Source organism: Capra hircus, chromosome 15 (assembly GCF_001704415.2).
Source record: "Capra hircus breed San Clemente chromosome 15, ASM170441v1, whole genome shotgun sequence".
NCBI classification, from domain to species: domain Eukaryota; kingdom Metazoa; phylum Chordata; class Mammalia; order Artiodactyla; family Bovidae; genus Capra; species Capra hircus.
In genome coordinates, this window is record NC_030822.1 from 28877987 (window position 1) to 28993076 (window position 115090).

The 115090-nt window shown below is 40.5% G+C and overlaps 1 protein-coding gene and 1 pseudogene across 1 annotated transcript; both read right to left on the reverse strand.

Moving 5' to 3' along the window:
• RNF169 (ring finger protein 169) lies at positions 261-94216 on the reverse strand. The gene is made up of 6 exons (XM_018059348.1): positions 93694-94216; positions 61315-61388; positions 35334-35480; positions 29054-29172; positions 5252-5351; positions 261-4807 (listed from the first exon to the last, which is right to left on the reverse strand). Exons 1-6 carry the CDS (start codon positions 94193-94195, stop codon positions 3623-3625), a joined length of 2127 nt encoding a protein of 708 aa, XP_017914837.1. The 5' UTR covers positions 94196-94216; the 3' UTR covers positions 261-3622.
• On the reverse strand, positions 53826-56355 carry LOC102191258 (annotated as a pseudogene).

Sequence of the window (115090 nt, forward strand, 5' to 3'; positions counted from 1 at the left end):
CTATGGCCCTTTATGAAACCGTTAACGAACTCTCCGGCCACACATGCATTCAAATACATTCCAGGAGACACTGAGTTTAAGAGCATGGACTGTCCTTTCCTTCTTTATATCCATGACCCAGCACAGGGCTGGCAAAAGTTCGAAACTCAGTAAATACCTGTCAAATGGAACAAAAAGGATGAGCAACACAGCCTTCGGTCATCAGCTTCACCAGTCAAGCCATTGGCAGCTTTTCATCTTAGTTAGTTTGTAATCACATAGCAATTAATTAAGCAGCTTTAATCTCTTAAGGGCATTTTTAAGAGAAAATGAACAACAACAAAAAAACACAGAAGGCATTCATCACTAGTGCTTCCTCCAGGCAAAAATTTAAAGATTCCATTTAAAAAAATAAATGAAGCCATTTACAAAAGGTTTTCTTGGGAAGCTTCAGCCAGAAAGAATCAACCTTCTAAAAAGAGGCAATTATATGAAAGGGGCCCGGGGCTGCATACATAATCCCCAAACTTGACATCAACCCAACAGGCCCAGATAACTTCTTCCATCAGATACAATCAATGGGTCATGAACATGTTCCCAAAGTATCTTTCCCACATGTTAAAAAAAGGGCTTCGAGCCCCGTTCTCAGGAACCATGTTTCTTGAATTTCCCATTAGGATGACCTCCATCCTCCAACCTCTCATAACTTCGCCTTTAATAAGAAAAAACACAATGCATATACACAAGAAACAGAGTAAACAGAACGTGGGAAATTTCTATGGTGAAGCAGATTCCAATGATCTGTGAGAAATGTTTGTTTTGGGAGATAGCGTATCTTTCATTCTAGCTCACAAACCCTCCCCATCATTCTGTTTTCCTTCCGTGTCTTTTTCTCTAAAGAATTCATGTCAACAACTCCATTTGTGACCAACTTCACAATTAAGCAACAGGGGAGGGGAATTCTTTCAGAAGTGTTCAGGTTTTAGTAAAGTATGGGAAGCCTGTTAAAATACAGATAATATCTTAGTGGTTTTACCCTCCTCCAAAGCCAGGGAGATGAAAGATTAACCCTCCTCCTTCCTTAGCCTAAACTACTTTGCCTCTGTTTGAAGGACTGCTGCTCTGCTGGAAGTCTGGAAACAACTGTCAGTACCATTCAAGGCTCCACAGTAGGGGGTCACTAAACTGGATTCAGCTTTTGGAATATTCACGTAACAGATTTTCACTCTGCAACCTGATGCTGAAATTTGTTGCTACTACTAAGCAATTTCTTAAAATGAAAGTATTACTTTGGGGAAATATTTAAAATATATATCTTTTCTATTAAAAATATTCATCTTTTTTTTCCAAAAACTAAAATTAGCTCCAACTGAAAAGTTTTTCAAATTATTGGAGATACAGAAAAAGGTGACAAGTGGAAAAATAAGTGTCTTTGCTACTACCAATGAGACTAGCCTTCCAGTAACATTTACTAAGATTGAAAAGGAACTCCGTGAAATGGCAGTAACTGACATCTCTGAGGGTATTTAGTAAGTCACCCTCCCTGTCCTCTACAGACTACTGCCAGCTTTTCTATCCTGGGCACCAATATGCCCTCCAGCAGCTTTTGGAGGGCCCATGTTGCTGGGAGGACCTAAAACTGAAGTGGTGTGAAGATGAAGTAATGAGATTGGTGTATATCTTCTAAACACACATCTGCACGTGTGCACGCACAGACACACAGAACACACATATTCGGGTGAGTGACATTCCTCACCAAAGCAGCCACTGAGGAAGTCCCACATATCTCAGTGATTACCCAGGTACTTCAGACAGCTCTGGAACTCCTCTGGGAATTGTGTATGAGTTGCCCAAGAAAACGACTCTGACTGCTTTACAGCTGCACCTTGTTTCTGACTCCAAACCCTCTTGATAACCTACTTTCTGTTCCAAAGGTTTCCAATAGCTTCTGACTAGTTTCAAATTAAAATTCTTTTTCCTATAACCCAAAGATTAAAGAGAAGTAGGGAGGCAAATCTTCTAAGAATCAAAAGTAGGAGATACAGTAAATCCTTTGTGATCTGGATAAGCGAGTTATTGTTCTGGACCTTAGCTTCTGCCTTAGTAAGAGGAAGAAGCTGGAACAGACAACCATTAACGTCCTTTCCAGTTTGAATATTAGATGTCTAGATGTCTCCAGGCTATGCGGACAGTTCCAGAAATGTTTTCACCAAAGACAACATCATTGGAAAAACTGTGCAGCATCCAGCTGAGGCCACCTGAGGGGGACAGTGTACACTGGGATATGTAAGATCTGAAAGGCTTGTTAAAATGCTAGTCACGTGACTTTATAGTAACAGCTCATACATGCACAGGGAATGCCAGCCCACCAGGGATTCCCTAAAATTCTATCTTAATCCCTACTCTCAATAAGCCCAGATGGGCAGAAGCACCAAGCACCACCAGAGATGCAAAAGACACACGGTGTCACCTGCTAAGGAAAATAAACCCCAAAGGTCCATGGGACTGAATTGACCAGCTGCATCCAGCTAGACACCGTGTTTCCACAGTAGGGAGTCTCAGTGCTGTTCTTGCCTGACTTCTGGGCAAATTTTTTGGATTTTAGAACAACACTGCAGATAACGCTTGTCCAAAAGGAGAGTAATAATGAGGTCCAATCATAGTTTATCTAACAGAGTGGAACCCCAGGAAAACAGAAGGCTGTAAACTGGAGGGATGTGGATAACTATACAGTATATGTTTGCACTTCCAGTCAGTCTCAATTATCTGCACGTGGATTTTGCACAATCAATATTCAAAGCCCAGCCAGCTTTCTCTAGGCTCCCCTGGTATGTCCTTGGATTGCTGTCCATTATGGCAACCTCTTAAGTGTGGAAAAAATCCATGGGATTTGTTGTCGGGAGACCCAGCAATCAGTCTGGGCTGTGTATGCCCTTAGTAGTTGAGAGAACCTGAACATCTGCAATGCAGTTTCATCATCAAAAACTGGGGCTAATACCACTTACATGTGAGGTCTCCTGAAAAGACCAAATTAAACAATGACTATGAATGTGGTCTATCGACTATATAGTATTAATTAAGTGTTATTTTTTTAAAGAAGGAATGTAAATTAACTTTTGTAGAAGCATAAAAACTGATTTCATTAGGTATGTTTACTTGAAGCAAAGGTAAGAAGGGGGAACACAATCTTTTTGGATTTGCCAGAGAACTACACTGTTGCACTTCTTCGGAGAAAAAAAAAGATGGAACTAATTTTTATCTGCAAGGCTGATTTGAAACGCCACCTGCTGAAAGAAGTCAGGAGGTCTATCAATGTAAGAAGGCATCCCCTTTCTCCTCTGCCATCTAACCCTGGCCACTCTGCTCCTGAATCTCATGCCAAGCAGGTGCTGCCAGATTTGGCCCAGATACCCTAAGGGGTGGGCCACCCTAGGGAGTGAGGAGTGCTTCTGGCCTGGGTCACAGGGAGGCAGAGACGGAGTTCCCTTGGATATAGTCTACAAAGGCCCCAAAACCTCTCAGAATCATATTCGACAGTGTTTTGCCATTAAAAGAAACCCAAAGTGAGAACACTCATTTCTTCAGGGTAAATGATCAAGCTCAAAGACCTCTGAGAAAAACAGGTAACACTGTCCATCAGGTGCTACTTGGCCCCCGCCATGCTGCTGGACCGCAGGAGATACTGATCCACGCTTCCTTTTCGCCGACTCACAGTCCGCCTTTCGTTGTCAAACATGCGCTGCAACTGCAGAGCCAGCTGCCGGTCCTCTTCCTCTTGCTGCAATTTCTGCTCCATCTCTCGCAGCACTGGGTCTGTGGGGACCAGACCCACCTCGCCACTGCTTTGTCGCAGTTTCTTAAGGGAGCCATTCTGTTCCAAGTGCTTGGTCTTACAGCGTCTTTTCCTGCCCCGACGCAAGGAAGGAAGTGGCTCATCACCTAGGTTGTCTGCCAGAACACCATTAGGCAGATCAAAATGATTCACTGTCTTCAACTGTTTCTTTGTTTTGAGGACCCCACCCAAAACACTGTTTTTAGGTAGCACTGAGTTAACTGCTGAGATTTTCATAGTTGCTGTTATACAGGTTTTATCTAACTTGGCATCTGGGGGTGACCCTGACCTTTCCAACTGCTCTCTCTCCAAAGAAGTCCCACTGGCCCCCACTGGGAGTTCTGAAGAGCAGCAGGTTTCCAATGGGATCTCAGTGCTCTTTTTATGGTCACTGCCCTGTTCTGCTTTTGTCTGGCTAACAGAGGAAAAATAATCAAGGTCAGGGGCGGTAGGTCCTGTACACTCAGAGAGAACTTGCCCACTGGACAGTCTCGTATTTAAAGCCAGAAGAGGCTTCTCCTTGCTGGACTGCGTAACTTCAGAGACCAGTAAGTCGTCCCCTGTTTCTGGAGCCAGGGAGGTGAGGGTGGCTTTTGAAAGAGTCTTTTTGATCTGCCGCTCCTGAAAGATCTGCTCCCACTTTTTGAGGATCCGGGGACTAGCCTCATAAGAAGTCTGCTTCTGCAGGCTTCTGTTTAGGTTGCGGGGTGTTGACTTGATGATGAGGGGACTCAGCACACGGCCATCAGGGAGCCTCTTGGGAGGAGTACACGGTGAGCAGACAATGGGCTTGAAATGGTTTAGCTCTTCTGAGATGCTGTCGTTACTCTCAGGGCTGACAGAGCGCTCTGGCTTATGTAAGGAAGCCAAGGCTGACAGCGAGCTGAAGGGCAGGCGCTTCTCAACAGTCAGGTCGGGAGCCGAGAGGCAGCGGTGATTCCGGGTGGATAGCAGGACGCCGATGATGGGGTTGGAGGTGGGGGTCATGGCTGTGGCCTGAAAGAGATGAAAAGACTATGTCTACATACATATATAACCTTTTTCTTCATCATTCCTTCTTGATGGTAGAGGGGTAGAGAAGGGTAAGAAAAGACATAAAGGGTGATAACAAGTCTAAGAAATGCAGAAAATCCCTCATTTAGAGTGCACCCACCATTTAGAGAAATTCCTACACATGAAACAAATAATGAGATTAAAAACTTTTATGAAAAAACCTCATCTAGAATTTTGAAGAAGGTTTTTCTAGGCCTCATTCTACTTATCTTGCTACTAATTCAAACTCTCTCCTTCACATCTGCTTTGTAAAATTCTCCAACATAATGAGTTTGCCTAGGATCCACTGTGCCTCTTCTCATCTGAAACCATTCTCTTGTGGCCACGTGCAGGAGGCTATGGGACGGGACGAGAGAGCCCAAGAAGCAGCCTGTGTCTGAGGTCTACCTTGGCTCTGCTGGTTGGGGCTGCTCGGAGTCTGCTCTTTGCTCTGTCCTGACTGGTGTCACTGCAGCTCTGACTCCTTTCCATCTTGGAATTTAGGTTCCTAAAAGAGAATGAAGACAAAGCGTCAACCGTAGCCTATGACTGCTAAGGAAGAAAAAGATGACAGTCTCGTCTGTGCTTTCAAAGCTATGCAGCTATAACAGAAAATGCATTAATTAACAAAATAAGTCTAAGACCAAATCCTGTCCAAAGAGAGAGTTCTCCAGAGAGGACATCTGGTTTAAGTCTTTGTTTCCAAACTTAGATCCTGCCTAAATAACACAAGACCAATGAGAGCAGGCATTATTACTATCCCCATCTTACAGACTGGAAACTAAGTCTTGAAGAGACTAACTAAACAACTTGCCCAGAGGCTCACAGCTGACAAGAAGAGGGAACTGTGCATGGACTCACCTCTGACCCCAGGCCTTCCTTATGACCTCTGACCCATACAGTGTGCTGCTGAGTTGGGCATCCAGGCCTTCCAGAGTTGGAACCAAGGCTCAGAGGTTAAAGTGTCTGCCTCCAATGCGGGAGACCCGGGTTCGATCCCTAGGTTGGGAAGATCCCCTGGAGAAGGAAATGGCAATCCACTCCAGTATTCTTGCCTGGAGAATCCCATGGACGGAGGAGTTTGGTGCAGGCTACTATCCATGGGGTCGCAAAGAGTCAGACACAACTGAGCGACTTCACCTTCACCTTCAATGGCTATTTCACTCATGCTTAGAGAAATGTAGGGACACCTCACCTTCCTTCATAGAATGGATAGAGGTCCAGTGGATAAGAATCTGCCTTCCAGTCTAGGGGATGCAGGTTTGATCCCCCTTCAGGGAACTAAGATCTCACATGCCTCAGGCCAACTAAGCCCATGTACTGCAACAAGAAGTCCATGCTCCCCAAGAGAAGCCCCTGTGTGCTGCAACTAGAGAAAGCCCACACACTGCAAGGAAGAGCTAGTGCAGCCAAAAAAGAACTTTTAAAAATAATAGTAATTTTAAAAATAGGATGGATACAATATTAAATCACCTTTAGAAACATTTTTTTTTCCTTTGCTTAGGCCCAGACCTCTTCTCAAGCAATCTAAATCATCCATGAAACAAATATTTAAGTACTTATAAAACACCTAGCAATGCACTGGATTCCCATGTAGGGAGTAAAAATTAAATATGCTCTCTCCTTTAATCTACTACATTTAAGCTTCCAAAGGCCTACATCCTGGTGATTAAGCGTTTTCAAGATCACAAGATTTGTCTTGTGCATTATATTATGATTTTACAATGCAAACCAAAAACCAAAGTAGCTGTATTATAACACTGATCTTACTGGGTAACAGCTCTACTCAACAAGCATTTAACATACACTTACTATATGCCAGTCACCTATGAGCATTATCTGGGCACTGGAAATACAGAAAAGAATGAGGTACAGTCTAGGTCGTCAAGGAATCAGAGTCCAGTGGAGCAGACAAATAATTCAATATAACACAGTTAAATGGTACAGTGAAAAATTATGCCTAATAATTTTGCCTAATAATGGCATCAAAGAGTTATTAATTAATTACGTGGGATGGAGTGAGAACAGGGTTGGAAAAGCCTTCAGTGGCATATGTATTTTAAAGGATAAATAAGAATTTACCAGAAGACAAGGTGGACACGTAGCCATGCAGATGATCCCAAACAGAAATTATTTCCTTGAGTGATTTTACTTAGCTCTGGAATGGGATAGTCATATCTACTCTTTTGAGCAAAAGACTTAAAATTTTATGATAGCAGATTAGTTAAGAGAAAACTTATAATGGAGGTAATGAGGTACATGTCCTCTCCCAATTTGGGACCAGTCTGTCGTTCCATGTTTAGTTCTAAAGGTTGCTTCTTGAGCTGCATACAGATTTCTCAGGAGGCAGGTAAGGTGGTCTGATATTTCATGTCTTGAAGAATTTTCCACGGTTTGTTATGATCCACACAGTCAAAGCCTTTGGCGTAGTCAATAAAAAAGTAGATGTTTTTCTGGAACTCTCTTGCTTTTACGATGATCCAATGGATGTTAGCAATTTGATCTCTGATTCCTCTGCCTTTTCTAAATCCAGCTTGGACATCCGAAGTTCTTGGTTCATGTACTGTTAAAGCCTGGCTTGGAGAATTTTGAGTATTACTTTGCTAGCATGTGAGGTGAGAACAGTTGTGCAGTAGTCTGAGCATTCTTTGGCATTGCCTTTCTTAGGGACTGGAATGAAAACTGACTTTTTCCAGTCCTGTGGCCACTACTTTCCAAATTTGCTGGTGTATTGAATGCAGCACTTTCACAGCATCATCTTTTAGGATTTGAAGTAGCTCAACTGGAATTCCATCACCTCCACTAGCTTTGTTCGTAGTGATGCTTTCTATGGCCCACTTGACTTCACATTCTAGAATGTCTGGCTCCAGGTGGGTGATCACACCATTGTGGGTGTCTGGGTCATGATCTTTTTTGTATAGTTCTTTGTATTCTTGCCACTTCTTAATATCTTCTGTTTCTGTTAGGTCCATACCATTTCTGTCCTTTATCGTTACCATCTTTGCATGAAATGTTCCCTTGGTATCTCAAATTTTCTTGAAGAGATCTGTAGTCTTTCTCATTCTGTTGTTTTCCTCTATTTCTTTGCATTGATCACTTAGGAAGCCTTTCTTATCTCTCCTTGCTATTCTTTGGAACTCTGCATTCAGATGTATGTATCTTTCCTTTTCTCCTTTGACTTTTGCTTCTTTTCTCAGCTATTTGCAAGGCCTCCTCAGACAACCATTTTGCCTTTTTGCATTTCTTTTTCTTGGGGATGGTCTTCACTGCCTCCTGTACAATGTCACAAACCTCCGTCCATAGTTCTTCAGGCACTCTGTCTATCAGATCTAATTGCTTGAATCTATTTGTCACCCACTTTGTAACTGTAAGGGATTTGATTTAGGTCATATCTGAATGGTCTAGTAGTTTTCCCTACTTTCCTTAATTTCAGCCTGAATTTGGCAATAAGGAGTTCATGATCTGAGCCACAGTCAGCTCCCAGTCTTGTTTGCGCTGATTGTATAGAGCTTCTCCATCTTCGGCTGCAAAGAACAGAATCAATCTGATTTTGGTATTGACCATTTAGTGATGTCCATGTGTAGAGTCTTCTCTTGTGTTGTTGGAAGAGGGTGTTTGCTATGAACAGTGCGTTCTCTTTGCAAAACTCTGTTAAGCCTTTGCCCTGCTTCATTTTGTACTCCAAGGCCAAACTTGCCTGTTACTCCAGGTATCTCGACTTCCTACTTTTGCATTCCAGTCCCCTATGATGAAAAGGACATCTTCAGGGGGGCCTGGTGTGCTGCAGTCCATGGGGTTGCAAAGAGTCGAACACAATCGAACGACTGAACTAAACTGAACTAGAAGGTCTTGTAGGTCTTCACAGAACCATTCAACTTCAGCTTCTTTGCATTAGTGGTGGGGGCATAGACTTGAATTACTGTGATATTGAATGGTTTGCCTTGGAAACAAACAGAGATCATTCTGTCGTTTTTGAGATTGCACCCAAGTACTGCATTTCAGACTCTTCTGTGGACTGTGAGGACTACTCCATTTCTTCTAAGGGATTCTTGCCCACAGTAGTAGATATAATGGTTACCTGAATTAAATTCACCCCTTCTGGTCCGTTTTAGTGCACTGATTCCTAAAACGCAGATGTTCACTCTTGCCATCTCCTGTTTGACCACTTCCAATTTACCTTGTTTCATGGACCTAACATTTCAGGTCCCTATGCAATATTGTTCTTTACAGCATTGGACTTTACTTCCATCACCAGTCACATCCACAATTGGCTGTTGTTTTTGTTTTGGCTCAGCGTCTTCATTCTTTCTGGAGCTATTTATTGGGCACCTACTGACCTGTGGAGTTCATCTTTCAGTGTCATATCTTTTTGCCTTTTCATACTGTTTATGGGGTTCTCAAGGCAAGAATACTGAGGTGATTTGCCATTCCCTTCTCCTGTTTAATTTAATTATAACTATTCTGTTTTTTTTGTGTGTGTTTGTGCTACTGCAAATAAAATTGCTCTAATTATATTTTCACAGTGTTCACTGCTAATATAAAAAATGCAACTGATTTTTGTGTGGTGATCTTGCATCCTGCAACTTTCCTAAATTCATTTATTAGTTTTTTCATGAATTCCTTAGGATTTTCTATGAATAATACCATAACATCTGTGAACAAGGATGTGAAAGGAAGAATACTTGCTCCTTTGCAATCAGGATGCTTTTCTTTTCTTTCACAGTTTTACTGAGCTATGTTTGACATATATTGTATAAGTTTAAGGTGTACAAAGTGTTGGCATTTGATACACACATATTGTGAAAGGATTCCATAGCGAGGTTAGTTAACACCTCCATCACCTTATGTAATTACCATTTATTTTGAAGGGTGAAGAACATTTAAGACCCGCTCTCTTAGCAACTTTCAAACACATAAATACAGTATTGTTAAGTATAATCACCATGCTGTACATTAGATGCCTAGAATCTATTCACCTTAGAATTGGAAATTTATACCCTGTGACCAACATTCCCCCATTTACTCTGCCTTCTGCCGACCACCATTATACTCTGTTTTTATGAGTTTGGCTTTTAAAGATTCCATATGTAATTGACATACAATATTGTCTTTCTCTCTGACATAACTTTGCTTAGTGCAATGCCCTCAAGGTCCATCCACACTGTTGAAAATGGCAGAAATTTCTTATTTCTAGTATCTGAGTAATATTATATATACATATACGTATCTCACATTTTCTTTATCCATTCTTCCATGGACGGACACTTAAAGATTGTTTCCATGTCTTGGCTATTATGAATAATGATGCAATGAATGTGGGAGTGCAGATAGCTCGTGGAGATTCTGATTTCATTTCTTTGTGTATATACCCAGAAGTGGACTTGCTGGATCATATGGTAGTTGGAATGTTTGCTTTTGAATTATATATGTACCTTATTTTGGATATTAATCCCTTCTCAAATATATGATTTGCAAATATTTTCTCCCATTCTGTAGGTCGCCTTTTCATTTTGTTGACTGTTTCTTTTGCTGTGCAGAGCTTTCTAGTTTGATGCAGTCCCACTGACATCTGCTTTTGTCGCTCAGTGTCATCTCCAAAAATGACTGCCAGACAAGGTCAAGGAGCTTTCTCTCTAGGCTTTCTTTTAGGAGTTTTACACATCCAGGTCTTATTGGTTAAAAGTTTAATCTATTTGAAGTTAATTTTTATGAGTGATATAAAATAGGGGCCCAATTTCATTTTTTTGCCTGCAATTTTCCAGTTTTCTCCAGCACCATTTACTGAAGGGACCATCCTTTCTCCACTGAGTGTTTTTAGGCTCTCTTGTCTCATATTAAGTTCAGTCGCTCAGTTGTGTCCGACTCTTTGCAACGCCATGAATCGTATCACGCCAGGCCTCCCAGGGGGCCTCCCATCACCAACTCCCGGAGTTCACTGAGACTCACGTCCATTGAGTCAGTAATGCCATCCAGCCATCTCATCCTCAGTCGTCCCCTTCTCCTCCTGCCCCCAATCCCTCCCAGCATCAGGGTCTTTTCCAATGAGTCAACTCTTTGCATGAGGTGGCCAAAGTACTGGAGTTTCAGCTTTAGCATCATTCCTTCCAAAGAAATCCCAGGGCTGATCTCCTTCAGAATGGACTGGCTGGATCTGCTTGCAGTCCAAGGGACTCTCAAGAGTCTTCTCCAACACCACAGTTTGAAAGCGTCAATTCTTCAGCACTCAGCTTTCTTCACAGTCCAACTCTCACATCCTTACATGACTACTGGAAAAACCATAGCCTTGACTAGATAGACCTTAGTCAGCAAAGTAATATCTCTGCTTTTGAATATGCTGCCTAGGTTGCTCATAACTTTTCTTCCAAGGAGTGTCTTTTAATTTCATGGCTGCAGTCACCATCTGCAGTGATTTTGGAGCCCCCCAAAATAAAATCTGACACTGTTTCCACTGTTTCCTCATCTATTTCCTATGAAGTGATGGGACCAGATGCCATGATCTTTGTTTCTGAATGTTGACCTTTAGGCCAACTTTTTCACTCTCCACTTTCACTTTCATCAAGAGGCTTTTTAGTTCCTCCTCACTTTCTGCCATAAGGGTGGTGTCATCTGCATATCTGAAGTTATTGATATTTCTCCTGGCAATCTTGATTCTAGCTTGTGCTTCTTCCAGCCCAGCATTTCTCATGATGTATTCTGCATATAAGTTAAACAAGAAGGGTGACAATATACAGCCTTGACATACTCCTTTTCCTATTTGGAACCAGTCTGTAGTTCCATGTCCAGTTCTAACTGTTGCTTCCTGACCTGCATACAGGTTTCTCAAGAGGTAGGTCAGGTGGTCTGGTATTCCCATCTCTTTCAGAATTTTCCAGTTTACTGTGATCCACACAGTCAGAGGCTTTGGCATAGTCAATAAAGCAGAAATAGATGTTTTTCTGGAACTCTCTTGCTTTTTCCATGATCCAGCGGATGTTGGCAGTTTGATCTCCGGTTCCTCTGCCTTTTCTAAAACCAACTTGAACATCAGTAAGTTCACAGTTCACGTATTGCTGAAGCCTGGCTTGGAGAATTTTGAGCATCACTTTACTAGCGTGTGAGATGAGTGCAATTGTGCAGTAGTTTGAGCATTCTTCAGCATTGCTTTTCTTTGGGATTGGAATGAAAACTGATCTTTTCCAGTCCTGTGGCCACTGCTGAGTTTTCCAAATTTGCTGACATATTGAGTGCAGCACTTTCACAGCATCATCTTTCAGGATTTGAAATAGCTCAATTGGAATTCCATCACCTCCACTAGCTTTGCTCATAGTGATGCTTTCTAAGGCCCACTTGACTTCACATTCCAGGATGTCTGGCTCTAGGTGAGTGATCACACCATCGTGATTATCTTGGTCTCGAAGATCTTTTTTGTACAGTTCTTCTGTGTATTCTTGCCACCCCTTCTTAATATCTTCTGCTTCTGTTAGGTCCATACCATTTCTGTCCTTTATCAACCCCATCTTTGCATGAAATGTTCCCTTGTTATCTCTAATTTTCTTGAAGAGATCTCTAGTCTTTTCCATTCTGTTCTTTTCCTCTATTTCTTTGCATTGACCACTGAGGAAGGCTTTCTTATCTCTTCTTGCTATTCTTTGGAACTCTGCATTAAGATGCATATATCTTTCCTTTTCTCCTTTGCTTTTCTCTTCTCTTCTTTTCACAGCTATTTGTAAGGCCTCCCCGGACAGCCATTTTGCTTTTTTGCATTTCTTTTCCATGGGGATGGTCTTTTTTTTTTAATTTTTATTTTTACTTTATTTTACTTTACAATACTGTATTGGTTTTGCCATACATTGATATGAATCCACCACAGGTGTACATGCGTTCCCAAACATGAACCCGCCTCCCACCTCCCTCCCCATAACATCTCTCTAGGTCATCACCGTGCACCAGCCCCAAGCATGCTGTATCCTGCATCAGACATAGACTGGAGATTCGATTCTTACATGATAGTATATATGTTTCAATGCCATTCTCCCAAATCATCCCACCCTCTCCCTCTCCCTCTGAGTCCAAAAGTCCGTTATACACATCTGTGTCTTTTTAGCTGTCTTGCATACAGGGTCGTCATTGCCATCTTTCTAAATTCCATATATATGTGTTAGTATACTGTATTGGTGTTTTTCTTTCTGGCTTACTTCACTCTGTATAATCGGCTCCAGTTTCATCCATCACATCAGAACGGATTCAAATGTATTCTTTTTAACAGCTGAGTAATACTCCATTGTGTATATGTACCACAGCTTTCTTATCCATTCATCTCTGATGGACATCTAGGTTGTTTCCATGTCCTGGCTATTATAAACAGTGCTGCGATGAACATTGGGGTACATGTGTCTCTTTCAATTCTGGTTTCCTCGGTGTGTATGCCCAGCAGTGGGATTGCTGGGTCATAAGGCAGTTCTATTTGCAATTTTTTAAGGAATCTCCACACTGTTCTTCATAGTGGCTGTACTAGTTTGCATTCCCACCAACAGTGTAGGAGGGTTCCCTTTTCTGCACACCCTCTCCAGCATTTATTGCTTGCAGATTTTTGGATCGCAGACATTCGGAAAATATAAGCAAGGTGAAAAGACAGCCTTCTGAATGGGAGAAAATAATAGCAAATGAAACAACTGACAAACAACTAATCTCAAAAATATACAAGCAACTTATGCAGCTCAATTCCGGAAAAATAAACGACCCAATCATAAAATGGGCCAAAGAACTAAATAGACATTTCTCCAAAGAAGACATACGGATGGCTAACAACACATGAAAAGATGCTCAACATCACTCATTATTAGAGAAATGGGGATGGTCTTGATCCCTGTCTCCTGTACAATGTCACAAACCTTCGTCCATAGTTCATCAGGCACTCTATCAGATCTAGGCCCTTAAATCTATTTCTCACTTCCACTGTACAATCATAAGGGATTTGATTTAGGTCATACCTGAATGGTCTAGTGGTTTTCCCTACTTCAATTTCAGTCTGAATTTGGCAATAAGGAGCTCATGATCTGAGCCACAGTCAGCTCCTGGTCTTGTTTTTGTTGACTGTATAGAGCTTCTGCATCTTTGGCTGCAAAGGATATAATCAATCTGATTTCGGTGTTGACCATCTGGTGGTGTCCATGTGTAGAGTCTTCTCTTGTGTTGTTGGAAGAGGGTGTTTGCCATGACCAGTGCATTTTCTTGGCAAAACTATATTTTTCTTTGCCCTGCTTCATTCCGTATTCCAAGGCCAAATTTGTCTGTTACTCTAGGTGTTTCTTGACTTCCTACTTTTGCATTCCAGTCCCCTATAATGAAAAGGACATATTTTTTGGGTGTTAGTTCTAAAAGGTCTTGTAGGTCTTCATAGAACCGTTCAACTTCAGCTTCTTCAGCGTTACTGGTTGGGGCATAGACCTGGATTACTGTGATACTGAATGGTTTGCCTTGGAGACGAAGAGATCATTCTGTTGTTTTTGAGACTGCATCCAAGTACCGCATTTCGGACTCTTTTGTTGACCATGATGACTACTCCATTTCTTCTGAGGGATTCCTACCCGCTCATCTGAGTTAAATTCACCCATTCCAGTCCATTTTAGTTCGCTGATTGCTAGAATGTCAACGTTCACTCTTGCCATCTCTTGTTTGACCACTTCCAATTTGCCTTGATTCATGGACCTGGCATTCCAGGTTCCTATGCAATATTGCTCTTTACAGCATCAGACCTTGCTTCTATCACCAGTCATGTCCACAACTGGGTATTGTTTTTGCTTTGGCTCCATCCCTTCATTCTTTGTGGAGTTATTTCTCCACTGATCTCCAGTAGCATGTTGGGCACCTACTGACCTGGGGAGTTCCTCTTTCAGTATCCTATCATTTTGCCTTTTCATACTGTTCATGGGATTCTCAAGGCAAGAATACTGAGGTGGTTTGCCATTCCCTTCTCCAGTGGACCATATTCTGTCAGACCTTTTCACCATAACCACCCGTCTTGGGTGGCCCCACGGGCATGGCTCAGTTTCATTGAGTTAGAAGGCTATGGTCCTAGTGTGATTAGATTGACTAGTTTTCTGTGATTATGGTTTCAGTGTGTCTGCCCTCTGACGCCCTCTTGCAACACCTACCGTCTTACTTGGGTTTCTCTCACCTTGGATGTGGGGTATCTCTTCACAGCTGCTCCAGCAAAGTGCAGCCACTGCTCCTTACCTTGAATGAGGGGTATCTCCTCACCGCCGCCCCTCCTGACCTTGAACATGGAATAGCTCCTCTAGGGCCCCCTGCGCCCGCACAGCCACCGCTCCTTGGACGTGGGGTCTCATATTAGTTGACTGTATGTGCACGGGCTTATTACTGAACTCATTAGTTAGCTCTAATAAGTTTTTTGGTGGAATCTTTAGGATTTTCTTTTCTTTAGGATGATATAAGATGGTATCATCATAAACAAGAACAATTTTACTTCTTCCTTTCCAATGTGGATGCCTTTTATTTGTTTTTCTTCCTTGACTGCTGCAGTTGGGACTTTCAGTACTATACTGAATAGGAGTGGTGAGAGTGGGCATCCTTGTTTGGCTCCTGATCTTACAGGAAAATCTTTCAACCTTTCATTCATGCATATGATGTTAGCTGTGGGCTTGTCATATATGGCCTGTATTAGTATGTTCCTTCTATGCCCAATTTGTTGAGAGTTTTTATCATGAAAGGATATTTGTATTTTGTTGAACACTTTTTCTGCATTAAGATCTTACAATTTTCATCTTTCATTCTATCAATGTGGTATATCACATTTATTGATTTACCTGTGTTGAACCACCCTTGTGACCCAAGGGTAAAACCAGTTGATCATGGTGTGTGATTCTTCCAATTTGTTACTGAATTCAGTTTGCTAATAGTTTGTTTGGAATATTTAACCAAGGATATTGACCTCTAGTCTTTTCTTATAGTATCTTTATTTGGCTTTGGTATCAGGGTAATGCTGGGTTTGTAAAATGAGTTAGGGAGTGTTCCCTCCCCTACGGTTTTTTGAAAAAGTTAGATAAGGGTCAGCATATTAATTCTTCTTTAAATGTTTGGTAGAATTCACCAGGGAAACCATCTGGTCCTGAGTTTTTCTTTGTTGGGAGGTATTTCACTACTGATTCAATTTCATTACTCATTATTTGTCTATTCAGATTTCCAATTTCTTCATAATTCAATCTTGGTAGGTTGCATGTTTTTAAGAATTCATCCATTTCTTCTAGGTAATCTAATTTGTTGGCATATAATTGTTCACAGTAGTTTTTTGGGATCCTTTGTGCTACTGTGGTATCGAGTGTGATGTCTCCTCTCACATTTCTGATTTTTTTTTTTTTTAGTCTTTTTCCCCTTAGTTAGCCTAACTAAAAGTTTAGTAATTTTTTTCTCTTCAAAATATCAGCTCTCGGTTTCACTGGTCTTTTCAATTGTTTTCCTGGTCTCCATTTATTTCTGCTCTGGTCTTTGTTATTTTCTTTCTTCTGCAATCTTAGGCTTAAGTTGCTCTTCTTTTTCTAGTTCCTACAGGTATAAAGTTAGATTGTTTATTTGAGCTCTTTCTTTTTCTTAATAGGTCTTCCCTGGTGACTCTATCGGTAAAGAGTCAGCCTGCAATGTGGGAGACTAGGGTTTAGTGCTTGGGTTGGGAAGATCCCCTGGAGAAGGAAATGGCAGTCCACCCCAGTATTCTTGCCTGGAGAATTCCATGAACAGAAGAGCCTGGTGGGTTACAGTCCACAGACTCACAAAGAGTTGGACACAACTGAGTGACTAACGCTTTCACACTATATACTTCCTTCTCAGAACTGCTTTTGGTGCATCCCATGCGTTTTGGTATGCTGTGTTTCCACTTTTGCTTCTTTCAAGGTATTTTTTATTTCGCTTTTAATTTCTTCTTTGGCTACCAGGTTGTTCAGGAGCATGAATTTTCCAGTTTTCCTCCTCTTACTCATTTTGAGTTTCATACCATTCTGGTCAGAAAAGATACTACGTATGATTCCGACCTTCTTAAATTTGCTGACCTGCTTTGTGACTTGTATCATCTATCCTACAGAATGTTCCATATGCAGTTGAGAAGAATGTGTATTCTGCTGTTGGGTGGAATGTTCTATATATGTCTGTTTGGCTCATTTGGTCTAAAATATAGTTCAGGTCCAATATTTCCTTATTGATCTTCTGTCTGGGTGAGCCATCCACTGTTGAAAGTAGAGTGCTAGAGTCCTCTACTAATATTTGTATTGTTGTCAGTTTCTCCCTTTGGATCTGTTAGTATTTGCTTAAAATATTTTGGTGCTCCAATTTTGGATGCATATATTATATATTTATGATTATTTTATCTTCTTGATGAATTGACCCCTTTTTCATTATATAACGCCTTTTTGTCTGCTCCTACCATTTTTGGCTTAAAGTCCATTCTCTTTTCCCACTTCGGTTTTCATTTGTATATAGCATCTTTTCCCATCCTTTTCATTTACAGCCTACCTGTATCAGCCTCTTGTAGGCAGTATATAGTTGAGTCTTGTTTCTTTATTCAACTTGCCACTATATGTCTTGTGATTGGAGAATATAATGCATTTACAGTTAGAGTAATTATTGATAGGTAAAGATTTACAATGCCATCTTAGTCAGTTCCTAGTAGTTCTGTACTTCTCCTCTTTTAGCCTTCTCTTGTGGCCTGCCTTTGTGAACTGATAATTTTCTATAAAAGTATGCTTTGACGTCTTTGTATTTTTTGTGAATTTACTGTAGGTTTTTGCTTTGTGGTTATCATGAGGCCTACATAAAACATAGATATGAGAGTCTATTTTATGCTTGATAACAACTTATCTTCGATCACATACAAAACTTTATGCTTTTACTCTCCTCCATTTTGTTTCTGATGTCACAAGACACTTTATGTCTTTTTATATTGTGTATTCATCAACAAATTAGTTTAGCCATAGTTATTTTTCAACACTCTTGTCCTTTTAACATTTATACTAGAATTAAGTGGTTAACTGAGAACTTCCCAGGTGGCTCAGTGGTAAGTGATTAATGAGGACAGCCTGTCTGCCAACACAGGAGATGCAGGTTTGATCCCTGGGTCAGGAAGATTCCCTGGAAAAGGAAATGGCAACCCACTCCAGTATTCTTGCCTGGAGAATCCCATGGACAGAGGAGCCTGGCGAGCTGTAGTCCACGGGGTCACAAAGCATCAGACACAACTTAGTGACTAAACAATAACAATAAATGTTAACACATCACCATGTTACATTATTATTCTTAACCCTAACCCCTCCCAGCTAGTGACTGTTCTAATGTTTAGATCAGAACATCTCTACAATGATAGTTCTATCAAAGGGGCAGTGAGGGGTGTTCCCTTGGTAACTAATGAGCCAACCTGACATCAGTTTTCTTTATAATTAATAACCTCCCTCTCTCTCTGGTTGTGAAGATCACTGCCGTGTCCTGCCTGCTGTCTGCTGCACACAGTGGGACGTCACTCGAGTACCTTGCTTCAGACATGGAAGATCCCTCTTTAATCCCATTAAACTATTGATGTCTATATTACTGCCTCTGGGCTCTTTCTTTAGTCTTGAGGCAGGGCAAATACAGGCTTGCAGACCTACAGGGTACAGCTCAACAGACACTGGGAGCATGCACAGGGAGCTGGCCACAGGGTCAGAGCATTTGTGAATGAGGCATGTGGAATGATGGGAGTGCCCACTGGCCAATGGGGAGGAGGCACAGGAGAGGTATCCCCAGTGGCTTGTGGGTGATGTCTGTAATGCAATTAGTAAGAGCTTCATCTCTTTGAAACCCTCTGGAGTACTATCTACTGCTTTCCTAACCTCTTCCTTTTGCTCAGTCACAGAGCTCATGATTCAGTACCCTGGTTGAGGCAGAAGAGAAATGGGCTTCGTCTACAGTTGGAGCCTTTTAATTAGAGAGTTTACCAATAAGGAAGGACTTCTGCCACTTTTCTATTTGTTTTCTACATGTCTTACACCATTTTTATTCCATAATGCCTCCAATAATGCCTTCTTTTGTGTTAGATATCTCCTACTATAACCATTTTGATTTTCTTCTTATTTCTTTAACCATATGTGTTATTTTCTTAGTGGTTGTCCCAGGGATTACAATTAATATCTTATTTGAAAACAATATTTCAAATTAATGCCAACTCAATTTCAGTAGCATATATACGCTTTTTTCCTATATAACTCTACTCCCCCAATGTTGTTATTATCACATGAAGGTCACAAAAATCATGAGTGTGAAAATATTGTGGAAACTATCAACATAATATATACATATTATTATTGCAGTATTTGGTCAGGTTAAGAGGCTTCAGTGCTGGCTGAGAACAGTCAGCAGTGAACTTGATAATGTTCCTAAGATTTAAGAGCTCAAACAATACCTTTGCTAAAAAAAACCAGAGAAGTAATAACACCTCCCACCTTTGTGCACATCCATTTCTATACTCCCAAGCCCTAACAAGTACCTGAAACACAGTGGATATATTTAATAAATTTCTTATAAGTAAATAAAAATATGTACCGAAATACCTATGACCTCCTTAAGGAAAGGAGAGAAAACCTCAGTATTTACTAGGAATCTATTATCTCTCAGGTATTGTATGTTTTAAATATATTATATCTCATTTAAACCATACAGAAACCCTGTAAATCAGCATCCCCAATTTTACAGACAAAGAACTGGAGGAAGTGATTTTTTTTCCAGGTCACACATGAATCTCCAAACTTCTAAGGCATGTGCTCTTTCTCCCTCAGCATACTGATCTCGCAGTCCGCTCTATTCTGCCACAGAACAGATCCAGCACATCTAGGGAAGTTCTCTTTTCCAAACACACAATGAAGTCATAAACAAGAGAAAGCAGCATTGTCTGAAAGGTTTCTAGCTTAAAATTTCCACTGCCAAGGGACCAGATGGTTTCTGGGATGTCTCGTTAAGCTAAAAATACCCACAACCACAATGAGTCTGACTTACAAACAAAGAAGAGGAGGAGCAGCCAGTGTCAACATGCAGCTGGAAAGCTAGAAGACTTAATGCTTATGAAACACTGCTTAAAGGGTTTTCAAATGGTAATACATGATATAAAACATGAGATAGCTCATGTTATTAATTGCTTACTCATCACTCTCCCTCACATACCCATACCACATTAGTTCCCCCCGCCCCGCCACACTATTTTCTTAATCAGACTCTCAGGCCTGGCAGAGATGAGTCCCACCAAGAAGCTGAAGGCAAGAGAGGATCCTGCTCCCAGCCCCTAACCTAGGTATGTGAGGCCCCTCACCCCAACACATACATACCTAGGTAAAAGCAGAAGCAGCTTCCTAGGGCCCAACTGTAGCTGCCACGCACCCAGAAATGGATAAGATTTTGTTACAACCCTTCCCTTGAATATTTATTATTGGGTTATCTGCCTTGTGTACACTAGCATTCTTTTTTTTTTTAAGTGTACAATTTAATGGTTTTAGTATATTCACAGTTATTTAACCATTACCACAATTTTAGAACATTTCCATCACCTCATAAAGAAACCTCAATACCCTTTAGCCATCACTCCTAAAACCCCACTTCTCCTCCAGCACTAAGCAACCACTGATCCACTTTCTGTCTATATGTATTTGCCTACTATGGACATACACTAGTATTTGTTTGCTGATGGATGGAACCATTGTTTCCACAGCTATATTTCAAAAGTAATGCAAAAGGATTTGAATTCACTCAAACAACAGGATAACCGGGCAGCTTCTTACCCAGCTCTATACAACTTTGTGGTTTTTTAGAAGAAAGTGAAAGTGAAAGTGAAGTCGTGCCCGACTCTGCGACCCCACGGACAGTAGCCTGCACCAAGCTCTTCCATCCATGGGATTTTCAAGGCAAGAGTACTGGAGTGGGTTGCCACTTCCTTCTCCAGGGAATCTTCCCAACCCAGGGATCGAACCCAGGTCTCTCACATTGTAGACAGATACTTTACCATCTGAGCCACCAGGGAAGTCCTTTTTAGAACAAGACAATGTATAAATTATTTAAACAAACAGAAAGAAGGAAGCTCTCTGTTACAAAGGTAGATCATTTCAAGACAAAGCTCTAAGTGCAGAGTCTTTTGTCACAGGATTCTGACGACGGTTTGCTAGAAAGAGCACAGGTTTGTGGAGTCAAGAGAGACCTGAGTTCCAATTTCATCTCTGTCACTTTATTGAGGTGAGAAGTTCTAGGGTGAATTGCTTAATCTCTTTGAGCTGCATTTACCTTAGCTGAAAAATAAGAATGTTAGAAATCTTACAGGATTAATGTAGAAGCTAAAGGAAATGAGGTATGTAAAGTACTGAATACGGTAGAAGACCTGGGAGAAAGCTCGTTCCCTGATGCTACTTGTCACCATCCTGCCATATCCCTCTGAAAACCACCAGTATATTCCTATTGTAGTGTAACAGAGAGATTCAGTTCAGTTCAGTCTTTGCTACTCCTTGAATTGCAGCACACCAGGCTTCCCTGTCCATCACCAACTCCCAGCGCTTACTCAAACTCATGTCTACTGAGTTGGTGATGCCATCCAATCATCTCATCCTCTGTCATCCCCTTCTCCCGCCTTCAATCTTTCCCACCATCAGGGTCTTTTCCAAGGAGTCAGTTCTTTGCATCAGGTGGCCAAAGTACTGGAGTTTCAGCTTCACCATCAGTCCTTCCAATGAATATTCAGGACTTATTTCCTTTAGGATGGACTCATTGGAGCTCCTTGAAGTCCAAGGGACTCTCAAGAGTCTTCTCCAACACCACAGTTCAAAAGCATCAATTCTTCGGCATTCAATTTTCTTTATAGTCCAGCTCTTACATCCATATATGACTACTGGAAAAGTGATAGCTTTGACTAGACGGACCTTTCTTGGCAAAGTAATGTCTCTGCTTTTTAATATGCTATCTAGGTTGATCATAACTCTTCTTCCAAGGAGTAAGTGTCTTTTAATTTCATGGCTGCAGTGATTTTGAAGCCCAAAAAAATAAAGTCTGTCACTATTTCCACTGTTTCCCCATCTATTTGCCATGAAGTGATGGAACTGGATGCCATGATCTTCGTTTTCTGAATGTTGAGCTTTAAGCCAACTTTTGCACTCTCCTCTCTCACTTTCATCAAGAGGCTATTTAGTTCTTTGCTTTCTGCCGTAAGTGTGGTATCATCTGCATATCTGAGGTTATTGATATTTCTTCTGGACAGAGAGATTACAGACACCTCTAAAACCTACTACTTAAGTTCCACATCACTTCTCCTTAGGATATCTTTCTTTTCCAACTGTAGCTGCCAAGCCTACATGAAATCCACACTTTTAGCAAGATTTGTCCTCTAAACCAGTTCATCTACTTGATTTCTGTTTTTATCCCTCCCCCAACGATATGCAGATGACACCACCCTTATGGCAGAAAGTGAAGAGGAGCTAAAAAGCCTCTTGATAAAAGTGAAAGTGGAGAGTGAAAAAGTTGGCTTAAAGCTCAACATTCAGAAAATGAAGATCATGACATCCAGTTCCATCACTTCATGGCAAATAGATGGGGAAACAGTAGAAATAGTGACAGACTTTATTTTGGAGGGCTCCAAAATCACTGCAGATGGTGACTGCAGCCATGAAATTAAAAGACGCTTACTCCCTGGAAGAAAAGTTATGACCAACCTAGACAGCATATTCAAAAGCAGAGACATCACTTTGCCGACTAAGGTCTGTCTAGTCAAGGCTACGGTTTTTCTTGTGGTCATGTATGGACGTGAGAGTTGGACTGTGAGGAAGGCTGAGCACCAAAGAATTGATGCTTTTGAACTGTGGTGTTGGAGAAGAAGACTCTTGAGAGTCCCTTGGACTGCAAGGAGATCCAACCAGTCCATTCTGAAGGAGATCAACCCTGGGATTTCTTTGGAAGGAATGATGCTGAAGCTGAAACTCCAGTACTTTGGCCACCTCATGCGAAGAGTTGACTCACTGGAGAAGACTCTGATGCTGGGAGGGATTGGGGGCAGGAGAAGAAGGGGACAACAGAAGATGAGATGGCTGGATGGCATCACTGACTCGATGGACGTGAGCCTGAGCAAACTCCGGGAGATGGTGATGGACTGGGAGGCCTGGCGTGCTGCAATTCATGGGGTCACAAAGTGTCGGACACGACTGAGCGACTGAACTGAACTGAGCAACACACACACATGCATGCGCACGTGCACACACGCACACGCGATCTGCCCTAGACCATCATTAAGTCTTGTGGTTTCTCTTAAATCACTACCTCAGTTTTCCTTCATAGTCTCCTTTCCCTGACAGTTATTGTTTGGACTATTCCCCACATATAACTTGCTAAATCCTATCCTTAGATTTTTACAGAACCCACCAACTACCGTTACCCCTTCCATTTCATGCCCTGGCCACATTTCTTCCACCCTTTAAAACCCTACTTTAAAGCACTTCTACATACTTCAATCTTAGAGGTGAAAAGAATCAAATCATTCAGTGAAATCCCCTGCCCAGCAAGCAAAAAGTAGGGTCTAACAACCTGTATTTTACATAAATGATATAGAATGAGGTCAACTGATTTTACTCAAGCTCACACTACTGTTTCCCTAAAACCTCCCAAGACTGACTTCTCCATCCTCACACCTCTCTGGCTTGTCTCTTTTCATCAGTTCTAAAGTTAGTCCTCCAGTATCACATCATTTATGGGTCTGGTATCTGTCAGCTCAAAGAGTTCATATTTTCATGTGTTTGTTTTAAAAATGAGGAACAAGTCAGGATAGTTCAATTCATCCCAACACTAACTGGGCATGCAGTTATTATGACTGAGTCAGGAGTCACTCTCTGTCTCTATCTCTTCTTACACACACACCTTACAGGAAGCACAGACACTACAAGGCTCTTTTGCTGAGCCCCACTCTGAACCACAAACTCAGGCTTAAAGTATAGGAACATTAGCAAACAAAATAATGTAGTTAATTTCTACTTAATTAAGGTTTAATTATGACTTGGTGCAATACAGACTTTTCTCTTACAGAATCTATAAAAGGATCCCCATAAGCTACTGCTAATGCATTAAAGGGAGAAGCTAACTTTATAGTATAAAGGCTTTATCAGTGTGGTCACTAGATCCCCCCCCACCCAAATCCCATATTAATCTTATAGAATCTACTCTAAACAACAACCACCAGCCAATCTGTTTCCTCCACAACTCCCAGAGTCCTCTTTCCTAGAGACCCTGCAAGTCTGACAATTCTGACAAAAAGCCTCCTTTAACCCACCCACAGGCACAAAGACCTATATCGTTAAGCATTTCACAAGTATTTACTGAGCCTCTCCTGTGTGCCAGGTACTGTACTAAATATTGTGAATATAATGGCAAACAAGATTTTTGTCACAGCTTGCAAAGGATTTAAAGTCTAGTGGAGAAGAGACTTTAGAAGGGATTTTATAAAAATCGGGATCTAAAAGAAGGTCAAGGGGGACAAAAGAGTACAGTGGAAAGAGAAGAAATCCATCTAACTCATTGTCCTTCTATTCCAGCAGTCTAAGATTTGACAAGCCATGTTTTCTTGCTGGCCTTTAGTCTTTTCACTCTGAAACAAAGGAATTAGATAAGACAATATTCATGATCCTTTTCAGCTCTGGGTTCTAAAATAAAATACAAAATAGTGGCGGCAATACTCACTGAAGACTTAACATATGCCAGAAATCTCACTAAGCACCATTTGCTTAACCTACAGTTTTGTACAGCAGTACTGGCAATACTGCCTCACTTTCCTTTTTTCATTTTTTAAACTGGAAGGAGGATAGACGGTTTGACTATATATTTTTAATGGTTATACCCTATTTCCCAAGTAGAAGTTTAAGTGATTTACAGTAAAAACATGTAAAAACTGAGACTTAATCAGTTCAGTTCAGTTCAGTTCAGTCGCTCAGTTGTGTCCGACTCTTTGCGACCCCATGAATCGCAGCACACCAGGCCTCCCTGTCCATCACCATCTCCTGGAGTTCACTCAGACTCACGTCCATCGAGTCCATGATGCCATCGAGCCACCTCATCCTCGGTCGTCCCCTTCTCCTCCTGCCCCCAATCCCTCCCAGCATCACAGTCTTTTCCAATGAGTCAACTCTTCACATGAGGTGGCCAAAGTACTGGAGCTTCAGCTTTAGCATCATTCCTTCCAAAGAAATCCCAGGGTTGATCTCCTTCAGAATGGACTGGTTGGATCTCCTTGCAGTCCAAGGGACTCTCAAGAGTCTTCTCCAACACCACAGTTCAAAAGCATCAATTCTTCGGCACTCAGCATTCTTCACAGTCCAACTCTCACATCCATACATGACCACTGGAAAAACCATAGCCTTGACTAGACAGACCTTAGTCGGCAAAGTAATGTCTCTGCTTTTGAATATGCTGTCTAGGTTGCTCATAACTTTTCTTCCAAGGAGTAAGCGTCTTTTAATTTCATGGCTGCAGTCACCATCTGCAGTGATTTTGGAGCCCCCAAAAACAAAGTCTGACACTGTTTCTACTGTTTCCCCATCTATTTCCCATGAAGTGATGGGACCAGATGCCATGATCTTTGTTTTCTGAATGTTGAACTTTAAGCCAACTTTTTCACTCTCCTCTTTTACTTTCATCAAGAGGCTTTTTAGCTCCTCTTCCCTTTCTGCCATAAGGGTGGTGTCATCTGCATAACTGAGGTTATTGATATTTCTCCCGGCAATCTTGATTTCAGCTTGTGTTTCTTCCAACCCAGCATTTCTCATGATGTACTCTGCATAGAAGTTAAATAAGCAGGGTGACAATATACAGCCTTGACATACTCCTTTTCCTATTTGGAACCAGTCTGTTGTTCTACGTCCAGAGCCTTAATAAAGACCACATTAAGTAATAAATATGAGAAGAGTATACCAAACGTTATTTTTAAAAATTATATGCCATGTTGTAAGGCCATGATGACCGAACTAAAAACTCTGCCATAATCCTAAACTTCTTGACAGTCAAAGCACAGAGGAAAATGGAACTGGACATGTAGCTCTTAGAAAAGACACTGGCTCAACAGAGAAAGTTTTTCCAGATTGAACTTTTAGTATAACTTGCAATCAGGTTTTTTTTTTTTTGATTCTTCAAGTGGTAAACAGGATATAAGGAATGAAAGGAAATAAATTTAAATGAACAACAAACCAGTTTTTCAGATATCTAAAATAAGACCTTAACTTTATAATTTATATCTTATGGTTCAAGTTATTAAATCTTTTCAATTCACATATATTTGATTATTAACTTAGAGATGACCTTGAGTTAACTATTACTCTACCTGCCTATTTGAAAGAAGCTTCATTTTCAAAGAGCTATAGGAGTTTATTAATAGTGTAGCAAAACATTCTTTGTTAATGTTTCAAATGCAAGGAGTCTGAGCTGCGCTCGCAAGATTCAGCCAGAATCTACTGATAGACTTCTTCCAAAATAACCATACTACCAGGCCTACTTGTTCTTACCTCCATGCTTCTGGGCTTAAGAAAGAAAAGTTTATAGAGTAGATAAGTAAAATAAATGCAGATTAATTTGATTTAAATACAGATGTTTTAAAAAAAAAACGTTAAAACTTGTACAAATGAATTCTCGTTAGGAAACACACTTGCAGAGAAAACCTGTTCTTAGCTGTTGCTTACCAGATAGAAAAAAATGTATTTGAAATACTCCCAAACTATTACCAATGCTAATTCCTTTTTACTTGTGCCAAAACATAGAACATAAAAGTTACCATTTTAACCATTTTAAGTTCAGAGGCACACTGTGATGCAACCATCATCACACTAATTCTTTTTTAATATATCCATAAACCTCATCTCAGTGTCAGCACTAACAACTCCACACTATTTTCCTAAATATCATCTAAAATTGAAACAATATTTTCTTAACTAAGAAATAAAACATGTTGACTAAATAAGAGATGCAGTTCACAGTATTACCATAATAGATTTTCCAACCTAAAGTTTCCATAACATCAACAAATAATTTCCTAAAAAGATAACTATACCAACCAAATCCAATTAATTTTTTTTCAATTGTACTAGTAATTGAACTCAGCCCACAACATTGTATATTTGGAGGAAAATGCTGAAATTCATAAATGTAGAATATGACTGTAAACATCTCAACAATAAAATGTTAAATGAATATTTTCCTATAAATTAAGCCCATTGTGACTCAATGTTACAAACTACGAGAAAAGATGAGCCAAGGAGCAGGAAAAGAAGATGCCCTACAGATATTCCAGAGCCACACATAATCAGAAGCACTCCCCTTGGTATATATAGACTTTACATTTTGCCCTTCAGAGAAGAATTTTCAAAGTTCCTTGCTAGGCATTTCTAAGTAACAACATATTAACCTTCTAATCACTTTAAAAGAATGAATTACAAGGGCAGAGATCAGAATTGGGAATAAGCAGTTCACTTATACAACGTCTACTCCAATTAATTGGGGCAATTTGGCCTCGACATCGTATTTGGGTTTAATAAAATTTCCTTTTTTTCCAAGTAATTTCAAATGAAGAGATATTGACTAATTGCAGATTGCCAAGAGCAACATTATTTTGTTTCAGGGTATATTTATTGTAACTTGATTCGAATTAATGATATGATCTTTTTCTCTTTTTCAGTAGATCTCTCTAAAAACCATTAAGATATTTCTGCTATAAATGGGAAAAAGTTCTATATATACATTCTGCAGCTGACAATTCTTAGTCAAGCAATCTTGAATTTTTTAACTTTACAGAGCATTTATATTTCAAGCACATATGCACAAAGCAAGAGTTTATCATCATCATAAATGGTAAAGTACACTGGCTTACACATTATATACTGGGTCCTTATTACATCAGTCAAACTTCAGTGGCTGTAATAGAGTGGCCGTTCAACAAATTTCAAATGAATGAATAAATAGTTTAGGAAACAGCCTTCCTGGAAGGAGTCACCATCACCCAGAGAAAGGAAGGCATTTAAGGGAAAGAGAAGTTTAGTGAATTTTACTCACAGAAATACTCAACATTCTGCAATAATCTATATGGGAAAAGAATCTGAAAAAGAATGAATATATGTATAACTGAATCACTTTGCTGTATACTTGAAATGAACACAACATTAAATCAACTATACTCCAATAAATTTTTTTTAAAAAGAACAGGAAAATCAGAACATATACAAAAAGCATTCAGATATAAAAACATCAGGGATCACAACAGTATGAACTTTATGACATTCTTAAACTTGGTAGATTTTTTTGGTTTTATTTATTAGTGACTAACAATAAAGAGCATTCAGACAAAAAGGATCCAGGTGTATGTCCACAAGTAAACAAGAAAGGCCACTTCATAATGCTGTGTTGAGGAAGAGAAGAACCCTAGAAGTAAGAGTGAGCAACACCAGCTAAACCAAAACAGACAACAAATGGGGTAAAGATCGTGTGTTTTCATATTACAACAGAGTATGGCATCTAGTAGCTGTCCCCAGAATGTCCACTGAATAAATGATTCCTTCCAGCCTTCCTCCCTTCTTTCATTTTTCCTTCCCTTCCTTTCCCTCCTATCTATCCATCCATCCTTCCTTCCACTGAGGCCTTCATTATTCTTCCATCACCCAACATCCATCCAATTTCTCCTTCCTTTCCTTCCCAGGGCCTGCAAAGTGCAAAGTATCAAGAGATTCCTTGACAAGGGTCTTAAAAACTTTTCAGTTTGCCCTCTTGAAACCTATCAAGATATATTTTACTTGCAGGCACTGAAAAAAAAAATCAACTTTGGCCTCAAGTTCCTACTAAGAGAAAAAAGTTCACAAAGAAAATCCATGGCTACCGTCTTCAGTATCAATGGATACTGAATAAGGCTTTATTGTTTCCTCCCAGAATAGAAAGTTCAACTCTTCTGTTCAGCAGAGCAATTAGTACAATCCTATCCTGACGATACCAGAAAAGGATAAGGTTTACTTTTCTTTAAAAATTCAGTTCAGTCCCTTATTTCTTTCTAATCCATATTTGAAAACCAGTTTCCCCCTTCCCCGACTCCCACCTCCCCCAAAGTAACTACAGTAAATCCTTTTGCTCCCCCGCCCCACCCGCAACCCCGTCCCTTTAGCCTCATACCCCAGAATGAAAGAACCCTGACTGAGTTCATTATCAGTCTCTTACCCTGCCAGGAAAGCTAAGGAGTAGGAGCTGCTCTTGGAAACAAATGCCGAGCGGTGTGTCTGTATCATCTTGCCTCGGGAAGGCTCTTCATTCTCTGAATCTGAGAGGCGTGCAGGACACTGGCAGGAGACAAGGGAGACAACACTGTCTATGCGGGTTCCCACGGACCCCCCACAGCTAGAGCCCAAACCTCTCTAACACATGCCCTTCCCTCAGTCCAAGCGATGATGCCAGCTGCCTCCTGGGATCCCAATCTGGATAGCCCAATACAGCTCAAACTGAATATATCCAAAATCAAGCTCGCTATTTCTCTTCTCTAAGTCCCACTATGAACCCAGTTAGCAGCCTCGATGTCATCCATGACTCCTTCCCTTTTTTCAAAGTCATAACATTGCATAGAGCTCTTGAGTACCCCAACACACCCAAATATTTTATTTCATTTACTCTTTAACCAGTTCAACTAAGAAAGGCCTATTATCTTTTACAGATAGCAAACTGAGGCTCAGAGCAGTTAATTTGCCTAGGATTTTAGAGTTAACAGGTAGCTAATGCTGGTCCTTCGATCCAGAACATGTTTTCAAACTGCCTCCATGCCATTCCTACTTTGCTCCACTGTACTCAGATGTCTCTCGGATCTAATACCTTACTGTGTCTCTCACACTCTACTTGTGTACACTCATCATCATTGCCTTTCCTTAGATTCTCATCATCTCCTGCCTTGATTACGGCAACAATCTACTTACAGGTCTTGCTCTTTCCAGCTTTTCTTCCCTCTAATCCTCTCCACCCTATTAAACACACAGAGCCCATCACTCCCCTGCTTAACTGTTGGTGACTTTAGGATCAAGTCTAAATACCTCAGCATGATCCAATAACCTTCAAAACCTAGATCCAACCTTCTTTAGTTTTTATCCCAGCAGTTCCAACACAGGTAACTCCTTGAGCTCTACAGCAATCAAACTATTCTCAACTCTCCACATGTACCATCATAGTCTTTCAACACTTCTATTCTTTTGGACATGCTATTAGTCCCTTTCCCTAAGATTCTCCTTCTACATTTTCTGCCTATAAAATATTCACTAGCCTTTCAGAGGCATCTTAAATGCTACTTTCTCTTGAAAGGTTTTTCCATCAGCTTTTTCCACCTTGCTGATACTATTTCATTTACCTTCACTTTATTTTTGAGTTTCGAGTCTTTAAATTTATATTCAATGTTTCTTTTACATGTGCCTTTTACATACAACATATGAGAATTTGCTCATGATTTAATATGAGTTTCTTCTTTATAGTGGAGAAGGCAATGGCACCCCACTCCAGTACTCTTGCCTGGAAAATCCCATGGACGGAGGAGCCTGGTGGGCTGCAGGCCATGGGGTCGCTAAGAGTCAGGCACGACTGAGCGACTTCACTTTCGCTTTTCACTTTCATGCACTGGAGAAGGAAATGGCAACCCACTGCAGTATTCTTGCCTGTAGAATCCCAGAGACAGAGGAGCCTGGTGGGCTGCTGTCTATGGGGTCGCACAGAGTCGGACACGACTGAAGCGACTTAGCAGCAGCAGCAGCAGCAGCAGCAGCCCTGGGGCTTGAAGAAGGCAATGGCAACCCACTCCAGTACTCTTGCCTGGAAAATCCCATGGATGGAGGAGCCTGGTAGGCTGCAGTCCATGGGGTCACGAAGAGTCGGACATGACTGAGTGACTTCACTTTTCTTCTTTATAGTGTGTATGTGTGGGCTAAATCACTTAAGTCATGTCTGACTCTGTACAACCCTATAGACTGTAGCCTAGTTGGAGATCTCTCCAACCCAGGGACTGAACCTGTGTCTCCTGCGCCTCCTGCATTGGCAGGCAGGGGGAGCAACTATCACACTGAACTGTAGCTTCTTATTGAGGAGTCTGACTTCTGTTTTAGACAACCGACTTGGACAGTAAATGATTACCTTTTCTCTAAAACTTCTGATACTATTATACAGTAGGCAAACAAAAAAAATGTCTAATCACCTAATGATTAACCAGTTTTCTAATGATTAAGCTAATATCAAAGTTAGAGTTATGGACAGAGGCATGCAAGGCATCTTACGGCTCAGAGTACACTGTATTCCTTAAATGTTTTGCTATTCTCTAGAATGATAGGCACATTCATACAATAGGCTAGGTTTCCAACAGCCTGCAAGAAAGAATTGAAGGATTATAATTTACAGAGAAGCTCTTCAGTTTTGTAGGGTATCTATCCCTCCTTAAAACCCTGTTGTACAAACTATTCACTGGAGAGATGTTAATAGCACTAACTCATTACCAAATATTGTGGGAAGCAAGAAAAACCTTTGACATCAATAGACTCAACAGGGGAGGGTAAATAATGGCAATTCTTCTTTATTTAGGATTTTCTACACAATCAATTCAGTACCGAATAAAAGAATATTCAAATTCCAGCTCTACTACTAGCTACCACTGTCACTAGAGGTTAGTTGCTTTACCTTTCTGAGTCTCAGTTCCTCATCTAAAAAATTAAGAATGATCTCTCTACTATTAATACACCTATTGTGATAAATCATTAAAAACACAAGGTGCATTAGCTCACAAGTAGTAAATGGTCAACAAAAGGTAGATTTTGTCTACATCAACTTAAGTACTATTAATCTTTTAAGAAAACACTTTAGTGTTATAATACAAATATGCCAGGTTTCTTTTAATTGTTGAAAATAAATTCACATTATTATAAATAATTACATAAAGAGAAAGTACTCCAAACCCCAACTCCTCTCTATTTCTACTCCCACAAAAACCTAAAACCGTAAGATAGGAAAATATTTACCTCTCATATTTAACACTGCATAAAAATAAACCTATAGCATAGATCCCTTGGAATAGAATATAGCAAACCACTCCAGTATTCTTGCCTGGACAATTTCATGAACAGAGGAGCCTGGTGGGCTAGAGTCCATGAGGTCTCAAAGCGCTGGACATGACTGAGAGACTAAGCATGCACACAGGCAATGAGACACAGGGACATCATCACAGCGGTGGTTTAAGACACAAAATACCAACAGGAGATTAATTAGGTAAATCCTACAGTAAAGAATAACTAGCGGACCTCTAAATAATGATGCGGGATTCTTTATTTACATGGCAAGACATCCATGATTTATAATTTATTAAAATAGGTTACAAAACAGTATGTATAATAGGTTGCATTTTCTGAAAACAAAAATAATATGTTATACACACACACACACACACACACACACACACACACACACTTAGAAATCTGCAAGGATATTCACCAAAATGTTTATAGCAGTTATCTCTAGGCTGTGGGATGACAAGCAATTTTCCACTTTCAGCTTTATAATCTTTGGTATGGCTATAATTGTTACACCAAATTGTTTTCCAACAATTTGAACTATTATTGGTATTAACTGTCATAACAGATCATAATAAACACTGTGCCTATTTTATTTCCATTCTAAACAAATAACAGATAACTGCTTCCACAATCAGCCCTTGCCTTCCTCTATTTGAATTCAACTTGATAAACATGAATCAAACTCTTGTGATGTGCAAGGTACCATGAGAGATTTTTTAAAATGGTTAAGACATATTTCCTATAGTCAACAAACTTACAAATCAAATAGAGAAACACAAACACACAAATAACCATAACATAAGGAAGAATTAAATAAGTCATATAAAAGTTACAAACTGAGGAAAGGAAAGTTGAGGGGGAAGAGAATGGATAATAGAAGTGGAGAAACAAGAAATTCCTACCAGTTCCAGGAAGGCAACAGCTTTTGAACTGGCCATATAGAGAGATTAACAGCATTTCATCAGGTAAGGTTAACGGTGTATCAATGAGATGAAATGCAAGAGCAAGGATCCTCAGAAGAGAAAGCATGGGTTATATGTTTGGGAAAAAGCAAACAGTCCAGCAAACAGTCCCTAGAGTTCTGGGATATAAGCAAGGATAGAAAGAGAAGCTAGACTAATGCTAAAGACTTAAACATGAAGAGTTCTCATTTAGTTCCACAGGAAATGGGGAGCCACTGAGCTTTTCTTTTTTTATTTTATTTTTAGCCACTGAGCTTTTTGATTCAGGAGGGTAAAATGATCAATCCAGCTCTAATCATAATACTCTCTATTAAAAATAATCCTTTAGCTGACCTTCCACTGAGACCACTTGAACTTCTCTTCAGTCCCAATGAATGTATCATTGGCTAAACTAAATGAAATTACTTGTTCTACACCAAAATTTCTTAAGAAATATTTTATGGTAAAAGTCTCAAAAATATGAAATATAAATGCAGGCAGAAAAAATGTAAAATCACAAAATCTAAAACTTGAAGTGTTCATAGATCCAATTTTATTCAATGTATAGGCAATTTTGCAAAACTGGCCACGACCAATCAGAATTGGTATTAATACTTCCTGATTCCTTTTAAGATTAAATTTTAGGTTGATGTAATTAATTCCTATTTCAAAGATTGAAGTGGCAAAAGAAAAAATAATTAGAGCAAATTTCCATCTTTCTAATGAGTGGATATTCGAGATACTTCCTCGAGGAAACCTGGATCTGGCAAGGTCAACAACAACAGGTTCTTTCTATCAAAGGGCCATAGTAAAGAGTAAGCTCTCTACCAAAATTGGTTTGTTCTGAAAAGAAATCTCTTTCCGGGCAGTTTTCGATGAGAACAATAATGGATAGTCCTGTTGGGGTGAAGAGGCAGAGTTTGCAGTTTTTAGAGACCACAGACAACTATTAGTTCGGGGCTATTAGTCAGAAGAACTACTATACGCACAAAACTATCATGTATTTTATTCTTGCCTTCCTAGATGAACCATATTCTCTCCAAAAGCAGTCTTTTTCCTTTTGTAGTTCCCGGTGAACAGAGTTTTAAGAGTACATAAGCATTTCATATTTTTTAAACTGAATCTTTTCAGAAGGTTGGAATACAAATGGTTATTTTTAACAATCAAATAATAACAATTATTATAACTGGGATCAAAAAGCCCCACATACACATTGACAGTCAGCAAATACTATCAATTCAAGAAAGCTTATGTAATCTCAGTTTCTAAAGTTCAGGGAAAACACCTTTGCAAAGAGTAAACCAAAAGCACTGAGAAATTATGTAACATGGCCAAAGTTGTACAATCTGTTATAATGCTGGGACCTGTTTAACAGGCAGACTTCTGGTCTAGAGATTTTTTTCCCTCTATTCTGTTATGCTGTCTTTATATATAATAAAACTTTATTAATCCACCTAATTAAAAATATAACCTGAAATACGAACAAGACAGAATCATAAAACATTTTAACAGGTACGACTCTAAAGGTATTTAGCTAAGTACATACAGCAAGTAATAGAAGATGTCCGATCCAATATAAACTGCTAAAGAAAAAGAAAACCAATTGTAATCATACATTTGAGCCATAATCAGTGGATCCTCCAAAGAGCTTTCTTGTATTAGTTAAATATACCATTTACAACCTTTTACAGTAATTTGATTGGTAAATAAGTAATGAAAAGAATTCAGGCAAGATTTGGCCCAATTAGAAGTTTAATTAAGTTAAGTTTAAACAAAGTATCTCATCTAATATTGAGGACGGACCCTGTAAGCCTGGTGGACTACATACAGTTCATGGGGTCGCAAAGAGTCGGACATAACTGAGCACACACACAGACACACACAGACACAGACACAGACACAGACACACACAGACACAGACACAGACACACACAGACACAGACACACACAGACACAGACACACACAGACAGAGACACAGACACAGACACAGACAGACACACACACACACACACACACACACACACACACCCACCCACCCACCTTGTAACTAGAGAACTATGCTGCTTGGGTTATTATAAAGAGTAAAGGGAAATAAAATACAACCTTTAAGGAAAGTCCATCCTGCCAGTTGAGGCTATAACACATACAGAACTCCATCAAATAACAACACCTAAGTCAAAATGACAACGTATGTATAAAGCTTACCCAAAGCAGCATATACCACACTAGGTTTTCCTTCTCACTCACCATTTTTCCCCACTGCTCTCCCTTAATCTTTTCACACAAGGCTCATTGTCCTGTTCACAAATCATTTTCTCCAGCTCTCCATCTGGATGCTAAGGTCTTCAATACTCCTAAGTTGCACAGTCAATGACTGTTACTAATCATCAAGACAGGTTTTTCAGATCCATGTCACCTGGGCTAATGGCTGATTTTGAGACAACTGTCCATCAAAAAAGTGATCTACTTACATGCTCTAGATTTGTCTTCAGTACTAATGGCTCATCTCTTTTTTTCTGTTCATCTATTTTCCTTTTTCCTATTTCTGTGTCCTCTGGTAACAACTTGTGGATTTGATCTTCAGAGGTTTTCTCCTCTTGTAACTTTTCTTCTCGCAGCTAAAAATACAAATCACATCAGGACAGTAGTTTCAGGCAACAAAAGACTTAAAAATACCATTTATTCAGTAGTCTATTAGAACAAACAGGAAAGTTCTGAGACTATTTCCTTATTGGATATAAAGCCCTCTTACTTTTTAAGTATGTCAGCTTCTACTTGACTCTTACCAAACACCCACTTCATGGCTTAAGATTTAACTGCTCTGCATTCTTGAGCAATATGAAATCACAAAAGCTAAGATAATACACATAATCAAGAACTAAGGTTTATTCACTTAGCCAAAAAACTTTCTTTATTTCCATGACCCAAATATAACTGCACTAGGCCAGGAGAATAGCAAAGATGTATACCACAGAGGGTCAGGGAAGTTGGACTAAGCAAGAAAGGGCTTTGGGCCTATTGGCAACAGAAAAAATGGCTTATAACAGTCCCAATGTCCTACAGTTTATGCTGTTATCTTGTTACCTACAGAATAGGTCAAGTACATGATCTACAAAGAAAGTTAAGGCAGACTAATATGCTCCTCATTTGAGGGAGGTAGCCTGGCATTATGAAAATAAGATGGCTTTTGGAATTAAGTAGTATCTTGCTATATACTTACGGTATATCAAGAGTTCCTTTCCTAACCTCCCTTTATTCTCTTTTCATTGCCTGGGACTTTAATAAAATTTAAATGGCATAATGTATATGAAAGCAATCTTAGGCTACTAATATTTTTAATCATACTTATAAAAAATAAAACTAGAGAACAAATTTTTTCATTGGCTGTCAACTCAGAGTTATAAAACAACAATAACAATAAACAACAATATTCAGTTTTTAAAATTAATATTTCTTTTTAAGTTATGAAAGTATAACTCATTTATAGAAGACCTGGAAAACACAAAGTTACATATAGTCCCACTATACATTACTATTATTTTTTAAGTAGGCAAATTAAAATTTTTAGTTGGAATTTCAATATCAAACTGAAAAATTAATAGAATGAATAGACAGAAGAGTAGAAGAATACAGTAGACTCGAGGGCTTCCCAGGTGGCGTGAGTGGTAAAGAACCTGCCTGCCAGCGCAGGCTCTCTTGGTCAGGAAGGTCCCCTGGAGGAGGACATGGCAACCCACTCCAGTATGCTTACCTAGAGAATCCCATGGAGAGGAGCCCGGCAGGCTACAGTCCACAGGGTCGCAAAGAGTCAGACATGACTGAAGTGACTTAGCACACACGTGCTCACACACATGAACCAACTGGTACCATGAACCAATTCCAGATAAATTAAGATTTATACAATTTTCACACAACAGAAGGATACAAATTCTATTCAAGTTCCTATAGACTATAACCTAGAAGACACTGGAACATTTCCAGGGACATAAAACAAGGTGCAAAAATTTCACAGTCTAAAGGCATTAAAATCATAGAGAGCTTGTTCTCTTATCATTGTGGAATTATGTTAGAAATCAATATCAAGAGATATCTGAAAATAACCCACATATTTTTAAGTGCAATATGACATCTACCAAGAGTTCATTGACTTAGTCATTTAAAGCCTCAATAAAGTTAGACTGAAAAAAACACAGATGGTGATTGCAGAGAAGAAAGCATTTAAATGAGAAATTAATATCCAAGACACTTTAAAAACCCCATGCATCTGGAAATTAAATGTCCATTTTAAAATAATGAATGTATCTAAGAAGCCATAACAAGGAAAATTAGAAAATTTTTGTAACAGAATAAAAATGAAAAGAGAATTTATCAGAATTTGTTGCATGCAGCTGAAAATGCTCAATGTAACTTAAATACAATGTGGAATCTTGAAAAAGGTATGAAAACAAATAATGGACACTGGCATAAGATTTTATGAAATTTGAACAAAATCTGTACTTTAGTTAATAATACCATATCACATGTTAATTTCTTGTTTTGATTAAGATTTAGCCTTATATTTCCAATTTCCATAGGTATGATTCCAATAAGCCTGAACTAGTCTTAACACGCTGAGTCTAACTAAAGAGGTTATGAATATGTAAAGAACACAAAATACAATGTTACATAAGGAGGAGATTCAAATGAAATAATGTACTCCCAACTTCTCAAGTCAAACAAGAACACAAGAGGATGAAAGCTGATCCATAGCTAGAGAGAAAGCAAACCTGAATTCTATGCTAACTGCCTACATGAAAGATCAAAGCCTTTTAACAATCTTAGATGAGAAATTCTCATTCAACAACATGAACACAGGCTTCACTAAGGGGCATTGCACTTGAAGAGAATAGAAAGGCAGAGTGGCAAAAAGAAAACAAGTTTCAGCATCACCTTATCACTTACTGAACTGTGTGTGTCAGATGTGGCCCTCAAAAAACAACTAAGGCTTACAACTTAGGTTCAGTTCAGTTTAGTCGCTCAGTCGTGTACAACTCTTTGTGACCCCATGGACTGCAGGACACCAGGGTTCCCTGTCCATCACCAACTCCCAGAGCTTGCTCAAACTCATGTCCATCATTGTCAGTGATGCCATCCAACCATCTCATCCTCTGTCGTCCCCTTCTCCTCCTGCCTCAATCTTTCCCAGCATCAGGGTCTTTTCCAATGAGTCGACTCTGCATCTGGTCACCAAAGTATTGCAGCTTTAGCTTCAGCATCAATCCTTCCAATGAATATTCAGGATTGATTTTGTTTAAGATGGATTGCTTGGATCTCCTTGCTGTCCAAGGGACTCTCAAGAGTCTTCTCCAATCAGTTAAGTTCAGTCGCTCAGTCGTGTCCGACTCTTTGCGACCCCATGAGCTGCAGCACGCCAGGCCTCCATGTCCAACACCAACTCCTGGAGCCTACCCAAACTCATGTCCATTGAATTGGTGATGCCATCCAACCATCTCATCCTCTGTTGTCCCCTTCTCCTCATGCCCTCAATCTTTCCCAGCATCACAGTCTTTCAAATGAGTCAGCTCTTCGCATCAGGTGGCCAAAGTATTGGAGTTTCAGCTTTAACATCAGACCTTCCAATGAACACCTAGGACTGATCTCCTTGAGGATGGACTGGCTGGATCTCTTTGCAGTCCAAGGGACTCTCAAGAGTCTTCTCCAACACCACAGTTCAAAAGCATCAATTCTTCGGCGCTCAACTTTCTTCACAGTCCAACTCTCACATCCATACATGACTACTGGAAAATACAGGACCTTTGTTGGCAAAGTAATGTCTCTGCTTTTTAATATGCTGTCTAGATTGTTCATAACTTTTCTTCCAAGGAGTAAGTGTCTTTTAATTTCATGGCTGCAATCACCATCTACAGTGATTTTGGAGCCCAGAAAAATAAAGTCTCTCACTGTTTCCACTGTTTCCCCATCTATTTGCCAAGAAGTGATAAGACCAGATGCCATGATCTTAGTTTTCTGAATGTTGAGCTTTAAGCCAACTTTTTCACTCTCCTCTTTCACTTTCATCAGGAGGTTCTTTAGTTCTTCTTCGCCTTCTGCCATAAATAAGGGTGGTGTCATCTTCATATCTGAGGTTATTGATATTTCTCCCGGCCATCTTGATTCCAGCTTGGGCTTCCTCCAGCCCAGCATTTCTCACGATGGACTCTGCATATAAGTTAAATAAGCAGGGTGACAATATACAGCCTTGACGTACTCCTTTTCCTATTTGGAACCAGTCTGTTGTTCCATGTCCAGTTCTAACTGTTGCTTCCTGACCTGCATACAGGTTTCTCAAGAAGCAGGTCAGGTGGTCTGGTATTCCCATCTCTTTCAGAATTTTCCACAGTTTATCGTGATCCACACAGTCAGAGGCTTTAGCATAGTCAATAAAGCAGAAACAGATGTTTTTCTGGAACTCTCTTCCAATATCACGGTTCAAACACATCAGTTCTTCGGTGCTCAGCTTTCTTTATAGTCCAACTCTCACATCCATACATGACCACTGAAAAAACCATAGCTTTGAATAGATGGACCTTTGTTGGCAAAGTAATGTCTCTGCTTTTTAATATGATGTCTAGGTTTTTCATAGCTTTTCTTCCAAGGAGCAAGCATCTTTTAATTTCACGGCTGCAGTCACCATCTGCTGTGATTCTGGAGCCCCAAAAAATAAAGTCTCTCACTATTTCCAGTGTTTCCCCATATTTTTGCCATGAAGTGATCAGACCGGATGCCATGATCTTAGTTTTGCCAACTTCAGGCTTAAATTGAAGAAAGTAGGGAAATATTGAGTTTTAAGCCAACTTTTTCACTCTCCTCTTTCACTTTCATCAAGAGGCTCTTTAGTTCTTCTTCACTTTCTGCCGTAAGGGTGGTATCATCTGCATACCTGAGGTTACTTATATTTCTCCTGGCAATCTTGATTCCAGCTTGAGTTTCGTCCAGCCCAGCATTTCGCATGAAGTAAACTGCATATAAGTTAAATAAGCAGAGTGACAATATACAGCCTTGTCGTACTCCTTTCCTGATTTGGAACCAGTTGGCTGTTTCACGTCCAGTTCTAATGGTTGCTTCTTGACCTGCATAGAGATTTCTCAGGAGGCAGGTCAGGTGGTCTGGTATGCCCATCTCTTGAAGAATTTTCCAGTTTGTTGTGATCTACACAGTCAAAAGCTTTAGAGGAGTCAGTAAAGCAGTAGTAGTTTTTCTGGAACTCTCTTGCTTACAATAATCCAACAGATGGTGGCAATTTGATCTCTGGTTCCGCTGCCTTTTCTAAAACCAGCTGAACATGCGGAAGTTCATGGTTCATGTACAGCTGAAGCCTGGCTTGGAGAATTCGGAGCATTACTTTACTATCGTGTGAAATGAGTGCAATTGTGCAGTAGTTTGAGCATTGTTTGGCATTGCCTTTCTTTGGGATTGGAATGAAAACTGACCTTTTCCAGTCCTGTGGCCACTGCTGTTTTCCAAATTTGCTGGCATACTTTTAGGATTTGAAATAGCTCAACTGGAATTCTATCACCACCACTAGCTTTGTACGTAGTGATGCTTCCTATGGCCCACTTGACTTCCCATTCCAGGATGTCTGGATCTAGGTGAGTGATCACATCATCGTGGTTATCTGGGTCATGAAGATCTTTTTTGTACAGTTCTTCTGTGTATTCTCACCACTTCTTCTTAATATCTTCTGCTTCCATTAGATCCATACCATCTCTGTCCTTTACTGTGTTCATCTTTGCATGAAATGTTCCTTTGGTATCTCAAATTTTCTTGAAGAGATCTCTAGTCTTTCCCATTATTTTTATCATTTTCTTTTTTCTAAATTTCTCATTCTTTATTATTTTCCTTTATTTCTTTGCATTGATCACTAAGGAAGGCTTTCTTATCTCTCCTTGCTATTGTTTGGAACTCTGCATTCGAATGGGTTTATCTTTCCTTTTCTCCTTTGGCTTTTGCTTCTCCTTTCTCAGCTATTTGTAAGGCCTCTTCAGACAACCATTTTGCCTTTGTGCATTTCTTTTTCTTGGGGATGGTCTTGATCACTGCCTCCTGTACAATGTCACGAACCTCCATCCACAGTTCTTCAGGCTCTCTATCAGATCTAATCCCTTGAATCTATTTGTCACTTCCACTGTATAAGCATAAGGGATTTGATTTAGGTTATACCTGAATGGTCTAATAGTTTTCCCTACTTTCTTCAATTTAAGCCTGAATTTGGCAATAAGGGGTTCATGATCTGAGCCACAGTAAGCTCCCAGTCGTTTTTCCTAATTGTATAGAGCTTCTCCATCTTCAGCTGCATAAAACAGAATCAATCTGATTTCAGTATTGACCATCTGGTGAGAGTCCATGTGTAGAGTCTTCTCTTATGTTGTTGGAAAAGGGTGTTTGTTATGACCAGTGCTTTCTCTTGGCTAAACTCTGTTAACCTTTGCCCTGTTTCATTTTGTACTCCAAGGCCAAACTTGCCTGTTACTCCAGGTATCTCTTGACTTCCTACTTTTGCATTCCAGTCCCCTATAGTGAAAAGGACATCTTTTGGGGGTGTTAGTTCTAGAAGGTCTTGTAGGTCTTCACAGAACCATTCAACTTCAGTTTCTTCAGCATTAATGGTAGGGGCACAGACTTGGATTACTGTGATACTGAATGGTTTGCCTTGTAAAAGAGCAGAGATCATTCTGTCATTGTTGAGACTGCACCCAAGAACTGCATTTTGGACTCTTTTTTTGACTTTGAGGGCTACTCCATTTCTTCTAAGGGATTCTTGTCGACAGTAGTAGATATAATGTTCATCTGAGTTAAATTCACCCATTCCAGAATTAGGTAATGTGTTCAAATTCAGAGCCATAACCTTTGAACTGGAATTCAAATCTACATTTACCTTGGTGGTGTTCAGCCAAGGATGATTTTACACCTGGCAATGTCTGGAGACACTTCTGGCTATCACAACTGAGGGGATAGGTGTATGTTGCTACTGGTATCTAGTGGGTAGAGACCAGGAACTGCTACTAAACATCCTAAATGCATAAAATAGCCCCCAATAATATATACATACACAGATGCTGCCATTTTAAAAAAAAACTAAAAAATTTCCTGTTTTATGTATTTTAGCATTACTTTGTTCAGTGATTAATTGTGTTTACATACTATGTTCTCTGGCTTTTTAAGTGTTTCAGAATGCATCCTTTGCTTCCAAATAATGTTTATGGCTGCTCTCAAAGTTTTTGACAGTGAACTTGTGCTATTGGCAGAACAACTTTTTCATTGCAGTGTTGAATCTCTGTGAACACAGCATCAACTTGAAGTTAAAAATTTACAAAATTGAAAACTCCATATATCTGTTTAAATCTTCATATGAATCATGTTGGTATTTTCTCTATACTAGATTCTGTAGATGCTAGTTTTGGTCCCTTTTGATGGTTATTTATAAGGACTTGAGAACTTGGTCTCTAGGAAAGAGTTTTTATACTCAGGGAAAATGGCTCTGATAGTGTCAGACAATAGCATATAACCCTGAGTAAGAAGTATTGATAGAAGGCAATGGCACCCCACTCCAGTATTCTTGCCTGGAGAATCCCAGGGACGGAGGAGCCTGGTGGGCTGCCGTCTATGGGGTCGCACAGAGTCAGACACGACTGAAGCGACTTAGCTGTAGTAGCATCAGTGCCACAAAGTGAAAATATAGGTCACTAACTACAAACCACCAAAGGGTTCCATTCCCACTTAAACCAAGGTCATATACTTTATGTCTGAACTTTTTTTACTTTTCATCTTCATTCATATCTTGGTAGTTTTCCCTGCTTTCCAATAAAGTTTTTCTATGAGAGCTAAAAAAAAAAAAAGAAGTATTGATAGCTGCTGTTTATTGAACTCTTCCATGTTTCAGACATGAAGTTTATAGAGCTTACCTTATTTAATCCTCAAGGGCTTTGTTTGTACCTATCATCACCATTTTATAGACACAAAAATTAACACTCAGTGGTTATTTCCTAAAGTCTGTGTTTGAATACTGAAGAGCTTAGATTTTAAAGCAAACCACTGGCTTCAAATACTAGGGTTTCCCAACCTCAGTACTATTGACATTTTGGGCCAGATAGTTCTTTGTTAAGGTGAGCAGGTCAGAGTGTGAGCAGAAGGCTTTTTCAGGAATACTTTGCTGGGGAGCAGGAGTTAAGGATGGAATGGTACAACAAGAGACAGCAAGCCAATAAAAGTGGTTGGCCTAATGGTTGTCCTACAGAGGACAATGTGAGAAACTGTAGGAGATGCAGCTCAAGACTCAAATCTGAAGTGAGAAACGGGTAAGCAAATATTATATACATATATATGTACGTGTGAGTGTGTCTGCATAAATAGACTCCCACCTCCTGCGGACCAAAGTTTGCTCCACTGGATGTTAAATATCCCTCACACTGGCTTGTACAACTCCAGTAAGTTCCCATGGTAAGCGCTGTACAGCAACCATAGCCCTAGAGCTAAAAGCAAGAAACAAGCAGTGTGAACCAAAACAAGAGACCTCAGACTGTACCAAGTAAAGCTGCCCACCTCTGTAAAGTGGAATGCTTTTTACTGCCTCCACTTTTTTTAATGTTTATTTATTTACTGGCCATGCTGGGCAGCTCATGGGATGCCATGCTGGGCAGCTCATGGGATCTCAGCTCCCTGACCAAGGATGGAACCTGTGCCGCCTGCAGTGGAAGGGGTGAGTCCTAATCACTGGACCACGAGGGAATTCCCTGACTCTATCTTTAGATACTATTACTGACAACTACTGACTTCCGTATAGTAACCTCATTCTCAGCCACACTCCAAGAATACCGTGTAATACTTTTCCTCAAACTATCTTTCCTTTGTCATTAATTTTTTAAAATAAACTTTTCTTTAAGGCTGTGCTGTGCATGTGGGATCTTAGTTCCCCGACCAGAGACCAAAGCCATGCGCCCTACAGTGGAAGCATGGGGTCTTGACCACTGGACCATCAGGGAAGTCCCCAAAATAAACTTTTAAAAATCATATCACTATACACACAGTGTACAAATGATAAATGTAAAACATGAAAAATTCTACAAAATAAGCACATCCAGGTGACTACCACCCAGATCAGGAACCCTTTGTGCCTACTCCTCACCCCAAAATATCCATGATCCCAGCTTACAACACCAAAAACATACCTTCACCTGTTTTTGAGTTTTTATATAAATGGAATTTTATGTATTTATTGAATCTCTCTTTCTTCAGTCAACATTTCATTTGTGATCCAAGAGGGAGGGGATATATGTACACATATAGCTGATTCACTTTTTTGTATAGCAGAAACTAACACAACATTGTAAAGCAACTACTCTCCAATTTAAAAATAAACATTCCGTTTATGAGATTCGTCCATGTAGGTGTATTTAGTAGTTTGTTCTTTCTCATTGTTTTATAGTATTCCAATGTTTGACTACAAAATAACTCAATGATTTTATTGTTATAGATACTTGTGTAACTATTAATTTTTTTATTCACAAATAAACTACTATGACCATTCTTAAAAATGTATCCTGATACATATACTATTCTGTGGGATATATTGTAGAAGAGAAGCTGTTTAGTCATAAAGTGGGGGTACACTGCCATAGCTTCCCCAAATTCATTGTACAAATTATACTCTCACCCCAATCTGCAATGTAGCAGGAATGACAGTTGCTCTCAACCTTGTTAACACTCAGAATTGTCTATTTTGGCCATTTCAGTGCATACATATTAATACTGCATTATGACTTCAATTTGTATTTCTCTGATGACTAAAGATCTAAAGCAGTTTTTCACATGCTATCGATTATTTGGAAATTCTTTTTTATGACATGCCTATTCACATTGTTGCCGTTTCTCCTTTCAAATATTTGGAATTTCCCCTAATAATTTATAGGAGTTATACTTTTTGGATATGCAGCAATTTTCAAGAAAAAATACATACCTCTAAGAAACACACACACACACACTTTTCCCCCCTCTCATACTAACTCGCCTTTTTCATTCTCTTGGTAGTGCCTTTTGAAGGCAAGAAGCTCCAGGTTTTAATGCAGTTTAACATTAGTGATTATTTTTAAAGAAATTGTCTCATAGTATCTATTTTTTGGCTCTGTGTCCTGGCGCTTGAGGATAGAACCAGAGGACTGGAAGCTGCTGGTACTGAAGACACGATGCCAAGGAGGCCAGAGCCCATTCCTTCTACCTCCATAAATTACATAGATCGGGAATCCCTGCCAAGAAAAGGAGGGTCCAGAGGCACCACCCCCCTTCCCCAAGATCCCCAGCACGAACCCCATGTCTACAAAGTCACACTCACTCAGTCATCGCCCTCATAGTATCTTTAAGGAATTATTTTTTGACATTTCACATACAGATCTACAATCCACCTTGAGCTGTTGTTTTTTTCTTTTTTAAATCAACTATGTTAAGGAATAACCTACATATGATAAAATGATCTCATATGGAATGCACAGCTCAACGAATTTCAACAAATGTATATATCCAAGTAACCATATCCCTAATCAAGATACAGAACATTTTTACCACCAAGAAAGTCACCTCAAACCCAATAGTGGGAATTCCCTGGCAGTACAGTGCTTAGACTCTATACTTTTACTGCCAAGAGCCCGAGTTTGGTCCCTGATCAGGGAACTAAGAATCCACAAATGGAATGCAGCATGGCCAAAAACAAAAACAATTTTAAAAAAACCACTAGTAATCAATCTCCCACCCTACTCAGCTCAGTTCAGTTGCTCAGTCGTGTCCGACTCTTTGCGACCCCATGAATTGTAGCACGCCAGGCCTCCCTGACACTAAATTTTATAACTATGACTACAGATTAGTGTCGCCTACTATAAAATCATACAGCATATATTCCTTTATGTCAAGATTCATTCACAGCACATTTTTTATATTCATCCATGCTACTGAGTTCATTATAATACTGTATTCCTTATATTCTTTTTATGGATAAGTTATATTCCATTGCATGAATATACCACAGTATGTTTATCAAGTATTATACATGTGGGTTGTATTTAGTTTGGAGCTGTTATGAATAAAGCTGCTATGAACATTCATGTCTTTTTCTGAACAGATGTTTTTATTTTGCTTGTCTGAACAGCTACAAGTAGAATTGCTCTGTCAAAGAGTTGCCGCTGCTGCTGCTAAGTCACGTCAGTCGTGTCTGACTCTGTGTGATGCCATAGATGCCAGCCAACCAGGCTCCCCCGTCCCTGGGATTCTCCAGGCAAGAACACTGGAGTGGGTTGCCATTTCCTTCTCCAGTGCATGAAAGTGAAAAGTGAAAGTGAAGTCACTCAGTCATGTCTGACTCTGCGACCCCATGGACTGCAGCCTAGCAGGCTCCTCCATCCATGGGATTTTCCAGACAAGAGTCCTGGAGTGGGTCGCCAATGCCTTTTCCATCAAGTAGCTAAGTGTATGTTTAAACTTATACACTGCCAAAATGTTTCCCATGGAGATATACCATTTTATACAATCAGTCCTCCATATCCATGGGTTCCACATCAGTAGATCTAACCAACCACAGATCAAAAATCAAAAATCAATCTGCCAGATTCTCTGGTAGTGCAGTGGGTAAGAATCCTCCTGCCAGTGCAGGGGATATGGGTTCAGTCCCTGGTCCAGGAAGATTCCATGTGCCGCAGAGCAACTAAGTCCGTGCACCACAACTTCTGAGCTCGCACTCTAGAGCCTGTGAGCCTCAGTTAATGAGTGCCTGTGCCGCAACTACTGAGCCCATGTGCTGCAACTACTGAAGCCTGTGCATCTAGAGCCTGTGCTCCGCAACAAGAGAAGCCACTGCAATGAAGAGCAGCCCCAGCTCTCTGCAACTAGAGAAAGCCTGCATGCAGCGATGAAAAGCTGGTGCACCCAAAAATAAAATAAGTAAGTGTTTTAAAAACATCAATCTGCCTTTGGTGGAACCTGTGTACACTGAACCTGCAGATGCCAAAGGCCAACTGTACTCTGCTTTTCATAAGGGACTTGAACATCCACGGATTTTGTTATCCACATGGTTTCTGGAACCATTACCTTGTAGATATGGAGGGAGGATCTACTCCCACTAACAATTCATGAGAAATCCAGCTTATTCTCACACTCATTTGGACACATGGAATTCTTAGCCTTTTAATTTTAGCTATTCCAGAGAAAGTAGCGGATATCCCATATGTGATTTTAGTGAGTATCTCCCTGCTGGTTAACTATGTTGAGCATCTTTTCACATTTTCGGTAGCATGTCTTCTTTTGTGAAGTGTCTGTTTTCAATCAAGTTTCTTTTTTAAAAAAATTCTAAATAAAAGTTGGCTGTTAGATATTTTGAGAATATCTTTTCCCAGTATTTGCTTTGTTTATTTTCTAAATGCGTAGAAGATTTTAACTTTAATAAAATTCAATACATCATTTTTTTCTTCTGTGATTAGGATTTTTGGAGTTCTTGTCTAGTAAATCTTTGCCTACCCTAAGAGCAATATTTTTTTCTTCTAGGTCTTCTTCTGCATAATTTTAGCTTTTATGTTTAGTCTATGATCCATGGTATACAGATCATGGTATACTGATTTATTCACAGGATAAGTCTGTTCCAACATTGCTGTTGAAAAGACAGTTCTTTTGCCACTGAATTACTTCTGTGCCCTTAGGAATATCAATTGACTATTTATGAGGGGGTCTATTCCAGGACTATATTCTATTCCATTGATCTATGTCTTTTCCCTATGCCAGTACCATATTCTCTTGATGACTATCATTTAAAAATCAGGTAGTAAAAGTCCTTCAATAAAAACAGTCATTATTCACAGACATGATCCTCCATGTAGAAAATTCACTAGAATCTACAAAAAAAGCTACTACAACTACTAAATGAGTTTAGCACAGTTGTAGGATAAAGTATCAAAATGTAAAAACCAATAGTATTTTTATATACTTGCAAGAATTGTAATACCACTTACAGTAATATCCAAAAATGTGAAATATTTAAGATAAATCTGATAAAAGAGCTGGAAAGTGAAAACCACAAACCACTGCTGAGAGAAACTAACGAAGAACTAAATAAATAGAAGGATATCATGTTTATGAGTTTGAAGACTCAATTACTGAGATATCAATTCTCCCCGAATTGATCGATAGACTCTAGGCAATCCGAATCAGAATGCCAGCAAGTGTTTTTGTAGAAACTGGCAAGCCAATACTAAAATTCAGATGGATATACAGTGACCCAAGAAGCCAAAATAACTTACTAGAAAGCTACAATAATCAAAACAGCATGGTACTGGTGTAATAATAAACAAATAGATCAATGATACAGATACAATATAGAGTTTAGAAACAAATCCACAATATACAGGTAACTAATATTTGACAAAGGTGCAGAAAGCAATCCAATGGAGAAGGACAGTCTTTTCAGCAAATGTGCCAGAATAATTGGGACATCCATATGCACAACATATATAAAAATTAACTCAAAATGGATCACAGACCTAAATGTAAAGCCTAAAACTATAAAACTTCCAAAAGAAACCACAGGAGAAAATCTTTGTTAACTTTGGAAAAAGAATTCTTGGATATAACATCAAAAGCAAAATCTACAAAAGGGGGGGAAAAAAAAAAGAACAAAGTGTACTTTTGGAAAGTTAAAAACTTCTACCATTCAAAGGACTCTAAGAAAATGAAAAGAGACTGATTCAGGGAGAAAAATATTTACAAAGCATATACCTGATAAGACTTGTATTCAAAAATCTTTCCAAATTCAACAGTAAGAAAATACAAATAAACACATGAAAAGATGCTCAACATTACTAGTCATTAGTTAAGTTTAGTCACTCAGTCGTGTCTGACTCTTTGTGACCCCATGAACCACAGCACGCCAGGCCTCCCTGTCCATCACCAACTCCTAGAGTTCACCCAAACCCTTGTCCATCGAGTCAGTGATGCCATCCAACCATCTCATTCTCTGTCGTCCCCTCCTCCTCATGCTCTCAATCTTTCCCAGCATCAGGGTCTTTTCAAATGAGGCAGCTCTTCGCATCAGGTGGCCAAAGCATTGGAGTTTCAGCTTCAACATCAGTCCTTCCAATGAACACTCAGGACTGATCTCCTTTAGCATGGACTGGCTGGATCTCCTTGCAGTCCAAGGGACTCTCAAGAGTCTTCTCCAACACCACAGTTCAAAAGCATCAATTCTTTGGCGCTCAGCTTTCTTCACAGTCCAACTCTCACATCCATACATGACCACTGGAAAAACCAGTGGTTTTGACTAGACGGACCTTTGTTGGCAAAGTAATGTCTCTGCTTTTTAATATGCTGCCTAGGTTGCTCATAATTTTCCTTCCAAGGAGTAGCGTCATTTAATTTCATGGCTGCATTCACCATCTGCTGTGATTTTGGAGCCCAAAAAACTAAAGTCAGCCACTGTTTCCACTGTTTCCCCATCTATTTGCCATGAAGTGATGGGACCAGATGCCATGATCTTAGTTTTCTGAATGTTGAGCTTTAAGCCAACTTTTCCACTCTCTTCTTTCACTTTTTCAAGAGGCTCTTTAGTTCTTCACTTTCTGCCATAAGGGTGGTGTCATCTGCATATCTGAGGTTATTGATATTTCTCCCACAATCTTGATTCCAGCTTGTGCTTCCTCCAGCCCAGCATTTCTCATGATGTACTCTGCATAGACTTTAAATAAGCAGGGTGACGATACACAGCCTTGACGTACTCCTTTTCCTATTTGGAATCACTCTGTTGTTCCATATCTAATTCTAACTGTTGCTTCCTGACCTGCATACAGGTTTCTCAAGAGGCAGGTCTGGTGGTCTGGTATTCCCATCCCTTTCAGAATTTTCCACAGTTTATCATGAGCCACACAGTTAAAGGCTTTGGCATAGTCAATAAAGCAGAAATAGATGCTTTTCTGGAACTCTCTTGCTTTTTCCATGATCCAGCAGATGTTGACAATTTGATCTCTGGTTCCTCTGCCTTTTCTAAAACCAGCTTGAACATCTGGAAGTCACGGTTCACGTATTGCTGAAGCATGGCTTGGAGAATTTTAAGCATTACTTTACTAGCATGTGAGATGAGTGCCATTTTGCAGTAGTTTGAGCATTCTTTGGCACTGCCTTTCTTCAGTTCAGTCGCTCAGTCGTGTCTGACTCTTTGTGACCCCACGAATCGCAGCATGCCAGGCTTCCCTGTCCATCACCAACTCCCGGAGTTCACTCAGACTCACACCCATCAAGTCAGTGATGCCATCCAGCCATCTCCTCCTCGGTCGTCCCCTTCTCCTCCTGCCCCCAATCCCTCCCAGCATCAGAGTCTTTTCCAATGAGTCAACTCTTCTCATGAGGTGGCCAGGGTACTGGAGTTTCAGCTTTAGCATCTTTCCTTCCAAAGAAATCCCAGGGCTGATCTCCTTCAGAATGGATTGGTTGGATCTCCTTACAGTCCAAGGGACTCTCAAGAGTCTTCTCCAACACCACAGTTCAAAAGGGAAATACAAATTAAAACCACAATGAGATACCACTACATAACAACTAGAATTGCGAAAATTAAAAAGACTATCACTACCAAATGTTGGCAAAGACTGAGAGAAACCAGAACATTCATACACTACTGGTAAGAATTAAAATGGGAAAACCACTTTGGAAAAGTTTGGCAGTTTCTTAGAAAAGGAAGCACACATACCATATGATCCAGCCATCTCAAGTCAAGTATTTACTTAAGAGAAAAAAAAATTATTTTGTACAAAGACTTGCAAGTGAATGGTCACAGTAGCTTTATTTGTAATAGCTAAGAACTGAAAACAACCCAAATGTCTATTAAGAGGCAAACAGATAAACAAACTGTGACATGTACAATGAAATACTACTCAACAATAAGAAAGAATAAATTATTGATACATGTAACTAGCTGAATGAATCTCCGAATTACTATGCTGACTGAAAAAGTGAAACAGAAAAGCATTAAGCAATTTAGATCAAAAAGAAAAAGCATTAATTGGACTTCATCATAACTAAAAACTTTTGTGCAAAGGATACTAACAAAAAAGTGAAAAGACAACCTATACAGTGAGACAAAATATTTACAAATCATGTATCTGACAAGGATTTAATATTCAGAATTCATTTTAAAAAAAACTTACAACTCAACAACAAAAACGCAACTCAAAACTGAGCAGAAAGACCTAAACAAACATTTCTCCAAAGAAGAAACACAAAGTTATCAATAAGGACATGAAAAAAGGCTCAACATCATATTCATTAGGGAAATGCAAATCAAAACCTAATGAGATACCCACTAGAATGGTTATTTTTTTAAAAATCAGAAAATAACAAGTACTAACAAGAATGTGAGTAATTGGGGCCCTCACACATTGTCGGTAAGAATGCAAAATTGTACAGCTGCTGTAGAACACAGTTTAATGATTCCCTTGACCTGGCAATTCCACTCCTAATTATATACCCAAAATAAAAGAGGGAGTCAAACAGACACTTGTATTCCAATGCTTATGAAGCATTATTCACAATAGCCAAAAAATGAGAACTCAAGAGTCCATCAGGAGACCAAAGGATTAACTAAATGAAACGTTGTTGTTGTTCAGTTGCCCAGTCATGTCCGACTCTCTGGAACCCCATGGACTGCAGGACGCCAGGCCTCCCTGTCCCTCACCATCTCCCAAAGTTTGCCCAAGTTCATGTCCATTGCATCGGTGATACCATCCAGCCATCTGATCCTCTGATGCCCTCTTCTCTGATCCTCTGATGCCCTCTTCTCGTTCTGCCCTCAATCTTTCCCAGCATCAGGGACTTTTCCAATGAGTCATCTGTACACATCAGATGAATAAAACACTGGAGCTTCAGCTTCAATATCAGTCCTTCCAATGAGTATTCAGGGTTGATTTCCCTTAAGATTGACTGGTTTGATCTCCACGCTCCCCAAGAGTTTCAGGAGTCTTGTCCAGCACCACAGTTCAAAGGTACCAATTCTTTGGTGCTCTATCTTCTTTACAGTCCAGCTCTCAGAACTATACGTGACCACTGGGAAGACCATAGCCTTGACAAAACGGAATATCCAGCCATAAAAAGGAATGAACTACTAGAACATGCTATGATGTGAATGAACCTTGAAAACATGCTGCGTGAAATAAGCCAGGTCACAAAAGCACAAATATGATATGATTCCACTTACCTATCTAGAATAGGCAAATTTGTAGAAAGAGAAAGTAGGTCAGAGGTTAACGGGGGTTAGGGGGTATGATGGAATGAGGCGGTATGGATTAATGGGTACAGAGTTCCTGTTTGGAGGGATAAAAATATTTTGGAGAAAGAACAGCAATGATTGCACAACACTATGAATGTATACTCAAGGCCAATGAATTGTATACTTAAACTGGTTAAAATGACAAATTTTATGTCAGATATATCTCACAGCACTTAAAAGTTTTTTGTGTGTGTCATATAACTTACTATATAAGTATCATTAAGTTCCAGCTAGCGTTATATCCTTTTAGATACAAATAAATAACCTGTATGACAGGTTCACTCAAGGCAATCATCTAGCAGGAGGCGTCAACTAACCTTCAAGTTAGAATCAAATAATTAAATTGTCTGACAGCTAAACACAAAAGCAAATGGAATTCCTAGCCATACGGCAAGCCTCCACTGAAGGAACAGGCTGTGGAGCTGACTAGATTCTTCAATCCTGTTCATTCAAGGGTGGAGATGCCTACAGAATATTTGTAGCTAATCATGTCATGAATAATGCCCATTTTACCATGAAAAATTATTTATCTTCATAATTACAAAATATGAGTGATGGGTATACAAGTATTCATTTTATTGACCTATTTATTATTTGTTTAAACATTACAAAAATTAAAAATTTAGAAAACATTTATAATATTCACTATGCTAGTCAATAAACCTCAGGTACTGGATGATTGCAGAAATAACTAAAGGGCTTATAGGAGCCTCTGTAGAGAAAGTTCTGATTACTGTCTTTCAAATGCTAAGTAACTACTCCAGAGTATTTATTCCCTATTATTAATAGTACTTCAAATGTTAACTAGCCATACTTAAGAATTTAGAATAAAACAAATATGAACTTCTTTCAATTTGGAACCATGTCCTATTCATCCTTGATATCTCCTCTCCCACTTTAGTACTAGACATAGGGCCTGTATGCACTAAGTTTAATTCCACAAACATTTACAGCACATGAGAATCTATGTGTTAAGAACTGCTTTTAGAGCTAAGGATATAGCCCTGACCAAAAACGACAAACTTTTTTGTATGAGGCTTATACTCTGTAAGAATGTGACTGAAATGAAAGATGTGATTGGACTAATCAATTTTTAAGAGGTCTCCCATCAAATATCCCCTGCAATACAAACTATACCTATTTTGGTGACCACAGCAGTCCCCACATTTTGGGGGAGCTTCTCTCAATTCCACAGTAAAAGATAATCAACGCAGTGGTGTCATGAACACAGGGCTCGTCGGAAGAGTGCTGTTCAATGGCACTTAAAAAAAAATCTGGATGTAACTGCTCTCATTAAAGTTACAGGCTTATCAAAATTCCCTCAATCAAAGGTAATGTTCCATACATCTGTCTCAGGCTAGAGAAGAATTTACTACTAATGTAATACAGTCACACATAGAGTGTGCCCTTCCAGTAATGGCAAGGATGACAGTGAGAGTTCTCCTCTAAATGGACTAATAATGATGGGATTTTTCTAAAATATATCAGACCTTTCAAAGATTAAAATACACAGATCTTTACCACCCCAGCCTCTCTAGCTGTGCAGGAAACAACCAAGTTATAAGAGCATTTATCACATAATGCATGCATTAGGCCTCACAAGTGTTGAAACAGGAAACACTAATGCTTGTTACACATGATGTCTTCAGTTAACCTGAAGCCTTGTTTTATTTTGTGAAGCAAACCATTCATCATTTTCATCTTCTGCCATGGCATCATCCAATAATCTGCTTCTCTCTGGATCCATCTTTTAGAGTTTTCAAAATGCTTCATCTTCCACAAAGCAAATTTCATGTCCATCAGGGCCAGGCAGAATGATCACTTGTACTGTTGCTTTCCCTAGAGTGTCCAGACTCACAAGAGAAAGTCAGAATCCCCCGGTTCTCCCATTTTATCAAGTCTTCTGACAACTCTTTCTAGGGGCAAGAAAAGGCAATTTGTCCAAAAGCTGCTGCAAGATCACTGCCTCCTAGATGTTCTATAGCTCCAGCTTACACTGGTTATCAGCAGAGCCCAACAAAGTCCTCTGCTTCTTTTCATCTTTTTCATAAACTTTCATTCCTACTAAATTATACCAGTAGCCAAAGGACTTCTCAAGATCAGACTCTGGAAGAGTTACTTTTAATATAGGATCTGTCTGCAGTGGACTGCAGTTCTGCAAACAGAATTTATATCCTCCAGGGGCTTTGGTTTCAAAAACACCTTCTGCAACCTCATTGAATGGCCACTCCAGCTTCCTGGCATTGTTGACGGCCTGGCTAGAAGAGTGAAAAAGTTGGCTTAAAACTCAACATTCAGAAAACTAAGATCATGGAATCCAGTCCCATTACTTCATGGCAAATAGAGAGGGAAACAATTGAAACAGTGACAGACTATTTTCTTAGGCTCCAAAATCACTGCAGATGGTGACTGCAGCCATGAAATTAAAAGACACTTGCTCCTTGGAAGGAAAGTTATGACCAACCTAGACAGCATATTAAAAAGCAGAGACATTACTTTGCCAACAAAGGTCTATAGAGTCAAAGCTATGGTTTTTCCAGTCGTCATGAATGGATGTGAGAGTTGGACTATACAGAAAGCTGAGCACCGAAGAACTGATGCTTTTGAACTGTGGTGTTGGAGAAGACTCTTGAGAGTCCCTTGGACTGCAAGGAGATCCAACCAGTCCATCCTAAAGGAAATCAGTGGTGAATATTCATTGGAAGGACTGATGCTGAAGCTGAAACTCCCAATATTTTGGCCACTTGATGTGAAGAACTGACTCATCGGGAAAGACCCTGATGGTGGGAAAGACTGAAGGAAGGAGAAGGGGACGACAGAGGATGAGATGGTTGGATGGCATCACCAACTCAATGGATATGAGTTTGAGTAAACTCCAGGAGTTGGTGATGGACAGGGAGGCCTGGGATGCTGCAGTTCGATGGGGTCGCAAAGAGTCATACATGGCTGAGCAACTGACCTGAACTGGCTAGAAGCGAGTATGATAACCACGAAGTCATTGTCAGGTTTTTAGTCTCCGATGCCCTAATTGTAAGTCAGTTCTACAACAAAATGATCAGCCTCAGGTCCAAATCCATCCATCGTTTTACTTCATTTGCCATCATTAAGGCCTTCATTCCCAGGACATCACGATAGAAATGCCGTTAGGAAATGGTTTTCCACTTTGAACATGAAGTGCAGAACCCTGCAAGTCACCATGACCTCCTACAGTACCCACCCCTCACACGTACAATGCCACACCACCCAAAGATGATGCCAGCACAGTAGTCCCAGTGGCACTTTAAAAATTAGAAGCTTGTGCATCCATAATTGTCTCATTTTCTTATCTAAATTGGTAAAATGGTATACCACCCAAGGACAGTAAACTACAGAAATAATTTGTGAGAGTTGTAGGGCCTCTGGCCTCTTGGTGCTTCCTTAATCTTTCCCCTGTGCTCATTCACTTTAGTAGGATCACACTCCCTGCAATCCGAAGGACTGTAACCTGCCAGGCTCCTCTGTCCATGGGATTCTCCACACAAGAATACTGGAGTGGGTTGCCATGCCCTCCTCCAGGGGAAGCTCCCAACACAGGGATAACAAAATTCTTTCCCCAGTCAATGCAACAAGGTGGAGGGCTGAGCACATTCTAATATTCTCCTCCTGCTTAAAACAACATGAAATGTCAGGAAACTTCTCTTTAATGGAACAGATCTATAAAAGTACAGAAAAAAATAGCATGCCATTAGCAAACAAGATCACAAATATGCAGAAGATGGAACTAGTTTTCGCACTTAAAGGTGTGAAATTGCTAAATAAGCAATTCACACACACAAAAAAAGAAATGGCCAGTCAGCACAAGATGCTCCTCCTCTGTAGTAATTCAGGAAATGTAAATGAAAACAATGAGATATTTCATTCAGGAGAGAGCAAAATATTAAAAATAATGAAAAGGGACTCTCTTTTACTGTTGATGAGTTAGGTTGAAAAAGTCTTTTTAATATCCACCAAAATACAAAGTGTATATACCACTTGACCCACCCTTTCACTTCTAGGAATCTAACTTAACATTTGCTCAGATATATTCACACATGTTTAGTGCAACATCTCTTCAAAATTGGGGAAAATGGGAAACAATTTAAATGATTAGTGGTTAAATGAATTACGTACGCCTCATCCACACCATGAAGTATCATTCGGTATGAAAAAAGTACCTATATGAAAGCACTTGCTTCCCATCCACACATACAAAAAAAACATAGCATCAGAAAAAAAAAAAAAAAAAACTGGCTACAGAATAGATCGTATCTTTCCTCAAAACTCCTAGGTTCTTTGAAGTCTTTACCATTAGACTGTAACACTCACAACCCTTTTCTGTGGTAGTCACCTACTTTGCCTGTCAACTTCCCTTATTCACAGAAAACCTCAGCACCCAAGTTTCTGCCCAGCTGCTCCAGTGATCATTCCTGAAGATTTCAATAGCAGTATTTTCTCTCAGGTTCTTCACTTCCTTCTAGATAAATCTTTTCTTCCATCCTATTTCAGTTACCTCCTCCCATAATCATACCCCAAACTGTCATGTTCAATAACTAAAACTACGTCTCGGCATCCCATTCAAGCCTCTCACATTTAGACTGCCACTTCTAGGTTTCCAGCTTCACTAATATGCTAGCCACCCGACTCTCACAATTCTCTATCACCATCAAAACTTCCAGCCCACCAACTCTACCACTCTCACTGCCCACCATGCCCCTCATGTTCTCAATTCCTTCCTCAACCAACCTTTTTAAAGTAACCACAGTTCAAAGTTGCAACTTCCTCGTATACACCTTCAGGTCCACTGCTTCACTCCCTCTGTCATGCTTCTTAGCATACTTACGAATCCTGGCTAAACCCAACCCATTGCTTACTCCGTGTTCTAATTGGTCTTATTTCCGTTTTTGTCCCACGCGGCAGAGACAGCTAGCTGCCTACCCAGTATTCATTTTTTCATTTCTTACTAAAAGAATCCTAATTTTACTGAGGAAGCTAATGTACCCAGCTAAAACACTATGTTTCCCAGCTTTCCTGACAGCCACAGGGAGTCTGTGACACTGAACTACAAAATAAGGCGAAGTCACTGGGTGGGGCTTTGGAGAAAGCTCTTTAAAAGACCAAATTCAGCTGACATATGCCCTTCTGCCTTACCTTCTGTCTAGATGGAGTTCTAGAGAAGGATCAACTATCTCACACCACAAGGAGACAGGCACACTAAAAGATGTCTAAACAGAAAAACAAAAGGACCCTGAACCTCTGATGTCCTAGAGTTGCCTATCAGTCCTGGACAGTTTACCTCCAGCTTTTTTGTTACTTGAAAAAATAAAACATCTAATTTATTTGAGTCTTTATGTTGGGGTCTCTACTGCTCTGTTTAGTTGCTCAGTCGTATCTTGCTCTTTGTGACCCCATGGACTGCAGCCTGCCAGGCTTCTCAGTCCATGGGATTCTCCAGACAAGAATACTGGAGTGGGTTGCCATTTCCTCCTCCAGGGAATCTTCCCGACCCAAGGATCGAACCCAGGTCTCCTGCACTGCAGGTGAATTCTTTACCATCTGAGCCACCAAGAAAGCCCAAGAATACTGGAGTCTCTACTATTGATAGTAAGTACAATTCCTAATTCCTAGGCCCATTACAGTTTATTCCCCACAAGGCAAATAGAGACCTTTCAAAAGTATGAAAGTGAAAGTCACTCAGGCATGTCTGACTCTTTGTGACCCCATGGACTGGTCCACAGGATTCTCCAGGCCAGAATACTGGAATGGGTAGCCTTTCCCTTCTCCAGGATATCTTCCCAACTGAGGAATAGAACCCAGGTCTCCATCATTGCAGGTGGCTTATTTACCAGCTGAGCCACAAGGGAAGCCCAAGAATACTGGAGTGGGAGTGGGTAGCCTATCCCTTCTCCAGTGGATCTCTCTGACCCAGGAATCGAACTGGGGTCTCCTGCATTGCAGGCAGATATAAGTCAGATCATATTACTGGCTTCCCATCACACTTGAAATAAACTTAGGGTCCTTACCAGGCAACTAGGTGGTCTCCGATATGGCCCTCCTCTCTCGCAACTCACATCATACCAAATCCCCATACCGCACTTCCATCCACAACTTGTACACTTAGTTCCAGCCAAGTGAAGAAAACGCTCAGTCGTGTCTGACTCTTTGCGACCCCATGGACTGTAGCCTATCAGGCTCCTCTGTCCATGGATTTTCCAGGCAAGAGTGCTGGAGTGGACTGCCATTTCCTTCTCCAGGGGATCTTCCCAACCCAGGAATCGAACCCGGATCTCCCGCATTGTAGACAGACGCTTTACCGTTCCAGCCAAGGTGTTCCTTTAACAAGGAAAACCTGTTTCCATCTCCGGGCCTGTGTGTTTGCTATTTCCTTTGCCGGGAATGCTCTCTCCTCACAACTTCACTTGGCTTGCTCCCTCACCTCTTCCAGGTAGCAACTCAAATGTTGCCTTCTCTGACATTTTCCCTGATCCCTGTATTAAAAACAGTCGTTTTGTGTCTCAAGTTTCCCTTCTACTCCCCTGTAACTCTTCCTACCTTGCTTTATTAATATATATTAAATACTTTTTTGCTTATTTACTGTTCATCTTTCCCACTAGAATGGAATCTCCCTGACAGCAAGAACCTTGGGTGTCTTTTTCAGCATCATATCCCTAGTACCTGGCACACAGTAAGGACATAATAAATATTTGCTGAATAAATGAATATACATCACGATCTCATTTATACTGAAAAAGACTAAAGCATATGTGAGTGTGTGTGTGTAAGTACATTAAAAATCTAGGATATACACGAAACAGTTGATGCTAGTTATCTCTGGGGAAGAGAGTGGAAAATAAAAAAAGAACTTTCACAGTTCGCTCTGCATATTTTTGTACGAAAAAGACAAAATTAGCTATAACACATGACAGGAAGAAAATTTTAAACATATTTAGAAATATAAACCTATTTATAGAATCATAAAATTTAGACACTCATAGCAACCTCACTAAGCATAACACTACACCATGGGTAGAAGGATCTATGATTAGCAAGCAAACATCTTTTAAAAGACCTAGAATCAGGGGAATAAAACTTCCTGATAACTTTTTTATAGCCTTTATAAAGGTTTTTACTGTCATTTAAACAAAATAATAAAGTATACTAAGCAAAGTGTATTGTACATCAAATTAGTAATGAGTTGTGTAGAATTAATTTCCATCACTTGCTCAGTAAAAACTTTTAAATATCTCCCTTTCCTAGGGATTCATCTAGATAATTATATATTTGTTTTGTTTCAGAAAATATGCATTCTAAAAGACATCTTTTTTATCAAGTTCTCCATCCAAATGTCTAGTATCTTAATTTTTTTACTTTATGGAGGCATATTTTTACATGTTATATAATTCATCCATTTCAAATATATAATTCAATGTTCTTTAGTAAATTTACCAAGTTGTGGAACATACCATAAATCAGTTTTAGAAACCTTTATTGCTGCAATAAAATCTCCATGCCCATTTACTGTTAACCCCCATTCCCACCTCTACTCGATCAACATTAATCTACTGTCTCTATACTTTTGTCTATTCTATACATTTTCTATAAACAGAAACATACAATCTGTGGTTTCTTTCATCTGATTTCTTTCACTGAGCATCTCTTCCAGGTTCATCTATTTGGTAGCACGTGTCAATGTTCCATTCCTTTTTGTTGCTGAATAGTATTCCACTGTATGGTTATGCCACAATGGTGGCATATCCGCTATAATTTGGTTCTACAACTTGGATTTCCATTTTCCAGATAATACAATGGGTGAAGGATAACTTGGGTACTTGGGGAAGGGGGGCAGGGAGACTCTATGGCTAAATTTATTCAACACAATGACACAGGTGAGTGTTTTTCAATTCCAATCCAGTTCATACAGAATGAGATTGCCATGGCTTCACTCAACAACATTATGCTATCAGTCACTTTTAAAACTATTTCTTCTGTCCCTCCCTCCTAACAGGAACAAAAGGATAGTTCTCCAAGGTTTCTTTCTCTCTACTAAGGTTTATAAAAAATCTCTACACTTACTATGCCTTCTGCTTTACTTCTTTTTTCTACCTCTGAGTCCTTATTTTCTCATTATATTCAAGCTGGTAGCTTTAAAATTTCCATATTCTCCAAATTTCTAAAAAGTTGCATTAAAACTAAATATCTGCATATTCTGGAATCTTATTTAAAAGAAATCTGTGGTTCTCTTCTTGTAGCCCCTGAGAACAATTACTTTCTATGTAGAAAAAAGCTTTGTAACTGATTTAAAATGAAAAACAAAAAACTCACAACTCTAATATAAAAGGAGCAAGTGGGTCCATGTCAACATTTGACACTCTCATTTAAAAGGAAAGATCAAATATATAGTAATTAAGCACAGTCTTTTTTCTCTTCTCTTTCTCTTTAACATGACCTTTCATTCAGTCTAAAATGTCTTGCCTCTGCTTTACGATGATGTCCAATTCAGATTAAGTGGGTTATTTGTCTTTATAAAATATTAAACATTTACATGTAGAGTGATTATCTAACCATTATGATCTTAGGTAAGGGATGGTGGTTCAGGGAGAAGGCCGGGGAAGGATAATACAAATCTTATACTTCTTATAATCAGACTTTTTGAAGTCTTAATTTTCCAAATGATTCCCAGACTATTAGCTTGAAAACATCAAAAATAAGATGATGTGGACACAGCTAAAAGCTTTCCCGATGGTAAATGTTCTCTAACTAGAAAATTATTCCACTACCCCTTTATCAGTCTAAGTTACAGTTCTTACAGAACACACGTAATTAGAGTAACCTTATAAGATAATGAAAAATAATACAAGCTATTATTACTAAAGGTTAAATGTTAGCTTTTAACTAACATTTAAATGCCAAGAACTCCTCTCCTGGTGGCCAGTTACTGTGGCAGGTGTATGATACGCTCTGTGAGCTACATTATCATCTGTTTGCTATAATGCAGACAGGTTCTACGTTATCAATTTTAAAATTCCCTATTAAATCTAAACTTCCACTAAGTACTCTTTATTGTCATTATTCCAATTTACTTTAAGAAAATGAATGGCATAATAATATGTATACTATACCTTTTTCAGGCTTTCATATTCCTCACGGAATTCCCCAGGCTTGCTTAATTTGATTGGTGCTCTGAATATAAACTCTGGAGAAATGAGAAAAGAAAACACATTTTAACAGAACCTTCTAGGAAGGAACCAAGATCTTATCCTACATCATAAACCACATAAAAATTGTGGTCATCTTCCCACAATTTGAAAATTCATTCATTCATTTAACCAATACTCATTAAAGGGTATAAACCAGGCACAGTCCTAAGCACTGGGGAGAAGCACTGAAAAAATAAAGTCCTTGCTATCATGGAGCTTACAAAATTGCGGAGGGAAACAGACAAGTGTGTGTGTATAATACCGCTGATGGTACTAAGGGCTATGAAGGAAAACAACATAAGATGGAAGGAAAAAACAGTACGCAGAGTGGTCTGAAGGGTCTCACTGATAAAAGTAACATGGTAAAAGACCTCAAGGAAAACTATATTTAAAGCTCTTAGTTCGGGACTTCCCTGTCAGTCCAGTGAGTAAGACTCTGTGCTTCCACTGAAGGAGGTGCAGGTTTGACTCCTGACCCAGAAACTAAGATCCCGCACACTGCGCCACTGGCATGGCAAAAAGTTATTTACTTAATTTTTTTTTTAAAGTTCTCAGTTAAAGATTACCAAGTGACATTTTTAAGCTAACGTTTTACTCATACTGTTTCTACTTCTTTTTCAACACTGCCAACAGAGTACAACCTATAAATATTTTCAGTAAATACCCTGATTTTTTTTTATCCTCAAAGCCTTCAGCAGTTTTGATCAGCCTATAGAATAAAGTCAAAACTCTTCAGTGTCACTGAAGGTCTTCCAGAGACTGGTCACAACTTCATCTTTCTAAAGCACTGTCTCTCTCAACTCTTGACTACCTAATTACAATATATATGCCACATATTTCTAAACCTTTTATGTTGCTTTCTCGGCTGAAATTCTGTGTTCTTCTCTTCTCTATATGTAGTTTTAAATCCGAGATTCCAGACCCACAAGAGGCACACAATACACATTGGTTATATAAAAAATAAAAATCCAGCTTAGGAACAAATAAACGGTAAGTCCTAAATGCTATAAAAAGGAAGGAAAAAACACACACTTCAGCCTTCTTACACGTACATGACACTTCTATACACCCCCATGTATATATTTAGTGACTTAAACATGGTATTTAAGACTTACTAATAACTCTACATCCATTCAGGTTGATAATATCTGCTGTAGAAAAGTGGGCTCCTCAAAAAGGTGACTTTCGTCCTTTTTCAGTTGTCTCAACTACTTTAGAAAGACTCATTTACACCAGAGAAATGTGGAAGATTCTTAGACAGAAACACTGGACCTAATGCAGATGCGGAAAACAGGAACTTAAAGCGGTACCAAACAGGAGAGAATTATTAGACCCAGGGCTTGGGAGGAAAACATTCCATCACCTTCATCCACTTAAAAAATAAACTCCTGATGACTATCTTAATCATATCGCTTAAGAACATTTCTAATTATAGGCAAATAGTATTCAAAAGCAGGTGCTCTAAAAGAGCAGTGGAAAGGGAAGAGAAAAGCAAAACCCTTAAGACAAAAAAAAGGAAAATATTTTTAATCCATTTATGAAGAACTTATTCCTGAACAGTATTTCATACACATTTTCTCAGTGAATCTTCACAGAAACTTTGCAAAGCAGGTGTTATAACCATTTTACAATAAGGAAAATGAGGGGTTAATGACTTCCCCAAGACCGCAGAACTAGTACATGGCAAAATTAAGAGAAAAAGAATTAAGGTATAAAGATGGAAACTATATATGATGAAAAAATGAACTCATCAAGAAGATACAATAATTATGAACTTGTATGAACCTACCACAGAACAAAACAATAAGACTATAAGAGAAACTAATAAATCCAAAATTATAGTAAAAAATTTTAACATATCCCAATTCAAAACAGATCAGGCAGAGCAAAGGTAATAAAAATACAGAAAAATTGAACAATAAAGTTAACAAACTTGATTATGTATTTATGAATTCAATGAACAAAATATATATTCCTTAAAGCAACAAGGAACAATTAAACACACACTAGGTCTCAAAGAAGTTATAAAAATTTTCAAAGAATTCATATTATACAGACTTTGCTCTTGGATTTAACTGCCATTTTCCAAGCCAAGTTCTGTAGCTACCTGGCTGATAACTTTAACTTACCCAATATTCTTTCTCAATAAATTCCTTTTCTGCCAGAGTAGACTTCTACTGATAACAACCACTGGGAGGGGAGTTTGGGAGAGAATGGATTCATGTATACGTATGGCTGTCCACCTGAAACTACCACAACATTGTTAATTAGCTCCAATATAAGTGGTTTAGTCGCTATGTCATGCCCAACTCTAGCGACCCCATGAACTGTAGCCCACCAGGCTCCTCCATTCACGGGATTTTTTTCCAGGCAAGAATGCTGGAGTGAGTTGCCGTTTCCTTCTCCAAGGGATCTTCCCGACTCAGGAATCAAACTCTCATCTCCTGCACTGCAGGCAGATTCTTTACCAACTGAGCTACCAGGGAAGCCAATATAAAATAAAAAGTTGGAAAAAAAAAACAAACTAACAACTACGGGCTGACTCTATTTTTCACATGGTACTATGAGATGATTCAGAAGCAAAACTCAAAACTGGTCAAGGAAAAAAAAGAGAGAGAAGACAAATTACTCCTAAGGATAAAAATGAGGACCAAATTAGAGGTATGAAGTGAGTTTAAATCTCCAGTAACTATTAAAACAACATTACAGTGAGTGATCTTGCATATGAATCGTTTTGCGTATCTACAAGTATATCCATAGATTAAGTTGCTGGAATCAGAACTGCTCTAAGTCAAAGAATATGTGCTTCTGTAATTCTGGCAGACAATACCAAATCCCCCTTCATAAAGCCTGTACACACTTATAGTCCCCCCAGTGATGCATGAGACTGCAATTTCCTCACACCTTTGCCAGCACAATGAGTGCTGAAATTGTTTAGCTTTTCCAATCTAATTGGTGAAATTCTGCACCTTATGTGCTTAATGAATGAAACTGAGTACTTTTCATATATTTGAGTAATTTACATTTCCTTTGATATGAAAAGTATATACATTTCCTTTACTCTTGTTGGAGTTAACAACTTCTTCCAGATTTGTTAAAGCTGTATGTAAGAAAAATTACCCTTGTGTCACATGAAGAGCAATACTTTTCTTAGTTTATCATCTGTCTTGACTTTGCTTACAGTGGTGATTTTTATGTAGTTATATTAACCAAACTTCTCCTTTACGACTTCTGCATTTTGCATCATATTTGGAAAGACCTTCCTCGGGCCAAAATACAGTAACAAATTCTATCACAGTTTCTTCTGGTACTGAGTGTAAGCCTTCTCATATCTACTTTTAAAAATTCTAAATCTATATTTTTATTTGGAAGCAACATAAGGAGCATACTCTTATTCAGGCTTTTAATAAGTCTACTATCCAACATAAGGGACCAAAAATACTTTAGTGACAGACTAATAAAAATGATTATAATTTTTACTTACTGTTAGAGAATTTGTTTTCTTTAAAACAATTCTTGATGGCATTTAGAAGAAAATGTCCAAAGAGCCCAGCATCTTTATTATATAGTGTAAATAATACAAAATTAAAAGCCTAATCCCAAACTTAGAAGCTTCCAGAGTCTCAGATAAGTCAGTCTTAACTTCCTCTTCTAAAAATCAGAAAAATACCTACTATGACAGCCAAGTATGAGGATCAAATGAATATAATGAAAGTGAAAACACTTTGTAAACTATTTTCAGACAGGAGAGTGGCATGCAGTAGAATCTAATAACTATAAAACTGCCTCTGGTATTGACGAGATTAAGAAATGGTAGTTTGGTCTTGTTTATTTGCAAGTACAACTTAAGAGAAACGAAGATAATTACCCAACTGCTTTGATACATTTATTATATGAAAAGTTAAATTCACTTTGGGATACTTACTAAGAAATCTCAAAGTTCATATATAAGGCCAAGTAAGAACTCAGCATACTGACATAATATTACTATGCCTTGACTTGACTCATTTGAGGGTAAACGGTAATGACAAGGGTAGGATTAATTTCTACTCACCAAGATTAGTACTGATATAGATTATCTTACTGTTGGATTAAGATTAATGAATCGATGCTTTATAAAGATAAAAAATGCTAAACAGTCACTTTTTGCAACTTCTCCCAACAGAACTGTGCTTCATTAACTGGCATCATGCCCAAAAGTTCAAAAAATTACACAGTCAACAAAGTAATTCTTGAATACAAAAACAGTTAAGCATAAAAGGTCATGAACTGGTCCAATGTGACATTAACTTAAATATTTAAGCCTTTTCCTATTTTAAAAATGCCCTCTAGAAATGTCAACAAGGCAAAAATAATCTTTTTCTTCCCTACTGGCTTTCAACAAGAACATATTAGGTTCTGACACCTACTCTGTCAATTAAGTGTATCTAGATATATCAAAGATTCTCTTTGCCTTGGTCTCATCTATCAAATGGAAATTAAAATACTGGCCAAATCTACTTCACAGGAATACAGAGGATCACATTTAGTAGTAGCAGTAATCAATGAAGAATCCCTATAATAAAAGCAGCTAACATTTAATAAGAGCATCACATGATAAATGCTACATACATACACACACACACAATGCAGAAAAGACAACAATAGCAGGCCTAACTGCCTATCTTAAGGCTTGAGTACAGGGTTAGCCCTTAACTGGTGGCTAGGAAGATTTTGGGAGAGTTCTCAGGCACCCTGATTAGGTACAGGCTCACTGTTACCTAACTGTCTGCATAAACTATGTAGTTATGCTGAATACCTTTTTTCCTGATAGGATTCTGGAATTCTGAAACATGTTAGGCAGACAGTCCCTATATGATCAGCCCCTAATAAAAACTTTGGGCAATAAGCCTCTAAGAAGCTTCCCTGGTTCGCACCATTTAACACGTGCAGACACAACTTGTTGCTGGGGGAAATAAGCATGTCCTGTGAGACTCAACTGAGAGAGAACTCAAGAAGCTTAAGCCTGGTTTCCCCTGGACTCTGTCCAATGTTCCTTTTCCCTTTGCTGATTTTAATCTGTATCCTTTCACTGCAGTGAATTATAGCCACGACTGGGACTATATGCTGGGTCCTGGGGGCACTGCTAGTGAATCATCTAGCCTGCGGGGGGCGAGGGGGCGGTGTCTTGGAGCCCTCCTGAGACACAGACACACAAGGCATGGATTAAAATCTCGTCAGATCTCAGTTTCTGCTGGAGAAATGAGATTAACTTCTAGAGTGAATGATTCAGCACAGGCTTATCTGGCTTTACGGTGCTTCACTTTCTTACACTTGACAGGTATCGTGGTTTTTACAAATTGAAGGGTTATGACCACCTTGTTATGGTCAGATGATGATGAATATTTTTAAATTAAGGTATGTACATTGTTTTTTAAACCATGATGCTACTGCCCACTTAACAGACTACAGTGTAGTATAAAATGAACTTTTATGTGCACTGGAAAACCAAAAACTTTGGTTTTATTGCTTTATTGCAGTATTCACTTTATTATCGTGGTCTGGAACCAAATTCTCAGCCTCTCCAAGGTATGCCTGTAATAATACTCTTATCTCATTTTCATTTACTACTCAATAGGTTTCTCTAAATTCTGAAACACTCTATTATATAATGGGTAAAAGTGCTATTAGGATTTAAACTTACATAAGTGTAGCTATAATATCAAAATAATTTCTTAGAAGCCTTATGAAATATGGTTTCAATCCACCTGGACTATTATGAGAAATGAAGCAGGAGAAAAGGTCAGAGAAATGAACATCTCCTCTTTTAAATCAAAGTCATTTACAATGCCTCTTAAAGGTTACTGGAGAACATGTATACACTTAACATTTTAATTATACTAAGATAGTTATCAATCATGATTAACCTTTCAGGTTCCCTGAATTTTAGTACAGAAAGAATACTAATTTAACAACCAAAACATAGTTCCCATCTGCTGATGTGGGGCTTGACCTTTCTTAATTTTCTCTTTACTTCCCTCTACCTTTCTAGAGTCACATCAACTCCCTCCACTCCAAAAGCTGAAACTGTGGTTGCAATGCCTGCAATACCATCAAAAAGGAGAGCAACAGGAGAAAATCTACATGATTTGGTAAGGTGATGCCTTTTTAGATGAAATATAAAAGCCATGATTCATAAGTAATTCATAAGACGGACTTCATTAAAATTAAAAATTTCTGCTCTGCAGAAGACAATGAGAAGAAAAGCCACAGACTTGAAGAAAACATTTGCAACAGATGTATTTGATATGACTGTTATCCAAAATAAACAAAGAACATCAAAACTTAATCAGGAAACAACCTGATTTTTTTTTTTAATGGGCAAAGACCTTAACAGACACCTCATCAAAGAAGGTTTAATGTAAAGAAGATGTATCAAACAAGCAAATGAAAAAAAAAATGCCCCACATCATATGTCATTAGGGAATTACAAATTAAAACAAGATGCTGCTACACAATGTTATGCCTCAGCAGGTAAACAATCCGCCTGCAATGCTGGAGACACAGGAGATGCAGGTTCAGTCCCTAGGTCAGGATAATTCCTCGGGTCAGGAAGATCTCCTGGAGGAGGGAATGGCAACCCACTCCAGTATTCTTGCCTGCAGAGTCCCATGGACTGAGGAGCCTGACAGACAGTCCAAAGGGTCACAAAGAGTCTAAGCGCACATACACACACTACATCCCTAATTAGAAGCGCTAAAATCCAAATCTCTGACAATACCAAATGTTGGTGAGGATGTGGAGCAACAAGAATTCTCATTCATTGCTGGTAGGAATTCAAAATGAAAGAGTCACTTTGGAAGGCAATCTGGCAATTTCTTACAAAACTAAACATATTTTTACCGTGTGTGTGTTTTTGTGTATGTGTGTGTAGGTTACTTCAGGCATGTCCGACTCTTTGTGATCCTATGGACTTATAACCCATCTGGCTCCTCCGCCCATGGAATTCTCCAAGTAAGAATACTGGAGTGGGTTGCAATACAATCCAGCAATTGCACTCCTTGATATCTACCTAAATGAGTTTAAAACTTACATCCACACAAAAACCTGTGAATAACTGTTGATAGTACTTTTGGTCATAACTGCCAAACCTTGGAAGCAACCAAAATATCCTTCAGTAAGTAAATGGATAAATAAACTGAGGTACATACTGTGAAATTATTAATAATCAAAGAAAACTCAGCCAAAATTAGAGTAGGGACAGGCCTGTAGGGGGAGTGCTCATGTCCCTCTGTATCTGTCAGTTACTCCAAATAGGAAGAGCTATAAGGAGTACGTCAAGGCTGTATATCGTCACCCTGCTTATTTAACTTCTATGCAGAGTACATCATGAGAAATGCTGGACTGGAAGAAACACAAGCTGGAATCAAGACTGCCGGGAGAAGTATCAATAACCTCAGATACGCAGATGACACCACCCTAATGACAGAAAGTGAAGAGGAACTAAAAAGCCTCTTGATGAAAGTGATAGAGAAGAGTGAAAAAGTTGGCTTAAAGCTCAACATTCAGAAAACGAAGATCATGGCATCTGGTCCCATCACTTCACGGCAAATAGATGGGGAAACAGTGGAAACAGTGTCAGACTTTTTATTTTAGGGGGCTCCAAAATCACTGCAGATGGTGACTGCAGCCATGAAATTAAAAGATGCTTACTCCTTGGAAGAAAAGTTATGACCAACCTAGACAGCATATTCAAAAGCAGAGACATTACTTTGCCGACTAAGGTCTGTCTAGTCAAGGCTATGGTTTTTCCTGTGGTCATATATGGATGTGAGAGTTGGACTGTGAAGAAGGCTGAGCGCCAAAGAATTGATGCTTTTGAACTGTGGTGTTGGAGAAGACTCTTGAGAGTCCCTTGGACTGCAAGGAGATCCAACCAGTCCATTCTGAAGGAGATCAACCCTGGGATTTCTTTGGAAGGAATGATGCTAAAGCTGAAACTCCAGTACTTTGGCCACCTCATGCGAAGAGTTGACTCATTGGAAAAGACTCTGATGCTGGGAGGGATTGGGGGCAGGAGGACAAGGGGACGACCGAGGATGAGATGGCTGGATGACATCACGGACTCGATGGATGTGAGTCTGAGTGAACTCCGGGAGTTGGTGATGGACAGGGAGGCCTGGCGTGCTGCAATTCATGGGGCTGCAAAGAGTCAGATATGACTGAGCGACTGAACTGATACACCTGTATCTGTGACAGAAAGGTGTTGCTTACTTTACTATCTAGCAAGAAGAAAACTTCCTTCCACCAAAAATCAACTCTACCAATCAGACATGCAGCAGCTCAACCGATGAGAAGCCTCCATACTTTGTACTCCCAGCTTCCTCCATGGACTCTTTGGCTATTACAGCCCTTCCCAACATCCCTTTTTTCCCTGTAAAAGCAAATTCCCCTTCCTTGTTCTCTGGATTTGCCTCCAGTCTGCCATAGTTTGCATATCTTGAATTTCAATTTTTCTGGCTATTTCCAAATAAACTCACTTTTACTGGTAAAATAACTGTCTATTATATTTGAAAGCTGATAATCCAGACAATGGAATATTATTCAGTGCTTGAAAAAAATGAACTTTAGACACTCATGAAAGAAATTAGAGATGACCCTAACAGATGGAAGGATATACCAGGTTCTTGGATTGGTAGAAATCAATACTCTCAAAATAATATACTACTGAAGGCAATTTACAGATTCAGTGCAATCCCTATCAAATTACCAATGGCATTTTTTCACAGAATTAGAACAAAAAGTTCTAAAATTTATACGGAAACACAAAAGACCCCAAATAATCCAAGTAATCCTGAGAAATAAAACAGAGCTGGATGAATCTGACTCCCTGACCTCAGACTATACTACAAAGCTACAGTAATCAAAACGGTCTGGTACAGCTGCAAAAACAGAAATACAGATCAACAGAACAGGACAGAAAGCCCAGAAACAAACTCACACACCCAACTAATCTATGACAAAGAAGGTAAGACTATATAATAGAGAAAACAGTCTCTTCAGTAAGTAGTGCTGGGAAAACTGTAAAGCTCTATGTTAAAAAAAAATGAAATTAGAACACTAACACCATATAAAAAATAAACTAAAAATGTATTAAAGACCTAAATATAAGGCTGGACACTATAAAACTCTCAGAGGAAAATACAGACAGAATGCTCTTTGACATAAATCACAGCAATATCTTTTTTGATCCACTTCCTTGAGTAAGTTAAACTAAGGAATTTGAGGGATTTATGAGGTGTTACTGTACATCCATCCTTGGTAACAAAGCTACCGTTCTGGTGAGTGATAGTGATAATGGGGGTAGCTATGTATGTGTGGGGGCAGGCATCATACGGGATAGCTCTGCATGTTCCTCTCACTTTTGCTGTAAAACTAAAACTGCTCTAAGAAATAAATTTGAGGGCAGGGGAAGCACAGCAACAAGATGTCAGAAGAACCAGAAAAAGCAACATCACCCTCCTTAATCCAGAGAAATTAGTCCCAAATCCCACCAATCCCTCCACCAGAACCTACTGGGATTTTCCAAGTGTTTCAGTAGCACAGAAACAACCACTCACCCTTCCTTCATCTCACAGAAAAGAAATACTAGAAACTATTTCAGGTGTCACTGAATGTTGAGTATCTTAGTATTTATGAATCCAGTGGTGGAAATACTTTTTAATGCCTGTCCTCTGACAATCACAGTTGACCCTGGAACAACACACTCTTGAACTGCACAGGCCCACTTATACAAAGATTTTTTTTTTTTTTTTCAATAAATACCTACTACAGAATCATATGTTCTGAGGTTAAATCCAAGGTTGGCTGAATCCATTTATCCATCATAAAGCTACATATAGATTTTCAACTGTGCAGGGGGGTTGGTGCCTCTAATCCTCGCAAAGTTCAAGGGTCAACTGCGCCATGCATAAAAGGAAGAGAAACTCTGTAAGGCTATAATACCCTAAGAATGACAGACACCCATGGCCAATGACCAAAGCTGAGTACTGCTTTCGGTCTAATGTGAACTGTAGGAGCAGCTGTGCTTCCTTGATGGTCCTTCCTGAAAAGGATCTCCTCTAGGGTGGTGTGACTGGTTATTAATAAAGGCAAACAAACAAAACAAACTATAAGACTGGTATCTTGCTAACTGTGCCAAACCCTCAGGAATAAAGTGTCATTGTCAAAGCATCCACACTCAATACAAAATCAGAAAAAGAACCTCTCTGAACTATACTCAGAAGACACTACCCCGATAACTCTCAAATCCAAAGATACCTATGCTTGAGTTTTTATCCCAGTAGGTTCAGTTTCTTATCAATGCAGCAAAATGAAAAAAGAATAAAAAGAACTCTAGCCTTAAAGAGTCCCAAAATCTAGATCCTAATCTGGACACTCCCACTTACTAGTTATTTGTCCTTGGGCAAATAAAAAAACCTCTTTGCTAATTTCCATGTCTATCTCCACCACCAGCATCATTCTGATGACTGGCAGTTATGTAGTGTTTTCACTATGCCAGGTCCATTTCTAAGCACTCTATGTATTTTTAACTCATCTAATCTTCATAATGACCCGATGGGGAGATGCTATTATCCCTATTCTACAGACAGAGAAACTGAAGCACAGAGCATATAATTTGCCCAAAGCCTCACTGCTGTAAGTGAAAGAGCTATGATTTAAACTCAGGCAATCTAGCTCCAGAATCAGTGATTTTATCCATTATTCTTCATTACCTCTTTAAAAAAAAAAAATAGAAAATGGGGAAAAAAACCTGAACAATCCTATATAACAATGGGCAAAAGGACATGTACAGGCAGTAGACGTATTTTTATGGAAAAAAATTAATTCAGATGACATATTAAAATATGCTCAATTTCACTCAAGATATTAAAAACTTTTAATTTTTACTATTTTATTACGCATTTTTGGCTGCACTGGGTCTTGGCTGCTGCACCTGGGGGCTACTCTCCAATTGCTGTGTGGACTTCTTATTCTGGTAGCTTCTCCTGTTGCAGAGCACGGGCTCTAAGGTGCTCGAGCTTCAGTAGCTGCAGCCCATGGGCTCTAGAGTGTGTGGGCTTCAGTAGGTGCGGTGCTTAGGTTTAGCTGCCCCAGGGCACATGGAATCTTCCTAGACCGGGAATCAAACCCAAGACCCCTGCATTGGCAGGTGGATTCTTAACCACTGGACCGCCACAGAAGTCTTATTAAAAACTTCTGAAACAAAATACTTTTATGTATTAGATTCACATATATAAAAAAATTTGATAAAGACCAGAGTTAGCATGGGTATTCATTATCTTAATGATAATACATATGTACAAAGATATAGAACAAGAATATCCCCTGCAGATCAATCACAATACTACAGAGTGGAGACAACCTAAATGTCCTTCAATTTCAGACTAACTGAATAAGTTATCAGTGTCTGGCATACAGTGGATCCTTCTCTGTACTGTCTGGTTTTATTCCCGGTCTGGCCTCTTGGTTTACATGGTAATTTTTTTTAGAATGTCATCTACTGTGCAATGAAAAACTATAAAGGCTGTGGATGATATTATACTCCTATAAAAGATTCACCATGTTCTGTGACTGGCAGTCAGACTCAGAGTAAATCACTTCACAATCCAATCAGGACATGAGCTGATTCAAGGTTGGCTGCAGGCTTTGTAAAGCTTGAAAACATCTATCCTAGTTGGTAGCCCTCCCAGTCTAGGGTATTTACCAAGACTGCCTTCCTGGAAGGGTCCTGAACTCTTTTCTCCTCAACGATAAAGAAATGCTGAGACTGCTTTGCTTTTCGTTAGCTTTCTGTGGAGCTTTTTAGCCTTTTACCCTGCACCAAGACTTTGCCTCAACAGAAAAAAGGCAGGTGGAAAGGCTGTGGAGGTGGGGAGATGCACCCCCCTTCTCTCTGGGATTTTGGCCTCTCAAGTTCTGGTTAGCTTGGCAGCCCTGAACTATAATTTTTGTATCCCTAGCCCCATGAAGAAAGCTCTGCTGGATTTTTTGCTTCTTAATAGCAATACTCTCCCTTTGCCAAGAATTCACAAAAGTCTGAAGTCCTGGCTGCCTTGGCAACTTACCAATGCCTTCATATAGATCTTTTCTTTTTTTTTAAGTCAGGCTTTTCTAGTTATTCTCAGCAGGAGTTTTGGTCTGTGACAGTCTGCTCCATCATAGCCAGAAGCAAAATCTACACTCTTTATAAGCAGTGGAGAAGACAAAGTTTTTATCATGAAACCACAAACCATTACTAAAGAGGGAATAAGCAATGAGGGAGAAGACAAAAGGAGAGAATATTCTTTAGAGAAGGTCAAGAAAGGAATCCAGAAAAGGTAGCAGTACATGTGGGCAAGTCCTAGAGAAACTTACAATCTTACAAGGGAATAAAAAAACATATGTGAGTGAAACTACTACAGAAAGTCCAAGAGTTATAAAACTGAACAGCTAAGTGCTGCATGAGGCAGAGGTGCACAAGAGCAAAAGGAGGCAATGCATCAACATCCATCTTCTACAACAAAATTGATGTAATTGCAGAGATGCACAGGAAACAAGAGGCCATTATCCATATTAATCTCAAGGTTACCTGCTTATACTACCCACCAAACCTCTGAATTACCCTCAATAAGGAGAAACTTTAATGTTAAGTTAAGCATTCCATTTAGAAGTAGGAAGGTGGAAACAAGGGGAGTGAACCACAAACATGGTCTAAAACAAAACTAAAGTGCTTTCCATTTTATCTGTATTTTCAGTTTACCCCTTCTAACTCTCCAAGAGTGCAGATGACAGTCAAGCGGCAACTGTCTTAAACTAATGCCACTGCTTGTTTACCTACTTGCCCAAGACAGTAACAATTTACAGTAGGCAATATGAAGAGTGTTTACCTGGAAAGAAGAGGAAGTACAGAAAGAATTAAAAGCTAATAAAATGTTCATGCCAGATTTTAAGGCTGCTTACCTAAGTACCATAATTAACACTACAGATCACTACTCTAATAACTTAAAGCCATGTTTTAAAACTATCATTGGCAAAGAATTAATAAAATCAAGGGTCACTGCTCACACACCAAGAAGTTAAAAGATGTTTATAATTTTTGACCTAATAATTTCATTTTGTCAACAAAGGTCTGTCTAGTCAAGGCTATGGTTTCTCCAGTAGTCATGTATGGATGTGAGAGTTGGACTATAAGGAAAGCTGAGTGTTGAAGAACTGATGCTTTTGAACAGTGGTGTTGGAGAAGTTCTTGAGAGTCCTTTGGACTGCAAGGAGATCCAACCAGTCCATCCTAAAGGAGACCAGTCCTGGGTGTTCATTGGAAGGACTGATGCTGAAGCTGAAAAACTCCAATACTTTGGCCACCTGATGCAAAGAGCTGACTCACTTGAAAAGACCCTGATGCTGGGAAAGATTGAGGGCAGGAGGAGAAGGGGACGACAGAGGATGAGATGGCTGGATGGCATCACGGACTCGATGGACTTGGGTCTGGTTAGACTCCGGCAGTTGGTGATGGACAGGGAGGCCTGGCATGCTGCGATTCATGGGGTTGCAAAGAGTCGGACACGACTGAGCAACTGAACTGAACTGAATAATTTCTAAGAATCTAAGAAAATAATCTAAAGTATGGAAAAACTTTACATAAGAAGATTTTCATTGCAACATTGTTCACAATTACAAAACAAAGACTGATTATAACCTAAATATCGAATACTGAAGGACTGACTAGGCTAATTATGCAAGTCGCTAGACTGAGTATGCCTTATAATTTCAAACAAGAACATTAAATATGGAAACAGCAATAACAAATGGAAAAGAAACAGCAATATAATTATAGAAGTCACAAAGGGAGAAGAAAATATTAGTGATAACATATCAAGTTATCAATCGTTAAGTGTGTAAGAATAATGGAAACCATAATCAGAGATCAGGAAGTTAAAAAGGGAAGTGAGCAGTGAAGAAGAGGGAGGTCCCGTAGGAAGAGAAAATACACCAAAAAAAGGCACGAGACTCTTTCCCCAAAGCCCTTATTAATAGAGCTTATTAGCTAAGACAAAGTCATAAAAAGTTGTAAGAGATTTAAATAATTATAGAGACAATGACAGGTGCAAAGTCACAAAATGCAACAACTGCCAAACGCATCTTACAAGCAAACGCTGCAATAGCCATCTGTAGGAGCAAGAGATCAAAGCCTGGGAAGGAGAGGCAAGGCTTTGGGAAGGTGGAATGAAGCTGAGTCTAACTGGTAAAACTCAGATAAGTCAGAAGATGGAGGAAGAGCAATTCATGCGAACAACAAAGCATGACCAAGAGTGTGATAACACTACTGAACTGCACACTTGAAAGGTTAAGATGGTAAGTTTCAAGTTATGTGTTTATTAACACAATTTTAATTTTTTTAAGCATGAAAGCTGGATAGTAAATAAATATGTTCTACTCGAGCAGAAAGTTTATGTAGGAGAGTGGTATAGGCCAGAAAGGGTAGGTTGAGGCCAAATTAGGTTAAGAAATCTAAACTCATCCTGTCAACAACAAGGATCATACTACCATATTTAATATTATTAATATAGTTAAACTATTAATAAACAAGAAAACCTCAGTTATCCAGCATGCTTGGGGAACACAATGTTCCTTAAGTTTATGGGGTAACAATGCCAAAGTTGGGCAGGATCTTCCCCATACACAGTTACAGCACTTCACCATCCACACATGTCTGCCTGGTAACTTCCATAAGTAGAAAGATCCCAGGCTGTGGAGACCAACCAGACTCCACACTTACCAATGTGCACTCAGCACAACACAACTTGTCTAGCCCTCAGTTTCCCCAATCCTCAAATAAACTGTTATAAATGATTAAATAACATGATTTAAAGTAATGCTTTGTACAATGTTGGATATATAACTGATAATTATTAAATGTTAGATACTTCCTTAAAAGGAAAAATTCTATTTAATCTTTTCAGGGATAGCAATTTCTCAGAATTGTAGGAAAGTATAAGGATTTATGAAAAAAATGGCATCAGAGATTTTTTCCTCTATATATGCTCATTAACTTTTAATGAAAATTAACAATAAATTTTCAAATTCCAAGTTGTATCTTGCTTCCTTAGTTTAAAAAATTAACATGATTTGTAACTCAGTCTGGAAGGAATAATAAAGGAGTCTTAAGCAGCCTAAGGCTTTGTAGACTCATGGCCAGATAGTAAATACCCAGTTTTGCAGACCAAGACACCTGCTCAATTCTACCAGTGCAGTGTGAAAGCCATTATAGGCAATATAAACAAGTATGGCTGTGTTACAATAAAAATTTACAAAATAAGCAGGAGGCTGGATCTTGCCTGCTGAATGTAATTTCCTAACCCTGGTGCTATAGATTCAACGCTGTATCCGCCACAAAATTCACACATTGAAACCGAATCCCCAACATGATGGTGTTTGGTGATACGGTCTTGGAAAAGTGAATAGGTCATGAGGGCAAAAAGCTCTCATGAAAGGTTAGGGTGCTTTTACAAGAGACCCCAGCGAGCTCCTCTGCCCCTTCCACCAAGTAAGGACACAGCAAGAAGACAGCCCTCTGTGAACCAGGGGGCAGGCCCTCAAGAGACACTGAGTCTACCAGTCTTGATTTTTGACTGCCACACTCTAGGACTAAGAAATAAATTTCTGTTGTTTATAAGCCACCTAGTCCATGGCATTCTGTTGTCACAACCCACATAGATTAACACATCTGGACTAGAGAAAGACAAAGTAAGAGAGCAGAATTTGCGAAAGCAGGTATTAAGTAACAGTAGAGTCGAAGTGTGAAGAGTAGAGTCAAGGTGTGAAATTCCTTGTTGAATCCAGCAGCGGCCCAAACAGTAACGCAGAGCAAGGCAGCCCACACTGGGTCAGCACAGTCAGAGCATGAGGCACACCATACAAGGGGCCACAAAAGCAGACGTAGGTACAGGACTGCTGCAGAGACGAAGGTCCTGCAGATCGAGACCATGTGGCCGTCTCCATCACTATATCCACAACCGCACTGGTAAACATGCCTTTGGGCTTAATTTCTGCTCTTGGAGTGTAGGATGTGGAACCATATCAACCTGCATTCAAATCTACCATCCACTGGATTTGTATCTACCAGTATTTACCCTTGTGAAGCCTGTTTCTTCATCCATAAAATGGGAGTAATACCTACCTAGCAGTAATACCTGCCTTATCATCTACTCTTCCAGTACTTTCTTGGTACAGACTCTTAGGTTAAATGGTAGCCTAACTGACCTGTCTCTAAGACTCTTTTTCTATCTCTCTCCAATACTGCTTTCCTAGTTCTTTACAGAGATCTGACCCTATCATCCTCCTACTTAATAACTTTCATTGGCTTCCCTCTGCCTCCAAGATTTATAAACAAGACCAAGACTGTCACTCCAGCCACATTTCCACATCCCAACAGTCTCCCCTTCCCAGTCTTCACACAATCACTGTTCCCAGATATGCCAGACCCAGTCTCTCTCTGACTGTGCACATGACACTTTCTCTTCCCACAGTGTTTTTTCTCTTTTTCACTATAATTAGTTCAAAGCCCTGTTTATTGATCTCTCTTCTGTAGGCCCTCGCAACATTCTGCACTTAGCTCAGTATTGGCAGGACTTATTATCTGTGTTATAATTACTTGTTTCTACCTCTGATTCCTCAAACTAGGAGATTTTCTTGAACCCATGGGGATGATCTCTAGGTATAGTACATATAAAATAGCGATTTAAATTTTTTTGTTGTTGACTGAACCAGTGATAAAGTGCTTTAATGCCAGGACCACTTTGTACGAAGTTCTTTTAAAGAATTTGTTGTCTGAAAGATCAATTTGTAAAGTTTTTCTTTATAATGAAGGCAAAGGTAAACTTTTGAACCTGCGTCTCATATGTCTCCTGCTTTGGCAGGTGGATTCTCTTTACCACCAGCGCAACCCGGGAAGCCCAGGTAAACTTCAGTAAAGTCAAAGTCAACTTCAAATTAACAGAGCTCAGTCTTTTGAGGTTTTACCATAATAGTTTTACAGAAACAAACACTAGATGGAACATAAGAAAAATGGCAAGACGTCAGTAAAGGGAAAATAGTTCCACTGCTATTTAGAAAAATAAAAACCAAAACTGGATAAAAGTTGTCTTCAAGCTGAAAATTTTAATTGTACACACCTCTGATGAGGAAGACTGGCTTAACAGCAATTCATGAAAAAAAAAAAAAAGTTCTATTGCCTACAATTTCAGGATATGCAAGGCCAATGCAACTTTTGGCAGTATTAATAAGAATTTAGCATGCTAGAGCTTCCCTGGTGGCTCAGTGGTAAAGATTCTGTCTGCCAACGCAGGAGATACAGGTTTGATCCTTGGTCTGTGAAGATCCCACATGTTGCAGAGCAACTAAGCCCGCACGCCACAACTACTGAACCTGTGCCCTAGAGCTCAGGCACCGCAACTACTGAGCCCATGTGCCACAACTACTGAGGCCCTCAAGCCTAGAGCCCGCGCTCCACAAGAGAAGCCACGACAACGAGAAGCCCACGCACCACAACTAGAGAGTAGCCTCCACTTGCCACAACTAGAGAAAGGCTCATGCAGCAACGAAGACCAAAAACAGCCAAAAATATAATAAGTAAAATTATTTTTAAAATAAAAAATAGAAACAGTTGTTATATGATTTTTTTAAAAAAAGAATTTAATGGAGTATTACTCGGCCATTAAAAAGAATACATTTAAATCAGTTCTAATGAGATGGATGAAACTGGAGCCTATTATACAGAGTGAAGTAAGCCAGAAAGAAAAACACCAATATAGTATACTAACGCATATATATGGAATTTAGAAAGATGGTAATGATAACCCTGTATACGAGACAGCAAGAGACACAGATGTATAGAACAGTCTTTTGGACTCTGTGGGAGAGGGTGGGATGATTTGGGAGAATGGCATTGAAACATGTATAATATCATATATGAAACAAATTGCCAGTCCAGTTTCGATGCATGATACTAGATGCTTGGGGCTGGTGCACTGGGATGACCCAGAGGGATGGTACAGGGAGGGAGTAGGGAGGGGGGTTCAGGATGGGGAACACGTGTATATCTGTGGCGGATTCACGTCAATGTATGGCAAAACCAATACAATATTGTAAAGTAATTAACCTCCAATTAAAATAAATAAATTTACATTAAAAAACAAACGAACAAAAATAAATAAAATCAATTCTGATTCCCCCCCAAAAAAAGAATTTAGCATCCAGATGGAGAAACAGTAAACCCCACTACTTTTTTTCTTTTGCACTGGTCAGGCATTATTTAAAGCATGAGGGTCAATTCTAAGTGGCGTTTTTAAAGATGAGCAGAAGGGTAAAGGAACCATGATATATAATCAAAAATATTTTAAAGGATTTTTTTAAGGACTTTTTAATGTATTAAACGTTTACTGAGTATCTAACACAGTCTAGGTACCATGTTAAGTGCCGAATACACAAAGACATAGTCCCTGACCTCAAAGAGTTCAGTGTAATGCCAGAGACAGACACACAAACAAGGAACTGAAATCCAGTGACATGACCAATACACATACTTGCATGGTGGCACAAAGGAAGGTAATCAACTTCTTTATGAGAAAAAATTCAGAGTACTTGTTTCACCTGAGTATAACCTGACAGAAGGAAGGAAGAATACTCAAGGCAGACAAAAGGTCAAAAAGGTTTCAAAAAGCATTCTATATTACAAGAACTCTAAGTAATGTAGTGAAAGTGAAGTTGGCTCAGTCGTGTTCGACTCTTTGCGACCCCGTGGACTGTACCCCACCAGGCTCCTCTGTCCATGGGATTCTTCAGGCAAGAATACTGGAGTGGGTTGCCATTTCCTTCTCCAGGGGATCTTCCTGACCCAGGGACTGAACCCAGCTCTCCTGCACTGCAGGCAGACACTTTAACCTCTGAGCCACCAGGGAAGACAAGTAATGTAGTATGACCAGAATATGGGAAAGGAAGATAGAAGACCAGAGGGATGAATTTGAGAAATTTAACCTAAAAATTTAGATGGACACAATCCTGGCCTTTAAATATCTGAATGCCGAAACTAAAGAAGAATGTCTTGATTCACTGGAAACTTAACCTTCAAACACTGGACAGTAATGAGTACAGAGTCACTGGTTTGGGAGAAATATCCCGATACACGTATAAGGTCTATCTGCCCCTGGTATTCTAGAACTCATCCCTAATTACTAATGAGAGCGAACATCATTCCAGATGTTTTATTGGTCTTTCAGTTTCCCTTTTTTGTGAAATGTCTATTCAAATTCCCTCACCATTTTTCTAATGAGGTGTTTGTCATAATGATTTGTAGTTCTACATTTATTTTGGACATTAATCTTTGGTTGGTTATTACGTTGGAAATATCTTCTCCCATGCTGTGGTTCATCTCCCTACTTTATCTTTTATCACATGAAGTTTTTAATGTGACCAAATTATTAATCTTTTCCTTTATTCTGCATTTCTTATTTGTATAAAGAATTTTTCCTATCCCATTATAGATACTCTTAGTATATTCCAAGTTTTATAGCTTGACCTTTTGCTATCCATTTGCTATTAACTTTTTGTGTATGGTGTGAAGTAAAGATTTTTTCTTATTCTCTATAAGCTAACCATCCACAACTGAAAATAACTTTGCCCCACTGATTTGTAATGCCACCTGTCATGTATCAAATTCAAATATATGAGGACATATTACTAGACTCTTCAATTACTTTTTTGGGCCTGTTAACTACTTTTTTGGGCCTGTTCAGTCTTCTTGGCCACTAATCATTTGTATGACAAATTCCACTAAAAAAATTAAAATAAAAAAAATCCCACTTATTCCAAGTGTTCTAGCTTTTACAGTTAATAAATGAACAATAAATACTATCAAATGCTGTTACGGTAAAGCGTCTGCCCACAATATGGGAGACCCGGGTTCAACCCCTGGGTTGGGAAGATCTCCTGGAGAAGGAAATGGCAACCCACTCCAGTACTCTTGCCTGGAAAATCCTATGGACGGAGGAGCTTGTTAGGCTACTGTCCACGGGGCTGCAAAGAGTCGGACACAACTGAGCAACTTCACCTCACTTCAAGCATCTACTGAGATGATCATATGGTTTCACTCTTAATTTATCAACATGGTAAATTACATTAGTCTTAACATTAAGCTGAACTCTCATTCCCAGAATACTACTACTTGATTGTGATTGTGATTGAAAATTAGACTAGACTAGTGCAGATTTCACTTGGACTGGCCTCTTTTATTCCTTTCTATATTGTCTTTGTGTAATTTTGATATCACACTGTAAAAGCCCCCTGAAATGAGTCTAGAAACATTTTTTATTCTCTGGAATAGTCTGCACAAGGATTATCCATCTGTTTATATCTGAATAACCTGTAAAACCATCTGTGCCTTGTGTTCCTTTAATAGACAGAATCTTTTCCTGCTTTTTACTATAAAAATGTCTCAAACATTAGAGAGACCAGTACAATGAGCCCCAACATATTCATCACCCAGCTTCAACAGTCAATCCACTGTCAATCTTATTTCATCTATTTCCCTAATTGTGCTTGTCCTCTCTCCCCCCGAATGAATTATTCTGAAGAAATCCCAGATACCATATCATCTAACTTCTAAACTTAGCATCTCTTAAAAATAATGACTCTTTAAAATATGTAACCAGAAAACTACCACATTAAAAATCTGGTAACTTTTAATACCAACATCCAGTCAGTATTCAAAATCCAACAAATATTTTTATAGTTTTTCAAATAAGAATCCAAATTAGTCCATACACTTAAATTGGTGGCATCTTTTAATCGGCAGGTTTTCCTTTTTCAGTTTTGGCTGCACTGGCTTTTCGTTGGTGCGCTCGGGCTTTCTCTAGCTGCGATGAGCAGGAGCTACTCTGTTGCAGTGTGTGGGTTTTCATTGCGGTGGCTTCTGTTGCAAAACATGGGTTTTAAAAAATCCTGATATTTACAGTCATATTTCCTGCTTCATTTCTAATATTATTTATGCTTTCTTTTCTTTTTCCTTGATCAATCTTGCCTGAGATTTGTCTATAATACAGAACCTATATTAATATTTTCAGTGAATTAGATGTGGGGTTTATTAATCCTCTTCAAAAAAGCAAAGAGATTCCAAAAAAAATCTACTTCTGCTTTGTTGACTATGCCAAAGCCTTTGACTGTGTGGATTACAACAAACTGTGGAAAATTCTTCAAGAGATGGGGATACCAAACCACCTGACCTGCCTCCTGAGAAATCTGTATGTAGGTCAAGAAGCAACAGTTAGAACTGGACATGGAACAACGGACTGGTTCCAAATCAGGAAAGGAGTATGTCAAGGCTGTATACTGTCACCCTGCTTATTTAACTGATATGCAGAGTACATCATGAGAAATGCTGGACTGGATGAAGCACAAGCACAAGATGGCCGGGAGAAATATCAATAACTTCAGATATGCTGATGACACCACCCTTATGGCAGAAAATGAAAAAGAACTAAAGAGCCTCTTGATGAAAATGAAAGAGGAGAGTGAAACTTGACTTAAAACTCAACATTCAAAAAACTAAGATCATGGCACCTGGTCCCATCACTTCATGGTAAATAGTTAGGTAAACAATGGAAACAGTGAGAGACTTTATTTTGGGGGCTCCAAAATCACTGCAGATGGTGATTGCAGCCATGAAATTAAAACACGCTTGCTCCTTGGAAGAAAAGTTATGACCAACCTAGGCAGCATATTAAAAAGCAGAGACATTACTTTGCCAACAAAGGTCTGTCTAGTTAAAGCTATGGATTTTCCAGTCGTCATGTATGGATGTAAGAGCTGCACTATAAAGCTGAGCACCAAAGAACTGATGCTTTTGAACTGTGGTGCTGGAGAAGACTCTTGAGAGTCCCTTGGATTACAAGGAGATCCCACCAGTCCATCCTAAAGGAAATCAGTTGTGAATATTTATTGGAAGGTCTGATGTTGAAACTGAAACTCCAATACTTTGGCCACCTGATGTGAAGAGCTGACTCATTGGAAAAGACTCTGATGCTGGGAAAGATTGAAGGCAGGAGGAGAAGGGGATGACAGAGGATGAGATGGCTGGATGGCATCACCGACTCAGTGGACATGAGTTTGAGTGAGCTCCGGGAGTTGGTGATGGACAGGGAGGCCTGGCATGCTGCAGTCCACAGGGTTGCAAAGTCAGACACGACTGAGCTGAATCCTCTTCACTGTTTTCTACTCTATTAATTTCTATTCTTATCTTTATTCTTTCCTATCTTCTACTTCCTTTGGGTTTAATCTGTGACTTTTCTAGCTTCTTCAGTTGGCCACTTAACTAAGTAATTTTCAGCTTTTCTTCTATTCAAAAACCTGGGACATCAATTTTTTCATATTAATATTGCTGAAATTGGGATATTTCTTACAATTAGCCTTACAATCACTGTCAGGAAACAGTGATGGTGCCACTGTCACTGCTTATATATGTACTAACATAAACAATAAGCTCACAAAAGTAGCAGTTATTTGGTAGTTCTCTCCGGTGGCATGACTAGACTTGTAATTTCTCGATGTTAGTCAACAAACCTTTACAGACCATCTGAGAAACAACTATGAGTCTCACCTGAAAACGTTCTGTTGATACCTTCTGGCTAGTTCAAGAAAATATCAGAATCTAAACTGGATGGGTGTCAGCAGTTTGAAGAAAATGCTGGGGATCGCTTAAGAAATGTTCTTCACCAATGCTTTCAATGACATAGTGAGCAATACTATATAGGAAAACACAAACCTCTATGACTCCACCAGTGATTTAGAAAATCAGACTGTGAATATGAAGTCACAGGAACATTCTAATTTATTACTTCACGTCCTTTTATAAATATGTGTATGAGTGATATGCTAAATCTATCTCTAAGTAAACCTAAGAGTTCTTTCAGTAAGTATAAAGTTTAAAAGTCTAAGTGATAGAAAAGCACTGTATTTGGAAAGCAACAGTCCATCTGCTGATGATGACATCTTAAGATTTAATGAAATATGATATAGGCACTTAAATTTATCCCAGACCAGGGATAGAACCCATGTTACCCTGCATTCACAGACAGATTCTTATCCACTGTACCATCAGGGAAGTCCAATCCATACATTTTTTGTTTATTTTTGCTTTTAATTTTTAAAACAAGTTAGGAGGTGAGGGGAATCAGTCACATCAATATTTGTCATTAGTTTCTAATTTTATTGTATTAGGGTCAGAAAACATGGATTATATATTAAGCTCTGGTATTTGATGAAATGTTTTGTGCCTAGTTACATAAATATTTTACATATGATTAAAGAGAATGTATAGTCTTTAATTTGGGAACTGTATGGTTCTATATATGTATAGTAGATCAAGTTATACATTGTATTTCTTTTAGTGGTTATGCTTAAATTTTTAATATGCATTTGACTGAAAGCCTAAAGTTAATCAATATCTCTATCCTCCTCCTGAACTATATATAACTCTTTAATGCTGACCACTTTCCCTCCCAGCTTATACTTTTATCATCTGGTATTTTAGTTCCACTTTAGTTTTAGCCCCCACAAATCAACCATAATTATTTTTGTTTTATACAGTCAATGCTTAGTTTACCTATCAATTTCTTTGTTTATCATGGTATCTTGTATCCTATTCTCTCCTCTAAGCTACATTTCTTTCTTTCAGAAGTGCGTACTTTCACGTAATAGTTGTTTCAGAAACAGTACGGTAAATTCTCCGTATTTTTGTTCATCTGAAAATACTTTTGATTTCACTCTTGAATGATAACTCAGCTGAGTATGAAATTCAGATCTCTCTCAGTACTTGGAAGATATTAGTCAGTCTTCTGGTTTCTCTTATAAAGAGACATCTGCTCTCAGTCTGGTTCTTGGTCCTCTGGCTTTCCTTTTTGGTTGCTTTTAAAGTGTCTCTGGTGTTCTGCAGTTTCATTGCAATGTATTTAGTTGTGGGAGTTGTTTTGGTTTGCTTGTTTAATCCTTGCTAGGTTCTCATGGATGAGATGATTGGATGGCATCACCAACTCAATGGATATGGGTTTGGGTGAACTCCGGGAGCTGGTGATGGACAGGGAGGCCTGGCATGCTGCGGTTCATGAGGTCGCAGAGTCGAACATGACTGATGAACTGAGGTTCTCATGAACCTTAAACTTAAAACTTCACTGTCTTTTATTAATTCCAAAAAATTCTCATCTCTTTTAATTCCATGTCTCCCTCATTTTTCTCCTTCTGAAATTGCTGTTAGATGTTAGGTCTTGTTCCGTTTTTCATTTCCCTACCTCTTTCATATTTTCCTTCATCTTACTATTCTGCATTCTCAGGATTTCCTCATACCTAACTCCAGGCTTACTATTTTCTCTTCATCTGTGTAAACCACTGCTTATTTGTTGTTGTTCAGTCTGGTAAGTCGTGTCTGATTCTTTGCAACCCGTGGACTGCAGCACGCCAGGCTTTCCTGTCCTTCACTATCTCCCAGAGTTTGCTCAGATTCATGTCCATTGAGTTGGTGCTGCCATCTATACATCTATCCTCTGCCATACTCTTCTTTTGTCTTCAGTCTCTCCCAGCATCAGGGTCTTTCTGAATGAGTCAGCTCTTTGCATCAGGTGGCCAAAGTATTGGAGCTACAGCATCAATTCTTCCAATGAATATTCAGGGTTTTTTTTTTTAACCTCTCTGATTGTATTATTATGTTTCTTTTCAAAGATATGTTTCATGTCTTATTCATTTATTGGGCTGCAATTTTTAATGTCTTTCATCACTTAAAATAGGCTAATTTAAATTACCTTTCAAACTGCTATTCTACTATTCCAGTTCTTAGAGCTACCATCCTGCTTGCTGTATCTACTGATTCTCATTTGTGGTAGAAAATGGTTTTCTTGTGTGTCACTTTTAATTATAAATTTATCTTCTGCTGGGTTTATTTCTTCTGTGAGAATTCCTTGTGGCCCAGGATATGGGAATACTCCTTCAAGTCTTTCCTTTCTCCAGATGATCCAGGCGTATTACTAGCTTGAAGCTAGCTTTTATATTAATTTCTCAGCATGGAGATACCTGAACCGTATAATGTAAACTCAGGTCCCAAACATGAACAAGGCATAGGTCTTGTACTTCAATTCCTCAGAGAAGCTTTTTTCCATTTTCTCTTTGTATACAGTCCAGGCAAACCAAGACAAGATTTCTTATTAACAATATTTGTGTCGGTGGGAAGATTTTTCTTTATCTCACCTTTCACCTAGGATGCAGCACATCAAGAATCCCAGCTTGATGAAAAAGTCTTGGTTTTGGTTCCTTCTTCCACACAGTTAACTCAATTACTAGGAATAAAAAGCCAGAAATAACCCTTCACTCCATTCCTTCATCCTTGTCCAGGGCAACACAGCATGAGCTAAAGGGCTTAATGAAGTTCTGGGTTTTAGTTCCTTTTTTTTTGGCGGGGGGGGGGGACGTAGATATCTTTCTGTCTTTCCTGCAAACTCAGAAATGCATTTAATTTAAAAGAACTGTTGTTTATCACCTAGCTTTTCCGGATACCTGTAGCAACAGAGTCACAGAATCTCAGTGACTCATCTTGCTAAAAGAAATTCGGGATCTCCAATCCATTTGCTACATTATTCCCTATAGGAGTGATCTCTCTAAAATGCAAAGATGTGCTCCTCTTTCAAACTCTTCCCAGCATGGCATTCAGAGTCCACTATTATCCAGTAACTGCTTATTTCTGCAATTCTGCCTCCCTCCACTCTCCCACACATACTCTGTGCTCAAAAACTATCCATATTTGCAATCCCCACAACTCTCCTTTTGTTTCATACTATGCTTTTTTTATTAGGGCTTCCCTAGTGGCTCAGAGAGAAGGCGATGGCACCCTACTCCAGCACTCTTGCCTGGAAAATCCCATGGGCAGAGGAGCCTGATAGGCTGCAGTCCATGGGGTCCCTAAGAGTCAGACACGACTGAGTGACTTCACTTTCACTTTTCACTTTCACGCATTGGAGAAGGAAATGGCAACCCACTCCAGTGTTCTTGCATGGAGAATCCCAAGGAGGGGGGAGCCTGGTGGGCTGCCGTCTATGGGGTCGCACAGAGTCGGACACGACTGAAGCGACTTAGCGGCAGCAGCAGTGGCTCAGATGGTAAAGCGTCTGCCTGCAATGTGGGAGACCTGGGTTCGATCCCTGGGTTGAGAAGATTCCCTGGAGACAGAAAAGGCAAGCCATTCCAGTACTCTTGCCTGGAAAATCCCATGGAAGGAGGAGCCTGGTAGGCTACAGTCCACGTGGTTGCAAACAGTCGGACACGACTGGGTGACTTCAATGCTTTTAAATGTATTGGTTTCCTTCACTTTTATCCTGCCTTCATCCACCTACTAAATACTCATGGTCAAGTGTCTGCCTTTCACTGAAGCCACTGGTGACCCATCTAAGCTAGGTTCTCTTTTTTTGTGAAAAGAGCTAACATTTGTTGAGCTCTTTAAATGTTAATAATTCACTGAAATAATTCAGTTAGTCTTAACAACAACCTTACAATTTTGTTACCATTACTATCTCCATTTTCAAAATGAGGAAACCAAGGTACAGAGCAGTTAAGCAAGTGCCCAAAGACAAACAGCTATAAAAGGCAGACCTGGAATTTGAACACAGTGTCTCCAGATCCTGCTCCATTAACTTGCCCTATTAACATATACTATACTGCCTTCTACAATTATATCTTGCATTACAGTCACTGCATTTATTACCCCACATTCCAGCTGCATGCTTATATATCAATCTTAACTACACTGACCTTAAGAGGCAGAATTATGTTTTATCTCTATTTGCAGCCTCAGTGCCTAGTACACAGAAGGCCCACCTGAAATCGTTACAAAATTAATGAATAACTGAAGGAAACATCTCCAGAGTCACTTTTTTAGTCTAGCCCTTATTCATCTATTGTCTGAACTACTAAAATAGTCCCCTAACTCCCTTCCTCCAATTTCTATTCACGTTTCCTCCACACTCCAACCAACACTGTCTTTCTAAAGCATGTTATGACAATGTCATGCCATTACTTAAATATTTTCAAGGGCTCCACACTGTCTATAGGATAAAGTCCCAAATTCCTTCAGCATGACATATCATGACCTTCATGAACCAACTTCTGAAGTCTCTTCTCTGCTCCTTCCCCACTGCAGCCCCACATTCCATCTATATTTAACTTCTTGTCATCTCTGAACATGCCAAGTGCCTTCGTGCCTTTGCACATGCAGGTTCTTCTGCCAGGAATGGACATCCTCTCCTCCTTCACCTGGTGAATTCCTGCACTTTTTCCAATACACAGCGCAAGTGCCTTCCTCAGGTTTCCTCAGAAGATTGTCAGTTACCCCACTGCTCTACTCTTCCTGGCATTATGCATTTACCTACCACTTGGTATTATTATTTGATAAGGTGTGCTGCTCCAGCCAGACTCTAGTCTTAAAGGACATGAACTATGTCTTATTCATCTTCTTTACTGTATTATCTTACACAAGTGTGTGCCCTAAATGCTCACTAAATTAGTGAAATGAAATTTGGCGATTTTTTCCTGCATCCTACACTAAAGCAAACTACTCAAATACAAATGAATTCAAGACAGTCAAGTCTTCTAAGATTAAATGGAAGTTAGAAAGTGGAAATATGAATGAAAAACAAATACCACCTAAATTCCTGCTCCTCAATCTTGAAGCCTATAACATGGAGCTATTCTGTTAATGGTGATTAAGGCTTAGTTTACAAGGCAATCTCATCCTGAGTTTTAAAAAACACAAAGAATATATTTCCACATTAGTAAGACACATAAGGACACTCCAATTCTGGAATATGTGTTAGTATGGATTAAAAAGTTGAGTCATTTTATACATTTTAAGACAAATCCCTTCAGACAAGGGAAATTCCTGTCCTTTTACACTACAATCACATGATTTCATTATTCACTAGTCCTAAATGCAATTTAGGTTGCACACAGCAAACACTGTCTGCCAACTGAGTAACAAACCAGAACTACTTGCTTTCCACAGAAAGAGGAAATTTTTTAAATGCTAAATATTAACCCTAAGTGAACGGGGAGGTTGGATGGGATAAAGGGAAGGAATAAATGGGGCACTCTCCAATATTTTTTTATTTATTCAATTTATGAAATGCATTTTAACACTACCAAGAGAAACAAAAATAAACTGTCAGTCTGAAAGATTCATCAGCCTTTGTCTACATTTTCTCTTCAATTATTACTCATGGCAAAAAGAAAAGGAACTGTCCTAAAAGATCTTGGTTTCAAGTACAAAGGCAGCATAATTTAGAATGATCATCCTTGATCTCAAATCAAAAGACTAAATAAATTCTTAAAATTATTATCAACAAGGCGTAAATGTTCTAATAGTTGCAAATCTACCTATGCACCATATGGTAAATTTTCTTTAAAAAAAAAAAATCAATGGCTCAGGGACCCCTGCTGGTGGTCTAGAGGTTAAGAATCTACCTTGCAATGCAGGGGACACAGGTTTGATCCCTGGTTGGGCAACTAAGATCCCACATGCCACAGAACAACTAAGCCCGAGTACCAGCACTACTGAGCCCAAGTGATCCAGAGCCCACATGCCACAACTAATGCAGCCAAAGAAATAAACATTAAAAACAAAATCAATGGAGCAGGACTGTTTCTATATTTAGAATATAAGTTGTAAGAGGGAAGGATTTCTGAGTATTTCATTCACTGATGTCACCCAAGGCTCTAGAACAGTGTCTGGCACAGAGCAGACACTCATTACATATTTGCTGCCTATTGCTCAAGATGGTCCAAATACTTTATATGTCAAGACAAACAATGAGCTGCAGATCCTCAAAGAACACAAAGTTGAAGTCTAGGTTCATCTTGAAACGATCACTGACTTAGCCCTCAACACACAGGGCTGCACAAATTAACTGATATAGTATCCAAAAGCAAATTGACAATGTATACAAGAATAAAGTAAAATATTTTATACAGAAGTCCTTAAGGTTCTGAACTGTAAAGACTGCCAAAAAGCTGACAAAAACAAATATATCACCAGCACAACCAAAATTTTCAACACATACAAACTCTTGCACTTTTTTTCAGAAAAAAAATTCAATTTGACTCAATTCCAAAAGAGCCACAGGACTTCAAGAAATTAAAAAAAAAAAAAAAAAACACTAAGAATTTCACTTAAATAGCAGTGATTTTACTACAAAATTTCATTTCCAGTTTTACAAAGCAGGACTACCCTTGCTTTTATCAACAGACCTAACTATGCCAAAAGAATACTGCTAAGCAATACACTTCAGAATATACTGAAGTATAATGATATTGCTAATTCTATTGTTTCCCACTCAAAAAAGTGTCATGTAAATATGAAGCTGGTGTTTTTTACTTTTTTAATTAAAAGCCATCATGGGACTTCCCTGGTAGTACAGTGGATAAGAATCCGCCTGACAATGCAGAGGACACAGGTTCTACCCCTGGCCCAGGAATATTCCACATGCCACAGGGCAACTAAATCCCTATATCACAACTGCTGAGCCCAAGCACCACAATTACTGAAGTCTGAGTGCCTAGGCCCTGTGCTCTGCAACAAGAGAAGCCACCACAATGAGAACCCCCACACCAAACCAAAAGCGGTCCCTGCCTGATGCAGTAAGAGAAAGCCCACTCGCGGCAACAAAGATTGAAGGCAACTAAAAACAAATAAATAAAATAAAAGCCATTATGAATATTTAACTGTGAGTTAGGCTATGTTTTAGCCCTTATGTAAAGTTTAGCCTTTCAGCCCTTGTTATCGGCTACTAACCAACAATGACCTGGTCACTCTGTTCTGGGCTTCAGTTCTCTCTTCTGTAGAATGAGGGGCCTGGGTTAAAACAACAATTCTTAATCTTTTTCTCTGCAACCCTTTGAGAATCTGATGAAAGCTACAGGTGAACTCTTCATAAAACTGTACATAAACACTGTATAACAATTTTATAAACAACTGATAATGGCAGAACATTGGAAACAGTCTAAATATCCCCCAGTGGATGATTAAGTAAATTATATTACATCCACTCAATGAAATTCTTTGTAACTATAAGTAGAAAGAAAAAAACCTTCTATGTACTGATATGAAAAGATACCCATCATGTATTGTTTTATGAAAAAAAAAAGCAAGTTACAGAACAGTAGTTATAATGCATAACCTTTTGTGTAAAAAGACCAAAAAAATAAAATAAATATACTTGAATTTCCATGTATAAGCATAAAGAAATTGGAAGAATAAACATGAATCTCTAGTGAAAATGGAAAATGAAGAATGGGATAGGAACCTTTTCATTGTATACTTTCTTTTATTTTTGTTTGAATTGTGTGAATTGTCTATTAAAGTCTAAAATTTTAAAATATTGCACATAAACTCAAGAGATCTAGACAACCTGCTAAAGCTAGATTATTATTCCCAAACTCTGTTCAGCAATATTCTTCTATAATGTTTTGACTTAACAAGTATATAATTATATACACTCAATGATCCAACAGTAAGAACATTTAAGGAAAAATATTTTTCATAATGGTCCTTATACAAACATACAAAGTAATCGGTGGACACTCAGTGCCTCAAAACAGCCTAATTTGGAATCTCATTTTCTATCATTTTGCTTAATCACTGATACACAAATTTCTTCAAGGAAAAAGTTCGCACCAATTATCAAGTCATATGTCCGCTTACGGTTCAAATCTCAGACCTGTTATTTCACAAGGAAGCCCAGGTTTTGGAAACAAATTTCTTTTTTACTTGACCATATAAATCTATAGTACGAGTAGGAAGACCAGAGAAATATTCTCTTATTTTTTTTACCATAATCTCAGAATTTGAGGCAAATTAAACAGCATACGAGATCATCACACGCATTCACAAATTAGATGATGTTTGGGAAGTCCTTCATCTTATCTGAGCAGCAATCAGATGCAACTGGGTTTTCATCCTTGGGCAAGTTACTCAACCTCTCTTGGCCTCAGTTCCAGGTGTAAAATGGCAATAAAAGTACCTCATAAGGATGTTATTAAGCTTAAAAGGAATAGGAAGGTACACAGAAAGTAAGACAGAAAATAAAAGGTATCCTAGGATAGCGGCAGGTGTCTGACTGCCTGAATCAAAACAGACTGCATTCTGGAACCTGTAGTTTTTAGGGACTGCACTTTCATATACAAGCAATGCCTCTTTTTCCCTACTGAAAGTAACACATGGCAGAATTCCCGAACCCAAAGATGCAAATATCTGGCTTTTCCTAATTATGTTTCTCGAAAAATCTCTTCCTGGGTAAGCTTTTATCAAAGAACTCTAGCTGTTGTGTTGACTGGATATGTCTGAATCCTAAGTTATAACATAATTTTGTTTTGCGTTTTCAACAGGGCACTTTCTATGTCAAGCTCAGCACCAGACTGGCAGGCTGCTGGGGGGTGGGGAGGGGAGGCAAAGCCGTCGAAGGCAACAACAGTCCTTCAACAGACCTGTAACTGGCAGGAAAATAGTAGGAAACTTACACTGTCATGGAGACAGAAGCAGCCGCAGCCAACCAATCTAGACTTTCAAAACTTTTAAACCCCATCCGTCTTTTTTTGCAGAGCACTACTGGAGCTTATTATTATTATAAATATAAATAGCAGTTACTTATTACTTCTCTACATGCCAAGCTCTTGCTAAGCATATGTTTTTCAAGATTCTGTGAAAATTGCACATATGAGCTCATACTCTCAACCCACTCTACCCTCAAGTCTGAAAAGCTCCCTTCACATCCTCAAAATCAATCTGCCCCCTAAACTTCGTATACTCCACACCTCTCACAGACCCACTCAGGCCCAGGAGTCACATCTTCACAAGCCCACGCTCTTCACCCAACATTAAACCAAGCACTTCTCGGAACCTCCACAGCCCCTGCGAAGTTTGGTACCCTCCTCCACTCACCAATTCCAATCTGGCCCTAACTTGTTCCAAGAAATGCTACGACTCCCTCCAAACTTCTGACTCCAAACCTATCGTGCCTGTACTTCATTCCGAAGTTCAAAATTCAGAAACACAAACTGAATCTGGGCAGAGCCCGGTTCCAACCCCACGAGAACTCTTTACACCCGCTCGAGCAGGGCCTGGGACCCTCCACCCTCTAAGCAGGCCAGGCCGGGGCGCGGCGGCCTCGCTCCGGACCCCAACGGGAGGAGGGAAAGCTCCACCTGGCTCCGCGGGCGCGGCGCGCGACTCCAGCTCCGGCCTGGGCCCCGCGGCGGCCGCGCCCCCGTCCCGACGCGGGCGGCAACGCTCCGGTGGGCCGCGGCGGGCGCGCTCGCCCAGCACCTCCGCGTCGGCCTGCCAGTCGTCGCGGGCCCGACGGCGGGCCCAGCCCGCTCCGCGGGCGCGGCAGCGCGGGCAACGCGGGCCCGCCGCGTCGGCAGCGCGTTGGGCGCAGCCTCGGCACAGCGAGTGGCCGCACGGCAGGGCCGCCGCCTCCCCCGGGGTCTCTAGGCACCCGGCGCAGTCCGACTCCTCCGGCCGCGGCGGTGACGGCGGCTGCAGCAACGGTGGCGGCAACACCAGCAGCGCGGGGCCAGCGGCAGGGCCCGAGGTCCCCGTTTTGGCTGCCGCCATCTCGTCACAGCGTCCCCGCCGACCCCGCCGACTCAGAGCTGCCGCCGCCGCCGCGGAAGAAGCCCGAGTACTCGGACCTGCCGCCGCCATCTTGTTTCCCGTTTGTAGGGAGAGTCCGTTGCGAGGGAGAAGAGTAGAGGGCGGGGCAGTGGGCGGTGGGCAGCCCTGTATGCATATTCATGAGGGGCGGGGCCCCGGGCGCGTTCTCCCCGGGTCGGGTTGGCGGGAGGTGAAAACTCATTAATATTTATTAGTCACCTTTATATGGGGCTTCCCTGGTGGCTCAGAGGTTAAAGGGTCTGCCTGCAAGGCGGGAGATATGGGTTCATTCCATGGGTCGGGAAGATCCTCTGGAGAAGGAAATGGCAACCCGCTCCAGTATTCTTGCCTGGAGAATTCCATGGACAGAGAAGCCTAGTAGGTTACAGTCCACGGGGTCGCAGAGTTGGACACGACTGAGCAAGTTCACTTTCACTACCTTTCATATGTCTGGTCCTCGGCCTTGCTTTTCAGTCTTTGCCACTTCCTCTTAGCTGAGCCAAATCACGTTGAGAACTGAAAGGATTTATTTGGAAACTGAGCGATATTGAACTTTATGAAGCTATTACACTCATTTATCCTGCAGTATCCTGATAACTAAGGCTACAGAGAGTGAGGACTATGTGAATTACCCAGAACCCTGCCTCAGTGCTTCATTTATTGTGAGGTTAGCTGTTGTGACTTGAGTCTAGCCCTACTAGCAGCTTCTTGTCAGTTCACACCTCAGTATACTCTTCAGATTCCTTCCTGAAACTCCCCTCCCTTGGCTGGGAAAAAACACAGTTTCCTTGATTTTGTTTTTTTTTTTTTCTGCCCTCAGCTCTTTTTCAGACTCTTTCTTGAGTCCTCCCGCTTGTTTTAGGGGCATAAGTGGGGTTATTCCCCGAGGCTCAGACCTCAGTCCTCTTCTCTTCTCACTCCTTTCTGTGTATTGCCCCCCGCCCCCAGCCCCTACCCCTACACTATGTCACATTTTCTTCCAGCTGAAACTCCTGAATTGATACTGCGGTCCAGACCTCCTGAGTCCAGCCCTGCATAGTCGACTGTCTGATGGAAACATAGTTTTGGATGTCTGCATCCCTCATGTACCAAACTAAAGTCACTGTCTTCCACCCTCCTTTCAACAGCTTTTCTGATTTGCCTCATTCTAGTTCAGTTCAGTCGCTCAGTCGTGTCCGACTCTTTGTGACCCCATGAACCACAGCATGCCAGGCCTCCCTGTCCATCACCAACTCCTGGAGTCCACCCAAACCCATGTCCATCGAGTCAGTGATGCCATCCAACCATCTCATCCTCTGTCGTCCCCTTCTCCTGCCCTCAATCTTCGCCAGCATCAGGGTCTTTTCCAGTGAGGCAGCTCTTCGCATCAGGTGGAAGAGTATTGCTACCCACAGTATTCGCAAAGTATTGGAGTTTCAGCTTTAACATCAGTCCTTCCAATGAACACCCAAGACTGATCTCCTTTAGGATGGACTGCTTGGATCTCCTTGCAGTCCAAGGGACTCTCAGGAGTCTTCTCCAACACCACAGTTCAAAAGCATCAATTCTTCGGCACTCAGCTTTCTTTATGGTCCAACTCTCACATCCATACATGACTACTGGAAAAACCATAGCTTTGACTAGACAGACGTTTGTTGGCAAAGTAATGTCTCTGCTTTTTAATATGCTGTCTAGGTTAGTCATAACTCTTCTTCCAAGGAGTAAGCGTCTTTTAATTTCATGGCTGCAATCACCATCTGCAGTGATTTTGGAGTCCAAAAAAATAAAGTCAGCCACTGTTTCCCCAGCTATTTGCCATGAAGTGATGAGACCGGATATTTCTAGTAAAGGTGCTATTCTTCCAGTCCTTCAAGCTCCAAACCTGGTAATCTTTAATCTTTACTTCTCCCTCACTCCCCACATCTGTCAGTTTCTTAGTCCTGTCAATTCTTCCACCAAAATGAACGTTTTCCTACCTATCCTCTCTTCATCCCATTCCCACTGCCCAGTTCAGTCTTATCATTCTCTCACCTACATTATTGCAATAACTTCTATTAATTGTCTCGCTACCCACAGACACTCTTCCTCCAATCCATCCTCCATAGCTCTAGATTTACTTCCTGAAGAACAGCTCTGACCACACCATTCCTTCTTGGCTTAGTCACTGAATGAGGTGCTCAGACTTTGATGCCAGGGCCCTTTCTGGATGCAGAGGGTGTGGGAGAAACAATGGCTTCCCTCTGACAGAGAGATGGTCCTGCTACAGCAATTCTCCCACCCTTTGCTTTTTTTTTTTTTTTTAAACTTTAAGTAGATTTGGAGCAGGAAGGCATTAAGCAAATGGCATTTCCTGTTGGGAATCTTTATAGGAAAGCACAAGTTTCGTAAGGAGAGCAAAATAAAAAAAAGTACATAATGTAATGGAAGGGATCAGAGGCCCTGGGTTTTCATGAGATTGCCTGGAAACAGTGTCTGAGCTGATAGTAAACCAGTCCAAGGCAGAGTGATTGGTGGAAGTCAGACAGCAGAGAAAAGAAAGACGTGGATTCCCAAAATGAGAACCAGATGGCTACAGGACAGTGAAGAATTGAAGAAGGGTCAATGAGTAACTGAAACAAGGGCTTGTGTGCACGGAGGCCCAGACAGTCAGAATCCTGCCAAACACAGAAGTATGGGCTTAGCCAGGCCGTCCTTCATCCAGAGGTCCTCTTTATTACACTTCCCACTTTAGGTTCCTGAGGACGCTTTAGCCAGATTGTGACAAGGGGAGGGGTGGGTGGCTGTGGTCCAGAGATCAAGCCTATTACCGTTAGAGATGCGGCCCTTGGTGTGGGTTGTTCAGTCTTGACAGTCGGGGGCTCTTAAGCTGAAGTCTGTTTACCATTGAAGAAGCTGAACCAAAGAAGTGTAGCATGCCTTCTTAGATATGAATAAAGACAAGAAATTTCTTTTTGCAGTGGGAGAAAGCAAGAGTTCAGAGTAGTACTAGATCAAAAGCCAGAAGATCTAGAATTGGTCATGACCACTTTCTCCCTTTCATTGGGCTTCCCTGGTAGCTCAAATGGTAAAGAATCTGCCTGTAATGCAGGAGACCTGGGTTCAATCCCGGGGTCGGGAAGATCCCCTGGAAAAGGAAATGGCAACCCACTCCAGTATTCCTGCCTGGAGAGTTCCATGGAGAGAGGAGCCTGGTGAGCTATGGTCCATGGAGTCACAAAGAGTCAAAACATTACTTATTTATTTTGGGCTGTACTGAGGTCTTTGCTGCTTCGAGGGCTTTCTCTTGCTGGGGAGAGCAGAGGCTACATTCTAGTTGTGGGGCATGGGCTTCTCATTGCCGTGGCTTCTCTTGTGGAGCACAGGCTCCAGGATGTGTGAGTTTCAGTAGCTGTGGCACGTGGGCTTACCTGTTGTGGTGCTTGGGCTTAGCTGCTCCATGGTGTGTGGGATCTTTCCGGATCAGGGATTGAACGTGTGTCTCCTGCATTGGCAGGAGGATTCTTTGCCACTGAGCCACCAGGGAAGCCCCTAACTTATATAATTTCTAACAGATAAACTGTCTCTGGACCTTAGTCACCTCATCTTTAAAACAAGAGTGCTCAAGTTCATCAGTTCTCAACCTGGGGAGCATTTCAGAAAGACACACACACACACATATGCCAAAGTCCCTTCTCAGATCTACTGAACCCAAAAAACTGAGGATGGGATGCCAGCATGTAAATTTTTTATAACGCCACAGGAATTGTAATGAATACTCCCAGATCAGGCCACTACAATAGAGTGGTCTATTCAAAGACCAATTCAAATGTCCTTTCTAGCTCTAACAGTCTAGAAGTTTCTGTTTGGGGGAACGCCCCCATTTTATGCAGTTTCGCTGAGACTGGGGAAGCTGAACCACAGAAGTAGTCTTCTCCCTGCCCCAGGGCAGACAGAACATGACATATGACCTAGGCTCAGCCATGTGGCCACTCCTCTCTGAACTTCAAACCTTCAGGGGATGACACAAAAAGATATCGACAAGTTTAGAATTATTCACAGGAACGGATGGACTTCCCAGGTGGTACAGTGGTAAAGATCACGCTTGCCCATGTAGGAGACAAAGGAGACACAGGTTTCATCCCTGGGCCTGGAAGATCCCCGGGAGTAACAGTAATGGACAGAGGAGCTGGCAGGCTACAGTCCATGGGGCCGCAGAGTCAGACACAACTGAGCACACACAATAGGCATGGACACAGTAGGTGTCCAACCACAGTGGGTCCCTTGGGCGTTGCGGTAGAGGGGGGAGTGTCCCTACCATGGTGACGGTGGTCATACCAGAGTGCTCCTGAGGCATAAGCTTGGCTGTAGTGCCTGCTGCCTGGCCTTCCTAGGTTACAACCTATTTTTCCACATGCAGGTTACCAGCCTTCCTGTCAACTCTATACCCTTTGAGTAAATTCCTTTTTTTCCCTATTAAATTGCTCACAGTGTCTGTTGTTTGTAACAAAGTACTCCAACTTAGAAACAGGTTGTTTCTAAAGTGGCACCTGATCATAGTTGTCAGGGCTGCTTCCTACATTATGAAACCATCTGAAAAGCTGAGCCCAATAGCCTGGAGCAGGAGAAGCTGGGGTGCAGGTGATGTTTTTCCCCTACGCTCCCACCTGTGACACAGTTAATGCACTCATCGAGGATGCCAGCTGGAACAGGTTGTGGCGCAGCCACACCTACCAGGGCTTCCTCTCCAGCTACCTTTGCTCTGCCACTCGTGCCATACTTCGTGAGGGTTGCATCACTGCCATCCTTCTCATAGTGGTCCATACCACTGCTCTGGCTTTAGCCCTCCTCATCCTCATCACCCTATGGATGGAGGGGCCTGGTAGGCTGCAGTCCATGGGGCCGCTAAGAGTCGGACACGACTGAGCGACTTCACTTTGACTTTTCACTTTCATGCATTGGAGAAGGAAATGGCAAGCCACTCCAGTATTCTTGCCTGGAGAGTTCCAGGGATGGGGGAGCCTGGTGGGCTGCCGTCTAAGGGGTCGCACAGAGTCGGACATGACTGAAGCAACTTAGCAGCAGCAGCAGCAGCAACATCCTCATCACAGCAAACCTTCCCTCTTCCGGCCAGGTGGAGGCTCCAGCTACTTCCTGCTAGACTAAAGGCTATTGGTTTGGTTCCAGGTGGAGACAGGCTGTTCTTCCCTGCAGCCCCCAAACCCCTTCTTGCCAGCCCAGGCACTGAGTCCCTCCTACAGGCCTCACACACCTAGGAAGGCTCAGGCCCTCAGACCCTTCCAGCCCCACCCTACCCTCACCTTCCTTATCTCTCCTGGTGGCCTTCTCTTCTCTTCCTCCCTTAAACCAGATTTCCCCTTGTGATTTGCCCCCTTCCCTTTTGCTTTAAAGATTTTTTGCTGCATTCCTAACTATCACTCATCTTCAGGGCCTTCCCTTTTGTTTCAGGGGAAGAAGCAGTTTTTGCAAAACTAATCCTTCTACCTGTCATCTTTCCAGCCTCCTCCAGATTCTTTCCAAATACTCCACAAACACGGAAAAGACTTGGTCCCTGCCCCACTCAAGGTCACAGCCTAAACAGAGAGACAAAATTATACATAAATAATTATCACGGGGGGCGGGGGTGGTGAAAAAGACAATTAGAACTACAAACTCTAAAGCTGAGACACATACAAGGTGCTTTTGAAGCGGAAAGCTAAGTTGGGGTGGGGAGGGAGGGAAGGTTTCACAGAGGGGGAGACCTGTGAACTCTGATGGGAGGGTGAGGAAGAGCTCACTAGGTACACGCAGGGAAGGCATTCCAGGCAGAGGGAAAAGAGGAGCAGAGGTGCAAATGTATGCAAATTCAAAATCTGTGTGGGACTGGTAAAGAATCTGATGTGGCTAGAACAGTGAGTGGACATGAGCCTAGGACACTGGGAAGCAAACGAACTAGAATTTATTAAGTAACTACCTACCACATAACAAGCACATGCCCAGCAGTAATCCATCTATCTCATTTAAACCTAAAGAAACCAGATAATCACGATGGTGTGATCACTCACCTAGAGCCAGACATCCTAGAATGTGAAGTCAAGTGGGCCTTAGGGAGCATCACTACCAACAAAGCTAGTGGAGGTGATGGAATTCCACTTGAGCTATTTCAAATCCTAAAAGATGATGCTGTGAAAGTGCTGCACTCAATATGTCAGCAAATTTGGAAAACTCAGCAGTGGCCACAGGACGGGAAAAGTTCAGTTTTCATTCCAATCCCAAAGAAGGGCAATGCCAAAGAATGCTCAAACTACCACACAATTGCACTCATCTCACACGCTAGTAAAGTAATGCTTAAAATTCTCCAAGCCATGCTTCAGCAATACGTGAACGAACCATAAACTTCCAGATGTTCAAGATGGTTTTAGAAAATGCAGAGGAACCAGAGATCAAATTGCCAACATCTGCTGGATCGTGGAAAAAGCAAGAGAGTTCCAGAAAAACATTTATTTCTGCTTTATTGACTATGCCAAAGCCTTTGACTGTGTGGATCACAATAAACTGTGGAAAATTCTGAAAGAGATAGGAATACCAGACCACCTGACCTGCCTCTTGAGAAACCTGTATGCAGGTCAGCAAACAACAGTTAGAACTGGACATGGAACAACAGACTGGTTCCAAATAGGAAAAGGATTACGTCAAGGCTGTATATTGTCACCCTGCCTATTTAACTTATATGCAGAGTACATCATGAGAAACACTGGGTTGGATGAAGCACAAGCTGGAATCAAGATTGCCAAGAGAAATATCAATAACCTCAGATATGCAGATGACACCATCCTTATGGCAGAAAGTGAAGAAGAGCTAAAGAGCCTGTTGATGAAAGTGAGAGAGGAGAGTGAAAAAGTTGGCTTAAAGCTCAACATTCAGAAAACGAAAATCATGGCATCTGGTCCCATCACTTCATGGCAAATAGATGAGGAAACAGTGGAAACAGTGGCTGACTTTGTTTTCTGGGCTCCAAAATCACAGCAGATGATGATTGCAGCCATGAAATTAAAAGACGCTTACTCCTTGTAAGGAAAGTTATGACCAACCTAGACAGCATATTAAAAAGCAGAGACATTACTTTGCCAACAAAGGTCCGTCTAGTCAAGGCTATGGTTTTTCCAGTGGTCATGTATGCATGTGAGAGTTGGACTCTAAAGAAAGCTGAGCGTTGAAGAATTGATGCTTTTAAACTGTGGTGTTGGAAAAGACTCTTGAGCATCCTTTGGACTGCAAGGAGATCCAACCAGTCCATCCTAAAGGAGATCAGACCTGGGTGCTCATTGGAAGGACTGATGTTGAAGCTGAAACGCCAATACTTTGGCCACTGGATGCGAAGAGCTGCCTCATTGGAAAAGACCCTGATGCTGGGAAAGATTGAGGGCAGGAGTAGAAGGGGACGACAGAGAATGAGATGGTTGGATGGCATCACTGACTCGATGGAAATGGGTTTGGGTGGACTCGGGAGTTGGTGATGGACAGGAAGGCCTGGTGTGCTGCGGTTCAAGGGATCGCAAAGAGTCGGACACGACTGAGCGACTGAACTGAACTGAACCCTGTGAGCTGAGTATATTATTGTCTCCATTTTACAGAGAAATAAAATCAGGCTATTGCGTGATCATTGGAAGGTTTAATATTTGAAACAAGGGAGTGATGGGTATAGATTTGTATTTTATACGGATGCCTCTTGATCCTATAATTATCCGTGAAAAATAAAAACAATCTAAGTAGACTTCATCCCACTCACATGAAGTTGAGATATCACTGGAGTAAGCACATAACATTCATATATTCAACAAATATCTAACAAATACCTACTATGTGGTAGGGTAATACAGGATGCAATTCCAGTTGAGGTATTTCAAATCCTGAAAGATGATGCTGTGAAAGTGCTTGCTGCACTCAATATGCCAGCAAATTTGGAAAACTCAGCGGTGGCCACAGGACTGGAAAAGGTCAGTTTTCATTCCAATCCCAAAGAAAGGCAATGCCAAAGAATGCTCAAACTACCGCACAATTGCACTCATCTCACACGCTAGTAAAGTAATACTCAAAATTCTCCAAGCCAGTCTTCAGCAATACATGAACCGTGAACTTCCAGATGTTCAAGCTGGTTTTAGAAAAGGCAGAGGAACCAGAGATCAAATTGCCAACATCCACGGGATCATAGAAAATGGAAGAGAGTTCCAGAAAGACATCTATTTCTTTTTTACTGACTCTGCCAAAGCCTTTAACTGTGTGGATCACAATAAACTGTGGAAAATTCTGAAAGAGATGGGAATACCAGACCACCTGACCTGCCTCTTGAGAAACCTGTATGCAGGTCAGGAAGCAACAGTTAGAACTGGACATGGAACAACAGACTGGTTCCAAATAGGAGAAGGAGTACATCAAGGCTGTATATTGTCACCCTACTTAATTAACTTATATGCAGAGTACATCATAAGAAATGCTGGGCTGGATGAAGCACAAGCTGGAATCAAGATTGCCGGGAGAAGTATCAACAACCTCAGATATGCAGAAGACGCCACCCTTATTTATGGCCGAAGGCAAAGAAGAACTAAAGAACCTCTTGATGAAAGTGAAAGAGGAGAGTGAAAAGTTGGCTTAAAGCTCAACATTCAGAAATCTAGGATCATGGCATCTGGTCCCATCACTTCATGGCAAACAAGTGGGGAAACAGTGGCTGACTTTATTTTTCTGGGCTCCAAAATCACAGCAGATGGTGACTGCAGCCATGAAATTAAAAACCGCTTACTCCTTGGAAGGAAAATTATGAGCAACCTAGACAGCATATTAAAAAGCAGAGACATTACTTTGCCAACAAAGGTCCGTCTAGTCAAGGCTATGGTTTTTCCAGTGGTCATGTATGCATGTAAGAGATGGACTGTGAAGAAAGCTGAGCACTGAAGAACTGATGCTTTCGAACTGTGGTGTTGGAGAAGATTCTTGAGCATCCTTTGGACTGCAAGGAGATCCAAGCAGTCCATTCTAAAGATCAGTCCTGTGTGTTCTTTGGAAGGATTGATGCTAAAGCTGAAACTGCAATACTTTGGCCACCTCATGCGAAGCATTGACTCATTGGAAAAGACTGATGCTGGGAGGGATTGGGGGCAGGAGGAGAAGGGGAAGACAGAGGATGAGATAGTTGGATGGCATCACTGAGTCGATGGATGTGAGTTTGAGTGAACTCCGGGAGTTTGTGATGGACACGGAGGCCTGGTGTGCTGCACAATTCATGGGGTCACAAAGAGTGGGACATGACTGAGCAACTGAACTGAACTGAACTGAATACAGGTATGGAGAATTCAGCAGTGGACAAGACAGGGAGGTGTGGATGCTGACCCAGCTTTGGTGGGACCAGCTTTAGTTACAGTATCTGGCACATTTCAGATGTTATGGAATGAATGTATGTTCTCTCCTTTCAGCTCAGTTCAGTTCAGTTCAGTTGCTCAGTCATGTCCGACTCTTTGCAACCCCATGAATCACAGCACACCAGGCCTCCTTGTCCATCACCAACTCCCGGAGTTCACTCAGACTCACATCCATCGAAACCCAAGTAAGATGGTAGGTGTTGCAAGAGGACATCAGAGGGCAGACACACTGAAACCATACTCACACAAAACTAGTCAACCTAATCACACTAGGACCACAGCCTTGTCTAACTCAATGAAACTAAGCCATGCCCACGGGGCAACCGGGTCATGGTGGAGAGGTCTGACAGAATGTGGTCCACTGGAGAAAGGAATGGCAAACCACTTCAGTATTCTTGCCTTGAGAACCCCATGAACAGTTCCCTCCTTTAGTTATGTCTATAGTGTTTAGCAAGGTTTAAAGTTCAGTGCATTGCCAAAAAAGAAAAAAATTCTCTTTAACATATAAGCACGTTGGTGGAGAAAAAGAACTCTCTGATATAAGTGTCTCCCTCTAGATACCTAAAACCCCACCTTGAGTCTGCAACTTGTTTCACTTTCTCTCTCTGCTGCTCCCTCCCATCCCCTTGGTCTTGCCTTCTCCTTTCGGTACCCTCAGGCTCTGGTCCAAGATACCAAGCAAAGAATTCCCTCTTTTATTTGGTTGTTCTTTTAAGGGAATAAAGTGAAAGTGAAAGTGAAGTTGCTCAGTCGTGTCCGACTCTTTGCGACCCTGAGGACTGTAACCTACCAGGCTCCTCTGTCCAGGGGATTCTCCAGGCAAGAATACTGGAGTGGGTTGCCATTTCCTTCTCCAGGGGATCTTCCCGACCCAGGAATTGAACCCGGGTCCCCCACCTTGCAGGCAAAAGCTTTAACCTCTGAGCCAAAGGCAATGGCACTCCAGTACTCTTGCCTGGAAAATCCCATGGGGTCGCAAAGAGTCGGACATGACTGAGTGACTTCACTTTCACTTTTCACTTTCATGCATTGGAGTAGGAAATGGCGACTCACCCTAGTGTTCTTGCCTGGAGAATCCCAGGGATAGCGGAGCCTGGTGGGCTGCCATCTATGGGGTCGCACAGAGTCAGACACGACTGAAGTGACTTACCAGCAGCAGCAAGAAGCAATATCAGATATGCAGATGATGCCACTTTTATGACAGAAAGTGGAGAACTAAAGGGCCCCTTGATGAAAGTGGAAGAGGAGAGTGAGAAAGTTGGCTCAGAGCTCAACATTCAAAAAACTAAGATCATGGCATCCGGTCCCATCACTTCATGGCAAATAGACGGGGAAACAGTGGCAGACTTTGTCTTTTGGGGCTCCAAAATCACTGCAGATGGTCACTGCAGCCATGAAATTAAAAGATGCTTACTCCTTGGAAGGAAAGTTATGAGCAACCTAGACAGCATATTAAAAAGCAGAGACATTACTTTGCCAACAAAGGTCCGTCTAGTCAAGGCTATGGTTTTTCCAGTGGTCATGTATGCATGTGAGAGTTGGACTCTAAAGAAAGCTGAGCGTTGAATAATTGATGCTTTTGAACTGTGGTGTCAGAGAAGATTCTTGAGGGTCCCTTGAACTGCAAGGAAAGCCAACCTGTCCATCCCAAAGGAGATCAGTCTTGGGTGTTCATTGGAAGGACTGATGTTTAAGCTGAAACTCCAATACTTTGGCCACCTGATGCGGAGAGCTGCCTCATTGGAAAAGACCCTGATGCTGGGAAAGATTGAAGGCGGGAGAAGGGGACAACAGAGGATGAGATGGTTGCATGGCATCACCGACTTAGTGGACATGAATCTGGGTAAATTCTGGGAGTTGGTGATGGACGGGGAAGCCTGGCGTGCTGCAGTCCATGGGGTTGCAAAGAGTCGGACACGACTGAGCGACTGAACTGAACCAAAATTAAAGAAGCCCTTTAGGCCCAACAGATAGCAATTAAGGAAATAAAATGGGAAAACACCCCGCCTTAACTCTCCTTCAGAGTGAGACACCTAAAAGACAAAACTTTCAGGGCCACTGGGAGTCCACACAGGTCAAATTTCTGGGACACAGGACAGGTGGAGTGGAGGGACAGCCTATCTGGCAGGGCAAGCAAGAAGTATCCTGCACGCTTTCTGTCCCATCCTGCTTTCTTCTATTTTCTAACTCACAGTCTGCATGATCTTTCTGAAGCATGAGTCTGGGGAGTGGGGAGGGGAGGGGATTAGATGAAGAGGATCAAAAAGTACAAACTTCCAGTTATATATGATACCAAGTACTGGGGATATAATATACTACTTGATCTCCTCCCACCTTCAATCTTTCCCAGCATCAGGGTCTTTTCCAATGAGGCAGCTCTCCGCATCAGGTGGTCAAAGTATTGGAGTTTCAGCTTCAACATCAGTCCTTCCAATGAACACTCAGGATTGATCTCCTTCAGAATGGACAGGTTGGCTTTCCTTGCAGTTCAAGGGACCCTCAAGAATCTTCTCCAACACCACAGTTCAAAAACATCAATTATTCAACACTCAGCTTTCTTTAGAGTCCAACTCTCACATGCATACATGATGACTGGAAAAGCCATAGCCTTGACTAGACAGACCTTTGTTGGCAAAGTAATGTCTCTGCTTTTGAATATGCTGTCTAGCTTGGTCATAACTTTCCTTCCAAAGAGCAAGCATCTTTTAATTTCATGGCTGCAGTCACAATCTGCAGTGATTTTGGAGCCCCCAGAAATAAAGTCTGACACTGTTTCCACTGTTTCCCCATCTATTTGCCATGAAGTGATGGGACCAGATGCCATGATCTTTGTTTTCTGAATGTTGAGTTTTAAGCCAACTTTTTCACTCTCCTCTTTCACTTTCATCAAGAGGCTTTTTAGCTCCTCTTCACTTTCTGCCATAAGGGTGGTGTCATCTGCATATCTGAGGTTATTGATACTTCTCCCGGCAATCTTGATTCCAGCTTCTGTTTCTTCCAGTCCAGCGTTTCTCATGATGTACTCTGCATAGAAGTTAAATAAGCAGGGTGACAATATACAGCCTTGACGTAATCCTTTTCCTATTTGGAACCAGTCTGTTGTTCGATGTCCTGTTCTAACTGTTGCTTCCTGACCTGCATACAGGTTTCTCAAGAGGCAGGTCAGGTGGCCTGTTCTGGATGGACAGTAACACTGACCAAACTGAAACATTTGCCCCCAGGAGGTTCTCCCCTCCAGGCGAGATGAGGCCCATTTCTGCTTTGTTCTGGATGTTCAATGGCTCTCCTATAAAAAATGTATTGGGTTTCCCTGGCGGTTCAGAGGTAAAATAAAACCCGCCTGCCAATGTAGAAGATGAGGGTTCAATCCCTGGGTTGGCAAGATCCCCTGGAGAAGGAAATGTCAACCCACTCAAGTATTCTTGCCTGGGAAATCCCATGGTCAGAGAGCCTGGTGGGCTACAATCCATGGGGGTCGCAAAAGAGTCAGACATGACTGAGCAACTGAACAATATCAACAAAATATGTATCAGAAAGACTGAGAGGGAGGGTGAGAGTCGGAGGACACTGGGATTCAGGAGTGGAACTTCAAATTCACCGATCATTAGATTCGAATTTGGCCAAGAGGGACAATGGATTTCGTACTAATATCCCTGTCTAGTTCTTCTGAACCCAAACTAGCTGGCGACAGGAGGTGGTACACTGAGGATCAGTGTCTTTTCATGTGAAATAAAAACAAAGAGAGAATGGAGGAGTACAATTCCTCAATTATTCCGAAAACAGGGGAAAAAAAACAACCTGCCTTAGAAGAGAGTACTGTGATGGGAGCAGAAGAAAAAGTCAGGGGGAATGCAGAAGAGCCTCATACAGACGGACTTGCGCTGGTTTGCACAGAAACAGATACGACATGGGTTTAGCTCCTTTGTCTTAAAGGAGGATAGGATTCTGTACCAATCCACCAGTGACTGACTGATTTGTTCTCTAGAATGGCCATTGTTCCACAGTTCTTTGTTTTCTAGGCTCCGGGTTTTGCTACCTCCATCCCTGAGAAAAGCCTACGGCCAAGTCTCCTGGGACTGTGATGTTGCTGAATGACCACCAGGGGGCAAACCAAGACTACGAAGCTCTCCCCACCATCCCTTCCACTCAGTTTCCATGGAGTCAAATTCAGCCGGAATCCGCTTTAAAAATCACCCAAGGCTTTTGATCAAACATCTTTGTTTACAGGCAAGAAAGCCAAGGTCTAAAACAGAGAAATCATTTGTCAAGGCCACGCAGTGAATTAATGGTGACGTTGGAACCAGAAACCAAGTGTACTGGCTATTTCAACGTTATACAGGTTCTACCACATCAAGCTTTCTTCTGTCTCATATTTATTCTAGAATACACTGGTTTTTAGAAATGTATTTTCCATAAAAACGACTTGTCTCTCTAGTTAGATTGTAAGTCCTTGGGCCCAGGGACCATGGTTTGCCCAGCACTGTGTATCTTCTCCTTCAAGACCTAGCATATGGCTCTGTAAACAGCCTAGGCCCAACACCAGATGCAGGATTTCAACAGACATTGTGAAACTGCTATCTGGTGGGCCCAACCATGGTTCCTGAGAACACAGAGATGGAAACAAATGACTATAATTCAGGAGGTGAGGTGTTTTTTTTTTTAGGCTACACTGTGAGGCATGTGGGATCTTAGTTCCCTCACCAGGGATTGAACTTATGCTCCCTGCATTGGGAACACACAGTCTTAACCACTGGACCACCAGGGGAGTCCCAGGAGGTGAGTTTTTAACAGTGGTGTAGACAGAGTGCTGTGGAAGAACAAGAAGAGGAAGTGACCTGGATGGGATACAAAATTGAGTTCTAAAGGAAGAATGAGAACTCATCAAAGACAGGAAATGGGAATTCTGAATAGAAGAAACGGTAGAATAAGCCAACATATAGAGGCATGATAAACTACCCACTCCAGTATTCCTGGGCTTCCCTTGTGGCTCAGCTGGTAGAGAATCTGCCTGCAGTACAGGAAACTTGGGTTTGATCCCTGGGTTGGGAAGATCCCCTGGAGAAGGGAAAGGCTACCCACTTCAGTATTCTGGCCTGGAGAATCCCATGGACTGTATATTCCATGGGGTCGCAAAGAGTCAGACACAGCTGAGCAACTCTCATTTTCACTTTCATAGAGGAATGAAGGCGTGGTGTGTCAGGTGAAAGCGATTGGTTCTGAGTAGCTGCTGCTGCTGCTAAGTCGCTTCAGTCGCGTCCGACTCTGTGGGACCCCATAGACGGCAGCCCACCAGGCTTCCCTGTCCCTGGGATTCTCCAGGCAAGAACACTGGAGTGGGTTGCCATTTCCTTCTCCAATGCATGAAAGTGAAAAGTGAAAGTGAAGTCACTCAGTCGTGTCTGACTCTCAGCGACCTCATGGACTGCAGCCTACCAGGCTCCTCCGTCCATGGGATTTGCCAGGCAAGAGTACTGGAGTGAGGTGCCGTTGCCTTCTCCGTCTGAGTATAAGCTTGATGTCAGTTGCAAAGCTGATGTCTACTCATTCACTTTTCATTCTGCAGACAGTAACTACCCTCTAAGTGCCGTGCAACACTGTTGTACATAATGATGGTTGTGAGATGATAATAAAAGTGAGGTTAGTAATAATAATGATGAAAATAAAAGTGTGGTTTAATTCCAAGGATTTGGTGTCTTGAATTTAGTGTTCATTCCTCACGGAATCAGATAATCCAGATAAATATTCTATCCTTCTTTTATTAAAAAAATATTCAGTAAGCCCTTTGAATGTGCTCAGCACTGTTCTATGAGCTAGGACTATAACAGTGACAAAGAATTGAGGTCTAGGCTATTATAGAGCTGTCATTGCTCATGGGGGAGGCAGATAATAAACAAATGAAGACATGCCTTTCAGATAATGATGTGGCACAAAGGAAGTGAAAGAAGGCAACAGGACAGGAAATAACTGAAGGGGGACATCATTAGACAGGTGGCACAAAGGACACCTTACTGAGGAAGCGCCTTTTGAGCTGAACCAACTGTCAGCTGGGGGGAAAGCTGGGGAAGAACATCCCAAGCAGCAGAAATCTCCAGGGCAAAGACCCTGTGGAGTGTATAGGCAGCCTAGGGACAGAAAAAAATAGAAAATTAGAAAAAATTAGAGCCTAGCAGGCACTGGGAGGATGGTCTATAGTCAGAGGGCAGGCAGAGGCCAGGTCATGGAAGTGTGTTCAAAATATGGCAAAGGGTTTAGATTTTACTCTAAATGCAATGGAAACTTTTGAAGCAAGACAGTGATGTTGAATGATTTATACTTTTAAAAGCTAGCTCTGGTGGCTCCTCACTCTACCTTTGGGTGGATACAGTGCCTGCCACTGTCTGGCTGTGGAATCCAAAGTCATGTAGCACTGTTTACTGGTGCTCTAGCTTCATCTTCACAGACCTATGGAAGGAAGTCTCTGAGGACAAACTGCTTTTTGAAAGTCCCCCTGAGCTTGGGGGAGGAGGAACAGAAGGTCCATTCTCCTTGGTGCTTGGTGAGTGCTGATGCTGGCAGTGAAGGAGGCCTCTGGTCAGTTGCTAAGCTTAGGACCTGGATGAAGGATGCTCCCACTCCACGCCTTCCATTAAAGACATTTTGTCCCCACTCAGGGCCCCTCCTGAGGGCTCTGTGAAATTAAGAGCTGTGTGTTCCTTCATCCTGCTTTCCTCAGAATCACTGTGTGCAGGCTGTCCCATGAAGAGACATAAGGAGGAAAAAAGGACTTAGGAATATTCACATAGCCACATAAGTACCCATACAAATAAATATGGATGGGGCCAGGGACCATGTTTTGCCCAGCACAGTATATCTTTTTTCATTCCAAAAGCAATTTACTTAGGCTAACTATATGCACAATATCTGGAGATCCAAATGAATATGTCCTAAAATAACTAGTTTTTTAATTTTGCATCAAAGCTATCTATTTGTTATTTTTATGGCTGTGTTGTCTGGCATGCGGGATCTTAGTTCCCCAACCAGGGACTGAATCTGCACCTCCTGCAGTGGAAGTGTGGAGTCTTAACCACTGGACTGTCAGGGAAGTCCCAACAGTAGGTCTTAAATGATTTCTACATGGATGAATAACTCTGACCTGACTGAAGGGTGGAAATGGAATGGTGATTGTTCACTTTACAATAACATCAACTTTAACAGCTCTTTTAAATATGACTCTCCTATTTAATGTATCTAAATTGGATCTAATTTTCAAGAGTCAATTCATTGATCCTTTCCAGGACATCAAGTAAAGACAGTGTACTGGAACTCGCTTATAAGGGCTCTGGAGAAAGTGAAAGTTGCTCAGTCGTGTCCGACTCTTTGCAACCTCATGGACTATAGAATTCCATGAAAGGCTACACACTCCAATATTGTGGCCTGGAGAATTCCATGGACTGTGTAGTCCATGCGGTCACAAAGAATTGGACACTACTGAGCGACTTTCAGATATACAGGATTATAGAGTCGATGGAATTCTCCAGGCCAAAATATTGGAGTGTGTAGCCTTTCCCTTCTCCAGGGGATCTTCCCAAGCCAGAAATCGAACCCAGGTCTCCCTCATTGCAAACGGATTCTTTACCAGTTGAGCCACAAGGGAAGCCCAAGAGTACTGGAGTGGGTAGCCTATCCCTTCTCCAGCGGATCCTCCTGACCCAGGAATCAAACCGGGGTCTCCTGCATTGCAGGTGGATTCTTTATCAACTGAGCCATCAGGGAAGCTGGAGAGACCAGTGGTAAATTTTCAGCAATTTTCCAAGCTGATGGTTAAAACTGATCATTACTAAACACTAAATTAATAAATTTACAATTAAATGTTTTACTTGAAACATTCAAATTCTTGCCTGCTAATTAGTTTACTGCATTTTACTATCAGTGTTCTTGAAGTTATTTACATGTCCCTGTAAGATGGAAATACTGCATAATGGTGTCCAACTGTATGTTGCAACCCCATATTCAATGATGTTCATTTGTAGCCTGAAACTGGCCCTGATGGGAATATTTACACCATGGAAACTGGCAAATGCTCTAAACCAGGGCTTTTTTCCCCCTGGAGAATGGACTGTTAAACATTTATCAGCATACCTCAGGTGTAGTATGTATTATGTGGTCACCTTATATTAATTCTCGTAGGGTGAATCTGCTTTTAGAATCTTACTTACAGAACTAAATGGACTGAGTTCAGAAAACTTGCCTTGACACTGAAGTCTATGATCCTTACTGCTATAGTAATTTTACATAAGCAAGCAGCCTGCAGGCCAGGAAGCCTGTTGGCCACAAATAACAAGTCACAAGAGAACTATTTGAAAGAATAAGAATCTTGTTCAACAAACCTCTCTTTATCAGTTACTATGTACAAAGATGTATGCTGAAGGCTAGGGAAAATATTAGATAAATACCAGTGTATGTTCTTTTAGAGGAGATGACAAAAAGCCTTTGGTGATACAATGTGATAAGTGCTATAATGAAGATACAGAAGCATGGGGGAAAGAAGGTCATCAGAGTCCAGAACCTGGACTGTAAGCATCAGTGTCTCTCTTGTTCTCCACTGTGTTCCTAGCACCTTGCACAGGGTTATCAATAACTATTGGATGAATGAAGGAGTTTACCTTGATCCTGGAAAAATAAGACAGATAAGAGTGTGTAGAGGCAGGGTGTTTGAAAAACACAGGGACTTCCCTGGTGGTCCAGTGACTAAGACTCCGCATTCCCAATGCTGGGGGCCTAGGTTCAATCCCTGGTCAGGGAACTAGATCCCACAGGCTGCAACTAAGGGCTCAGAGGCCACACCTACAGATCCCCTGTGCCACAACTAAGACCTGGCACAGCCAAAACAACAAATAATTTAAAAAAAAAAAAAAAACACATCATAACGTACAGAGACCTGGGTAGGGGAGAGAAGAGGAAGAGCTCAGCATATTTCCAGAGAGAGAAAGTTTAAATTTAATGTGGCATGAGGGGTCCAGGGGCTAGAACTGATAAGGATGAGAGTACAGAAGAGGAGTTCTCTGCCTCAAATCTCTGTAGAGCTCCAAAAAGACCAAAGGAGTTGGCTTGTTCTGTGCAGCCCTGAGGTCAGTTAGGAGCAATGTGGGGAATCTCAAAGAAATCAGATTTAGTTAGAGAACTTTCTAACAGATCTGTCCAACAGTGCGATGGGCAGCTAGGAAGGCTGTGAGCAAGTTCTCTAAGAGGGTAGCAGACAGGTGGCAGACAAATAGTGCAACAGATTGTTAAGGGTAGATAGATTTTTTTCCTGATTAGATTTTGGAAGAATTGATCAAATCTCCTTTTTAAGAGTATTAGATAATATTTGGGCTTCCCAGGTGGCACAGTGGTAAAGAATCTGCCTGCTAAAGCAGACCACACAGGAGACATGAGTTTAGTCTTTGGGTGGGGAAGATCCCCTGGAGAAGGAAATAGCAACCCACTCCAGAGTGAGTTTCCAGGCAATTTTCTTGCCTGGAAAATTCCATGGACAGAGAAGCTTGGCTGATTATAGTCCATGGGGTCGCAAAGAGTCAGACACAACTGAGCAACTAAGCACAGATAATACATGGAAAGTCATCATGAACAGCATTTCTACAGAAGATGCAGAAACTTTCCTCAAGGGCTGTTTCTTTTTTTTTTTTTTTCTTTTTGCTGTTTTTATTTATTTATCTTTTTGGCTGTACTGAGAGGCATGTGGGACCTCAGTTCCCCAAGCAGGGATGGAACCTGTATCTCCTGCACTGGAAGTGCAGAGTCTTAACTGCTGGACCGCTGGAATTTCCAAAGGCTGTTTCTTATGTCAATCACTGAGAGCAATAGGGGTGCTGAAGGGTCTCCCATGAGAAAGTAAATATCTTTTCAAGTCACTGAGGTCCTCACTCCATCATGAAGCAGTTATCTATCCAGTATCTGTGTGTATCAGGGACTTTGCTAAATTCTGGAAATATAGATATAAAAGAAAAAAAACAAAGCCTGCCCTCAGAGTGCAGGGCGGAAAAGCAAATATTTACACTTCAATAGTTAAAATACCATTTGCTACCAAAAATTTGCTTCGCTTGGGGGACTCAGGGAAGCCCTGAAAGAGAAATGACTCGGAGCTGACTTTTGAAAAGTAAAACAGAATTCACTACATGAAGGAAGAGAAAGATAGTCTAGACAGAAGGGAGACATAGAGAAAGCCATGGAGATTAGACAGTGCGTGGGCAGGTGGGGAGGCGAGTGGCTGGTGAGAGTAGGGTAAGTGGCAGTATGTGCCACAATGCCCACGGCCTTGAATCCAGAGCTGCCTCACTGGAAAAGACCCTGATGCTTGGAGGGATTCAGGGCAGGAGGAGAACGGCAGAGGATGAGATGGCTGGATGGCATCACCGACTTGATGGACGTGAGTTTGAGTGAACTTGGGGAGTTGGTGATGGACAGGGAGGCCTGGCGTGCTGCGATTCATGGGGTCGCAAGGAGTCGGACATGACTGTGAGACTGAACTGAACTGAACTGAATCTGCCGACAATTGGAAGTCGATAATGTTTTATCCTGTTATTTATTTAATAGACTTTTTATTTTGAAAGAATTTTAGACTGACAGAAAAGTTTCAAAGGTAGTACAGAGTTTTTATCTAAGAACCATGGATCTTTCACCCAGTTTTGCCCAGCGTTATCACCTTACATAGCCATGGCACCTTTGTCAAGACTAAGAAACCTATGTTCGTACATGACTATAAATTAATAGACTTTATTCTCCAGTTTTTCCACTCATGTCCTTTTACTATCCCAGAATCCAAGCCAGGATATCACATTGCACTTAATATTTTTTTTCTTTTTACTTTCAATAATGGGTCTTAAGTGGGAAGATGATGTGATCAGGTTTGTCAGTAGGAATAATCTACGTAAATTTTATGGCAAGTGTGAAGAAAATAGATTGGAGGTGCCCACACTAGGGGCGGAAGACTTGCTAAAAGGCTACTAGCGAAGTCCAGTAAGAGATGATGATGGCCTGAACTCTGAGAACATTAAGGATGGAGAGGTGTGTTGACACCTTTTTGATCTTATGGTAGAGACCTTTCCTGAAGTAGAATGGATAGGATATAGGGGAGGGCAATGTCAATCCATCTCTTCTATCTGAGTTGAATCTATGTATATAGCAGACTTTAAACAAAGATGGAGAAAGGAAGAGATCTCTGTCCCAGATCCTTGGGATGAGATTATCTCTTCAATTAAACACTAAACTTAACTCTGAGTGCCCTGAAAGCCTAAGCAAAAAGGGAAGCAGGATGACATTTCCTTCTCCAGGGGATCTTCCCCACCCAAGGATCTCATCATCTGTTAAAACGAAGCATACTCAAGGGAGAGGAAGCGGCCAGGTTGGAGGAGAAGAAATTAAGCCTAGAGGGCACCAGCGGCAGATAATGTTTGTCTCTGATTCAGAGGGCTCTGGGGAGGCTCTGTTTATTTTCTTTCTTTCCTTTTTTTAAGATTTCATTGATATGGACCATGTTTAAAGTCTTTATTGAATTTGTTGTAATATTGCTTCTGCTTTAGGTTCTTATTTTTTTTAC

Bases quoted from the DNA above. Each gene is read 5' to 3' on its own strand.
- RNF169 (XM_018059348.1), bottom strand. From the start codon at position 94,195: ATGGCGGCGGCAGGTCCGAGTACTCGGGCTTCTTCCGCGGCGGCGGCG. The intron at 61,389-93,693 runs GTGGAGCTTTCC...TCATTTCTCCAG, and splicing joins CGCCGCGCCCGCGGAGCCAG to AGTTTATATTCAGAGCACCA. The intron at 5,352-29,053 runs GTAAGAGACTGA...ATTCTCTTTTAG, and splicing joins TCCTTAGCTTTCCTGGCAGG to GAACCTAAATTCCAAGATGG.